The 121,265-nt window shown below is 39.4% G+C and overlaps 14 protein-coding genes and 2 long non-coding RNA genes across 24 annotated transcripts; 9 read left to right on the forward strand and 7 right to left on the reverse strand.

Annotated features, from left to right (window-relative positions):
- The first annotated feature begins 36,394 nt into the window (after positions 1-36,394).
- On the forward strand, positions 36,395-38,696 carry LOC133720880 (rust resistance kinase Lr10-like). Its single transcript, XM_062147363.1, has 2 exons — positions 36,395-37,259; positions 37,396-38,696. Exons 1-2 carry the CDS (start codon positions 36,530-36,532, stop codon positions 38,508-38,510), a joined length of 1,845 nt encoding a protein of 614 aa, XP_062003347.1. The 5' UTR covers positions 36,395-36,529; the 3' UTR covers positions 38,511-38,696.
- A 1,664-nt stretch (positions 38,697-40,360) lies between these two features.
- On the reverse strand, positions 40,361-41,440 carry LOC133720882 (uncharacterized). Its single transcript, XR_009852007.1, has 2 exons — positions 41,233-41,440; positions 40,361-41,077 (listed from the first exon to the last, which is right to left on the reverse strand). It is a non-coding gene; the product is annotated as an uncharacterized LOC133720882 (long non-coding RNA).
- A 179-nt stretch (positions 41,441-41,619) lies between these two features.
- Positions 41,620-42,604, forward strand: LOC133720881 (uncharacterized). 2 transcript variants are annotated; one of them, XR_009852006.1, is made up of 3 exons: positions 41,625-41,821; positions 42,086-42,473; positions 42,505-42,604. It is a non-coding gene; the product is annotated as an uncharacterized LOC133720881 (long non-coding RNA). The 2 variants fall into 2 exon arrangements; XR_009852005.1 differs by having other exon boundaries at positions 41,620-41,821; positions 42,086-42,604.
- Positions 42,605-42,820: 216 nt separating this feature from the next.
- Positions 42,821-45,312, reverse strand: LOC133720879 (rust resistance kinase Lr10-like). The gene is made up of 4 exons (XM_062147362.1): positions 44,587-45,312; positions 44,472-44,495; positions 44,353-44,379; positions 42,821-44,179 (listed from the first exon to the last, which is right to left on the reverse strand). The coding sequence occupies exons 1-4, from the start codon at positions 45,296-45,298 to the stop codon at positions 43,041-43,043; spliced, it is 1,902 nt and encodes a 633-aa protein (XP_062003346.1). The 5' UTR covers positions 45,299-45,312; the 3' UTR covers positions 42,821-43,040.
- A 167-nt stretch (positions 45,313-45,479) lies between these two features.
- On the forward strand, positions 45,480-47,831 carry LOC133720878 (rust resistance kinase Lr10-like). The gene is made up of 2 exons (XM_062147361.1): positions 45,480-46,380; positions 46,511-47,831. Exons 1-2 carry the CDS (start codon positions 45,480-45,482, stop codon positions 47,623-47,625), a joined length of 2,016 nt encoding a protein of 671 aa, XP_062003345.1. The 3' UTR covers positions 47,626-47,831.
- A 650-nt stretch (positions 47,832-48,481) lies between these two features.
- Positions 48,482-61,720, reverse strand: LOC133720641 (protein CHROMATIN REMODELING 20). 2 transcript variants are annotated; one of them, XM_062147051.1, is made up of 26 exons: positions 61,562-61,720; positions 60,841-60,978; positions 60,633-60,695; positions 60,417-60,512; positions 60,246-60,338; positions 59,331-59,521; positions 58,996-59,236; positions 58,050-58,163; positions 57,233-57,316; positions 56,395-56,934; positions 55,470-55,759; positions 55,065-55,155; positions 54,781-54,996; positions 54,221-54,340; positions 53,853-54,019; positions 53,522-53,663; positions 53,186-53,335; positions 53,044-53,099; positions 52,662-52,962; positions 51,572-51,698; positions 51,321-51,382; positions 50,494-50,720; positions 50,148-50,351; positions 49,621-49,699; positions 49,278-49,531; positions 48,482-49,178 (listed from the first exon to the last, which is right to left on the reverse strand). In XM_062147051.1, exons 2-26 carry the CDS (start codon positions 60,973-60,975, stop codon positions 48,791-48,793), a joined length of 4,431 nt encoding a protein of 1,476 aa, XP_062003035.1. In that variant the 5' UTR covers positions 60,976-60,978; positions 61,562-61,720; the 3' UTR covers positions 48,482-48,790. The 2 variants fall into 2 exon arrangements, with proteins under 2 accessions (XP_062003035.1, XP_062003034.1); XM_062147050.1 differs by having other exon boundaries at positions 55,065-55,158.
- An 842-nt stretch (positions 61,721-62,562) lies between these two features.
- Positions 62,563-63,789, reverse strand: LOC133722540 (plasmodesmata-located protein 2-like). The gene is made up of 2 exons (XM_062149420.1): positions 62,985-63,789; positions 62,563-62,746 (listed from the first exon to the last, which is right to left on the reverse strand). Exons 1-2 carry the CDS (start codon positions 63,742-63,744, stop codon positions 62,613-62,615), a joined length of 894 nt encoding a protein of 297 aa, XP_062005404.1. The 5' UTR covers positions 63,745-63,789; the 3' UTR covers positions 62,563-62,612.
- Positions 63,790-64,985: 1,196 nt separating this feature from the next.
- LOC133719985 (uncharacterized) lies at positions 64,986-66,911 on the forward strand. Its single transcript, XM_062146185.1, has one exon. The coding sequence runs from the start codon at positions 65,281-65,283 to the stop codon at positions 66,553-66,555; it is 1,275 nt and encodes a 424-aa protein (XP_062002169.1). The 5' UTR covers positions 64,986-65,280; the 3' UTR covers positions 66,556-66,911.
- Positions 66,912-80,177: 13,266 nt separating this feature from the next.
- On the forward strand, positions 80,178-84,249 carry LOC133723651 (histone-lysine N-methyltransferase SUVR4-like). The gene is made up of 8 exons (XM_062150544.1): positions 80,178-80,513; positions 80,773-81,073; positions 81,311-81,885; positions 82,402-82,667; positions 83,115-83,181; positions 83,337-83,387; positions 83,596-83,689; positions 83,951-84,249. Exons 1-8 carry the CDS (start codon positions 80,319-80,321, stop codon positions 83,974-83,976), a joined length of 1,575 nt encoding a protein of 524 aa, XP_062006528.1. The 5' UTR covers positions 80,178-80,318; the 3' UTR covers positions 83,977-84,249.
- A 1,225-nt stretch (positions 84,250-85,474) lies between these two features.
- On the forward strand, positions 85,475-87,533 carry LOC133721176 (large ribosomal subunit protein uL14x/uL14z/uL14y). Its single transcript, XM_062147714.1, has 4 exons — positions 85,475-85,625; positions 85,870-86,154; positions 87,103-87,144; positions 87,264-87,533. Exons 1-4 carry the CDS (start codon positions 85,613-85,615, stop codon positions 87,344-87,346), a joined length of 423 nt encoding a protein of 140 aa, XP_062003698.1. The 5' UTR covers positions 85,475-85,612; the 3' UTR covers positions 87,347-87,533.
- Positions 87,534-88,571: 1,038 nt separating this feature from the next.
- Positions 88,572-90,618, reverse strand: LOC133721186 (peroxygenase 2-like). The gene is made up of 6 exons (XM_062147728.1): positions 90,414-90,618; positions 89,971-90,120; positions 89,471-89,556; positions 89,250-89,344; positions 89,039-89,164; positions 88,572-88,949 (listed from the first exon to the last, which is right to left on the reverse strand). Exons 1-6 carry the CDS (start codon positions 90,550-90,552, stop codon positions 88,796-88,798), a joined length of 750 nt encoding a protein of 249 aa, XP_062003712.1. The 5' UTR covers positions 90,553-90,618; the 3' UTR covers positions 88,572-88,795.
- A 3,460-nt stretch (positions 90,619-94,078) lies between these two features.
- On the forward strand, positions 94,079-98,604 carry LOC133721185 (protein PHR1-LIKE 1). The gene is made up of 8 exons (XM_062147726.1): positions 94,079-94,282; positions 95,419-96,186; positions 96,439-96,631; positions 96,754-96,830; positions 96,934-96,973; positions 97,281-97,338; positions 97,732-97,804; positions 98,036-98,604. The coding sequence occupies exons 2-8, from the start codon at positions 95,623-95,625 to the stop codon at positions 98,309-98,311; spliced, it is 1,281 nt and encodes a 426-aa protein (XP_062003710.1). The 5' UTR covers positions 94,079-94,282; positions 95,419-95,622; the 3' UTR covers positions 98,312-98,604.
- Positions 98,605-102,703: 4,099 nt separating this feature from the next.
- Positions 102,704-106,698, forward strand: LOC133723899 (peroxisome biogenesis protein 12). Its single transcript, XM_062150771.1, has 10 exons — positions 102,704-102,904; positions 103,003-103,108; positions 103,214-103,362; positions 103,622-103,868; positions 104,529-104,638; positions 104,837-104,911; positions 105,184-105,270; positions 105,687-105,773; positions 106,031-106,168; positions 106,313-106,698. The coding sequence occupies exons 1-10, from the start codon at positions 102,797-102,799 to the stop codon at positions 106,382-106,384; spliced, it is 1,179 nt and encodes a 392-aa protein (XP_062006755.1). The 5' UTR covers positions 102,704-102,796; the 3' UTR covers positions 106,385-106,698.
- A 24-nt stretch (positions 106,699-106,722) lies between these two features.
- Positions 106,723-108,508, reverse strand: LOC133723898 (uncharacterized). 2 transcript variants are annotated; one of them, XM_062150770.1, is made up of 4 exons: positions 108,303-108,508; positions 108,132-108,223; positions 106,977-108,009; positions 106,723-106,870 (listed from the first exon to the last, which is right to left on the reverse strand). In XM_062150770.1, exons 1-4 carry the CDS (start codon positions 108,393-108,395, stop codon positions 106,790-106,792), a joined length of 1,299 nt encoding a protein of 432 aa, XP_062006754.1. In that variant the 5' UTR covers positions 108,396-108,508; the 3' UTR covers positions 106,723-106,789. The 2 variants fall into 2 exon arrangements, with proteins under 2 accessions (XP_062006754.1, XP_062006753.1); XM_062150769.1 differs by having other exon boundaries at positions 106,977-108,015.
- A 1,982-nt stretch (positions 108,509-110,490) lies between these two features.
- LOC133721896 (uncharacterized) lies at positions 110,491-114,583 on the forward strand. 5 transcript variants are annotated; one of them, XM_062148665.1, is made up of 9 exons: positions 110,491-110,620; positions 111,084-111,624; positions 112,140-112,477; positions 112,731-112,980; positions 113,080-113,245; positions 113,323-113,425; positions 113,520-113,651; positions 113,788-114,003; positions 114,092-114,583. In XM_062148665.1, the coding sequence occupies exons 2-9, from the start codon at positions 111,393-111,395 to the stop codon at positions 114,368-114,370; spliced, it is 1,716 nt and encodes a 571-aa protein (XP_062004649.1). In that variant the 5' UTR covers positions 110,491-110,620; positions 111,084-111,392; the 3' UTR covers positions 114,371-114,583. The 5 variants fall into 5 exon arrangements, with proteins under 5 accessions (XP_062004649.1, XP_062004647.1, XP_062004646.1 ...); XM_062148663.1 differs by having other exon boundaries at positions 110,499-110,738; XM_062148662.1 differs by having other exon boundaries at positions 110,499-110,672.
- A 2,171-nt stretch (positions 114,584-116,754) lies between these two features.
- Positions 116,755-120,497, reverse strand: LOC133720396 (uncharacterized). 2 transcript variants are annotated; one of them, XM_062146649.1, is made up of 3 exons: positions 120,121-120,497; positions 117,965-119,887; positions 116,755-117,355 (listed from the first exon to the last, which is right to left on the reverse strand). In XM_062146649.1, exons 2-3 carry the CDS (start codon positions 119,549-119,551, stop codon positions 116,972-116,974), a joined length of 1,971 nt encoding a protein of 656 aa, XP_062002633.1. In that variant the 5' UTR covers positions 119,552-119,887; positions 120,121-120,497; the 3' UTR covers positions 116,755-116,971. The 2 variants fall into 2 exon arrangements, with proteins under 2 accessions (XP_062002633.1, XP_062002634.1); XM_062146650.1 differs by lacking the exon at positions 120,121-120,497 and having other exon boundaries at positions 117,965-120,010.
- Positions 120,498-121,265: the final 768 nt, after the last annotated feature.

The raw sequence follows: 121,265 nt of genomic DNA on the forward strand, positions 1-121,265 counted from the left end.
GTGGTGGCTCTCACATTTCTCTTGAGCTCAGCCTTTCCTGCGAGGGCAAAGCTGGAAAAAGTTTCCGGAGCCGCTGACTCGGCTTAGTAGCTTCGCGAGTGTAGGGACACTTAGAATTGCCCCCTAAGAGTTGTATTTATGACTTTTTTAATAATTTTATATATATATATATATATATTTTATTTTATTTTATTTTATTTTATTTTATTATTTTTTTTTTTTATTTTTTTTTTTGATAAATGACGAAAATAAAAGTAAAAAACTGAAAATTGGCAAGAAATTAAAAACCAAAGAAAGGAGCTAGCAGCACCTTGTTTGGCTAACTTCTAGAAGACCACAGGGGAGGCCATCTATGCTTCATTCCAAGCTCTGATGTATCAAAATTTGTAGGGTAAAAATCCCTCCTGTGAGAGCTTGTAGGAAAAGAACAAAGATACTTCTCGTCGAAGAATTGGAAGCAATTTGGCTCGTAGGAGGAGTAATCTTGCCCCCCAAGTATCTTTGTTGGCATAGAATTAGCCACAGATTGGCCATTATAGACGACCACTTGTTGGTTTGAATTCTCATGATCAAGAGCCTCACAGAACTTGAACTCTTGCATATGATTTTTGGAACCAATAATCAAATTATATTTATCATCATATTCATCATAGATTGGCTCCGCATCGAGATCATATTTAGAGTCACCAAAGAATGGTGAATTGATCTCTTCGTCAAAAATAGGCATCTCAAATATTTGTTTGCCTCTATTTTCTTTCCAGGCATCATATTGAGACGCCTCTATGGACTGTTTGGTATCATAAACAAATTTCTTTTGCAAGAAATTTGAAGCTAGATAATTGTAAACAAGAGTTAACTTGTATTGATGATACTCAAACTTGCAGTCGCGAAGGACAAATTGGCCACTAGAATAATTATTCTGGCCATTCTTGCAAGGTGGGTTGCAGATGTATCCTCCACATATATCAAAGCCACCGCTTGGCCTTGAAACACTGATGAAGAAATTCAATCTGAATTGATCAAAAAAACCACAGGTTGGCTTTCCAAGACCACAACTTAATTGATAATTAAGTTGGCCATGATTGTGACCACCTTCACCAAGACGTCCAGTAGCATGGCCAAGGCTTAATTGATGATTGTAAGGTGGGCCATGCCTTAATTGATAATTAAGTGGATCATGCTCTTGACCCTTTGCATGATCATGACGTCTAGTAGCAGAGTCATAATTACATTGATCATGAACTTGCTTCTGGTTATCAAGGGAATCAACATGGGCTGCATCTTGCCCCCCAAGCATCTGATCAGTAGCCACATATTTGGCTTGATCATTGGAGAAGTCAAGTACATGTTCAAAGACAACTTTCTTGTCAGAAGAACAATCTTGTGGACCATCTTCTCCATAAACAGCCTCTATGTAAGGCTGTGATTCAACAATGGGCAGGCTACTTTCTTCTTCTGCGACGAGTTGGTCGAGAGGAAGGTTTTTGCCTTTAGATTGATCGCCTCTTATAGGCAATTTAGTCTCATAAACAACCTCTTCGCGTGCAGATTTTTGACGTTCGAATTCGCCTTGATGCGAATTAGCCAAGGTAGAACCTTCCTCGCGTAAGGTCGTGAACTCAGATGTGATGTTCGCGGCAGGTTGGGCAGTCTGTTTGTCTCTGCTCGAGAAAAGCTTTTGTGACTGCTCTTTAGCTTTCTGAGCATTCTGATTCATTCGCTGCTCCAACTCGCGAATTCGTTGTTCCCTTTTCGCGATCGAAGCTGCCAGATGCTTCCCATAATTTTCACTATGCAGTGTAAGGATGCGAAGCCTCTCATCCAGGCTAGCATCTGGTGGAATGATGAGTGGTTCGAACTCGTCATCAATGTCAATATTGCCAATGGTGGCAACATTGGCCATCTTGTCACTTTAGGAATTTCTTTTGGTAAAGATTTTCCCCTGACATCCCAATGATGGCGAACACAAAAAGACTCTAGTGTTATCCAGATTGTCCCACTGGGCGTGCCAAAATGTTTGTTTTGAAGCCCGGTGGTTAAATGTGCTTCAAGATAAAAGACTCTAATGTTGTCCCACTGGGCGTGCCAAAATGTTTGGCTCCAATTTTGTTGCAGCTGGTCAACAGTCTCTTTTTTGCGCGGGCGTGCCAGCACCGTTCGGGTGCGGTCGTTGGGGGTGTCCCTTGACCTGACTTCTTTTGAGCGACTGTAGACGAGGAGAGCACCAACCTCGTCGTGGGATTCTTTGTGCCTCGTGGCGAGGACTTTTGCTGAGCTTCTTGAAAATCACCAAATCGATACTCGATGTTGTAGATCGAGCAGAGCGAGAACCACCGGGAAGTGAGGAGAACTTGCTAAAGCGTGACTTTAGCTTGGCTGGGTTGCTAGGGCGTTACCCTTGCTTGGCTGGTTCCGTAACCGTTGTGGTCGCGGCACTACCGTCGGCTCCCGAGGAGACTAGGACCGAAGTACGTTGACAGAGGGTTTGGTGGCACTGAAAGTCGGCTTCTGAGAAGACTAGGACTAGGAGTGTGATCACCGCTAAGAGAAAGAAAAGGAGAGGAGTTGCTCTTAGAGAGGTTTGCTCTAGAGAGAACTTAGATCATCTTAGAGATGTTTTGATGTGTGAATGTGTGAATTGTTCTATGTTGTAGCCTCTATTTATAGGCTACCAAGCAACACTATTTGGCATTTAAACAAATCATAATGGAGCACTTAATGGGATCATGATGGAGCACTTATGAGTTTATGGAGCACTTATGAGTTTATGGAATTGTTAGGTTCAAGCACTTAAACACTAATGGAATGTTAGGTTTAAGCACTTACTGCACCAATTTTGCTGCAGTTTTATCTCCATCAAGCACTCAGTTTTTGACCGTGACTTCTTCATAAGAAATGTTCCACTATGAGTGTAGATCACCCTGATAAATTTTCAGAGCTTTTCATATAGTGGTTGGGCCGAAAATGCTGCTGGACCTCTTACAGGTCCAGTTTCCAAGCCTTTCTAGACAAGGAAATTCCTTCAATTTTATCTCCATCAAGCACTCCGTTTTTCATCATGACGTCTTCATAAGAAATGTTCCACTATGAGTGTAGATCACCCTGATAAATTTTCAGAGCTTTTCATATAGTGGTTGGGCCGAAAATGCTGCTGGACCTCTTACAGGTCCAGTTTCCAAGTTTTGCTTCTGCAGAAAATTGGACTGTTTGTTTGAAGGTTTTCCACTCCGAACGAGCTTTGACACTCTTCATAAGAAATGATCAATGGGATGTCTAGAATTAATCTGGAAAGTTTCAACTCATTTGGAGTTCGGATGGTTAGTCCGCCATCCCTCATTTCTTGTCTAGCTCGCTTTCTCCTAGCCGAAGTAGGAAAATGTGCTAAAGTTGATTTTTCATTTCCATGTTTGGTAGGCCTTATTTAGCCTCTTAATAATATATTTTTGAACTTATCGAAAATATATATGTGAGCCACTGATATTGGCTCAATTTCTCCAAGACACGCTTTGTCAAACCAAAATGCTCATTTTGGGTCCAAACAACTAGTACTAGTAGTGAAGGATGAGGAGGAATATGGGTCAACACTGCAGCCGACCCATGACCCAAAATTGAGATCAATGCTAGTTGACCCAAAATTGAGATCAATGGATCCACCAACACCAGTAGAACTAGTTGACCCAAAATTGAGATCAATGGATCCACCAACAAGCCCTGATCTTTGCATGGACACATGAACATCCGAAGTTAACCTCTTCTTCTGCTGCTCCCGAGACCTTTGGTTCTGGAACCAATAATAGATGTTCTTGTTCTCAACCTTTTCGTACTGTTTCAGCTGGAGACAGATCCTCTGAATCTGCTCTGCAGTTGGGTTCCTAACTCCCTTGTCATAGTAAAGCTCCCTGAGGATTCTTATCTGATCTGTAGTAGGAGCCCACCTGGTACTGCTCCGCCTGCAATGCATGTTAGCACTACTCCCGGCTGCTTTGTTGCTTCCTCCATCCTCGGTTGGTTGCTGGGTTTGTGGTTCCATTGGTGATGGGTTGTGAGAATGTGAGAATTGAAGAACGGTGATGATGAGCAATTAAGAAAGATTGCTGTTAGAAATATTGGGTGAATAGTCCCATCCCCAGAATGCACCTATTTTAGGAACAAGGCATGCAAATCTCCACCGTTGGATGGACAGTCAAAGTAAGAGTCAGTGAATCTTGAAAAAAGTGCCCTAAATCACAGAAAAGAAAGCATTATTGGCGCGTGAGAAGCGCGTGGGGGAACCAAACGAATTTCGAGGAGCTGTGACAGACAAGCAATAGTCGAAAGCTGCCGGGCACATGACTAATCAATGCCCTCAACTGTAGCTGTGGATGGAGGCCCGAGGTACAAACCTTTCATGGGCCGGATTGCTGAAACAGGGAAGCTACCAAGCAACACGGCGCCAAGTCCACATGAGCAAGCCCAAGCCATCATCACTAGGAGTGGACGCGTACTAGTTGACCCTCCCAGAGCCCACAAGATGGCCCATAATGAAGAAGAAGAAGTTGGTGGACGTGTTGAAGAAGCACAAGACAAGCCCAACCACGTGTGTCCATCGGATCCTGTTAGAAGATGGCGCCAAGCCCATAAGACAAGCCCACAAGAGAAGTCCAAGACGTGTGAACAAGGAGAAGAGTCCAGGCTGAAGGACTATAAACATTAAGCGCTGCATGGGAGGCAACCCATTTCAACCGTAGCTGTGGAGGAGCCATCAACGCAGATTTGCTTTCTTGAACTTTTCCTTCTCTTTTATTTTCATGAATTTTAATTTGTTTTAGGTTTCGTTGCGTTAACTTTCTCTTCTATGCTTGATTTATGCTTTGCATGCTTTATATTTGTTTATACATTGAGGACAATGCATGAAATAAGTATGGGGGAAGGATTATTGCTTTATTGTGTTTTTAGTAGTTAGTTTTTGTAGTCATTTAAAGAAAAAAAAAAATATATATATATATATACTTGAGGGTGTTTTGTTTTTAGTAATTATGTAAAGTTGTTTATTTTTACTCCATCCATGCTTGAATGTTTCGTTGAAGAGCTTTTAAGAGCATCATTTTAACATTGAGGACAATGTTAGATTTAAGTGTGGGGGGAATGTGTCAGTGTTTAATATCAAAAAAAAAAAAAAAAAAAAAATTAGTTTTTCTAGTACTTTTTGTGTTTATTCTAGGTTCCTTCCAACACCAATGATGAACTTGAGCTTAATATAAATGTGGGCTAGAAAGAATGTTTGGGTCTTTTGAGCTTTATGTTTTCAAAATAAATCATTATGGATCAAGTGTTTGATTTCATTTATATCCATATTTGTCATATCAATATATTGAGGTAGAGAAGCATAGTGAGACTTGTGGGAGCTATTACATGCCATATAGTGAGATTTGAGCTTAATTGAAGTGCATGCATTGTTCTAAGCGCTAATTTCTTCATGAGTGAACATCTCATTTGCTTTGCATCTCTAGAACTTGCTTCATATCTTTCGAAACTCTTTGTCTCAATCTTACATCTTGAAAATGATTTAGGCAATTAGGAATCCACCATGGCCAAATGAGTATGTCCCAAAAAGATTGAATATCCTTAGATTGCCATTTGAGCCTTTATGTTAGCCTTTCAATTCTTCACACCATAAATGTTTACCCTTAACTTAAACACTTGCCTTACCCTTTCAAGTTTTCTTAATGAGCAATACGAGATTGTTTGTGTCATGATGCTAAAAGAAACAAGTTTGGGGGTATTCGAAAAAGAATAAGTGTGGTGGTGTTCTTCGTTTTGCAATTTTACTTCTTTTTAGTAAAAAAAATAAAAAAATAATAAAAAAAAAAAAAAAAGAAGAAGGAAAATCTCAAAAGAATGTTATTTCAATTCAATAATTAGTTTTTGTTTAAGTTTGGGGGAGTGGTGAGAAAGTTGAAATTTTGAGCATCTTTAGTTCTTAAGTTCTTAATCTCAAAAGGATTGTTGCTTATTAAGTTGCTTGAAAATTGTTATTCCATTCCATTTCATTTCTTTAACCCCTCACCTTGAGCCTCATTACATCCAATAAAAGCCATTTTTCATCCAAGATGTGATTTTGTGGATAAGTGGAGATAAGATTGAAGAGCAAGCATATGGCGGAATTGCATGAGATTGTTTTGAGTGTAGATTAGTTAACCCATAAACACTTGTGTGAAAAATAAAGTGAATATCTTGTGAGTTTATGGTTAACATGGTTTGACATGCATTATCAATTTCGGTACGTTGAAATGACAGATTGAAGACATGCTACACATTTCAAAACGCAAGCATTTGATCCATGATCCATGAAGTTTTAAGACTTAACTTGATTTCCATGCCCTATCTATATTGTGTTCTTTGAGGAAATTGTTGGAAGGATTAGGTAGTTGTTGTAGTGTCGGATTTGGGTTAGTTTGCTTGAGGACAAGCAAAGTTCAAGTTTGGGGGTATTTGTTGGATCATAATTCATATACATATTTGTCCCCTAAAACATGGAAATTACTTGTTCTAAAGTCCAAATTCAATGTTGACTAATTCAATTTCATTATTTCCCTAATCTTGTACCTTTGCTTAACCTTTGTGTTTATTTATATATATATTTATTGTTTTCCTTATCATGCTAGGAAATGATGGAGAAGAATGGAAATGCACTAAAAAGTCAACCTTAGAACATTTTCTTACTCCGGCTAGGAGAAAGTGAGCTAGACAAGGAAGAAGGAGCGGCCGCCTGACCAAATGAACTCCAAATGAGCTGAAACTCTCCAGATCCATTTTAGACATCCTAAGAAACATTTCTTATGAAGAGTACAAGAGCCAGATAGAAGTGGAAGGCCTTCAAACAGTCAGTCCAATTTGCTGAAAAAGGAAAACTGGAAAACCTGACCTGTACGTATTTCAGAAGCATTTACGGCCGAACCACAGTGAATTTAACTCTGCAATTTTACCAGGATGATCTCAACTCATGGAGGAACATTTTATATGAAGAAGTCAGAGGCCCATTCCGAATTCTTGGTGGAGATATAATTGAAGGAATAAAGGAGCAGAAAGTGAACCCATAATATCCATACTCCACCTCCATACTTCCACTATCATACTCCACCTCATTTATTCTACTTTCATCCATACTTCCACTATCATATTCCTCTTTCTCTTCTCTATATAAACATCCCTTCATCACACTCATCCAACTACCAATTCCACCCCATTACATCTTCTTTCTCTCTTCATCTCCTTCATAAAACCTCACTTACCACCACCACAACCTGCATCATCTTTTCCATCTACCCATTCCATTTCATAGACAAAAAGCTTCACTACTCCACCATTTCACCACTTGATCATCTCTACATCTCATATTCCATCATCAACCTTTGAAGAAGAAGGAGAGGAGTCTAGCATCACTTGAGGAATCATCATCACCATCACCATTTTCACCATGTCAATGCCTTCATGAGTTCATCTACACCATCCTCAACTTGATTATCACTAGTCCCTTCTCTATCCCTACTTTTTAGTTTGATGTTCATAAACATGTTGAAGCTTATGTATTTGATTATGAGTGAGTAGTTAGTTTGTTGGGGCTAGGGTTGAAAGCCCTATCCAAACTTGTAATGAATTGATGTTTGAGTCTTATTTGATGCATTTTCCATGATCATCTTCACATGCTAATTCAAGAAGTGAATGCTTGTATTTAAATCTAGCTAATTTGAATACTTTGTATTTGTCATTACATGAACAATGTTTAGAGAATAGCTAGCTTTAGACATTGAAAGCATGATAGCACACTAGGTGTGTATGTGAGGGTAGTGAGTTAAAATCACCTAGATCTAGGATTGGTTTGCTTGCTTGATTTTCTAAACTCAAATCTTTATGCATCTAGGAGCAAGGAATTGATACTTATCCGGTAATATAACTTGTTCTTGGGTAGTTAGTTTCGCACTTATCCGGTGGAAATTGATAAAATAAAAGGAGTTTAGGCCTTAGTAGTCTTATCCGGATGCTAAGAGGGTAATTGGATATTTGGGATTTTGCATTACTTATAGTTTGAACATCAATGCATGCAAGGGAGGCTATGGTGAACAACCTAAAGCTCTAACTTCCATCAATTTTATCACATCTCATTTAACATAGCCTAGTTTACATTTCAAGTTTCATTTTGTGTTAATTTAATTCGAAACCATTTTCAAAGCCAAAAATCAAACCACTACACCATCTTGCATATATTCACCATGAACTTTGGTTCACTTGTGAGCTCTTGTTTATGACTTGTACATTTGCATATTCATCTAGCATCCTCTAGGTTTTCCTTAGCTAGAGTGGATTTTCCAATCCCTTGGGTACGATATCCCCTACTCATAATCCCTACACTATAACTTGGCCCTTATACTTGAGGGTGGCTATTTGGCTAACAAGTTTTTGGCACCGTTGCCGGGGATTGGAGTAAAATCCGATTCCTAGCTCGGTTTGTCTTCGGGTGGCTAGAATTTTACCTTTTTTTTTTTTTTTTTTGTGTTTCAACTTGTGTTCTTATATTTTCTTTGTTTTGTTAATTTTTGTGGTAGTCACCTTATTTTCGAATTTGTGGTAAGTACTTTGATAAGTAAATTAGTAAATTGTGGTAAGAAAAATATAAATTGTGAGCTTGTTGAAAATAAAAAAAGAATTAATCTTGCCTATTTGCTATTTGCTTATTACTTATTGCAATTTCACTTTCTAGTTGCAAAATTAAATATTTGATAGTTAGATTTATTTCTTTTGGATTAGAAGTTGGTAGAAATTTGTAAAAAAAAAAAAAAAAAAAAATTATAATAAATAAATATAAAAAAAAAAAAGTGTGTTAGTATTTTAATTGTAAGTTGTAAATTGAGAGGAATAGGTGAAGTCTCTTTTGTTAATATTGGCCTAAACCCCTTATTGGTACCTAATTCAGGTCCCTTAAGGTTGAGGGCGGTCTTTATTAACACTTGTTGAACTGTCTTCACACTTATGACCTTTTTCATCTTAGTAAGTATAGCCTATGTGGAATGGTGTCTAGGAAGGGGACAACGTTCATGACGGGTTTTTTTGGATCCAAAAGTGCTTGCAAATGGGCCTAAACCACAATGTGGGAGTAGCTCATGCCAAAATGGATTCTACCTCTCGTGATCGCCCTCCCCTACCTGGCCATTTCAGTAAGGTTGCCCAAAGGATGCTAAAGGGAATTTGTGTCTAGGCGACTATACTTGGGCCGCATGTCCACTTGATTTACCGCTTGGAATTAGATTCGATATTAACAATATTTATAAAAAAAAAAATAAAAAAAAATAAAAAAAAAGGGTCGCATTTATATATATATTTTTTTGGCGCTAAATTTTTGTTTATACCTTGCATTTTATTTTAATTCTAGTTATTTATATCCTTCACTTTGTGTGTTCTTTAGGTGTGTATGAATCTTATAGCTCAATCAAGTGAAGAGCATCCATCTCCTCCAAACACACCAAGTGACGATCAAGACTATATCATTCAAGAGGATAGTGGTGAAGAAGAACCTCGTCCCATCGGTCCACCCACTCTACTTCAATACGTTGATCAAAGAGCACAGGAGTTGTTAAGGCAACTAAGGGAGGAGTGTCCTGAACTAAAAATGGGTGATGAACCAAGGCCATTGAAGGACTACACCGTTCCTACTTTCACAAATCATCCAAGTTGCATTGTCTTGCCACCATGTGCTCATGCTTTTTCCATTATGATAAGTACCTTGCAACTTCTACCGACTTTTGATGGTGGCTTCACCGGCGATCCATTTAGGCACATCAAGCTATTTAATGAAGTTTGCTCAACGGTCCAACTCAATGGTATTGATGAAGACAACCTTAGACTAAGGCTTTTCCCCTTCTCATTGAAGGATAAGGCCAAGGATTGGTTGTACAAAATTCCGGCGGCAAGTATCAACTCATGGGATGACATGAAGGCCGCATTCCTCAAGAAGTACTTTCCACCATCAAAGAGCAATGCATTAAGGAATTCACTCATGACTTTTCAAGAGTTCCCATCGGAGTTGTTCCATGAGTCTTGGGAGAGATTCAAAGACATGGAGCAAAATTGCCCTAATCATGGTGTCAAGAAGTGGTTGCTATTGAGCACTTTCTACAATGGGTCAAGCCAAGATACCAAGAGAAGAATTGACAATGCTTGTCAAGGGAGCTTCATGGATAAAAATGAGATTGAAGCGGAAAGCGTTCTTGACTCACTAGCCGAGTCATCCCAACTCTATGACAATCAAAGTGATAGGAGGCCGGTGAAGGAAGCCAATGTGATTTTGAAAGATCAACAAAGAAGAGGAGGTATGTATGAGATGGATCCACCAAACACTCAAATGCAAATTGAGTTGAAGAGGATTGAGGCCAACATGAATAAGAAGCTAGACTTGATTCTTAATGCTCAAGGAAACCGGGAGCAACTCCAACCTATGTCAAGCAAGATGGTTGAGCAAGTTTGCTTAATTTGTGAGAGTGATCAACATGAGACAATGCTTTGTCCAAGAGGAGATGCACTTCAAGTTGACATGGAGCAATGCAACCAAGTTGGTTTCCAACCAAGGCCAAGAAATGATCCATATAGTAACACATACAATCCCGGATGGAGAAACCACCCTAACTTTGGGTGGGGAGGAAATCAAATCCGAGAACAAGGGCAGGGCAATCGTGATCAAGGCCAAGGTTTTCAAAGACCTAGTGGTGGCTATCAAGGTGCAAGCTCCTCCAACTACAACAATCAAGGAGCCAACAATCAATACCAAAGGGCACCTTATCAATCTCCACCTCAAGCACAACCTATAGTGCCACCCCAAGAGTCATTGAAGAAGCCTAGTGTTGAAGACATGTTAATGAGTTTCTTTGTAGAGAACAAGGGTACTCAAGCAAAGCAAGATGAGAAGATCAATGTCCTTCACCAAAGCATGAGTAAGCTTGAGATACAAATGGGGCAACTAGCCCAAGAGTTAAGCCAAAGGAAGCAAGGTGTGTTTCCAAGCCAAGTAGAGAACAACCCAAGGCATGAAGCCAAGTCCATTACTACTTTGAGAAGTGGGAGGCAAGTTGAGAATAATGTGTACATGCCTACCAATGATGAAGTTGTGACTCCAAGGGAGCCACCCGGTTTTGAAAAGAGAGAAAAGGGCAAGGCAAGAGAGTTGTCACATGAAGAAGTCATCTTGGGGTTTAATAATGGTGAAGAAGAATGTTTAAATGAGAAGACGAATGCCTTTGACAAACCTTTGGGTTTGAGAGTAGCTTTGGAAGAACAAGAAGTGCAAGAGGAAGCCTTGAAGAACAAACTTAATACCAATGCCGGAACTCATGACAAAGAAGGCTCTACTTCAACCGAAAGACCATTCAAGAGAGGTATCACTTTCAATCCTCCTATAAAGATAGTTCAAGAGAAAGAAGTTTCCCTTCCTTATCCTCAATTTCAAAGGAAAGAGGCATTGAAGCAAAAGAATGAGAAGGTGAAGAAGGAGTTTCTTGACTTATTTAGGAAGGTGGAGATTAACATCCCTCTTTTGGATGCAATCAAAACCATTCCTACATATGCCAAGTTTCTCAAGGAGCTATGTACCCACAAGAGGAAGTTTGAGAAGGATGAGAAAGTGTGTCTAAGTGAAGAAGTTAGTGCGGTTTTGCAAAGGAAGCTTCCACCAAAGTTGAAAGATCCGGGTTCATTCACCATTCCATGCAAGATAGGTAAAACTTTCTTTGATAAAGCTTTGATGGATTTGGGTGCTAGTATCAACTTAATGCCTTATAGTATCTATGAGTCTCTTGGAATTGGTGAAATCCGGCCCATTTCTATCTCTTTGCAAATGGCGGATAGGAGTATTGTTTACCCAAGGGGGGTTGTGGAAGATGTTCTTGTGAAGGTAGAAGACTTGATCCTACCGGCGGATTTCATCATTCTAGACATGGAAGAGGCTCCTCTTCATGAAAAGGAGTTGCCTATCATCCTTGGGAGAGCATTTATGGCAACCGCCGGTACTAAGATTGATGTCAAGGAGGGCTTGATGACCATGACCGTTCATGATACTACCATTGCTTTTAGAATCTTTGATGCAATGAGTAAGCCATCAAATGCCTATGATTGTTTCCGGATTGATGTTTTGGATGGTATTGACAAGATGGTGGAGAAAACTTTCATTGAAAATGCATCTCAAGATCCATTGGAGACATGTTTGCATCATAATGGTATAGAGTTCATTGAGGAGGCAACCAAAGAAGCCGAGCTTACGCTTGAAGCCTTAAGGCCTTGCACTCCGCATTTGCAACCAAAGATGGAGATACCTCTTACTAACTCTACCCCTTTACTTCCATCAATTAAATGTCCTCCTACTCTTGACATGAAACCACTTCCTCCTCATTTAAAGTATGCTTTTATTGGTGAAAACCACAAGTTGCCCGTAATTATCTCTTCATGTTTGAGTGATTTGCAAGAACAAAAGCTACTCAGGGTGTTGGATGATCACAAGGAGGCCATTGGTTGGACTATTGCCGATATCAAAGGCATAAATCCAAGTATGTGCATGCATAAGATCCTCCTTGAAGATGATATGAAGCCTAGGAGGGATCCACAAAGGAGGCTCAATCCTCCAATGCAAGAAGTAGTAAGGAATGAAGTAATGAAGCTACTTGATGTTGGTGTCATCTACCCCATTTCCGATTCAAAGTGGGTGTCACCGGTTCAAGTGGTTCCCAAGAAGAGTGGCATGACGGTTGTGGCTAATGATAAGGGAGAGCTTGTCCCTCAAAGAGTAGCAAATGGGTGGAGAGTGTGCATAGACTACTGGAAGCTCAACAATGCCACAAGGAAAGATCACTTTCCATTGCCATTCATTGATCAAATGCTAGAGAGACTTGCCGGCCATGAGTATTATTGTTTTCTTGATGGGTATAGTGGCTACAATCAAATCCCCATTGCTCCAGAAGACCAAGACAAGACCACCTTCACTTGTCCATATGGCACCTTTGCCTATAGAAGAATGCCATTCGGTTTGTGCAATGCACCGGCAACTTTTCAAAGGTGCATGATTTCCATTTTTAGTGATATGGTGGAGAGATTCATTGAAGTGTTCATGGATGACTTTAGTGTCTTTGGGGATTCATTTGATCAATGCCTACACCATTTGGCCCTTGTGCTTCAAAGATGTGAAGATTGCAACCTAGTCTTGAATTGGGAGAAGTGCCACTTCATGGTGAATGAGGGAATTGTTCTTGGGCATGTGGTGAGTTCAAGAGGAATGGAAGTTGACAAGGCCAAGGTGGAGCTCATTTCCAAGTTACCACCTCCACACAATGTCAAAGCAATTAGAAGCTTTCTTGGACATGCCGGTTTCTATAGAAGGTACATGAAGGATTTCTCCAAGATCTCTAAGCCCCTTTGTGATTTGCTAGCCAAGGATGCTCCTTTTGTGTTTGATGAACATTGCTTGAAGGCATTTGAGACAATCAAGGTGATGCTCACTCAAGCTCCTATCATGATTGCACCGGATTGGTCTCTTCCTTTTGAATTAATGTGTGATGCTTCGGATTATGCTATGGGAGCGGTTTTGGCTCAAAAGAAGGAGAAGGTACTTCATGCTATTTACTATGCTAGTCGTACCTTGAATGATGCACAAATTAATTACACCACAACGGATAAAGAACTTCTTGCAATTATCTTTGCTCTTGAGAAGTTTAGAAGCTATTTACTTGGTACCAAAGTAGTTGTGCACACGGATCATAGTGCCTTGAAGTATCTTTTGTCAAAGAAGGAGGCTAAGCCAAGATTGATAAGATGGATTTTGTTGTTGCAAGAGTTTGACATTGAGATCAAAGACAAACCGGGGAAAGAAAACCAAGTGGCGGATCATTTGTCAAGATTGGTTGAAGGAGGCGACGACTCTTCCATTCCTTTGAAAGATACTTTTCCGGATGAGCAATTGTTCAACATCAATGTCAAGAAGCTCCCCATGGTTTGCTAATTTGGTGAACTACCATGCAAGTGAAGGGAAGTACATTCCAAGTGAGCTTGATTACCAAGGAAGGAAGCGGTTCCTCAAGGAAGCACGCCATTACTTGTGGGATGACCCATATTTGTTCAAGTTTGGCAAGGATCAAATGTTGAGAAGATGCATAGCTCAAGAGGAGGTTCCTAGTATCCTTTCCCATTGCCATACACTTGCTTGTGGAGGTCATTTTGGAGGGAAGAAAACGGCATTCAAGGTACTAAGTTGTGGTTTTTATTGGCCTACTCTTTTCAAAGATGCATATGCCTATGTTAGTACTTGTGATCGATGCCAAAGAAGTGGTAACATTGCTTCAAGGAATCAAATGCTCCTCACCAACATCATGGAAGTGGAAATTTTTGATTGTTGGGGCATTGATTTCATGGGACCATTCCCAAGCTCTTATGGCAATCAATACATCCTTGTTGGAGTTGACTATGTTTCTAAGTGGGTAGAAGCAATTGCAAGTGCCAAGAATGATCACAATGTTGTACTCAAGTTCCTCAAGGAGAATATTTTTCAAAGGTATGGCACTCCAAGAGCCATCATAAGTGATGGAGGATCCCACTTCCACAACAAGCACTTTGAAGCTCTATGCAAGAAGTATGACATCAAGCACAAGGTTGGCACTCCCTACCATCCACAAACAAGTGGTTAAGTTGAAATCTCAAACCGGGAGATCAAGAGCATCCTAGAGAAGGTTGTGGGGATTACAAGGAAAGATTGGAGCACCAAACTTGGAGATGCACTTTGGGCATACCGGACCGCATACAAGACTCCACTTGGCATGTCACCTTATCGGTTGGTTTATGGAAAAGCATGTCATTTGCCGGTGGAATTGGAGCATAAAGCGTATTGGGCTATCAAGAAGTTCAATTTTGATCTTGCTAAGGCGGGAGAGAAGAGGAAACTTGATCTATGTGAGCTTGAAGAAATTAGAATGGAGGCATATGAGAATGCCAAGCTATACAAGGAGAGAACCAAGGCCTATCATGACAAGAAGTTGATAAAGAAGACATTTGAGGAAGGGCAACTTGTTCTCCTCTATAACTCAAGGCTCAAACTCTTTCCGGGAAAGCTTAGATCAAGGTGGTATGGTCCCTTTGAAGTTGTGCAAGTTTTTCCCCATGGTGCCATTGAGATCAAGAACCCAAGTAATGGTAGCACATTCAAGGTTAATGGCCACCGATTGAAGCCTTACTTGCTAGCTAGCTTGGGAGTTGAAGAGGAGGTCATGTACTTCATGGATGCTCCTCTTGTTCCTCTTCATTGATTAGGAGAATCAACGGACCGGCAAGATGTCCTTAAAGCAAAGCCCTACTTGGAGGTAGCCATGCTTATGATGCAAGTGAAGGATGATGAGTTCCCTTGAAGCCACCTTTTTGAAATAGCATCATCAAATTTGAAAGCATTGGATTGTAAGGCTTTCATGCCTTGTTGTGGGTGATTGTTGGTGACTTTTGGAGCACTTGTGGTCTACAAGGGGGAGCAAATTCTAAACCTTCTTTTGCATTAAATTTCTTATTTCTTACTTAGTTATTAGTTTGTTTGAATTCTTTGTGTGCAAATGTGTGTTAGCTCTTCCTCTCCATACTTAGACTTTTTCATTAAAATTGCTTTCAAGAAAATACTTTGTAACATTGGGGACAATGTTAAGTTCAAGTGTGGGGGGAATGTGTATTAGTGTTTAATATTGTGTGCTAGTGTAATATTGTGTGCTAGTGTTCAAAAAAAAAAAATAATAAATAAATAAATAAATAAAATACATTCATTCAGTCTTATTAAAAAAAAAAAAAAAATACATTCATTCAGTCTTATTAAAAAAAAAAAATATTAAAAAAAAAAAAAAAAAAAAAAAAAAAAACTACACTATACTAAGCCAAGTCAGCAGCTCCGGAGGAGTTGAGGCTGAGCTCAAGGGAAATGCGAGAGCCACCGGAGTAGTAGCCATAGCCACTACCTCCCTCGGAAGTAGTCTTCATGTTGCCAAAGATGTCATCACCGTGCATGGGGAACAAGGGAAGGGTTTCAATCTCCTGGTGATCTTCTCCTCGTTGTTCCATGAAAGTTTGTTCTTCATTCATGTCAAGGAAAGTAGTACTAGTGTTTGGCTCCAATTTTGTTGCAGCTGGTCAACAGTCTCTTTTCTTGCGCGGGCGTGCCAGCACCGTTCGGGTGCGGTCGTCGGGGATGTCCCTTGACCTGACTTCTTTCAAGCAATTGTGGACGAGGAGAGCACCAACCTCGTCGTGGGATTCTTTGTGCCTCGTGGCGAGGACTTTTGCTGAGCTTCTTGAAAATCACCAAATCGATACTCGATGTTGTAGATCGAGCAGAGCGAGAACCACCGGGAAGTGAGGAGAACTTGCTAAAGCGTGACTTTAGCTTGGCTGGGTTGCTAGGGCGTTACCCTTGCTTGGCTGGTTCCGTAACCGTTGTGGTCGCGGCACTACCGTCGGCTCCCGAGGAGACTAGGACCGAAGTACGTTGACAGAGGGTTTGGTGGCACTGAAAGTCGGCTTCTGAGAAGACTAGGACTAGGAGTGTGATCACCGCTAAGAGAAAGAAAAGGAGAGGAGTTGCTCTTAGAGAGGTTTGCTCTAGAGAGAACTTAGATCATCTTAGAGATGTTTTGATGTGTGAATGTGTGAATTGTTCTATGTTGTAGCCTCTATTTATAGGCTACCAAGCAACACTATTTGGCATTTAAACAAATCATAATGGAGCACTTAATGGGATCATGATGGAGCACTTATGAGTTTATGGAGCACTTATGAGTTTATGGAATTGTTAGGTTCAAGCACTTAAACACTAATGGAATGTTAGGTTTAAGCACTTACTGCACCAATTTTGCTGCAGTTTTATCTCCATCAAGCACTCAGTTTTTGACCGTGACTTCTTCATAAGAAATGTTCCACTATGAGTGTAGATCACCCTGATAAATTTTCAGAGCTTTTCATATAGTGGTTGGGCCGAAAATGCTGCTGGACCTCTTACAGGTCCAGTTTCCAAGCCTTTCTAGACAAGGAAATTCCTTCAATTTTATCTCCATCAAGCACTCCGTTTTTCATCATGACGTCTTCATAAGAAATGTTCCACTATGAGTGTAGATCACCCTGATAAATTTTCAGAGCTTTTCATATAGTGGTTGGGCCGAAAATGCTGCTGGACCTCTTACAGGTCCAGTTTCCAAGTTTTGCTTCTGCAGAAAATTGGACTGTTTGTTTGAAGGTTTTCCACTCCGAACGAGCTTTGACACTCTTCATAAGAAATGATCAATGGGATGTCTAGAATTAATCTGGAAAGTTTCAACTCATTTGGAGTTCGGATGGTTAGTCCGCCATCCCTCATTTCTTGTCTAGCTCGCTTTCTCCTAGCCGAAGTAGGAAAATGTGCTAAAGTTGATTTTTCATTTCCATGTTTGGTAGGCCTTATTTAGCCTCTTAATAATATATTTTTGAACTTATCGAAAATATATATGTGAGCCACTGATATTGGCTCAATTTCTCCAAGACACGCTTTGTCAAACCAAAATGCTCATTTTGGGTCCAAACATTGCCCCCCAGACCTCGAAGTCAAAGGTCTTTGTCTTGACTGAAGAGGTCTTGAATCAACACTACTCTTATAATGTTGTTGCTCCAAAGCCACTTGTATTGGCTTATACTGATTCCATATAGGCCTCTAAATAGGTCATAAGGCTTGAATGCCACAATCTGGATTGCCTTTGTCATGAACTGACGCTTCCTTTGCCAACTTTATTGCCCCCCATGGATCTGGCGAAACTTGGGCAGGTTGTAGGAGATCAGAACTTTAGCGTGCCCCCCATGCGAAGGAGACTGCTTTTGATCGTGAATAAGTATCCTTCTCTTCCTTGGTGGTAGCTTCGCCATGTGTATAGCAACATGTATCTGCCTTGTTCGCGGGCTCTCTGTTGATTTTCTCAAATGTAGGTGTTGAAGCCGCTTTCCTGGCTAGATTAAGGCCTATAGTACTTGGCGAAATAAGATGCAAAATAGCAAACTATTTGCTGTCATTTAATCCTTCGCGAGTCTTATGTCGAAGAGGATGATTAGATCATGGCTATCGACATCATGACGTGTGACCAGGTGAAACCACCGTATCTGCTACAACTTTAGTATCTACTTCCCGCATCGGTTTTAATCATGTTTTATTTAAAAACTTCAGGCCACTATGTTGGCCCTGCGGTGGTAGGAAAAGGTGGAATATCTTCACTGTCGCCTTAGATGCGATTCTCAAGATGGAATAATGATTCATTAATTATTAACTAGGGCCACTCACTGGCTCAGCTAATAAATTAATCTCCAGAAAGATCTGAGCTATAAATCAAAGTGTAATGGAGAAGTATCTCCGCTGTCGCCTTAGATGCGATTCTCAAGATGGAATAATGACTCATTAATTATCAACTAGGGCCACTCACTGGCCCAGCTAATAAATTAATCTCCAGTAATATCTGAGCTATAAATCGAAGTGTAATGGAGAAGTATCTCCGCTGTCGCCTTAGATGCGATTCTCAAGATGGAATAATAACTCATTAATTATCAACTAGGGCCACTCACTGGCCCAGCTAATAAATTAATCTCCAGTAATATCTGAGCTATAAATCAAGGTGTAATGGAGAAGTGTTCCTCACAACCCAGAAATGGCATCCAAGAAACCATTCGTTATCGATCAGGCAGATGAAATCACTGAGAAAGCCGCATTCACCTGGCGGACTAACATGAGTGTTCGATGTAGAAGTCAGACCGGAGAAGAGAGAAGTCGACTGATGGGCTTTGGTGGCGGCGATAGTCAAGCGAGTCTGGGTCCCACACCTCGCGATCGTTTGCCAGATGATGCTATGGCCTATTATGCGCTTCCCATCCGCCGTCCCATAGCGGCTCTTCGGCAGGTGCCTGGTGATTTTAGCAGTTGGGGACCAAGGAGGAAAGTGGGCTTCTGGCCTACCGTCGCTCCCGAGGAAAAGGTTTGGTATCAGGAGGTCCGAGCGAGAGATTTGGCCCGATGGGATGCGGTGGGTATCACCCAAACCATCGATCTATGCTTCTGTCTTCCCCATAATACTAGCCCTGCACCGCTAGCCGCCGCTCTTTGCTTCTGGAACACCTCCAGCAATACATTCGACTTCCAGTTTGGGCAGATGAGCATAACTCTGCTGGATGTTCTTACCATCACGGGGTTGCCCATTGACTTTGACCCCTATGTGCATGGTCAGTTTGATGGCATTCAATTTTCTTTGAGAATGGATATGGCTGGTCGAGGGCATCACAGCAGATCCTACCCATTCTGGCGCGACTATTACTGCACCCAGCGTGACCATACAGGAGGTATCGCATTCCTGGAATTCTGGCTTTGCAAATTTATCTTTTGCACTTCTTCCAACAAACCTACTGGGCCCTGGAATTCTCTGGCCACTGCTCTCTACAATGGTATTTGCGTTGGCCTTGGGCAACCTGTATTAGGTGCGTTATATCGCTCCCTTTATAGAGCCGTAATGCGCCCCTTCGATACCGAAATTAGTGGTCCCTTCTGGATCCTTGCCTTTTGGCTGCAGATTTATTTCCCTCTCTTCCGTCGCGGTGATATTCCAAAGGAACCTCCAGTTGATTCCCTTTTGGGGAACTGGCTTTGCCGCAACGTAAGGTATCGAGCTCCTCCCTACTCCGAGTGTTTTATTTACTTGTACTTGCTGGGAGAGATGCCGGACCCAAAAATAGTCCTTTCTAGGAGTTTCCCTCCTCCCCTTGACGATGGCTTTCTGCCCAGTGGACGGGATCATAGCGAAAGAGCCCTCCTGGCCTTTCGTCGCGCCATCTCCTGCTTGGATATTCGTCTTGCCACCGACCGCGTAAGTTATGAGCTCTATGCCCCTAACCACTTCGCTCGCCAATTTGGGTTGGCCCAGTTGGTACCCTGGCCTCTGGTTGATTCTGCCAATTACTACACCTCTTGGCGGAGATTAGCCCCACCTGGGTCTGCCCCTTTTCAGAGTCAGTTTACTTTGATAGTGATTCCCCCTTGGGTCAGAGCGCTGTACCCCCTCAACGATGTCGACGAAGATTATGCTGATTGGTGGAAAGAAGTGTCCGTGAACTGTTGGGACCTGCCACATGACGAACTCTTCGTCCTGATCTTTCGTGGCATGAGTATTCCTGGTCCGGAGGACCGCAAGATTCTTGAGCGCTTCTCCAACCCTGCAGCACAACCCCCGCGACCTATTCTACCTTCTCGCTCATCGCGTCCAGGGATACAAATCCACGAGCCTAGGGCAACAGTAAGTTTTTGTCTTTCTTCACCATTCCTTTTCCTTGTGTTGATTTTCCCGCTCTTATTCCTGAGTGTGTTTTGCAGCAAACTACCCAGAGCAGGATAGCCTCTGTTCAGGCCGGGAAACGAAAGGCAATAGCAGAGGAGACTTCTGAGGGAGAGTCTTTGCATGATGAAGATCCCGCTGAGGTAATTTAGTTAAGAATGATCCCAAACTTGTATATTTGGTGCTTCCCCCCTTTTTGAGTTATGACTCTTTTCTCGTACAGGCCACTGCTGTCTTTGCTTGCAAACGCGATCGAGCTCAATTCGTCGAAGAGAGTTTTGAAGATGACGAACCTCTGGGAATGCGATTGGTAAACTCCGACCCCGTCTTATCCTATTTAAATTTTAGAATCTGGGCAGGATCTTCACTATGTATCTTTTGACAGGTCCGTCAAAGGACCACTAATCCCTCTCGCCTAAGAGAGGCTGGACCCTCAGCCACTGCAGAAGAACCAACTCTCTCGCTAGTTCAAGCATCAACTAACCCCGTGGCGCCTCTTCCGTCTCCCACATCTACAGAGCATCTGCAAGGTCCTACCATTCTAATAACGATCTCCGATGACGACTCCTCGGAGGATGAAAGCGTGGAAAGCCACTCTGAGACTTCTGCCGCTTATGAGGAAATGATGACGACAGAGATTCTCGCGGCACTAGAGGTTCAAGAGGTGAATGAGGCGGGGCCTCTTCCTCTTGGTGACCACGTACCAGATATTGACCCGACAGCTCGAGAGGTAAGCCACTGTTTGGCCAATACTTTCCATTTCCCTTTAGATCCAACCCCGCTCTCTGACATTTCTGAACCTGACCAGGATTCTGTTTGTACCGAGGAGGTGGCTGCAAACGCTGCTGGTCTTATCGGCGGGACAGTCGCCCCAGAGATGGAAAATGATACTGACGGTGGTGGTGCCCCCCAAGTCTCGCGAACAAATGAGACAACCGTCGAAGCTGAGGGCTCTGTGCTTGAATCTGCTCCACTTGCCCATGGTGAGCCGCGAGTTGAGTTTCCAGATTCTCCCGCGGCTGAAGGGACAGACCAACCTATTGAAGATGAAGAAACTGAGGAAGCTGTCCACCCTTTTGCATTGGTGGTTCGTGATTCTGTGGCGCCTCCGCCGTCTCCTCCTCCTCCCACCAGATTCGAGAGACTGATGAGGGTGTTGGAGATAACTCCTCCTTCTGCTGTGGATGAGGCTAAGATGGTGCTTCACGAACATCTGGGTCCTCAGGTATTGGAGACAGACATCATCCCGCGAGTCTTGGAAGCCCTAAGGTATCTTTGCCAGGAGAAGGCATTGACCCTACAGCAATTTAGTGCCATTGACGATCTGCTGAATGAACTTGGTGAGGCCCGCCAACGTCAACCGGCCGCGAACGCCCAGGCTCACGACACTCGAGAGGCTTTGAATAGCCTCTCTCGAGAAATGGACATCTCTCGCAGTATTTTAAATGAGCGAACCATCCGCCTGCGGGAACTACAAATCCAAAGGTCCGACTTCAAACTTCGGATCGAGGACCTCCATACCGGTTTAGCCTTTGTTGAAAATGCGATTGCTACAGAAGAAGCCCAACTTGATGAACCTCTGGCTGCTTCTGAAGAAATGGGCCGCAACCTGGCCCGTCTCAGAGAACGGGCCACTCAAGATGAAGCTAGTGCTATTGCGGCGAAACTCCGCGTGGAGGAACTTTGCTTGAAATTGAGCTTTGCGGGCCAATCTCTGTAGGCCCCCTCAAAAACCGTTCGGTCTCCTCACATACTGTTAATCCCTTCTTTTCCGAGATTTAAGGCATTAATCACTCGTTGAAAAACAACAGTCGTGAAAAAATAATCTTGTGAAAAGAGCAGTTACCTCCTCGAAAACCGTTCGGTCTCCTCACATACTGTTAATCCCTTCTTTTCCGAGATTTAAGGCATTAATCACTCGTTGAAAAACAACAGTCGTGAAAAAATAATCTTGTGAAAAGAACAGTTACCTCCTCGAAAACCGTTCGGTTTCCCCACATGCTATTAATCCTTTAATAATAGCTAACTCCTCAAAAACCGCTCCTCACATGCTGCTAATCCCTTTTTTTTTTTTTCCGAGATTTGGAATCACTAATCTCGATTTATTGACATCGGTTTTGAAATAGAGCTTCATCCAAGGGTGGGGATTTGCCTGAAGTCCCTATAAATAGTTGTATTTCAGGAAGGGAATACTCACAACAACTTTTCTGAAATATTCGAGAAATGGCCTTTCAATCCTTGCTTCTTTTTCTCCTTCTTCACAAATCTTCCCCTCATGAAATGACCTTTAGCCTCTAAATTTTAGGCTTTATGGCGTAATCTTAAGCCTGGGTTAGGCCTCATGGCGTAATCTTAGGCAACCCCTTGTTTCGTCCTTCTGGAGTTCTGCAACAAAAATGCCAGGCTTCAGATTGGTTTAGAAACGCGAGGGGGCTCCGAGTGTGGGATCCACGATCATGCGAGATCATCTTTGTCATAATCCTACACACGGAGCGAAACGGAGAAAGGGAGGACGGCCACTCTGAGGTTCGTCTTTCCTCCTCTGTTTCCTTCCTTCTGGACCCGGCCCGTGTTGTGCCCTCCAGATGGAAGGGGCTTTGGTTCTCACCTCCTTCTCCCCCTTTCTCTTCTTGATAGAATCTTGGAGGGATGAGAAGGGATGGACTCTTTGAAGGAATGGGTTCAAGCTACAGAATGGCTGTTCCTGTACTTCACGTCCAGCTAATGGTGGTTACCAAGGCTAGAGGGGGTGCAGAGACTTAAGCTGATATTTGGTTCCTTCACTCTCTGCCCCTCCAGGAGATAATGGCACGGCTCAACCCGGCGTTGGATTCCATAGCTGCTTCCAATTGAGGGGGCTTGGAGGCTCCATTTTCTTTCACTGGAGTCTCCCTTTCTCATGAATAATGGTGTTGGCCAAGCTTATGTTGTATTCCTCTACCGCTTCCATGTAAAGGGGCGCGGGGGCTCCGTTACTCCTCTTTTTCCTTCCCTGAAGTCTGCCCTTCCTTGGGATAATGGCGCGGCTCAACCCGACGTTGGATTCCATAGCTGCTTCCACTTGAGAAAAGATTCAGAAGATATCGGAAGATTCCTGTTTTGTATTCTAGCCACTTTTGGCTTTGTAATGAATGTACTGCTTTTGGCCGCAAAGCCACTTTATGAATACAATAATATTATCTTATCCTGATATTCAAATATCCGTGAGAAGCTGAGTCAACGTGTCTCGCAAGGCCCCAAATATAGGCCCCCATAGTTGTATATTGAAAATAATATGAACTTTTAAAATATGCTCCGCATCAAAAAGAGCCTCGCGGCGAGGTTTTTGAGGACATATGTATCTTTTGGATCCACTTGCTGGCTCCCAACTCAAAACTCTTAGCGCCAATAATTCCTTCTTTTCCGAGATTTAAGGCACTAATCACTCGTTGAAAAACAACAGTCGTGAAAAATAATCTCGTGAAAAGAACAGTTACCTCCTCGAAAACCGTTCGGTTTCCCCACATGCTATTAATCCTTTAATAATAGCTAACTCCTCAAAAACCGCTCCTCACATGCTGCTAGTCCCTTTTTTCCCGAGATTTGGAATCACTAATCTCGATTTACTGACATCGATTTGACTCCTCTTTGACCGTCCATCCAAGGGTGGATATTTGCATGCCTATATCTTCCTCCACATTATAAAACCAAAGTTCCAATCCCAAAATCACTTCATCAATTCGAATATTTCTAACAGCAATCTTTCTTAATTACTCATCATCATCACTCTTCAATTCTCGCATTCTCTCAATCCATCACCAATGGAACCACAAACACAGCAACCAACCGAGGATGGAGGAAGCAACAAAGTAGCCGGGAGTAGTGCTAACATGCTTTATAAGCGGAGTAGGTGGACTCCCACTACAGATCAGATAAGAATCCTCAAGGAACTTTTCTACAATAAGGGAGTTAGGTCCCCAACTGTAGAGCAGGTTGAGAGGATCTATCTCCAGCTGAAATGGTACGGCAAGATCGAGTTCAAGAACGTCTATTTTTGGGTCGTGAACCAAAGGGCTCGGGAGAAGCAGAAGAAGAGGTCCACTTCGGATGTTCATGTGCCCATGCAAAGATCAGGGCTTGTTGGTGATGACAATGGTACCAATTGGAAACCTGAGGATCAGTATATTAACTTTGGATCTTCTGCATCTGCTTCTACTTCTTCAGCTGGTGTGATTGCTTTTAACGGGCAGATGGGGAACTATGGTGGTTATGGATCTATGAACATGGAGATTGAAACCCTTCCTCTGTTCCCCATGCATGGTGAGGACATCTTTGGTAACATGAAGACTACTTCCGATGGAGGTGGAGGTCACGGTGGTGGCTCTCACATTTCTCTTGAGCTCAGCCTTTCCTGCGAGGGCAAAGCTGGAAAAAGTTTCCGGAGCCGCTGACTCGGCTTAGTAGCTTCGCGAGTGTAGGGACACTTAGAATTGCCCCCTAAGAGTTGTATTTATGACTTTTTTAATAATTTTATATATATATATATATATATTTTATTTTATTTTATTTTATTTTATTTTATTATTTTTTTTTTTATTTTTTTTTTTTGATAAATGACGAAAATAAAAGTAAAAAACTGAAAATTGGCAAGAAATTAAAAACCAAAGAAAGGAGCTAGCAGCACCTTGTTTGGCTAACTTCTAGAAGACCACAGGGGAGGCCATCTATGCTTCATTCCAAGCTCTGATGTATCAAAATTTGTAGGGTAAAAATCCCTCCTGTGAGAGCTTGTAGGAAAAGAACAAAGATACTTCTCGTCGAAGAATTGGAAGCAATTTGGCTCGTAGGAGGAGTAATCTTGCCCCCCAAGTATCTTTGTTGGCATAGAATTAGCCACAGATTGGCCATTATAGACGACCACTTGTTGGTTTGAATTCTCATGATCAAGAGCCTCACAGAACTTGAACTCTTGCATATGATTTTTGGAACCAATAATCAAATTATATTTATCATCATATTCATCATAGATTGGCTCCGCATCGAGATCATATTTAGAGTCACCAAAGAATGGTGAATTGATCTCTTCGTCAAAAATAGGCATCTCAAATATTTGTTTGCCTCTATTTTCTTTCCAGGCATCATATTGAGACGCCTCTATGGACTGTTTGGTATCATAAACAAATTTCTTTTGCAAGAAATTTGAAGCTAGATAATTGTAAACAAGAGTTAACTTGTATTGATGATACTCAAACTTGCAGTCGCGAAGGACAAATTGGCCACTAGAATAATTATTCTGGCCATTCTTGCAAGGTGGGTTGCAGATGTATCCTCCACATATATCAAAGCCACCGCTTGGCCTTGAAACACTGATGAAGAAATTCAATCTGAATTGATCAAAAAAACCACAGGTTGGCTTTCCAAGACCACAACTTAATTGATAATTAAGTTGGCCATGATTGTGACCACCTTCACCAAGACGTCCAGTAGCATGGCCAAGGCTTAATTGATGATTGTAAGGTGGGCCATGCCTTAATTGATAATTAAGTGGATCATGCTCTTGACCCTTTGCATGATCATGACGTCTAGTAGCAGAGTCATAATTACATTGATCATGAACTTGCTTCTGGTTATCAAGGGAATCAACATGGGCTGCATCTTGCCCCCCAAGCATCTGATCAGTAGCCACATATTTGGCTTGATCATTGGAGAAGTCAAGTACATGTTCAAAGACAACTTTCTTGTCAGAAGAACAATCTTGTGGACCATCTTCTCCATAAACAGCCTCTATGTAAGGCTGTGATTCAACAATGGGCAGGCTACTTTCTTCTTCTGCGACGAGTTGGTCGAGAGGAAGGTTTTTGCCTTTAGATTGATCGCCTCTTATAGGCAATTTAGTCTCATAAACAACCTCTTCGCGTGCAGATTTTTGACGTTCGAATTCGCCTTGATGCGAATTAGCCAAGGTAGAACCTTCCTCGCGTAAGGTCGTGAACTCAGATGTGATGTTCGCGGCAGGTTGGGCAGTCTGTTTGTCTCTGCTCGAGAAAAGCTTTTGTGACTGCTCTTTAGCTTTCTGAGCATTCTGATTCATTCGCTGCTCCAACTCGCGAATTCGTTGTTCCCTTTTCGCGATCGAAGCTGCCAGATGCTTCCCATAATTTTCACTATGCAGTGTAAGGATGCGAAGCCTCTCATCCAGGCTAGCATCTGGTGGAATGATGAGTGGTTCGAACTCGTCATCAATGTCAATATTGCCAATGGTGGCAACATTGGCCATCTTGTCACTTTAGGAATTTCTTTTGGTAAAGATTTTCCCCTGACATCCCAATGATGGCGAACACAAAAAGACTCTAGTGTTATCCAGATTGTCCCACTGGGCGTGCCAAAATGTTTGTTTTGAAGCCCGGTGGTTAAATGTGCTTCAAGATAAAAGACTCTAATGTTGTCCCACTGGGCGTGCCAAAATGTTTGGCTCCAATTTTGTTGCAGCTGGTCAACAGTCTCTTTTTTGCGCGGGCGTGCCAGCACCGTTCGGGTGCGGTCGTTGGGGGTGTCCCTTGACCTGACTTCTTTTGAGCGACTGTAGACGAGGAGAGCACCAACCTCGTCGTGGGATTCTTTGTGCCTCGTGGCGAGGACTTTTGCTGAGCTTCTTGAAAATCACCAAATCGATACTCGATGTTGTAGATCGAGCAGAGCGAGAACCACCGGGAAGTGAGGAGAACTTGCTAAAGCGTGACTTTAGCTTGGCTGGGTTGCTAGGGCGTTACCCTTGCTTGGCTGGTTCCGTAACCGTTGTGGTCGCGGCACTACCGTCGGCTCCCGAGGAGACTAGGACCGAAGTACGTTGACAGAGGGTTTGGTGGCACTGAAAGTCGGCTTCTGAGAAGACTAGGACTAGGAGTGTGATCACCGCTAAGAGAAAGAAAAGGAGAGGAGTTGCTCTTAGAGAGGTTTGCTCTAGAGAGAACTTAGATCATCTTAGAGATGTTTTGATGTGTGAATGTGTGAATTGTTCTATGTTGTAGCCTCTATTTATAGGCTACCAAGCAACACTATTTGGCATTTAAACAAATCATAATGGAGCACTTAATGGGATCATGATGGAGCACTTATGAGTTTATGGAGCACTTATGAGTTTATGGAATTGTTAGGTTCAAGCACTTAAACACTAATGGAATGTTAGGTTTAAGCACTTACTGCACCAATTTTGCTGCAGTTTTATCTCCATCAAGCACTCAGTTTTTGACCGTGACTTCTTCATAAGAAATGTTCCACTATGAGTGTAGATCACCCTGATAAATTTTCAGAGCTTTTCATATAGTGGTTGGGCCGAAAATGCTGCTGGACCTCTTACAGGTCCAGTTTCCAAGCCTTTCTAGACAAGGAAATTCCTTCAATTTTATCTCCATCAAGCACTCCGTTTTTCATCATGACGTCTTCATAAGAAATGTTCCACTATGAGTGTAGATCACCCTGATAAATTTTCAGAGCTTTTCATATAGTGGTTGGGCCGAAAATGCTGCTGGACCTCTTACAGGTCCAGTTTCCAAGTTTTGCTTCTGCAGAAAATTGGACTGTTTGTTTGAAGGTTTTCCACTCCGAACGAGCTTTGACACTCTTCATAAGAAATGATCAATGGGATGTCTAGAATTAATCTGGAAAGTTTCAACTCATTTGGAGTTCGGATGGTTAGTCCGCCATCCCTCATTTCTTGTCTAGCTCGCTTTCTCCTAGCCGAAGTAGGAAAATGTGCTAAAGTTGATTTTTCATTTCCATGTTTGGTAGGCCTTATTTAGCCTCTTAATAATATATTTTTGAACTTATCGAAAATATATATGTGAGCCACTGATATTGGCTCAATTTCTCCAAGACACGCTTTGTCAAACCAAAATGCTCATTTTGGGTCCAAACAACTAGTACTAGTAGTGAAGGATGAGGAGGAATATGGGTCAACACTGCAGCCGACCCATGACCCAAAATTGAGATCAATGCTAGTTGACCCAAAATTGAGATCAATGGATCCACCAACACCAGTAGAACTAGTTGACCCAAAATTGAGATCAATGGATCCACCAACAAGCCCTGATCTTTGCATGGACACATGAACATCCGAAGTTAACCTCTTCTTCTGCTGCTCCCGAGACCTTTGGTTCTGGAACCAATAATAGATGTTCTTGTTCTCAACCTTTTCGTACTGTTTCAGCTGGAGACAGATCCTCTGAATCTGCTCTGCAGTTGGGTTCCTAACTCCCTTGTCATAGTAAAGCTCCCTGAGGATTCTTATCTGATCTGTAGTAGGAGCCCACCTGGTACTGCTCCGCCTGCAATGCATGTTAGCACTACTCCCGGCTGCTTTGTTGCTTCCTCCATCCTCGGTTGGTTGCTGGGTTTGTGGTTCCATTGGTGATGGGTTGTGAGAATGTGAGAATTGAAGAACGGTGATGATGAGCAATTAAGAAAGATTGCTGTTAGAAATATTGGGTGAATAGTCCCATCCCCAGAATGCACCTATTTTAGGAACAAGGCATGCAAATCTCCACCGTTGGATGGACAGTCAAAGTAAGAGTCAGTGAATCTTGAAAAAAGTGCCCTAAATCACAGAAAAGAAAGCATTATTGGCGCGTGAGAAGCGCGTGGGGGAACCAAACGAATTTCGAGGAGCTGTGACAGACAAGCAATAGTCGAAAGCTGCCGGGCACATGACTAATCAATGCCCTCAACTGTAGCTGTGGATGGAGGCCCGAGGTACAAACCTTTCATGGGCCGGATTGCTGAAACAGGGAAGCTACCAAGCAACACGGCGCCAAGTCCACATGAGCAAGCCCAAGCCATCATCACTAGGAGTGGACGCGTACTAGTTGACCCTCCCAGAGCCCACAAGATGGCCCATAATGAAGAAGAAGAAGTTGGTGGACGTGTTGAAGAAGCACAAGACAAGCCCAACCACGTGTGTCCATCGGATCCTGTTAGAAGATGGCGCCAAGCCCATAAGACAAGCCCACAAGAGAAGTCCAAGACGTGTGAACAAGGAGAAGAGTCCAGGCTGAAGGACTATAAACATTAAGCGCTGCATGGGAGGCAACCCATTTCAACCGTAGCTGTGGAGGAGCCATCAACGCAGATTTGCTTTCTTGAACTTTTCCTTCTCTTTTATTTTCATGAATTTTAATTTGTTTTAGGTTTCGTTGCGTTAACTTTCTCTTCTATGCTTGATTTATGCTTTGCATGCTTTATATTTGTTTATACATTGAGGACAATGCATGAAATAAGTATGGGGGAAGGATTATTGCTTTATTGTGTTTTTAGTAGTTAGTTTTTGTAGTCATTTAAAGAAAAAAAAAATATATATATATATATACTTGAGGGTGTTTTGTTTTTAGTAATTATGTAAAGTTGTTTATTTTTACTCCATCCATGCTTGAATGTTTCGTTGAAGAGCTTTTAAGAGCATCATTTTAACATTGAGGACAATGTTAGATTTAAGTGTGGGGGGAATGTGTCAGTGTTTAATATCAAAAAAAAAAAAAAAAAAAAATTAGTTTTTCTAGTACTTTTTGTGTTTATTCTAGGTTCCTTCCAACACCAATGATGAACTTGAGCTTAATATAAATGTGGGCTAGAAAGAATGTTTGGGTCTTTTGAGCTTTATGTTTTCAAAATAAATCATTATGGATCAAGTGTTTGATTTCATTTATATCCATATTTGTCATATCAATATATTGAGGTAGAGAAGCATAGTGAGACTTGTGGGAGCTATTACATGCCATATAGTGAGATTTGAGCTTAATTGAAGTGCATGCATTGTTCTAAGCGCTAATTTCTTCATGAGTGAACATCTCATTTGCTTTGCATCTCTAGAACTTGCTTCATATCTTTCGAAACTCTTTGTCTCAATCTTACATCTTGAAAATGATTTAGGCAATTAGGAATCCACCATGGCCAAATGAGTATGTCCCAAAAAGATTGAATATCCTTAGATTGCCATTTGAGCCTTTATGTTAGCCTTTCAATTCTTCACACCATAAATGTTTACCCTTAACTTAAACACTTGCCTTACCCTTTCAAGTTTTCTTAATGAGCAATACGAGATTGTTTGTGTCATGATGCTAAAAGAAACAAGTTTGGGGGTATTCGAAAAAGAATAAGTGTGGTGGTGTTCTTCGTTTTGCAATTTTACTTCTTTTTAGTAAAAAAAAATAAAAAAATAATAAAAAAAAAAAAAAAAGAAGAAGGAAAATCTCAAAAGAATGTTATTTCAATTCAATAATTAGTTTTTGTTTAAGTTTGGGGGAGTGGTGAGAAAGTTGAAATTTTGAGCATCTTTAGTTCTTAAGTTCTTAATCTCAAAAGGATTGTTGCTTATTAAGTTGCTTGAAAATTGTTATTCCATTCCATTTCATTTCTTTAACCCCTCACCTTGAGCCTCATTACATCCAATAAAAGCCATTTTTCATCCAAGATGTGATTTTGTGGATAAGTGGAGATAAGATTGAAGAGCAAGCATATGGCGGAATTGCATGAGATTGTTTTGAGTGTAGATTAGTTAACCCATAAACACTTGTGTGAAAAATAAAGTGAATATCTTGTGAGTTTATGGTTAACATGGTTTGACATGCATTATCAATTTCGGTACGTTGAAATGACAGATTGAAGACATGCTACACATTTCAAAACGCAAGCATTTGATCCATGATCCATGAAGTTTTAAGACTTAACTTGATTTCCATGCCCTATCTATATTGTGTTCTTTGAGGAAATTGTTGGAAGGATTAGGTAGTTGTTGTAGTGTCGGATTTGGGTTAGTTTGCTTGAGGACAAGCAAAGTTCAAGTTTGGGGGTATTTGTTGGATCATAATTCATATACATATTTGTCCCCTAAAACATGGAAATTACTTGTTCTAAAGTCCAAATTCAATGTTGACTAATTCAATTTCATTATTTCCCTAATCTTGTACCTTTGCTTAACCTTTGTGTTTATTTATATATATATTTATTGTTTTCCTTATCATGCTAGGAAATGATGGAGAAGAATGGAAATGCACTAAAAAGTCAACCTTAGAACATTTTCTTACTCCGGCTAGGAGAAAGTGAGCTAGACAAGGAAGAAGGAGCGGCCGCCTGACCAAATGAACTCCAAATGAGCTGAAACTCTCCAGATCCATTTTAGACATCCTAAGAAACATTTCTTATGAAGAGTACAAGAGCCAGATAGAAGTGGAAGGCCTTCAAACAGTCAGTCCAATTTGCTGAAAAAGGAAAACTGGAAAACCTGACCTGTACGTATTTCAGAAGCATTTACGGCCGAACCACAGTGAATTTAACTCTGCAATTTTACCAGGATGATCTCAACTCATGGAGGAACATTTTATATGAAGAAGTCAGAGGCCCATTCCGAATTCTTGGTGGAGATATAATTGAAGGAATAAAGGAGCAGAAAGTGAACCCATAATATCCATACTCCACCTCCATACTTCCACTATCATACTCCACCTCATTTATTCTACTTTCATCCATACTTCCACTATCATATTCCTCTTTCTCTTCTCTATATAAACATCCCTTCATCACACTCATCCAACTACCAATTCCACCCCATTACATCTTCTTTCTCTCTTCATCTCCTTCATAAAACCTCACTTACCACCACCACAACCTGCATCATCTTTTCCATCTACCCATTCCATTTCATAGACAAAAAGCTTCACTACTCCACCATTTCACCACTTGATCATCTCTACATCTCATATTCCATCATCAACCTTTGAAGAAGAAGGAGAGGAGTCTAGCATCACTTGAGGAATCATCATCACCATCACCATTTTCACCATGTCAATGCCTTCATGAGTTCATCTACACCATCCTCAACTTGATTATCACTAGTCCCTTCTCTATCCCTACTTTTTAGTTTGATGTTCATAAACATGTTGAAGCTTATGTATTTGATTATGAGTGAGTAGTTAGTTTGTTGGGGCTAGGGTTGAAAGCCCTATCCAAACTTGTAATGAATTGATGTTTGAGTCTTATTTGATGCATTTTCCATGATCATCTTCACATGCTAATTCAAGAAGTGAATGCTTGTATTTAAATCTAGCTAATTTGAATACTTTGTATTTGTCATTACATGAACAATGTTTAGAGAATAGCTAGCTTTAGACATTGAAAGCATGATAGCACACTAGGTGTGTATGTGAGGGTAGTGAGTTAAAATCACCTAGATCTAGGATTGGTTTGCTTGCTTGATTTTCTAAACTCAAATCTTTATGCATCTAGGAGCAAGGAATTGATACTTATCCGGTAATATAACTTGTTCTTGGGTAGTTAGTTTCGCACTTATCCGGTGGAAATTGATAAAATAAAAGGAGTTTAGGCCTTAGTAGTCTTATCCGGATGCTAAGAGGGTAATTGGATATTTGGGATTTTGCATTACTTATAGTTTGAACATCAATGCATGCAAGGGAGGCTATGGTGAACAACCTAAAGCTCTAACTTCCATCAATTTTATCACATCTCATTTAACATAGCCTAGTTTACATTTCAAGTTTCATTTTGTGTTAATTTAATTCGAAACCATTTTCAAAGCCAAAAATCAAACCACTACACCATCTTGCATATATTCACCATGAACTTTGGTTCACTTGTGAGCTCTTGTTTATGACTTGTACATTTGCATATTCATCTAGCATCCTCTAGGTTTTCCTTAGCTAGAGTGGATTTTCCAATCCCTTGGGTACGATATCCCCTACTCATAATCCCTACACTATAACTTGGCCCTTATACTTGAGGGTGGCTATTTGGCTAACACCGTGTGAAGTCTTTAATATACGGATCATCATATCACGACCTGGATGTCCCAAACGGTCATGCCAAAGCCTATATGTGTCAGAATCCCATAAGTCATCTCTCATGACATGGTTGGATTCAATCATTCGAATAGTGGTTGCATACAACCCACTAGAGCGACACATAAGTTTCTCTAATACTCGTTTATGTCCGTAGTCATTAGAGGTGATGCAAAGGAACTCTTGTCCATTCTCACAATGTGTTTCCACATGAAAACCATTGGCTCTTATATCTTTAAAACTCAATAGGGTCCTTCGAGCCCTAGGAGCATATAAAGCTTCGATGACATTAATACTTGTGCCATTTGGCAACATAAATTGAGCTGGTCCTCAACCATGAATCAATTGTGATGGTCCAGCCATCGTAGTCACAGAAGATCGACTATGCGTCATCCATAGAAATAGTTGCCTATGTCGCAATATAGTATATGTGGTGCCACTATCAACAAGGCATTCCAACTCTCCAGGAAACATACTGAAAAATAATAAAGTTCGGAATTAAAACATGTCCATGACATCAAATAATAATACGATACTTTATTAATAAAGATAGCCAATGATTACATCAAAGGTCCCAAAAAGTTTAATCCAAAAATAAAATCAAACTAGGACACATTGTAGTCACTCTATCCGTTTGGTAACTCCAATCAAATATGACCAGGAAAGTAGAGAGAGATGTTGGTGGAGCGAGGCTCTCTTAAGTACCACTAATCTCAATGACTTTCCTAGACATCATATTTCATTGGGTGCACCACATAAGAAAGAGTTAATACAATTGTCATTTATTGACAAAGGCATGCATATTGCCATTACAAAAATTCTTGGAAAATAAAAGAACTAATCTAATCAAAGTCTGCTGCATCCTTGTGCACTTCATCTTCAGCTTTGAAGTCCTCTATATTGAGATTAACGTCTCCACCATTTTCTTCTTCTTCTTCTTCTGCAAGGTACACTTCTTGCTCCCTCAGGTCCCTGTATGCCCTGTATCTTGCAGCTAGTTGCTCGCTTGCCTTGCATTGCTTGAACCAATGCTCACTTGATCCACATCGATGACACATATCATTGTGGTTGCCTCCCTTCAATTGAGGTGCACGTTGTGGACGTTCCCTATGAGGGTTGGCGCCACCACCACGATCCATGGTGCCACCACCACGGCTAGGGTTGCCACGACCCCCTCTCCCACGTGTGGAATTGCCACCACGTGTATCCGCACCAAACTTGCGGTTTCCTTCCTGGTTAGGGCGGTTATATGGACCCATACATCCCTCATATCCCTTATTCTTAGGGTTCCGCTCCTTGCGCCCTCCTTTGGGTGCATTATAATTCGCCTCATGAACGCTCTTAGTTCCAATGGGCCTTGAATTATAATTCCTCACGAGTATGTTATCATGTTTCTCAGCTACATATATGATATTGATAAGTTGATGAAACCTCGTGATCCGTCCAGCATTGACTTCAGTACGGTATTGCTTTGATACCACAATGGCTGAAACGGGGAAGGTGGAGAGAGTTTTCTCAATTAGTTCTTGCTCTGTGACAGGTTGTCCACAAAACCTCAACATGGACTGTAGGCGAAGAGCTTCTGAATTATATTCAGCAACAAACTTGAAATCAACAAAGCGCAGATTGTTCCATTGAACCTTCAAGTCAGGGAGGAGGGAATCTTGGACATTGCCAAAGCGCTCTTCTAGCGCTACCCGTAGCTCTCTTGCATCCTTGATCGACATATACTCCAATCTGAGTGCCTTGTCCATATGGCGTCGCATCAAGATAACTGCTTGAGCATGCTTTGTAGGTGTTCGCACGAACACAAGATCCGAGTTAGGTTCCTGGATTATGGGTAATATTCCCTTTGAAGTGAGGTGGTTCTCAACATCGGTTACCCAACTGTGGTAATCCGAGCCTGTTGAGTTAAGCATGGGAAAGTCGAGTCTAGGTTCATTCGACATCCTAAAAATAAGAAGAGAAGATATACTAGTTTCGGAGCTAAACTTCCACGAAAACTAAAATAATAGGATTTCCGAGCTATGCTACCAAGAAATCAATTTCCAAGAATCTCTTTTGGATTAGACCAAACAATAATGTTTTAATATGGTCACAATTTGATGCTTACGGACGCTCTTAGTCCGAGCATTATGAGCACTCTTAGTTCATACGAACGCTCTTAGTTCGTTTATTATGAACACTCTTAGTTCGTTAAGCGTGAATCCCCACAATTCCGCTTATAAAATACTCACAATCATGTTCATATATTTCACAATTCTGCAATAAATAAAAGAATTTAAAAATACATGAAAGCTGCAACTTTAATCACAAAAACTTACGTGATGGTTCAAGGCTTGTGAACACGCGCGTGTTAGGGCAGCAGTAAATAGCAGCGACAGCAGTGGTGGCAGCAGCGAGCAGCAGTGGTGGCAGTGAGCAGTAGCGAGTAGCAGCAGCGGTTTTGTGCGGCAGCAAGCGGGCAGCAGCAGTGCGGCAGCAGGTGGCAGTTTTGGCAGCAAACTGTGCGGCAGCAGGTAGCAAACAGGCGAGCTGGGCAGCGCGGGCTGCAGGTAGATCGGTGGGCTGGTGCGTGGCAAGGGCAGCAGTAGGCTGCAGCGGCTTGCGGCAGGAGGGCTGCAGGGAGGCTGCGGTAGAGAGGCTGGAGGCTGCAGGGAGGCTGCGGCAGGGAGGCTTGCGGCTAGGGTTGCAGCTAGGGTTTTCGGCAAGGTGAGGGAAGCTTTTAGGGTTTTGGTTTTTAGGTTTTTTTTTCTTTTCGGCTAGGGTTAAAGCTCGTGCTGATAACGTGTTGTAGAGAATTGTAATTGTGTGTTTATTATTGATAATAGGAGCCCTTTATATAGGGAGTTACAAGGTACACAAAAGGTAATATCATCCGAATACAATTGAATACCTAGAACGTACACTTTCCTATTACAACTCTAAACCCTAGTTTGAAGAGGCACACATTATGTCGACATCCTTCAACAAAGAAAACATTCCAATAGCAAGGTTTAATAGGCAGAATTTTTGCTGGACTACAGAAAAATACAAGGAATAGGAATACGATATTCCACACAGTGAAGGAAGAAACTGAGAACCTTCCTCGTCATGCACTTGCCAAGAAAGCTGCCCTAGCCTAGAGCAATGACAGCCACTGTTGGGTCAAGTCAAGTGATAAGGCAGAATAATAATTTGAGTGAAATTGTCATGCAGCTTTCTGCCTCCGAAATGGATTACAATGGCAGATTGTATGACTTATAAATCATGTGAATCGACCTTAGACTAGCACATTGTATGTAAATAGTTATAACCAACTGTTTCATATATGCTAAGAGAGTAAACTAGTAACTAGTTAAGATGAATCTCCCGCCTCTGCTTTTCTTGCTTTTAATTGTGTTCCCCAGTATTGTTAAACCAATTAGCAAAGCAGCCGATGATCAGGCCTGCCCAGTTCAAAGGTGTAGGCATGATGGTCCTGATATCAAGTTTCCATTCCGTCTACAACACTATCCCCTTCACTGTGGCCATCCAGAGTTTGAGGTTTTCTGCAGCAGCTTCAGCAACAAGACCATGATGAAGCTTTCCTCATCGTCAGGATTCTTTCTAATACAAACAATCGATTACGAGAGACAACAGTTTCGTGTGTATGATGAGGATGGTTGCCTCCCGAGACGCCTTCTTAATTTTACTCTCTCCGTCTCACTCTTTCCACCAGCAAATTTGATTGAAGATTGCTGTTTTTACGAGTACGAAAACAATTTGTGGAACATGACGTTGTTAAATTGTACCCAGGCACAAGATCTCAGGTACAGCTTTCCGATCTCATGTCTCAGTGTCCCAGGGCATTATCAAATTCTGGCTGTTAAGAATTTTACTTTGAATGACTTGCCGGTAGGCAGTGATTGCTATACTTTGTCAGAATTCTTTCTTCCAGTTCAAAAAACACAGGAAGATCCGTGTGGCTGTGAACTAGCCAATGGTCTTTTCCTGGAATGGAGAGATTTCCCAGAATGTCAAGTCATGAAGTGTTATCCCACTCACATTCAGACTCACATTCACAGTCACATTACCATACAAAAACACAAAGGTACGTGCCTAGTGAGCTTTCCACGAAATAAATATCTTGTGTTCAAGACGGCACTAGAAAATATAATTGTAAAAACAAAAACAAAAAAGTATCATCTACTAGTTCACCTTTACTAATTATCTCCTATTTAATTCAGGTCTATCAACTAGGTTTATTGTCATGGGAGTGAGTGTATGTGGGTTTGTTGTCTTGTCAACTACGGCGGTAGCCATCTTTTACCATTTAAAGCAATCAATAAAGAGGAAAGAGGAAAAGGAGAATCAAAGAAAGATTGAAAAGTTCCTAGATGATCACAAGTCCCATGTACCAACAAGATACTCCTATGCTGATATAAAGAAGATGACAAATGGATTCAAGAAGAAGTTGGGTGAAGGAGGTTTTGGAAGTGTTTTCAGTGGAAAGCTTCCCAGTAATGGAGTGCCAATTGCTGTAAAAGTCCTCAAGGATTCTAAAGGAAGTGGAGAAGATTTTGTTAACGAAGTGGGAACCATTGGCAGGATTCACCATGTAAACGTGGTTCCCCTACTTGGGTTTTCAGCTGAAGGAGGGAACCGTGCTCTTATTTACGAGCTCATGCCAAACAGGTCCCTAGAGAAGTTCATCAAGTCTAGAGGATCAAATAATAGCAGCAGTTCATTTAACTGGGAGAAACTTTGCAACATCATCACAGGTATAGCAAAGGGAATCGAGTACCTTCACCAAGGGTGTGACCAGAGGATTCTCCACTTTGATATCAAGCCTCACAATATCTTGTTAGACCATGCCTTTAATCCGAAAATTTCTGATTTTGGTATGGCTAAACTCTGTTCCAAGGAAGATAGTGTTATATCTATGACTGCTGCCAGAGGCACTATGGGCTACATTGCACCTGAAGTATTTAATGGCAACTTTGGCACTGTCTCCTACAAATCGGATGTGTATAGTTTTGGGATGCTGGTGCTTGAAGTTATTGGAGCCAGGAAGGAAACTGCTGTTACATCTAGCGACAACGAGGCTTATTTTCCTCAATTGATTTATAAGTTGATCCAAGGAGAAGAGATGGATTTGGAGCTAGCTGATGATGGAGATGCTCAGATTGCTAAGAGATTAGCAATTGTGGCACTTTGGTGCATCCAGTGGTACCCGGTGAGTCGCCCTTCCATGAAAGGAGTTGTTAGAATGCTGGAAGGACCCTCTGAAAGCTTGATCATGCCACCCAATCCGTTTGGTTCCATAACTCCGACGGGACCAACAACAACCCCATCAAGTTAATTAGAAACAATGTTAAGTGATTTCACAGATGCTTGTCTACATGCCTGCATTCTAAAGGTTTACTGGTGTTGATCCTAAAATAATCCACTGCAAAATAGTTTTTGTTAAATTGTATCTCAGTCAGTGTTTCAATATTTGTTACTAGATATCAGTTAATAAATGACTACTTCAGAGAAAGGAAAATTCGCCTTTTATGTGGTACATGATCTTTTCGGTTGGAAATACTTGAATACAAACTTGTCATGCAGGTTAATGTTAAGTACATGATCTTTTCAGTTGGAACTACTTGAATTACATCAAGTTGTCGGAAATAACACGCTTAGTTTAACTAAATGCTGGTCTTAGCATTCTGAGATGTCATTCCCGAAAGCATCACATTTTCCGCGGAGATCAAATGGTAAATGCATGCACTCAGATTCTTACTTTGCACACTTTTTCACCAATAATCACCATGGAGTTTCGACGAAGTTTCTTATTAGAAACAACAGGTCTCCTTGGAAAATTCAACTCTTTCAGTGACAATGAGAGCTGCATTATTACCAAGGACTGCATGTGTCTAATAACAAATGAAGCATCAAACAATATCTTCTACTAAAATACATCGAGATCTTCTCTGAAAGTCTACTTTTCACCACGGATTTTCCACGACATGGTAATTAAACTGACTTTAGAATTCAATTCTACAACAGTAAACTAAAAACCTTTGATAAAAGAACAAACAAGAAAAGTTTAGGTCAGAGCATGGGAAAGCTTGGACTTATCCGAAAGTGCACTGGGTGGCTCAAGAGCTTCATAATGGCGGAACGTTATCAGAGTTAGAGGAGAGGGCTATGAACTCCGTGAAACAAATCCCACATCGGAAGAGGTTTTGCAATAAAATGGTCCGATCATGCTCAGCCTAGTTGGGCCCCTTGTTGGGCCTGAAGCTCAGCCTCGTTGATATACTAGGCCGATTGGGTAAAAATAATATAAGCTGATAAATTATTATATGAAAAATGTCAAGGTAAAAACATTAACAAAAATATATTTTCTTTCATGAAATTTTGTTTTAAAATTGTATTTTTAGATTAATTATAATACTGAAATAATAATGTTTAATCTAAAAACCTTTTAGTTAATACTTTGAGTTAAAAGTACTCGATAAGTATCGGCATCGACATTATGTGAGTGTTGAATAATTCTCAAATCGGAGACAACACGCTTAGAATAAGTAGCTGATCCAAAAACGACAATATTTTCTTCAAAGACCAAATAACAAGTGAATGGATCAAGACTGACATTGACATGATGAAGTACAAAGTCGGAGACAACACGCTTAGAATAAGTAACTGATCCAGAAATTATAGCATTTTCTTCAAAGACCATATAGCAAGTGAGTGGACCAAGACTGACATTGACATGATGAAGTGTGAAATAATTACAAAGTCGGAGACAACACGTTTAGTAAATGATCCAGAAATTATAGCATTTTCTTCAAAGACCATACAGCAAGTGAATGGACCAAGACTAACAACATTGAAGTCTTCTCTTTAGTCTATTTTGATTAAATTGACTCCAAGGTCCACAGGCCCCACATAAGTATAGGCAGCACACCAGCACTACCCCTAAGTTAAGTTTCCTTGGAAAACTTGACTTGTTCAAATTTCATTGACTCTGAAAATAACTTTGAAAACGTTCAAAGCCTAATTAAAAGGTTTAATTTCTGCAATCTGGTCTGTAATCTTTCGGATACAATTAATGGATGTTGTAGAGTGTAGACAGGCCAATTGATGTGTTACTGCAATGAAATTTATAAAGCAACATATCTTCTTACGTAATAGAAAACATATATAAACTTTCGAAATTCAGAATTTTCAACCAATTTTTTTATTAGGAACTGACTTAATAAATAAATTTCAACAGATATTGATAATGCAGACATGAAGGTGATTGTTAATGAAGCATGAAGTTTAAGAAGAGCGATACATTAATAGGCCATAAATTGCATTCCTCGCATACCATGGGGGCTGATTCTGTAGCTTTCTGTGAATATGTGACAGTGTAGACACCTCCTCATTATCTGCCTCATCTGGTAAATCCTTCCTTGTCATATATTGTGGACAGTGGTAAGAGACATTTCTACGTGTGCATTTAGGTTCTTTCTCAGTTTCTCCGTCCCGCCATTTATAAACATCAGCTTAATTTGTAAGAGACACCTCCAATGATTTTCTAGTGCATTTCTGGTGCTACGTATTCCCTTCTGCCTCTTGCACATGTAACAAATACTGTGTTTTGGTCTCTCAGGTAGAATCTTGCAAGCCTGAAGTCTGAAATTATGGACTTGAAGTTTTTGTGAAGAAGAATGTGTGGGCTTAATGTCAAAATGTAGAATTTGCATCTCACATCCCTGGTGGAGATACTCAATTCCGCGAGCCACCCCGAGAGCTATCTCATGCATTGTATCCCAGCTTAGAAGAAAGAGGCACAAGGCCCAAACATGAGGAAATCAGAACTTAAAAAGTAAATAAGAACAGAGTACTAAAAGCGGTGCTAGTCAAACTCACTACTTATCACGTACTGACGAAAACCTGCAAAATGCATTAGTCTAGTGTTAATAAAATTCAGAACAACACAAAATCACCCCTCTCAAAGCCATCTAAAGAATTAATGTGTCAAACGGATTAAATTGTTGGCATAAAAGAAAAGGGGAAAAGAATTAAAATCCGGATGAGAATAGACTCACAATTGAGGGACTGGGTACTTGTGTAGCAGTACTCAAAGTGGCATGGAGAAAACTCCCTAAAATCAAATTCCAACAAATTAGTACCAAAGTTGCAAATTGTTGGTCTCTACGAGTCACAGACCATCATAATAGAGTTTCATCCTCTCCCAGTATCACTTGCATCCTTGAAAATGCAGCAGTTTCGGTTACCTAATCATGTCAGGTCAATAAAGTGATTGGTTGAATGAGTGAAAGCTCGAGCCAGGCAAAGATGCAATGGTCTTTCTTATTTCAATTTGGTGGCTAAACTCTCGGATCAGTGAATTAAACATAAAATTTACCTAGACAGCAACACAGTTTTGACTTTAAAGTCCGATAAAACTGTTAAAACGGTAATGCACATTGGAGTTTTACAAATTCTAACAAAAACCGTAAAAATGCTGAAGCAAATAGTACATGTATCGTCACTGTCCCGCCGCAAAAGTCAGTCATCAGTTGAAGTAAAGTGCTCTGTTTCTGAACATCGGAAACCGTCTACGTGTCGCCGGAGAATCTCACCCTTGTTGCTTCCTTGATTGGATTTCGCCGCATCCTACGTCAACCCGACCAGGTATTGGCTTTCGTTCCTATTCTATGTGCTTGACTGATTGCTCTGTTCTTGATTTGCATATGAAATAAAGGGTTGGTTCTGTTTTCTAATGTAATTCAGCATTTTCGGTAAAACTTAAACATGGGTTTGGTCTAGCTTTTTTTATGTTTGTTGCAGACCCTATGTCAAAGCTGAAGCTCTTGCAGACCCTATGTCAAAGATAGTACTGAAGCTTCAGTTTTCTCTAAATCAATCAAATTGTAAAGCTTTGCTATGTGGGTGTAGTGTGCTTAACAGTTCGTGCTTTGGTGAAGCCATAATTACAGCTAAGAAGGATAAGCAATGGTTGAGGTGAGTTTGGAGGAGGCCTTTTAACTCGGCTTTGTGGAGGTGTGGCAAAGACATTACTGGTTGTTGATGTCAGCAGAAATAGTCGTAGTGCAGACTCTTCATTGTGGTTGGAGAGTTATACTGTCAAGGAGCGCAAGATCACAAGATGGAATCCAGAACAGTGCCGCGAAGATCATACAATGGTTGGAACTTGGAAGTGAAAATGGAGTCAAGGAAGAGATTTAGTATTTTTTTATTTGCTACAACCGAGTCAGAGGTATGCCTTCCTAATTGGATAGAATGAGCAACTATTATTTGTATGAAAAGAATTTGGCACTGATGTGTGTATGATACTGAATATATTGCTCATCAAGGTGTATGATACTGAATATATTGCTCATCAAGGTTTTAATCACAATTTGTAAATCACAAAAGTATCCTTATAAGAGAAGATGAAACTAATATTTTCCTACACATCTGTATACTGCTTATAGGAAGATGACTTTCAACTATACAAATGGAACTTAGGAAGAGGGATACAAAGCGTAGAGAGTTCACAGTAGCATATGATACTGTGATTAACTTTTGTGTTATATATAAATGGCTACTAGTGAGTACATTCTGCAAATTCAATGTAGTTCTGTGGACGCATTTACTCTCTGTATAGGTTCTATGCATCAATCAACTTCAGAAAGTAAATAAGCTTTTGAATTATGTGTTCACCCAGACAAGAGAAGACATCACACTAGTTTAATATGAAATTCCTAGAATTCCCTTAGGAACTGATTAAATAAACAATTTTCAATAGATCTTGATAAAGCTCATTAGTGACCTGTTATTCGAAGTTTCGAATTGTAATGAAGCTTAAGAAGAGGCATACAAGAATGAATAGGGCATTAATTGCATCCCCTTACACCATGGAAGTAGATTCTGTAGCACTCTCTGCATCCTCTTCAATATCTGTCTCATCGCTGTCATCAGGTAAATCCTCAGTTGGCATCTGTTGGGGACAATAGAACGGTTTTGGAGGCATTTGCAAGACTTGATCTTCACCTTCAAGCATCTCTAAAACTTTGGTCATCGAAGGGCGGTCCACAGGCATGAGTTGTATGCACCACAAAGCAACAATGAGCATCTTATTGGCTATTCTCTTGTCATACTCACAGGCATCCTCAATTTCAATGTTCAATCCCTTTTCCAGTTGATCATAGATCCACGAAGGGAAATATATTTGGCTCGAATGTTCTGCATGTGCATTCAAGTTTTTCCTCCTCCCTGCCATTTCCAGTAACAACATTCCGAAGCTATAAACATCAGCTTTGTAGGAAACACCACCAATAGTTTTGTAGAACATTTCTGGAGCTATATATCCCCTTGTGCCTCTTGCTGCAGTAACAGAAATAGTGTTCTGATCTCTCGGGTAAAATCTTGCAAGCCCGAAGTCTGAAATTTTGGAATTAAAGTTTTCATCAAGGAGAATGTTGTGGGGCTTAATATCAAAATGTAGAATTTGGATATCACATCCCCGGTGTAGATATTCAATTGCACGAGCCACCCCTAGAGCTATCTCATGCATTCTATTCCAACTTAGAGTAGGATTATTTTCTGCATCACACAAGATATATTTGTCGAGGGATCCATTAGGCATGAAATCATAAACAAGAGCTCTTTTAGACCCCTCGGAACAGAATCCAATTAGTTGCACTACATTGACATGATGAATTCTTCCTATTGTAGCAACTTCATTGATGAAATCTTGCCCTTTACCTTTGGAATCATTCAACATCTTTACTGCAACAACATGACCATCTGATAGCTGGCCTTTATAAACAGAGCCAAAACCTCCCTGACCAAGTTTATCTTTGAAATCATTCGTCACCGTCTTAATTTCTGAATATGAATACCTGCTTGGCATAATATTCTTGTACGCATCCAAGAATTCTTCAACGGCCTTATCATCCTGCCGGAACTTTTTCCAATACAGTTTGTAGCTCCAGAAAACCAGCAAAGCAATGATGCTGAGTGCCATTCGTCCAGCCAGACTCAATCCTGTCATAGAAATACAGAGAGGCGTTAGGAACTTTATCCTCAAATAAAAACTTTAAACTCCATATATGCAGCGGTGGTTTCTGAAAATCAACACTCAGTCAGAGAACATATCATTAGTACTCAAGAACATGACATTGAAGGAACATCTATATAAATCTTGAAATTGGGCTTACCGGTGATCTCGGCAGCTAGTACAAAATCTATGTGAATACAGAATCAACAAAGAGGAAATGAGTTAGGTTCATGTTTGGGAAAATTGAAAGCAAGTAGTAACAGAAAAGGTCAGACTTGCCTTGTTTCAAGTATTTGCGAAAACCTGGAAATACATTAGTAGAGTCAGTAACAGAGTCGAGAAAGAATAAGATATATACAGAATTAGCTTGTCAAACTGATCAAAACATACTCACAATAGTGGGACTGGAATCGGCTGTAGCAGTAACTGTGTGGGACAAGATTGAACCAATCAAGTTGAAAGCCCTTTCTCAACTCATCGCGGATGAAAGAAAATGAAAGGTCATCATTACCAGATTCGTATAACATGGAAGGGATGATGGTGGTGATACTACAATATGGTAGAAGATGAGACACACTATCTCCCAGCTTAATGTAAGAATATGTAGTTGGTGACGACAACGATGAGCTATTACTGCAACTAATTTTTATGTAGTCTGGGGACTCAACTTTCGACTGGCAATCATAGAAGGTTGCATACCCATAATTACCAAAGCCGGGTCCGGAAAGAAATAGTTCGTAGTCTTCTTCGTCAAGGCCAACGGTAAAGTTATCACTTGTCAAACGGTGAATCGGCCTAAAGGGGCAAGTATCGCTTAGTAGACCAGGATCCACAACCTGGATCGTCTCCAATTCATAGTTGATTCCCATGACATAATATGTACCATTGTAAAGTTTTAAAATGGTGCGATTCTGCTCACATAAAAGTTCAGCTGGAGAGTTCAGACAATTGTTAGCAGAAGCACCAGTACTTTTCAAGTGAAACGGGTACCTAATGTGATGGAGATCCCCACAAGATGCTGGCCGACAGTGCTTCTCTGCCTTTGCATCATCATGATAAATTGCAAAGCAAATAAGAACACAAGTTATCAGACTACTTTTTGGCATCTTAGCAGAGCCTGATATGTAGGAGGAAAATGAAGGAAGAAAACATTCCAATAGCAAGGTTTGATAGGCTGAATTTTTGCTGGACTACAGAAAAATACAAGGGCCTAGAAAGCTACGCTAGCCGGCCTAGGCCAGCAGAATAATAATTTGAGTGAACATATAATAATTTTTCAGCCTCCAAATGGAATATAATGGACGCAAATTCAATAATGCTAATTGTATGCTAATTTTTCGACCAAAGACTTGCAGACATGCAAATTTTATGCAATTAGTTATCTTGCTTATCTTGCTTTTCTTGCTTATGATGGAGCCTCTGCTTTTCTTGCTTATGATTGTGTTCCCCAGTATTGTTAAACCAATTAGCAAAGCAGCCAATGATCAGGTCTGCCCAGTTCAAAGGTGCAGGCATGATGGTCCTGATATCAAGTTTCCATTCCGTCTACAACACTATCCCCTTCACTGTGGCCATCCAGAGTTTGAGGTTTCCTGCAGCAGCTTCACCAACATGACCATGATGAAGCTTTCCTCATCATCAGGATTCTTTCCAATACAAACAATCGATTACGAGAGTCAACAGTTTCGTGTGTATGATCAGGATGGTTGCCTCCCGAGACGCCTTCTTAATTTTACCGTCTCCTCCTCGCTCTTTCAACCAGCAGTTGTGAGTGAAGATTCCGTTTGCGGTTACGATTACATGAGGTCGAAGACCATGACGTTGTTAAATTGTACCACGGCACAAAATTTTAGCACATCCACCACACCTGCTGACACCCCCTTGTGGAAGTACATGGCGATCAAATGTCTCAGTGACCCAGGGCATTATCAAGTTCTGGCTACTACTGAGTATTTTACAATGTCTGACTTGCCAATAGACTCTTGCTCTACTTTGTCAGAACTCTTTCTTCCAGTTCGACATATACAGGGTGATCATATGTATGCTTGTGAACAAGACCCTGGTTTATATCTGAAATGGAATGAGTCGAAATTCCCAGAATGTCAAAACTGTAGTGGAAGGTGCTATTTCAATTACACCACCAACCAAGTCTTGTGTTATCCTCCCATTCCCAGACAAAAACACAAAGGTACGTGCCTAGTGAGCTTTCCAGGAAATTAGTATCTTGTGTTCAAGATGGTGCTAGAAAATATAATTGCAAAAACAAAAAAGTATCCTCAGCTAATTCACCTTTATTAATTATCTCCTATTAAACTCAGGTCTATCAACTAGGTTTATTGTCATCGGAGTGAGCGTATGTGGGCTTGTTGTCTTGTCAACTACAGCGGTAGCCGCCTTTTACCATTTAAAGCAATCAAAGAGGAGAGAGGAAAAGGAGAATCAAAGAAAGGTTGAAAAGTTCTTGGATGATCACAAGTCCCATGTACCAACAAGATACTCCTATGCTGATATAAAGAAGATGACAAGAGGATTCAAGAAGAAGTTAGGTGAAGGAGGTTTTGGAAGTGTTTTCAGTGGAAAGCTTCCCAGTAATGGGGTGCCAGTTGCTGTAAAAGTCCTCAAGGATTCTAAAGGAAGTGGAGAAGACTTTGTTAACGAAGTGGGAACCATTGGCAGAATTCACCATGTTAACGTGGTTCGACTACTTGGGTTTTCAGCTGAAGGAGGGAAGCGTGCTCTTATTTATGAGCTCATGCCAAACAAGTCCCTAGAGAAGTTCATCAAATCTAGAGGATCAAATAATAGCAGCAGTTCATTTAACTGGGAGAAACTTTGCAACATCATCACAGGTATAGCAAAGGGAATCGAGTACCTTCACCAAGGGTGTGACCAGAGGATTCTCCACTTTGATATCAAGCCTCACAATATCTTGTTAGACCATGCCTTTAATCCAAAAATTTCTGATTTTGGTCTGGCTAAACTCTGTTCCAGGGAAGATAGTGTTATATCTATGACTGCTGCCAGAGGCACTATAGGCTACATTGCACCTGAAGTATTTAATGGCAACTTTGGAACTGTCACCTACAAATCTGATGTGTATAGTTTCGGGATGCTGGTGCTTGAAGTTATTGGAGCCAGGAAGGAAACTGCTGTTACATCTAGCGACAATGAGGTGTATTTTCCTGAATTGATTTTCAAGTGTCTGATCCAGGGAGAAGAGTTGGATTTGGAGCTAGCTGATGATGGAGATGCGCAGATTGCTAAGAGATTAGCAATTGTGGCACTTTGGTGCATCCAGTGGTACCCAGTGTATCGCCCTTCCATGAAAGCAGTTGTAAGAATGCTGGAAGGACCCTCTGAAAGCTTGATCATGCCACCCAATCCGTTTGCTTCCACAACTCAGATGGAACCAACAACAACCCTATCAAGTTAATTAGAAAAAATTTTAAGTGATTTCACTGATCATGCTCGTCTACATGCCTGCATTCTAAAGGTGTACTGGTGTTGATCCTAAAATAATCCACTGCAAATAGTTTTTGTTAAATTGTATCTCAGTGAATGTTTCAATATTGTTACTAGCTATCAGTTAATAAATGACTACTTCAGAGAAAGGAAAATTCGCCTTTTATGTGGTACATGATCTTTTCGGTTGGAACTACTTGAATGCAAACTTGTTATGCAGGTTAATGTTGAATACATGATCTTTTTGGTTGGAACTACTTGAATGCTTGATGTATTCCGAAGTCGGAAACAACACGCCTAGTTTGACTAAACGCTGGTCTTAGCATTCTGAGAAGTCATTCTCGAAAGCATCACATTTTCTGTGAAGATCGAACGGTAAATGCATGCACTCAGATTCATACTTTGCATACTTTTTCACCAATAATCACCATGGAGAGTTTCTTATTAGAACCAACTATTCTCCTAAGAAAATTCAACTCTCAGTGACAATGAGCTGTGTCTAATAACAAATGAAGCATCAAACAAGATCTTATACTAGAGTACATCGAAATCTTCTCATAAAGTCTACTTGATCTAACAGACTCCTATTTCACCACGGATTTTCCTCGACATTGTAAACTGACTTTAGAATTCAATTCTACCAGAGTCAACTAAAAAGCATTGATAAAAGAACGAACAAGAAAAGTTTAGGTCAAAGTAGATACGTAGATCATGGTAAGGGAAACTTATCCGCACATGTACTCGGTGGCTCAAGAGCTTCACAATGGTGGAACGTTATCAGAGAAGTGGTCTATGAACTTCGACAATGATTTCTGGTTCGTGTGAAATCCACATGAAGTCAGATTTACATTGCTCATTCATTCTCAAAAATGATTTATACAACCCTATTTCTCTGTTTATCAAAGACAAAAAAAACACCCCTTTTCTTCTCCCTCAAAACAAGAATGTAGGTATGAGAAGGGAAAGGTGCTCAAAATACATGGGAAGTAATTGAGGCAATAATAAACAGAATGGTTCAGAGTGTGTTCAAAAGGACATTGGACTTATAGCAGCTGTCTAACCAAAAAAGAATATTCACAGCAGCAGCAATATAGAATCAAAGAATTCACATTCGACAAAGTTAAGGGCACTGTTGTTCATTTTGCAGACTTGCCTTCTTGATGCAAACCCTCCCAGCTTATCTCTCGAGCACATTCCCCACACACAGTGGTGCAACCAGATTTTGTACCTTGACTTCTAAGGGTCAGCACATGTGAAAGCTTAGTGCATTTCCGCTGCACATAAGTATCCCTCACCTTGGATTCTGCAAGGCTGCTCATCTCTATTGCAGGCGACTTCACAGTTGATGCAGCTGGCTCTGGCTTTTGGTCAACTGCAGATTCACTGACAGGAACTTGCTTCACTTCCTCCCATTCAAATGATTTCCGGTATACTTCCCAAGCCATGTCTTGCTCTTCTTTTGATAGCTTTTCCTCTTCATTCTCTTGCAATAGTGTCTCATGTAAGTGAAAATTGGCAATCCAACTGAAAACAAAGGGAAGAAGCGATATAGTTTCCAATAGTCGAAAGCGTAAATGATATCAATACATGCTGATTAAAATAAGAACGAACATAGGAACATACCTCGGATAATGCTTGCCAATTAATCTTTCCATTAATTTGTCAGAAGCACAACTTCCATGAGAAAGATGTGGTCCGTGCTTAGGCAAATTTTCGACTGAACCAGTGATACTTTGATTAGCTCCGTTATCTTGCTCAGTCCCATCATGGTTTTCATCGTCACCAAACTCAAAAAGATGTAACATCTCTTCTTTAGATATTGTCCTATGTACTTGTTGTCTATCCACTACCCTTGCAGCCAGGCCCTCCTTTGTTACCTATTTGTCATTTTTGCTTCATTAGAACATAATTCAGCCAAAAACCATAATATATATATATAATATAATCAATCTTGTTCTCCCATTACCTGACGCTTATAAATTTTTTCTTCCATAGTTCCATGTGCCATCAATCTGTAAGCAAACACCGGCTTTGTTTGGCCATACCTGAAATAAAGAAAACAAATATATCATTGAAATATGTCACATTATTTTGGAAAGATTTCCAGCTCTGTGAAACGGAAAACCATAGCCTGCCAATTGCAAGTACTTCCTCTCAATGTTACTCATTCTAGCACCATAAAATCCCAACTCTACCTCAACGAAAGTACACAACACCATTTGTAGCCCTGCATTTTCACACTAGTTTTTTATCCACTACAAATGAATAGTGAACTTAAGCCAACTACACATTAAATCAAACCTTAAAGCCTTTAACTTTTTGCTGTCCTACTACATACACATAATTCTGGCTCTTAAAACCTCAAACAGCCCCCTCTAATTTATACAAAGTACCTTTTTCTAATGTTATTGAGACCATTCATGCAATATGAAGCTATTTATGAAAAAAAAACAGAGAGGAAATGACCAAAAAAAAAAATGAAAGGAATCGCACCTCCAAGCACGATAGATAGCCTGAAGATCATACGTTGGATTCCAAGACCCATCAACTATGATTACACGGTTAGCAGCATGAAGATTTATCCCTAAAGATCCAGCTTTGGTGGAAATTAGAGTGCATTTCACCCTCTTATTTACAGGATCATTAAAGCGCTCAACCAGTTTTTGCCTTTCTGAGCTCTCTGTTCTTCCATCTAGCCTGAAGAACAACAAAAGAAAAAAGTAAAACATGCATATAACTCTGTTCTTCCAATTAGATTTGTATCAATTAGCGTGAAAAAATAGATAGGTAATGAGTTATGTGCCACTTTGGAAAATGCAAGAAAGTGATATATACCAACCTAAACCAATCTTTTCCTTTCTTCCAAAACTTCCATCTCTTCCCATGTCGAGGTAATCTTGCAAGGTAAAGTTCTATCAGATCAAGAGTTGGTATGCTCTGACTAAATACCAATGCCTTATCACCCACATCAGAACACATGGCTAGAATTTCAAGCAGCAATACCATTTTGCCACTGTAATCAAGCTCCTTATAATTATTTTCATGGATGAGATCATTCCACCAATCCTGAAAAGGCAATAAATCATGAGCATTGGTTTTAGAGCAACAAAAAAACGAAAAAACACAACATGAATACGATTATTGCAACTCTTATCAATCACCAGTTTACAGATTTCAGCACCCTATTGAAAAGACGCAGCATACCATAATGACTTTAACAGGCTTCCATTTGGGTGGATCGATTTCTAATGCATAATCTCAGGGACAAAGTACTGTAACTATTAGCATTGGTTTTTACAGAAACTGGCCAATGCAGAACCAAAATTATTGTTCCTAGGCTCCTAAGCTCGAGAGTGGATTAACTCGAGCTAAAACAAGTTCATGTAAATAGCTAGTAAAAAAGTCTTACTTTAGAGGATCTGGAGAATTAAAGTATATTTTAAAGGAAACTAATTATGCAGTAGATCTTTGGCTAGTGATCCATGAGGATATTTTTCTTCTTAAATCAATATACGAAGCTGAAATACCCCCTTTTTTTTTTCAGTAAAGCGTTTATTCCATATGTTTTATTTTACATAAATAAAGTCAAATGAAAGGAAAATAAAAGAGTAATAAAGTGCAAAAGACTACTATCTGAGTATCAGTGTAGTTTGTCCAAACCTATACCTTCTGAAAGTAACCATCATCTTTTTTTCCTGGCAAAATTTCATTGACATTCCCTTGCTTCTCTGTCAAAAAAGATATGCCACCATTATCACACTGTTGGTAATGTGGGCATGTCTGCGCACACATTTAAAACAATAAAGAAAACTGCAAAAGGCCATGCCATGCAGTCTCAGTGCATACCATCAAAACAATACCATGAACATCCATGGAACTCTTGCAAAAACCAGAACAACAAAACGGAAAAACCATACCTCCTATATAGTCAGTGTTTTCATCACTAGAGCTGTCATCAGCAAGAAAATTCTCAACACCATCTTCATGCCTCACATAGTCTTTGTCATCTTTTCTCAATTGCAATATCCCTGGATGGTTCCATATCTACTACAGACAAAAAGCTTTTCTTCATTACATAACATTTTACATAAAGAAAGAAGCATGATGAGCTAGTCTAATAGATATCACATATACAGGCCTTCCAGCCAGACATAAAGAACTTGCATTAAAATTTCATTCACCTTTTCCCTGCAAATTTCTAGTAGATTTTAGAGCATGCCTCTTAAGTGACAACTATGAAGAATTCCAAAACTACCTAATAACACAACAATCATTTCTTGGAAAAGCAAAAAAAAAGATAATTAAAGTATTCTTTTTTTTATTATTATTACAAACCATAACAGTTTTGTCTGATTCCACCCAAATTTAGACAAGGTTCTGATTGATAAATAGTTCTAGAACCAATCATCTCACCTACCAAATTCCAAATCATATTCATATTCTTCACAAGTTGTAAATCATTAAAAGGTATGTTTGAAACAAAAGGGGACATCTTTGTATAGAATACAAAATAAAAAAAAGTAAGCATTCCATACATTTAGTTTAACTATCCTTTTAAGAGTAGTGTTCACCTGGTCACCAGGTGACCAAGGATTTTGTGGTCACCTGCCCTCAGATTGAATTCCAAGGTTTGAAATTAAAACACTTCAAATGTTTTATTGTAATCTCAACCCTTGATAAGTTGATATAATCCAAGGGTGAGTGAACACAAAATCCTTGGTCACCTGGTGACTGAGTGATCATGACTGATCCTTTTAATTAGCAATGCCTAATTATACACACTTGGAAGAAAAAAACTACTCGCCTCTTTCTGGTAAAGGTTAACTATACAGTTGACACAATTTTATTTTAAGTTTCAAACCCTACTTCAAAAAATGGTGATTGAATTTTTTCAAATGAATAGGGTGGATGCCTCCCCATACATTAATTTGTGCAATTGAGCATCAGTGTGTGCTTGTCATTATCTGTAGATAATGAAACCTTGGGAACTTAACAGAAGTAATATACCTGTGCTAAGGCCTGGTAGCCAGCGAAAAAACCTCTTTTCATCTTTTCATTATAAATCTTGTCAGTAGTGAATCCATGCACATCAAGGAATCTCTTGTATAATTTCTTCTGTATGGGCGAAAGCCTCACAGTTATCACAAAGACAGTTTTAGGTGGTAAGTCCTTCTTCACCACGCTCATGTCCATTCTTTGAACAAATCCTTTCAACTGTTCATACAGAATATGCGATCTCTGATTCATGATTTTCACATCTTCCACAGTTGAATTAGTATGCTGACCATTCTCTATGGGATTCTGGAAGCTGCACATAAGGTTATGCACAATTAAGATGTGTCATAAAAGGAAACAAGAACAATAAACAAGGTAAGTGAAGAAGTCTTGCCGGTTTCTAAACTCGTGGCTACTTCCAAGAAAACCTTCCCTTACAAAATCAACCATCTGTAATCAATTAAAAATTCAAAGGAATCAAAAGGGTGTGTAATTTTATAGAAATGGTAAAATGAACAGCTATCAGGTGAACGTACACAATAATATTCCATGAGATTGTTCTGAAGAGGTGATCCAGTTAATGCTATCCTTCTTTGGCATCTAACTTGTTTCAAGGCCTGGGTTACATCAGCCTTGGTATTCTTAATAATATGGGCCTCGTCACAAACAAGTATATCAGGTCCATCCTGAAAGTTGGAAATGTAACAATAAGAAACAAGCTTGGGAAACAACTTGCATATATTCGAACAACTTATATGCTAGATGAATAAATACCAAAATTTTAGCTTAGGACTACCAAGTTGAAGAGAAAATAACTCACACATACAAAAGAAAGATATCAAATACAAACTTAGTGGTTAACCTCAACCAACCTGTAAGGCATGACAAATTTCTCTAGCCATGTTCCGATCCTTCACATGCTTTCCAAGGGATAAGTTTCTGAAAGCGGAGTAGCCAATCAAGAAAACACCACCCTTAGCTCTCCACTTTGCAAGCAACTCTAGTCTCCTCTCCCTGGAAAACAAAGCAAGGATACCAAGTGGTTATAGAGAAGTTTGTTGTTAAGGTTCAGAAGATTTTGGTTTCACCTAGTTTCTGTACCTCTTGTCCACAGCTAAGCAAATAGTAACTTTCAACTTTTATAAACAATACCTTTGTTGCTATAAAGTTAAAAGTATCGAAATATAAAATTTTCAATCAAACCTTGACACATCTTCTAGCATGAAGATCCGAAGAGGCTTTACTTCTGAAGGTCTCCACTTCAAGAACTCTTGCCGCCAATTATGCAGCACATTAACAGGAGTGACAATAAGTGCAGTTTTTAATCCCAAATCGATACTTCTCATTGCAGTATACAGAAAAGTAATAACCTGAAAAAGCAACTTGACAAGTTATGCATCAACCCATGGAAAGGCTATAACCTGCAAGAGCATATGAGGCATCTCCTCGCATTTTCCAAAATGGCGATGCCACTAGGCTGCAGGGTCATTACCACATGCACTATAACCTATCTAAAAAGTAACACCTACAACAACAATAACATCTCTTGGGAATAAGATGGAGTGTAATACCTGAAGCGTTTTACCGAGGCCCATCATGTGAGCTAGAATACAACCAAGCCCCTTATCCCCAGACTTCACTTCTCTGATAGATTGTACAATGTTCTCCCACATAAACCTTACGCCCATAATCTGTGATACAGATCAAATCTTTACTTGATGTTACAAAGTGTAAAAAGGCCGAGATACTATAGATAAAACTCCATGGGAAGTTACTACATTTGAAGCAATAACAGAAAACTCACCCGAGGTCACAATCAAGAAGCTCAAATTAAGTTATAGATATGTATAAGCAATAATAACAACTTTACAAGGACGTGGTAACATATAAGTTGATAAAAAGAGAGCAACAAATGGAGCTGTTGAAATTTTCATCTCCTTTCTCCAATTATAAAGCGTGTGGATGAGGAAGTATGAAAGTAGCAGAAATTTCAAAATGGTCAAATTTAAGATGAAACTTAGCGTTGCAAAATTAATGAAATTAAGAATCAGTGCTCTCAGTTTTAGCATAAAATCAAGGGAATTCATAGAGGAAAATCCTTTATGTAGTTCAAAGATTAAGGAAAATAAACCTGATGAGCCTTCAATTTTGATGAAAGGCTTGGAGGAATTCTCACAGGTTCTTCACCTTTCTCTCTCATAACATTCACTATATAACCAGCTGATGCATCACCCATGACTTCAGCACTAACACCTTCAGATATATTCCCATTATAGCTAGCAGAGCACTTCATTTTAGATTTAACAGAAAATTGTACTTGCAAGGACTTCAACCGCTCTTGACGTTCCTGAGAAGACAGTCATAACAGATTAGCTCTATGCCTGAAATGACAAAATCAACAAATACAAGAAGTACCTTTTCAATCGCAATTTTTCTTTTGGTCTCTTCTCCCAATTCGGCATCATCAATTATCCTTCGTATCTTCTTCTTTCTCTTCCTCTTAGTACTGCTATTACAAATGTTAGAACCACCATAAAGCAAAAGGAACTAATGCTTTAAGACAGACAGCTCACCACAATGGTTTGAAATGCAAACATTAAACATAAAGTCTAAAGTATAATGAACAAAAAAATGGCATTTTCAGCCCATTAGGTCCCAAGACTACACGTTTTCAATTCACTATCTACATGCATTCTCAAAGCATCTATGGAGCAGGGACCAGTCAAAATGAAAGGAATCCTATCGCTATGAGAGAGAGAGAGACATTCAAAGAGGAGTATATTGATTTAATTAGACATCATCATAGTTATATGAATATACCTGATAGCAACATCCATATCTGCATCTGAATCATCTGAATCACTATCAGAGCTAGAAACTATCAAATCTCCAGATCCCATTGCTTCCTCAAGTTGTAACTTCAATGTCTGTAGGAGACTTGGGCAACAGGAACAACACTGCCAGCCATCGTTCTGGGCCTTGGATAAGCATTCCTCTCCAATATTCCTCTTTATACAAGTTGTACAAAATAACATCGTGCAAGATTTACAACTCAATAAATCATTGCTTTGCCCACACCACCCACAATAACACATGGAGCAATCAGAATCCTGCACACCTTTGTACGTCAATAAAAGATCTAGCATTTATTTTCAAAAGTAAGTAAATCAAATTAAAATATAAGAACAAACTTACTTTTCTCTTTTTAGTTGAACCATAAGAAATAAAAGTTAATGGAAAGCCATAATTCTTAGGTAACCCTTCTCTAATGAATACAGTCACAAAGTCTGAAGCCATAAACTATCATGAGGTAATAGTTTCATATTGCTGATTGGACAAACAAGACAAGAGCTGGTAATGAGCAACACATTCACCCTTGAACTCTTTTCACCACACACCATTCAGGGATACATATAGATAGATATATAACCTATTATGAATGAATATATACGCGCGCGTACACTCACAGATCTCCAGAGAGAGAGATCTAATATAAGATATACAGACACACACACACACACACGCACATATCTCCAGAGAGAGAGAGAGAGAGGGGAATCTCTAATATAAGATATACAGACATTAGAAATGATAGTATTGGTTGCCAGTAATCAGGTATTAGTCATAAAGAAAAGAATCAGTAATTAAATTTCATGCATTCTATCACCGGGATTAACACACACAAAATTATACAAACTGTTCAAATATAGTTCACAGAAAGCATATAAGTTACTGATGCCCATACCTTGAAATGCATCTTTTCTTCTAGTAAGCACTTGCAATTTGCACAAATAATCACTTCCATAAGTGGATGTGAGCGCACTTCAGCAGAAAATTTATTACAAGCTGTGCAACGGAGCATCTTATTCAGACTATGTGATGTGAGACCATCATCTCCAGATATGCAGATATTCTCTTTCACATAGGAATGATCCTCAGATTTTATCATGTTGCAGTCAAAAGTATCTTTCATTGAAGCTTCATCATCACTGTCTATAATTATAGTTCGACTCCTCTTAATATCAATGTTTAGTACCTCGCTCTCATTCGGACGCTTGGACCCTCTGGCTTCAGTGGAATCAGAGGCCGGCGGAGCACCGTTACTCATTATGGCAGACTTCAAATTTTGGCCTTCAACCTCATTATCTGTGTTACAAAAGTTTTCACCATCTTCATCAATTTTCCCATTTGAGATACCAGTAGAAGAGTCAAGCATTGAGAAAGACCGGCCCATGTTGCTTTCTATCACTTGATCAATTGGGAAAACTTCTTTCTGACTGACATCCTGATTCAACCACAAGATTATAATTAGCATTACTGCATGTCAAGTGTATGCCAAAATGTAAGAATTATCTATGACTCAATCAATGGGGCAAGTATTTTCTGGCTACATATAGAATATAAAATTACATGTGTACGCTTGTATAAAGTACACTTTTATAGAAGACCTTGATAAAAAAAGATGGACTACAGAGAGAGAGAGAGAGAGAGAGAGAGAGAGAGAGAGACAGAGAGAGAGACAGAGATGATCTAAACTGCATGTCAAAATACCAGAAGCAAGGAGTTTAGCACGTGTAGTATACCTGTTTACATATCCTTTGATGTCTCCTCCGTTTCAAATGAACTTGAAGCTTCCTATCAATGTTTGCGTCATCTTCTTCCTTAACCTTTAATAGACAATTACATACTATAAACTCCAAGTAAAATTCAACAGGTATAAAAAGAATGTTTGTGGTGGATGAAGAAAAATGTAAAGGACTAAGTACAACATCAGTATAGGAGTAATTATCTAATGGTGAAAAAGATAAATCAAGCATATCATCATATCAACCTAGGCCTGATAGTCTGATACTAAAATGTCAATCAACTTTCTAGCTATATCTATAAGAAGGTCTAGCCCTAGACAACAGTAAAAAGGTAATATGATATCACCAACTAATCTGATCAAAAGTTGGCATCCTTTCACGTTGATAAGAGACCAATAATCATGTCTTCATTCAAATTTCAAAAGATGATCATAACCAAATCAGAAGTCATTTCGACATCTAGTTGTCATCAAAAGTGATGGTACTTTAAGTAAACTTTGAAAGATCATTTATGATAATCAAAGGTTAAATGGCGTCGTATTGGCAGATTCTTTTTGCTATGATAGTCCTTAAAATGGAGACTTAAAGTGAGGAGTGTTTAGAACATTGACTAACAGTGCGGGGTGGGACCCCAGTGGGTATCCCTCAGTGGAAGGGCTCTGGTATACATGCACGCTTATATGCATATATCTTAAAAATAAAAAATTAAAAAATTAAAAAAAATAAAAAAAGTTTTTTTAGTTAAAAGGGTGGAAAACAGTACGCAAGGATGTTATTAACATTACAACATCAATTATGAACCAGACTTACTTACCTTCCTATAACTTCTTTTCTGTTCTTCTGAGAGATTCAGTTCTTTTTCATTTGCAACAGCAGCTGCAACAAATGGATCACTAGAATTGCCATCAATGTCATCAATCTCCTCCACCTGGCAAAAGTATTCTCAAAAACTCATTGAAAGAACTAACTGAGTCAAAATTGAGCATCAGTAGCAGCGGGTAGCTTCTGGAGGAACTAGTATTATGTGACAAAAGCATCAAACTCAAGACAATTAAAACCATAAAAAAAGGATTCTCTTAGTAGTGACCTTCAGACAGTACTTGTTTGAATCACTCACACTTCAACACCATCATACAGTTCATTAAAGGACCTCTTCTTACCCTCATTTAGGCCTCGAATGGCAGATCTTTGAATTTCTTTTTTATTTTCAGCAGAAAATACTATCCCATTTTAAAAATAAAAGTCATTGTAATTTGACCTGCCTAGAAAAAAGCAAAAAGGAAGCACTAAAGATATGGCTGCTCCATTTAATATATGTGTTGTCAGGACTATATGAAGAACAGGGAAAACACCAAGACAGAGGACAAAAAGCTTGGATGCCACAAACTGAATGACAAACTCCAAGAATATTACTTATATAGGCAAAAAAAAGGCATAGTTATGCAACATGATTAACTAACTTGCTAACATAAGATGCGTGTTTCAATATCCAAATTCCAAAACAACAGGTTTAAAATAAAAACTAATTAAATAGTGCATTGCCACCTAAAACATCATCAACACTGGAGTACACTATAAGAATAGGAAATGAACATCAGGATAAAAAAATTATAAAAAAAAAAAAAAATCTATGGTGTATGGATTGATTAAACCTCTGTGAACTTATAACCCTTAATTTCAAGCTTACATATCTTGTGACAAGAGGGTAGTAAGCAGGAATTCCATAGAATAGGGAATAGGTAAACAGAAATATTAGTCACCTCATTGACTCCAGGGAATTCAAGTCCCATCTCAGCAGCTTGGTGCGGTGTGCTAGCCAAGTAAACAGAAGCCCAGTGCTTGCTCCCAAATGAAGTGCTATCCTTAGCTGCACCATCAGAAAATAATTTGTTGAGAGAACACCAATCAACCTCAGTTGTCGCAACATCCTTGCTCCCCTCTTCAGCTAGTTTTTTCTGCAGGAATCCACTAGCACCATCCTCCAATAGTTTACCATGTTTCCTAAGTCCAGGAAAACAGATTCATGTACCATCAACTTCATAGTTCATACATTGCAGAATCAACAATACTAAAAGGGTGTAAGTGATGACTATACCTTCTTACAGGTCTGTGCGTTTGAAGATACTTCTCAGCATCAGCTCTTGACTCGGTACATTCTCCACTCACCTGACTTCCTACCCAGTGTATTCGTGTTTTCCAAGCTTCGGTGCAGCAACCATTAGGAGCCTGACTTTCAATCCACTTATAAAGGCTTGGTAGCTCAATGCCTGCCCCATCAAGTTGTTCCTAGTCAGAGAAAAATATAGATCAAAGTGAGCGGAAAAAAAAATATTAATAAATAGAAACATGTTTCTTCGTAGTATTAAAGATTTAAAAGAAACAAGTATATTGAAGACGTCAAACATGAGATGGGAAAATAGAGCACATCAACTAAACAGCAAAAGTCCTACAACATCAAAGATAGCACTACCTACCAAAATAGATGCTCCTCTAGTACAAAACTTCAGCATTTACAGGGGCTTATGTATTAAAATAAGATATTTAAAACTGTCAAACACATTTTCAAGTTTCAGATTTTTCAAGTTACGCAAACAAGCCAATCCAGTTCAACCAAAGAGTTTATGGAGATCAGATGTAAATTACAGAAAAAGTACATATCCATAACTTGACATTTCCACAGCTTTCATATAAACATTTTTAGTTAATATCCCACAAAATTGGAGGTTCTGAATCTTTATTTAGTGCCCTCACTGGGTAAACAAATTTTTGACATGCTCTTATGCACCGCACACTCTTACAAGTTTTAACCTTAACAAACATTAGAAATCAAAAGTGAAGGAAAACTGGCCAAAATTGATATCCAGCTTGTATTCTAATGTAATGAGAAATGATAATATTTCTTTCTCCCCAATTTGTATTTCTAGTAAAAGTTTATCACATCAAAGTACATGCCAGCTCTGAAATGTATTAAAAAGCAAAGATTTACTCAGAATTGAAGAAAGAAGCAGACCAACAAATGAGCACTCTCAGTCTCAAGCTCATCGAGCTCAGCTTTCCAGTCTTCTATTAAAGTAGCCATTTCATCTGCAACAGCTGTTTCCAACTGTGACAAGGAGAACATGTTAAGCGAGATAAAGATAATGTACTCCACCCTAAGAAATTTGAATTGAGCAGCACTAACATCATCCCCGTGAAGAGTTTGTGCCAGCTCCTCTCTAACTTCAGTCTCCACTTTGGCAAGAGACTCCTTTTCAAGCGCTTCCTGAGCCTCTGCAGCCTAAATTGGGCATAAAACTAAATTACAAACATATATATAATCTTTTCTATATCTGTGTGTATGAATATATGGTAAGTGGAAATCAATGCCAACAAAATAATTAAAAAAAAAAAATGATACCTTACTCTCAACCTCCAAAAATTCAGCAATCAGCTCCTCAATGTCTTTATCAGATAAAGGTTCCTGCATAACAACGATGAAACAGCATTATGTAATCGTAAAAGAGAGGCTGCATGTTTTTCCAATATCAGCCACGACAAAACAGTCCCCAACTTAATTGAGAGAAAAAAATACAGCCGAAAAAAGTCTATCAAGATTCATAACATGCCTCAAGATGCAATCGGTCATCTTGTCCAGATATCGATACTTCATCAACTTCCGAATCATCTATAAAAGAATCCAAATCACTACCACTAGAACCACCACTCTCCACATCTTCCACCACTTCATGGCTTTCTTCCATTCTCTACACCAACACAAACAAACCCGAAAACAGTGAGCCTCAAACAAAACCTAACAGTATGCAAAAATTAGGAGCAAACCAAAAATGTGAACACAGCCACCTCAATCAGTTTAACAAGTTGAAATCTTGAAAGGAGAAGAAAAGAAAAAAAGGCTTGCAACTCTACTAAAAAAATCCAATAGCAATGCTTCAAAACCTTATATGAAAATTCCAACCCTGAAAATCTTCTCAAGTTCTCTACTTTCTATGATCATCAATGTCGAAAACCTCGAATTCAACCTCAAAGATTATTACTTTAACCAAGAACAGGCATACATTTCAATCCAAAAACAATGCTTCAAAACCTTAATTTTCCCAAAGTTCTCAACTTTCTATAATCACCAATGACCAAAACCTCGAATCCAAACTCAAAGATTATTACTTTTAGCAACAACAGGCATACATTTCAATCCAAATTTCACTATGAATAAGACTTGAATCAAAAGCTCGCGTCTTTTCGAATAGGGTTGGTGTGAGGACTAATACGGCGTCTTCCTGTGAGGGGACTGATCGGAGAATGAGAACGGAAAGTGGGGGAGTGACTTACCGGAATAGCACACGGCGTCGTTTTCCCTCCTTGCTATTTTGGCTTCGTCTCTGTTTTTCTATTTTTGCAGAAATAGGTCTTGGGTTTGTTTAACTTGGTTTGAATTGAATGAGCTCGGAGCCCAAAACCAATTAAGGAATAGGAATATATGACGTGAAAATTTTTACCCTAGTGAAGAAAAATGAGACTAACTGAATCTGAATGAGGTAAAGAGTCCGGGTTCATTGGGCTTTTTTGCTTTTTTCTCTTGGTCATGCTGCAAAGCCTTGGTTTTTTGCAGGAGGGTTTTATGACTGGGTGCAGCGGTTTGACCATTAGGTTTGTGTGACCGTTCGATAATAGTTTTGATCGCGTTTGTGAGCGTTCGAGTATTAAGGGTGTTTTTGGTATTTTGCAGATAAAATAATAGTGACTCAATTGAGTTTGGAAATGAGTTGTTTGGGTGGCCAGACTTGCCAACTCGGCAAGGCCACCCTACAAGATATTCTCTCTAGACCAAGTCTTATTTGGTTAGCGGATGAAATATTAATATGATAACCTTAATTTTTAGGGGAGATTTTTACTATTGTGTTTTGACTGTTGAGTTTGTCCGACCGTCCAATATTAGATTGTCATGTATGCAAGTATTCAAGTATTTGGGTATTTTGGGTATCTAGTGGACCAACCAGTATGGGTATGAAGTTTTGGAAAGAATGTGTTTGATCAGATCGAGTCATCGAGCAGCATGGCTACTCCAAGCTCCTTGCTTCTTCAACTATTCAATCCGACCTCCCTCTTCAACGACTTAGAAGGCTCTATGTGAGTATGTTCACAAACTGGCTTAAAGAACACGAACTTAATTACTACTCAAGCAAACACACTTTTTCTAATTTTGGAACTTTTTCACTTTTTCTTTTCGAGAGCAAACAAGATGAAGAAAAGTCTGTACTTTTTTTTTTTTTTTCTGAGAATTACTTAAAGACAGTAATTTTGCAAGTAAGCAAAAGTGAAAGCTGAAAACGTACTGTGGAACCCGTATATATTATACATGTTACAAATCAATATAGTTAACCTAGTATTCATCTTTCTTTCCCCAAGATTTGAGGAACAACAAAAAGATGAGCCCAAAAAACAAAGCTGCTGCCCCTCCCACAACAATTGCTAACGTTTTCCCGTTGCTATCTTTCTTGTCCTTCTGTTCTTCATCTGCATGCCAAAGAATAAGCATATCTCACATTAGGGTAATATTTTGTCACATATACGCATATAGAGTAGCGCCCTGAAACGAACATGATTGATTTCATATTATAAAAGCTAGCTAATCTAAACACTCTGATTCATCTGTTGATTATTATACAACACTAAACATACAAGATTATACCTATTTACTCGAAATGTGTCACCTCATCACTTTTGGTCTTTTGGATGCATGTGATTAATTTACCTGGGCCGGGGTGTGACTCATCATCTGGATGATAAGCAAAGCTCAAGAAGCACTCCGCCAAATAAATCTCACCGGAAACCGAACCACCACACTCTTCCTCAGCAATCTGCACCCCACTACTCACACACTCCCCACATTCACAACCCCCCAACCCTCCTTCACACTGAGCCATCACGTCCACTAACTCATACCTCGTCTTGAAAAACCCTTCACCACTCACCACACCATTCTCCAAAACCCCAAACGCTGCTCTCATCATCTCCTCGAACCCGCCCGAACCCCCATTGATGGATCCACCACCCTCGCCACAACTCTTGTGCAGCAAACTTTCCTTGCTGGAGTCGTCAGTGTCGGTCCCCTCGAGCTTGTAGTGCATGTAGCACCCGTGGAGCTGAACCCTAGCCGCCACGGACTCTCTGCACATCGTGTTGGAGATATCCGGAAGCGTGCTCACGCAGCTGTGACACTCTTGGTTAGTGATGTCTCCCCGGCATTGGTATACACCGGAGATCTCATCGCCGTCTGTTGATTCGGTGTGTTTGAAGAACTTGGACTGGTTTGAGTGGGCGGTCAGTCGTTGGAAAAGAGATCTGAGGGTTTGTGTGTGAGGACTAGTAGGAGTTGTGGTTGTGAATGTTTGGTTTGCACAGTTTTTGTACACTAATGAACTGTGATCGGAGATTGATATCACAGACGAGAGAAACAGGGCTGCGAAACAGAGAAACACTACATGAGAGAATGGTTTCGAGGTTGAATCCATTTGGGGTTGATTTTGTTGGGGTCTGAAGACAATGCATGATATAAGTTGAGGCAAAAGAAACAAAGTGCATTTTCCGATTAGTGTTTATATTTTGTTGATGCTTATGGTTATTTTTTCCTACCGACCTGTATCTAACTTGAAGGAAACTTGTATAAAAAAAATTCCTAAGAAAGTGCGCGCAAAGTTATCTATAGTTCTGTACCTATAAAGCCTTGAACTAAGGCGCTGCAACTGCTTTGAATCAGCGTCAAAAGTTACTAAAACAAGGAGAAAGGTTTCTTATGGTTAGGTATTACCATTTTGAATTATGTAAGTTGGTCACACAAGTTACATAAAATGTGATATTCTTGCGTGTGTCACTGTTTTTTGTAATTGGAAGATGTTTTTCCTTTAAACTGCAACTAAACTTGAGTTACAAGAGTAGTACAAAGTGAGTTGAATTATTTGCCCAAATTGTCAAGATAAAAAAGTATTTGGAACATCATATATAGTAAGGTTATAAACTATAATCATACAATAGTAAGTAGATTGCGCGAACTAGCATAATCAACCAAAATCACAAATGTTTGGAGTTAATTTCATTTTGTTATTGTTTTTTCATTTTTTCGCGTGAGGGAGTTGTTTGCAAAGGAGGTAGGTGCTTATATAAATTTGAAAAGTCCATGAAATCTATATCTAATTCCTAAGTTGGCCATGAGTGTGAATTTTAAGAAATTGATTGATTCTAAAAAATCAGAAGCATAACAGTTTTTTGTTAGTTTACAAATCTAATCAAAATCTAGACACTCTAATTTGAGAAAGACGGGAAACAAAACTAAAATATTTCATGCGGTTAAAACAAAATGCAACAGTGAATAGTAATACTTACTTTTTGTTATTAGTTACTGTGAACATGTTGACTCTAGACTATTCAGGAGAGAAACTTTAATTAGCTTATAATTTCTTGTTTTTCCTAATAACCAATGGGGTGAATTTTATTGATCAACCAAATTTTCATCTGACTGAGAGTACGTAAAAAAAAAAACCCCATTTTGTTAAGAGGGTTGGACCTAATTCGCATTATAATTAACCAATAAGGTAAATTTTATTTAACAAACCAAATTTACATCGATCCGACTGAGAGTCATAGCAAGCCAGCTAGGAAGCCAACCCAATTTGTTATGAGAAGTTACGAACGGTGCTAAAAGCTTGATGTGTAACAACCTTCCCTAACACCACGGATTCAATATAAGCCTCTGTCCACAAACCATTTCCAAAGTGCCGCACATTCTCTCTTCATCTCAGCACCCGTCCCCGGCGGCCCGGTCACGACTACCTTCGGTCATCTACCACCGTAGTCATTGTCGTGACCGCGTTAGTATTCAAGTTCTCTATCTAAATCAACAATTCGTAATAGCATTTGTTAATCCGTTCATAGTTTCATTGCTCATTGTTGTTACAACCAATACGTTGCATGCAACAACTGCTTTTGTTCCTAATTGTGTTTGGCTGCTTGCGGCACCAATTAATTATTCCCACTCATCCACCACCACCACCATGCCGAGGCTACCGCTTACGTCCGCGTTCCAGCTCCTCGAGATCAACCTGATCTCGGCGCAGGACATCGCGGCGGCATCCAAGTCTATGCGGACTTTCGCCGTCGCGTGGGTCAACCCTAAGCGGAAGCTAACCACACGTGTGGACCAGAACGGCCACACCAACCCTACGTGGAACGAGAAGTTCGTCTTCCGCGTCGGCGAGGACTTCCTCAAAGACGACACCTCCAAGATCATGATCGAGATCTACGCCTCCGCGTGGCTCCGGGATGTCCTCATCGGCACTGCCGCGATCGTCGTCAGTAATCTCCAAAACAACTCCAAGATGCGGTTCATGGCCATCCAGCTCCGGCGACCGTCCGGCCGGCCTCAGGGGATTCTCAACGTGGGACTGGGCCTTTTGGACAACACCATGCGTAGCATGCCGCTCTATAGCGAGCTTAGTGCCTCCGCCGTCGGATATTGGGATATCATGGACGCAAAAAGCAACAAAAAGTCGTCGAAAAACAATGACTCAAAAATGGACGATAAACTTCACGCCTTGTACAGATCGCAGAGTGAACGGACCACAAGTGATTACGGCTTTTCGAAGAGCAAGCCGGGGAGCTCTATATGCAATGCACGTAACAATTACACGAAGAAGCCTCCGGGTTCCATCTGCATTGGAAGTTCTATTGTGAATGGCTCGGAGGTTAGTTCTGCCACGAAAGATGAGACCCCTAGGAAAGGAGGGACGCCTAAGAAAGGTGAGACCCCTAAGAAAGGTGGGACTCCTAAAAATGGGACAAAGACCATTAACAACCCTAATGGCAATGGCTCCATGGTAAATGGTGGCTCCATGGTGAATGGGTCCTTATGCTCGGACGTGGGGCCGTCACCTTCTGTTGTGGCGGCCGCCATTGCAAAGGGAATTTACCCTTTGCCGCATGGGGCATCGCATACGGAGTCAGGGAGCTCGTTGATGGACGAGTGGGCGGACGAAGACAGTGTGGAAGGGTTGAAGACCAAGATTGAGAGGTGGCGCACCGAGTTGCCACCAGTGTATGACACCAAGAATTCGAATTTGAAGCTGATGCCATCGACGCATCGGAGCATCCACCCGAAGCCGAGGCGGAGGAGCCGGAGTAACCGCGCAGGGTTGTTCTCCTGCTTTGCATTAGGTTGCGAGATTTCTATATCTTGTGGTGGCAAAGGTAAGTCTAAGAAGAAGAGTAGTGGCAAAGTTCATCTTAGCCCATCTGAACTTACTTACGATGATGACTCATACGTACGATAACACACCTTAAATATTTCTTCCCGGAGACTAAATCAAGTGTTAATGTCACAAATTTGGTGTGCTTTATAATCATATCGAGTTGTGTTGGGGTTGAACGTTACTGAGTCGCTTGGGTGAAGATCGATTGGTGCTTAGAGTTAGAGGAATATAGGGTGTAACACTGGTCAATTTAGAGCTTCCTCTCTCTGGATTATTCTAATTCTTTTTCTGCTTTTTACTTATTTTACTTTTACTGTTCACAATGTTCATTTGGAGATGGAAAGGATGAGAAGGAAGAAAAGACAATGTAACTCCTCTCATCTGTTCTTACCAAAAAATGTAAAAAGTGGATATAACCTTTTCCTTTTATTGGTGTACGTAACTTGTAATCTTGTATACTAGCCTTGGCCTACACACACCTGTGTAGGAAAGTTGTTTTTTTTTTTTTGGTAGTTAAAAATAGTGGGAGTTTTCACCCTCTCCACGTTTCCACCACATTTAATTTTTTTTTTGTTTTTATTTTATATTTTATTAATAATAACCTATTAATTCTTTCTGATTCAAAGTATTTTAATATATTAAGGGTAAATTAGTAAAAAAAATCAATTATGGAGAGCAACATCGATAATAATAGTATATATATAGATATAATGTACTTTCAATAAATGATACCAACATCGATAGTTTAATTGTTTTCTTTTGTTAAAACGTGATCAATCATGGTATATGTAAACTATTGATCTCCCATGAACGTGCCTCACGCGCTGCTCCCTAGGGTTTTCTCGTTTTCCATCTCTCTTTCTCGTACAGCGACTCCCGTGTGAGGCAGGTCTCTGGCCTCATCCCGGTGTAGGGAGTTTTTGTTGCCATTGCTTGGGAGGGCTGCTTGGAAATATTGTCGCTCAAGGCTTTGGCAATGTTGTTTTGGAGGCGAGTTCTGGTGCAAAGTCTCTGAGGCATGGTGGTTATGTTGTGCAACGTCGGCATTTCATCGAAGGCATAGGTCGTGGCGGACTCGCGGGTGACGTAGATTGGGTCATGGTACCAAATCGATGGTGGCGTGGGTCGTTGGGATGCTGAGTCGTAGCGGTGCGGGTCTGGGTGGCACAGATCGTGGCGAAGCGGGTCGGGTCAAGATGGCGTGGGTCAAAGCGGCTTGGGCGTGGCGGCCTAGATGGAGACTGGGCTTGGGTCAGGCTAGGCTTGCTGGGTTTTGAGTTGGCACTTTCCTTTGGGCTTAGTTCTAATTAGTTATTTATACCTTTCTAATAATTCTCTATTTTTAAAGAAGCTATGCACTTTTATGTCTGTACTATGCCTATTTACTATGACGAAGTGATCAATATCATAGTTTATAAGCTTACTTTTTTAAGCGAGCATGAAATTGTTGAATGAGTGTACTCATTCTATATATCGCTGTGATACCACCGCAAACTTCTTATTTATCTAATAATGACAAAAAGAGAGTATGTAACGGCCCTTGCTTAAGATGAATGACAATTCGTTATGATTTTATTCAAAAAAAACGTGATTTTGGTAATTGCTTATGTATGCATGCCCAAAATAGAAAAGTTCATAGTTCACATGTTAAATACTATTATACCATACAATTGTTGAGTGTGGAAACAATGTTTTGTTATAAGGGGAAAACAACAAAAAAGGAAAATTGTTATGTAAAAATTTATGAGACATACACTGGGTTAAAGAACTTAAAATTGTCGGAATTTGATAATCTCTCATGTAATGAAAGAGGCATAAGATGACACCATCATTACAGCTGGGTGCCGATTGAAATGAGTAAAACCAATTAAATATGATAATTAGTGTACGTAGCTCAAATCATGAAGCCCAATGCAATTTACTTCATGGTTGATTAAATTCATATCAAGATCGTCCAAAGTGCTTGGATAGAATGATAAACAACAGTAACACAGGCTACACATGCAAATCAAGTAAGTATTTCAAATGATATTAGAGCATGTCCACCGGTTTCTCCTTGATCGGTCAAAATATGGATTTGGTGACGTGGTGACCCTCAAACACCAAATTGTAGCTTCCACCGGTTGCTCCTTGACCAGCCAAAATTGAGATTTTCTTGACCCAGTCCAAGAAATAGGGCAAGGGGTTGACAGAATTCTTGCCCGGTCGAAGAAGCTGCCAGCTCGGCCCAAGAAGCAACGTGGGTGACGTAAGTCGAAGGGGTGCAGAGGCTGAATGCTGCAGACGCGCATGAGTAGTCCTTTTTTTTGTCGCATAGCGCTGGCTTGCTTCACGCGTGCAGGAGACGCCGTTTTTGTCGCGTAGCGCCAGTGGGAGGGACAAGCCGTAGGGACATGGCAGTCAGCTGTTGGGCGGTTTGGAATTTTAAAACTAACGGTCAATTAATCTTGGTCGTTGGTTGCAATTGATTGTGAAGATCTGATGGTATATAATTAATATGTATGATTATATAGATAACGGTAACAAAACGGTAAGTAAAAAATTATGAAGTTTCTCTATAAATACCTACCATTTTTTTTACATCTCACACCCAAAAAATTATATTTCATAGTTACACCAAAAAAAAAAAAAAAATAATGAACAATAACTGACTGGTCAAGAAACAGAACGGGTGGAAACCCATGTCTAATGACGATAGTGAACAGTTTCTTGACTGGTCGATCCCTTGACTTTTCGACCTTGACATTTCTTGACAACGGGTGGACTTGCTCTTAGGTTGGGCAATGTGTCTGTATATATCTATCGGGCAGCAACAGGCCAACAACAGCGTATCTTCAATTAATTATATCAAATAACAAGCACAACAAAGTTCTTCGAGCCATAGCAATGACAAATTTGAATGAACATCTCTCTCTCTCTCTCTCTCTCTGGATTCTCTGTTACTTCTCTCTCACTCGTATTAGAACTGTGGGATGAGATAGCATTTTTGGTATAGTATGTTTTGTGGGATGTATATGTAACTTTGGCAAAGCTCTCAAATATCCAACTTTGTCTTCCTAGGATATTGCCCCTTCTTCAGTTGATTTTTGTTACGTCTGATCGATCTATATTTGAATGGCTTATATATTTTCCTCACTAGTGATGGGTGCACCATTTGAATCTGCCTTAGGTCGTTGTATTCTAGTAGCTCCCTCCATTGGTTTTGTAACACAAAGGTACTAGCTAGCTATAGCTAGGCCTAGTTCAATAGCATATATATAATATATATAGGAAAAGATATCAGTCATATTCATAGACCTGCCCCTTCATTTTTTCATGCATCTTAAGTATCCAACTAGAACTTTTTATAGTCCAACAACTTGTCCAATCAAATATGCAGCCAATAGAAAGAGTAGGAATAAAGGAAAGTATTCGACCCCTAATGTACAAGAAAATGATATCGATCATTCGGGGCAGAGATATATATACCTGGACGTCTCATTGAGGTTTGATTCTGCAGAAACACCGGCAACATTTGTGCATACCTTATCCTCCAGCTTCATGAAGTCGTTATTCTGATTACTGCGACGAGAATGCAGATGGTGATGCCCTCTCAAGATGTACTGACCCTTTCCTGAGGCCACATGCCTGACCAGAAGAAGGGTCATTTCTACTGTCACCGGAATGTTCGACGCTTGATTATTCAGTTCTGTAAGAAGCATTGTCTTCCCCCTTGGCCACAACGTATTTAACATGGTATTTGATCTCTCTTCTGTTCCTCTCGTTGCTGAAAATAAAGCGAAATGTCAACCGTAATTAGTACAAGCTTTACAGTTTCTCGTATATATATAGGCTAGCTACACTAGTTGCAGCTCCATTTACATGTTTCTCGTATATAATTTATTTAGAGGTCTATTCGTTGTCCAACCATTTTATTAAAAAACGTATAAGAGTATCCAAGTTCTTTCCAAACCACAGTTGGTAAAATATGACACACATAATACGCAAAAAATACATATGTGTATTATTCAGACATTTCATCAAATAATTTACAAAAAGTTTAGTAAAATATTTTTAATTAATTAATTTTTTAATTTTAAAATATTAATTTATGTTTAAGGATATCTCTATTTGTGTTTGGCCCAAACTATAGGTTACTTAACCTAGTGATAATTGGGTTAAATTAGAATGATCTAGATTCCTATTCAATGTACGATTACTTTCCTTGTATGATTGAGATTCTATGCATTGTAATCCTCTATATAAAGAGGCCCCTATTATCAATGAGAATACACAGCAAATCTCAATTTCAGTTTATCTACAACACGTTATCAGCACGAAGCCCTAACCCTGAAACCTAATATTCGTAGCCTTCAAATCCCAGAAACCTCCGCCGCCCACCTTGAAGATCTTACCTCCAGAAGCCCAGAACCGGCGGCGCTGCCCCCATAACCGGTCGGAAAATACCCGGACCGGCCCCCGGAAATACCGAAAACCTCTCTGCCCGGTTCGAAGTCTTCCTCACAGCCTACTGCCTCCATACTCCACCAGAAGCTGTAGCCTGACCCCAGATCACCGGAGCCGAAAATTCACCACCGGAACCGGCCTGCAACCGCCCGAACCGGCCGCCTGAAGCAACTGAACCACCGAACCGCCGCTTGCATCATATGCCTCTGCTTCAATCAACCGAGCCCATATCTGGTCAACCCTAGGCCCAGAACTCAGCTCGGCCCAACAACAGGAAAAGACAGCTCGGCCCAGAAGACCTGAAGCCCAACCACTCAGCCCACTGACGTCAGCCTGCCACGTCAGCGCTCACGCAAGCGTCCAGTCAGCAGCCCACGTCAGTGTCAGAGTGCCACGTCAGCAACCGGCCGCCACGTCAACACCTCGGTCAACGAACGGTCAACCTTTTTCCGGCCACTTCTCCGGCGACTTCCGGCCACTTTTCCAGCGACTTTTTTCCGGCCAACTTTTCGGTCAAGATTTCCGACAACTTTTCAAGGTAAACTTTTCTAAAAGTTCCCGTTTTTGAAGTTTTTCAATTTCTTCTTCTTTTTCACGGGGACTTCCAACATCCCTTCTTCTACCCCCCTTTCTTCTTCATAGGGGAGACCAATAGCCGAACTGTGGGAGTTCGTGCTCACTCCAAGCTTGGAGCTTGTAGAGTCCTCCAAACTTAGAGTTTGTTGAGAAGAAAAACGATCGACCACATACATCATTGTTTCGATCTAATCCAAAACCCCTCTTGGAATCGGATTTTCTTGGAAGCGACTACGCTCAGAAAATCCCTAATTTCTTGGAAGCGACTACGCTAAGAAATTTAATAGTTTTTCGTGGTAGCCTTTTTCGCTCCGAAACTAACCCTAATCTTGTGTTGTTTTTCAGGATGAGTAACCTGAACAAGTTGAACTTCGTTCCACTGGAGACAACTGGCGCAGGATACCATAGGTGGGTCCAAGATGTGCGCCAACATCTTAAGGCTGATGGACTTCTGGGAGCCATCCAAGAGCCTAGTCAGAATGAGCTCTCCATTGAGCAAGCTACTGCTTTTGAAGCAAAACAAGCTAAAGCCATAATTCTCATGACAAGGCACATGAATGACGCGCTCCAAAATGAATACCTCAATGAGGAAGATCCAAGAAAGCTATGGGTAGAACTTGAGCAGCGATTTGGCAACGTTCGTGACTCCCTGCTTCCTGATTTAGAAGTGCGATGGCATAGCCTCCGCTTTTGTGATTTCAAGTTTGTACTTGATTATAACTCGGAAGCTCTTCGTATCAAGTCTCTGATGGAGTTTTGTGGCCAAGCCATAACTGATACGATGTTGATCGAGAAGACTCTCTCTACCTTCCCCGTCTCTGCACTGATGATTTCAAAGAATTATCGGATTGATGTAAATGCAGGACGTATCACAAGGTTTCATGAGCTCATTGGCGCCATGAACGTAGCTGAAAAGCACGACAATATTCTTGTGAAGAACTATAATGCTAGACCCGTGGGAACTAAGTCTATTCCGGAGTCTAACTATAGTCCCGCCCCCAAGGGAGGACGCAATGAGCGAAACCCTAATAGTAAGGACAATTCTGGACGTTCTGGTCCATATGTTCGCCCTAAAGAGGAAGGAAATCGCCAAGAGAGGCGTGCACGGAACCGTGGAGGTCAACGTGTGAAGAGAGAGAGAGGTGGAGCCTCCGACCATGGTGGTAACGCCACAAAGAGCATTGGTCGTCCAAATCGCGCCCCAATGGCGCCTCGATCAAGGGAGCCTGACCATAATGATGTTTGTTTTCGATGTGGATGAACTGAACATTGGGCCAAAGCATGTAAAGCACCCCAGAATGTTGCAAACGCATACAAGACGTATCGCGAAGCAAGGGAGACAAATTACATGGAACAAGAAGATCAAGATGGCGATCTCGATCTAAGGGTGGAAGACTATAATGATCAAGACCCAGAAACTGGCGATTTTGATTAAGTCTTTTTATTTTCCAAGAGATGTAGGCAATTGCCATATCATTTTTGTAGTAGATGCCAATGCCTTTGTCTTTCTTCAAAGTAGGCGTAATCAACGTAAATGTGATGTCTAGGAAGGTTTTGAGATTAGTGGTACTTAAGCGAGCCTTGCTCCACCGACATCTCTCTACTCACCTGGTCACATTTATTTTGGAATTACCGAAAGAAGTTAGACGACTACCATTGTTTTGCATTAGCTAGCATTTGGATTAGATTCTCCTAATGATTAAGAGACAATGATGTACTCCGTTGGCTTATGAATAAAATTTTGAGTTCTTTTCATTATGACTCCATTTTGATTCATGAGCATGTTACTTTGTGACTACGATGGCTGGGCCATCAAGAATTAATTCAAGGACATGGAATAGCCCAAGTTCCCCTTGTCAAATGGCACCTTGATTACTGTCACAGATACTCTCTACGCTCCTAGGGCAAATCGTACCTATGAATAGCCAACGGATTCCATGCAGAAACACATGTAGAGAACGGAAATGAGTTCCTTTGCAATACCTCTAATGATTGCGCACAAAGGCGCATCTTAGAGAAGTTTATGTGTCTCTCTAGTGGACTCTATGTCACTATTCGAGCTATTAATCCAATAAAAGTTATGAGAGAAGATCTCTTGGATTTAGACACATATTGGCTTTGTCATGACAGGATAGGTCATCCTAGTCATGATATGATGATCCGTCTATTAAACACTTCACACGGATATCCATTCTTCAGAGTGAGAAGAAGCTAGAATCGAAAATTGATTCCAGGACAAAATTAGACAACAGCCACCGCAGCATCTGGCGCTGCAGCTGTCTTGGGACGCCATAGGGCCGCCCAAGTCCCTCGTGATGACGCCATAAGTGGCGCCAACCATGGGCATGACGCCATGGTTGTTCCTCCCAGTGGCCATAACGCCATACATGCTATTTCCATGGCCCCAACGCCATGATGGGAGATGTAGTCACATATTTTGCTTCTAATAGCGTTACAGACGCTTAGGCCCGACCAAAATCCTCATTGGTTGATTCTAAGGCCTCTCGCTCATTTTACAAAGCCTGTTCCTTAGGGAAATTAGGACTGAGACCGTCCTATGCAAAGGATATGATAATACTCATTATGTTCTTACATAGAATCCGTAGGGATTCTCTGGATTGATTCACCCAACTTGCGGACGTTTAAATATCTCATGATGTTGGTTGACATGCAAACACGTTGGTCACGTGTTGTGCCATTGTCCACTTGTAATGCTGCTTATGAAACACTCCTAGCACACATCATATGACAACGGGCTCACTCCCCGAATCATCCTATTCAGTCAATTGGATTTGACTATGCTAGTGAGTTTACATCGAAGACTTTCGATAGTTATTGCATTTGGGACTGATGTTGGACATCATATTCCCATGAGCACACCCAAATGGTCTCGCGGAAACGACTACGATGGTAGTCCGGACATTGGTAATGCGCACCAACCTCCTTATATCCGCTTGGGGTGATGCAATATCGCATGCAGCTATGCTAATTCGTCTACGACCCACTGCCACTCAATCTACCTCTGCGTTACAGCTAGTGACTGGGTACAAATATCGTACTTACGCATATTTGAGTGTGCCATTTATGTGCCAATTGCGCCGCCACAGCGCTCTATAATGGGTCCTTACAGACGAATGAGCAACTCAGTTGGATTTGAGACTCCAACAATCGTCCGCCACTTAATGCCCTTGCATGGCGATCTCCTTACCGCTAGATTTGCGGATGTCACTTTGATGAGACAGTCTTCCCGTCGTTAGGGGGAGATAAGAACACAGATGTTCAGCAGGAACGACAGGAATTGTCGTGGCCTGTCCCCACTATGTCTCATCTCGATCCCTACTAAAGTGACGAGATCACACAAATATGCTGCAAACATGCCCGCAAGGATGAAAGTCCCTACGAGAGGACGTAGCGCCACCCTACACAGAGGTAGGCATGGCGCCAATGCCAAAGAGAGTGGTACTCTGGCGTTATAGGCCATGGCCCCAACTAGGATGCGTGGGAGGCCTGTGAGTTCGAAGGATACTTTGGCACATTCCAACCCTTTGATCATCAACACTCAAAATTCGTCTCATGAGAATCTTCCGGGTTATGGTTATCGTTGGGGGACGCCTTAACGTTAGAACCCTATTCCTGAGAATATAGAGCTCTATGAAAATTACACTAGTGTACATGAGACGTGGGATAGAAACTCCATCATAATTGATGATGTAGTTGCGCATTTCGTTGCGCATGAGTTTGTTGAGTTAGATGATATCGAACCACGCTCCGTTGATGAATGAATGCCAACGTAGAAAGATTTGGCCTAAATGGAAAGATGCGATCCAGGTTAAGATGGATTCTCTAACGAAGAGGAAGGTTTTCTGAGCCAGTAATGCCAACACCTCCTGACATAAAACCTATTGACTAAAGGGTCTTCGTTAGAAAGCGTGATGAGAAAAAGAGATGGCAATCTAGCCTTATGGCGCAAAGCTTCTCACAAAACGCCCTGGAATCGACTACGATGAGACATACTCTCTCGTAATGGATGTCACTACACTCCACTACCTTGTCAGTTTGGTAGTTTCCAAATAACTGATCATGCAGCTTACAAATGTGGTCACTACGTATCTCTATGGGGATCTAGATACAGAATGTACATGAAGGTTCATGGTGAACTTCATTTACCCAAGTCAAGTGGCTCTAGACCACGGAGCGCGTTTTACAAAGAGGTTGGAACGCTCACTAAGATGATTACTTGATTGGGAAGGGATATGCCCACGCATTTCCATAACAAGTTTCGGATTCTATCGCGGTTCATGTTGGACATGATATTCATTAGAAGCCCTTAAAGAGTTAAGGGAAACCGCTGAACACTAGAAATCCGAGTTTGAGATGAAGGATTTTGGGAGAACACGATTATGTCTCGGTTTGGAACTTGAGCATCGTGTTGATAGATGCTTAGGCATTTTGATAAGGTCAAGCCTTCAAGCACCCCCATGATCGTTCGTAGTCTTGATCCTGAAAATGATCCTTTTCGTCAAAAGGATGATGACGAAGATGTGCTAGAGGCAGAAGTGCCTTACTTGAGTACAATAGGCGCATTATTGTACTTAGCTCAATGCACAAGACTGGACATCTCATATGTTGTGAACTTGTTAGCTAGGTATAGCTGTGCGCCAACGCGACGCCATTGGATTGGTGGAAAAAGATATCTTTCAGTACTTGAGATGTACGATTGATATGGGCTTGTTCTATCCCTACAGAGAGATGATGGATTCAGACCCATCATACACTAGGAGCGCCGCCAACACTGGCCTGCGTCCACTATCCCCATCCTAAAAAGACATGTGTTTTGGAAGGTTTTGCTGATGCTGGGTATCTCTTTGACCCACACAAAGGTCATTCCCAAACTGGTTAAGTGTTCACCATGGGTAAGACTGCGATATCTTGGAGGTCTACAGAATAGACCCTAGTCGCTATATCTTCAGACCATGCAGAGACTATTGCTCTTCACGAAGAGATTCGTGAATGTATATGGATTGGATCCATAATTACGCATGTTCGAATAATTGTGGTTTGAAGTCTACCATAGATGAGCCTACGAGCATTTAGGATAATGCAGCTTGTTTTGAACAAATGAAGCAAGGCTACATCAAAGCGACAACACCAAGCTTAATCAGCAACAACAGACTCTCCTCAAGATCAAAGTGAACTAGGTTCAATCTGAGGACAATGTGGCAGACTTGCTCACTAAGTCATTGCCTAAATTCCACTTTCGAGAGACATGTTGGTAGCATCGTTTGCGGAAGTTACCCGAACTCGATCCCATGACCGTAGTCATCAGGGGGAGATGCAGACATCAGGGGGAGATGTCTACATGTATGGTCTCGAAACATGAAGGGTGTGTTGTGCTCTTTTCCCCTTCGACCGAGGTTATTTTTGTCCCACTGGGTTTTTGTTACTCGGCAAGGTTTTTAACGAGGCAACGAGAGAAGCACCACGTTTGGACAACACAAGGGGGAGTGTTTAAGGATATCTCTATTTGTGTTTGGCCCAAACTCTAGGTTACTTAACCTAGTGGTAATGGGGTTAAATTAGAAGGATCTAGATTCCTATTCAATGTACGATTACTTTCCTTGTATGATTGAGATTCTATGCATTGTAATCCTCTATATAAAGATGCCCCTATTATCAATGAGAATACATAGCAAATTCTTCTCAATTTCAGTTTCTCTACAACAATTTATATTTATTTTTACTAAATAACACTTGTGAAATCCAAAAACTTGAGAATCATATATTATACATGTATAATACTTTTGATTTCAAAATACGAGAAATTTAATGAGTTGTTTTGAAAAATGTGAAGTACAAAAGTATTAATAAAAAAAGAAAAACGACGATACATGTTTTATTCGCTTGTTAGACGAAAAATTACTAATCGAGTTCCAAACAGAAACACAAATACAAATACATAACGCAAACAATATATGAGGGTACTGAAAATGTCGAAAATCTCAATATCACCACATAGTTAGGATTACGCAATGCACAGTTGTACTATAGATAAGAATTACATGTATCTCAATAACTCTGTCACAAAAAAAAATAGAAAATCCAAAAAAATTCCCCTTGTCACATGGAAAATTTGGGTTTTTAAATGTTTTATACAATTTTTGGTAAATTACACCAAAGAAAATCTAAGAAAAAAAAAAGAAAGTGTGACATTTTTGCTAATAACACCTACCCCAAAAAGGCAAAATACTTTTACCCAAACTGACGTGGCCAAGACCATCGAACCAAAATAAAAGGGTTATTATCACAAATGGTACCTGAATTATACCTCAATCTTATCGATGGTACCTAAACTTCAATTTTGATCACAACCAGTACCCGAACTTTTCGATTTCATTTTAAATGGTACCTAGAGCCACCTCCGGTCACTATTCCGACTAAAAACGGCATGGGAGGCGATCATAGTGATGATTTTTGATGATTTCAAGGGTTGCGATCATATATAGTGATGATTTTTTTGTCATAGACTTGCCTTGAACTTGTTTTTTTATTTTTTTAGATTTGGGTTTTTTGGCCGGAATAGTGACCGAAGGTGGCCTTAGGTACCATTTAAAATGAAATCGAAAAGTTCGGGTACTAGTTGTGATCAAAATTGAAGTTCAGGTACCATCGATAAAATAGAGGATAAGTTCAGGTACCATTTGTGATAATAACCCAAAATAAAAAGGACAAAGTATTTTGCCATCACTCCATTAGTCCAAGCAAAGTTGGGTCATTCCATCACTTCAGATCAATTTTGATTCTCCCAATTACCCCATTCAGTGTCTAATCGATCCATAACTAAAAGTTTTGATTTACTTAATTCTTGTATTGGCCTTAAACTTTTCTCCTTAATTTTGTGTTGTATGTCAAAGATCATCACTCCCTGAGTCCAAGCAAAGCAATAGGTGACGACTCACAAGGCCTCTTCTTCTTTATAAGATTTTATTTTCTTTCTCACACACTATTGAAATTGGTGGTGTGGTTTTTCTCGTGTTTTTTCTTTCTTCACGGTCAAAACAAAACAGCCTCCGTTCACCGTTCCTGAGGAAACAGACTCCAGCTAACGTGGACTCTCTGTCACGTGACCGGCACGGACGACAAAGAGAGAGAGAGAGAGAGGGGTGGTGGAGCCACTATAAAAAGAGGAGAGAAAGATTGCTAGCATTCTCATAAACATTGCTACTTAGCTTCATCAACAAGTAGTGATATTTCGAGAGCTCGAAACAGCGTTATTAATCGAAAAGGTACATTATTTGATTATATACAGAGAGTTTGTGACTCTTCATTCTTGTGTTTTCTTGATTTTGTTGTTGAAATTTTGCTTGAATTTTCATTTTCAAACCCAAAGTGTCAAACTTGTTTAGCTCATGTAGCGGTGAAAATATTTTTTTTGGTTTAGAGTGTTAACTTTTTACTGTCAAATACTATATGGGTTTTGCCGTACAATCTGTATTAACCTCTGTTTATTTATCTTGGTTAGTGTGAAAAACGGGTTCTTGGGTTCATTTGCTATGGGTTTTTCTGAGAACCAGAGAGGGGTTTTAGCCTTGGTGAAGATTGTGAAGGCTATAATGTGTGGGATTGGTTTTGGATTGCTTCTTGTTTGGGTTGTGGTAGAGGAAGAGAGAAGTTGGGTGTCTATTTTCTCCTGCATTTTCTGGGGAACCCAAATGGAGTTTTTTGTTAGAATTTTGGTGGGTGGTGGATTTGTGATGCATGTAATAGTGGGTTTGTTGTGGAATGCAATAAAGGAGATGAATTGGGATCCCCAAGTTTCTTGCATTTTCTGGGGAAGAAAATCAAAATGTAATAAAGAGTGAGTCTTGTTTTCTGGGTTTTTAGCTCTGTGTGTGTGTGTGTGAAAGTTTGTGTAGTTTTTCTTTAAAGTTAAATTTTGGAGTAGCTTGATCAATGGTTTTTGATTAGACTGGAAAAAATGGTACACTGTGTGCTTGTGATTTTTTCTATTGTTTCTACTTCTTGTTTGGTTAGTGGGAATCCTTGTGGCAGAGGAAGAGAAAGCCTGGGTTTCTATTTTTACTTGCATTTTCTGGGTACCCAAAAGGAGGTTTTTGTTTTGGTTTTGATGGATATTGAAAAGGCATTGCATGCAAGTGTCTTTTTGGTTCTGGGGAATATTGTGGAGTGCAATAAAGGAGAGAACTTGGGAGTCCCATTTTGCTTCATTTTCTGGGAACCAAAAAGAACCTTATAAAAATGGGTTTTGTTTTGTGGGTTTTCAGTTTGTGAAAGTTTGAGTATTTTTTTTTTTTTTTTGGGACTAAGTTTTGAGTAGTTTCTCTTGTGCCATGTATGACTGCTGACAAAACATATGAAGTATGAAAGAATATATAAAAAGTTTTGTTTTTCATCTTGATATGGCTTTGGTATTCTAATTTGGGAAAAGGGTGGTGTTGGTTGAGCAGAAAAGACTGATATCTCAGCCCCTGAGCCTCAAATCCAACAAAAGTAAGGATTATGAGAGCACTTGCTAGAAATTTAAAGTATAAGTAATCTCCCTGTGTTTGCATTGCTTCAAGGACTCCATTCATTCTTACTTCTATATGTTAATAAAATGCAGAGAACAAAAGGAACTGGGGGAAAAAAAAACTTAACAAGGCATCCAAAATAAACTGGTTGTGTGTAAACTATAAAGACTATATGTGTTATGTGCTTTATTTCACAAGCTGCACATACTTCTGCAGGTAGCAGCACTGAGCATAAAGAGCAATTGACCTCTGAATTAGTATCAGATCAAGTGTGCATCAACTTTTGGATTAGCAATGGCTCCCACTAGAGAGCAACTTAGAGAGCACCTTGCCAATGCTTATAAAGCCGCAAATGCCGTGGGAATTAGTAAAGAAGACATCAAACCTGTCCTCCAGCGCTTATATCAAGCTTTTGACGAGAACTGGGAGCCTATTGAAGCAGACAACTACAGGGTTCTAATTGATACATACTTTGATTTGAAGGAGAAGGTAGTTCCTTTAGATTTCTTTATATGTGTGTGTGTGTGTGTGTGTGACATTTATGTCTCTATTGGGAAGCCACTATAAGACTGTGTTTTCGTTAGTAGTTTAAGTGTTGAACAAGAACTAGGCCTCCACTTTAAATTATTAGAGAATAACTAATTCGTGGAACATGTAAGTAGAGGTGTAACAAGTGCAGCTAGCATGTATACAAGAAACAGTAGAATTGTACCAGTTAAGGTTGACTTTTTACCTTTTCTCTCAACAGGAAGATGACGAGCAGAGAGATCAAAAACCACGTAAAAGACGCCATTTGGCTGAGGAGGAAGACAAGGCATCTTCCAGAACTGGATCAAGTTCTGAATTCTCCCTCGGACATTCCAGACACAATGGAAATCATCGATCTACCCGTCATTTGGTCTCTGGAGATGGATCAGTACATCCTGAGCGGGCATCAGCTTCTGCAGTCTCGTGTAGTAATCACAAGAACAATTTCACGAAGCCAAAAAACAAGGTATCCACAGATGATGCTACAGTTTCTGCAGGGCCAACCTCAATAAGACGTCCAGGTATATATTTCTTTCCCCTGCATGATATCAGTTTCTTTTACAATAGGGGTAAAAAATGTTTCGTTCCTACTGTTTCTTGGCTGCATCATTTGCTGGGCAATTTGTTGGGCTGCAAAAGTTTTGGTTAGCTACTTGGATGCATGAATAATGAAGACAATGGGGGCCTCTAAATATATGATATCCTTTTCCATTACATATCCTATTGAATAAGCCTTAGCTATTACCTTTGTGTTACAGGACCAGTTGTAGCTGCTAGAATACAACGACCCAAGCCAGAATCAAATGCTGCACCTATCGCTTGTGAGGATAAGAAGCCACTCAGATATATATCAGACATAACAAAATCAACTGAGAAGGTGGCGATATCCTTAGTAGATGAAGTGGGAAATGGGAGCTTGCCAAAGTTCAATTACATCCCACACAACATAATATACGAAAATGCCCATCTAAATATTTCACTGTCTCGTATTGCGGATGAGGATTGCTGTCTGGATTGTTCCGGAGACTGTCTTTCATCGTCATTACCGTGTGCATGTGCTCACGAAACTGGTGGGGAGTTTGTGTACACACCAGAAGGTCTGCTGAAAGAAGAATTTCTAAGTAAGCTTATGGCTCTGGTGAGGGAACCGGAGAAGCAAAATTATGTTTACTGTCAAGATTGCCCTATTGAGAGGTCTAAGAATGAAGACATGCCAGAAAGCTGCAAAGGACATGTGGTCCGGCAGTTTATTAAAGAGTGTTGGAGAAAATGTGGATGTGACATGCAATGCGGAAACAGAGTAGTACAAAGGGGGATTTCATGCAAGTTGCAGGTCAGTTTCACATTACATTTCCCATGGATATCTTATCTGGCTAATTAAGTAGCATCTGAAATGCATGTAAGCTACTTTAAGAAAATGACTTCAAACTAACTTTTTTTTTTTTTTTTTTTTTTTTTCTGTGACTAAAATGAAGTTTGATACTCTCATATTGTCTCAACTTTAATTTTCAAAAGGTATATTTCGAATGAGCCCAGAAATACTTGTTTCTTGCTCCTTACCTCTTAAAAAGTGTTGCTATCTTTGTTATTTGTAAAGAACTAGCTAGTTGAAGCTGCATACTGTTCAACCAAGATTTTCATTTTTTATCAGAGATTCTAGATGAGTGCAGTAGATTGTGTTTATCACTATATTGATCATGTAGTTTTTTCTTGAAGCATCAAATGTTTGGCTACAAAGCAAAAATTAGTTTAATACTTGTTCAGAATGTTTATATTAAAATTGATGTCATTTAGGTCATAATATTTGTTGTATGAAGATAATTAGGTGTCCTAACAAACTATGCTTCAGGTGTTCTGGACTTCTCAAGGAAAAGGCTGGGGAGTTAGAACCTTAGAGGTCTTGGAGAAAGGATCCTTCGTCTGTGAATATGTCGGGGAGATACTGACCAATACAGAGTTATATAATCGGAATATGAAAAGCAATGGCAATGACAGACATACATACCCAGTCACACTAGATGCAGATTGGGGCTCAGAACAGATTTTGAGGGATGAGGATGCCCTCTGTCTGGATGGGACGCTTCACGGAAATGTTGCAAGGTTTATCAATCATAGGTAATATTTTCCAGTCCATGTGAATTTCCTTATCTTGATGAGTTTGTTCATTGCTTAGCCTTGTGTTTTCGGTTAAGCAGGTCATATTTTCTATAATTAGATCTGCATTATAGTCCATTACTACACCATTCGTTTTGGTGCCTGTGGTTTAGAACTTGGATTGCAGAAGTTCTAGCAAGTTTGTCTCTATTCCTCACCTCTTTGTAATAAGAGCAATTTTCAATTTATTAGTGATGACAAAGATCATCCAACTATAAATTTGTCTTCTTTTAGTAAACTTCTGTTGGTTTCTGTTTCTCCTAAAAATCTTGTTCTTGTAAATTTAAGAGAAGCTTAATAACTTGTCTTGAGAAATGACCCTAATGCTTTTCATAGATAGTTTTCGATGATTTTTATTCTCTCTCTTTCTTTGTCTCACTCTATGCTTAATTCCCTTTACAATTCCAGATGCTTTGATGGAAACTTGGTTGATATCCCGGTTCAAGTGGAGACTCCTGACCGCCATTATTATCATGTATAAATTTGGCTGCTTCATTTCCAAAAGCCCACACATGCTCAGTTACATTTATGTTGTAACATTTTAAATGGTCTTTCTGTTTGATTGTGATTATACATTGTGATTGTGTGAAGAAGCAACCCTGATATCTTCATTCTGCTCATTGTATGCAGCTTGCCTTTTTCACTACCAGGAAAGTGAATGCCTTTGAAGAGTTAACTTGGGTGAGTGAGCTTCTTTCTTATCTACTACTTGAGTTACCTATTCTGTATACTGTTTTAAGTGCTATGCCAATTGTTGAATGTTCTATCCATATCTATCTTTTGTGATCCCAATTGACCGATTCCATAAGTTTGAATCAGTCAATTTGGATGATGTGCTTATGCAAAGGTTGAATATTGTTGATAAATGATCTGTGAAATCGTTTTACAGGACTATACGATTGATTTTGATGATGAAGATCATCCTATCAAGGCATTTCAGTGCACTTGTGGCAGTGAATACTGCAGAAGCAAAAAACGGAAAGGTTGGTGTACACCATCATCTCTTTTTCATTTTCCGAGACAAATGTGACTGGTATCTTCTGCTGTGAAGACAATGAAAAATACATTGGGACTCTCTGGCGAAGGCAAAATTTTAAATTTTGTCCTTGGGCTCAGTGGAGCCACAAGAAATGAGCATGGTCATGTGCATTTGCTCTAGTTTTGAAAATTTTACACTTCATCTCTATATCTTAGCTCCTCTTACAGCTTCTGATTATCATATGTTGATGTGTTTTCATGTGCAGGGAAAAAAGTGGTGAATCTTGGATGACCAATGACAAATTGTTGTACTTAAACTTGCTTTAGTTGGCTTCATTTTGTTAATCTTTGAAGCCCATTTGGCATAAGCCACATTTGCTGCAGAACTACAGAATTTTTGTATTAGTCTTGTATTGTTGTTTGTTCAATTGATATTAGAATGCTAGAGAAAATTAAACAGATATCGTAGATCAGGGTACAATTGTACAAAGGTTACTGTTCTTTGAGATTTTGTACAAGTGTTGTACACGGGTACTGTTCTTTGAGTTCCTCACTCAAATTCCAATGTTATTAAAAATATTTTGAGGTATTTGAGTTCTGAGCTCCTGATAGTTAAAATGAGATCAGACATATTTTGTAGATCAGAATAAAGGCATTGTTGTATGATTTTCAATCTTTCAAAATGTCGTTGAAAACTGACAGAACGACTTCGTATTTGAGTTTCAGCTTCTGATGTAGACTGCTTATGCTATGGTCTATGCCTTCCCTGAATAAAGCATTGTTCTACAATTGTGTTCTTTTTTTTTCTTTTTTTTGGATCAAGATGAAATTTCATTCATAAATTGAAAAACTTACATTCAAGGAGTATATATAGTTCTGTTTGGACTTTTAGACCTGATTTTTTCTTAACAAGGTTTTTATTTTTTTATTATTTTTTCCAACAACAAAATATAGTTTTTAAAATTTAGATTTTAAAAGTGGGTTTTGAAAAAAGCACACCAAGCGCTTTTATAATAAACACACTAGATACACTTCTATGTGCTTCTATAACAATATCTTTTATCATAAGAACTATATAATAACTCATACATAAGCAAAATCTCAAACAAGCGCACTAAATTGTAGTACAATGAAGGTAGATGAATCATGATCATTATTATGAGCTTTAAAAACCAAATAATTTAATTTAATGAAAAATATAATAATAAAAAATACAAAAAAGGAAAAATGAGCACTTACAATCTGTAAAAGAACGAGATCTAAGCGATCCGGACAAAATCTAGTTGTATTTGTCCAAGCGGTCTGAACTGAATCTAGTCGTATTTGTTGAGAGCTACTGACACTGCCCCTAAGTGCGATATTCATCTTTAGATCTATAGATCTAAAAGATTTTGTTGCCAATTGACTCAGATCTATGAGATCTATCCTCTCTATGCGGCGCAGGTTGCAGACCGAAAAAATGATTCCCTCATGTTCCTCTCCATTTCCAACCCTAGTGTCGAGAATTGCTATTTATACTATGGTCCTAGTAGTGTCGGTTGACTTGAAAAGACACATTTATCCTCACGTGACATCTGCATGATATAGACTTAGATAAAAACTCGACAAGCCACTCATTTCAAAACCATTTAGCTTTACTTAAATAGATGCACAAACACATTTCTCAAACGACCATAAATTTCCCAGACCGAAAAAGAAAAATGTGGCCTTAAATCTCCAAAATGAAATATGTAACAAAAATATGAATAATACACACACCATTTTGGAGATTTACCTCTTGCCATTCTACCCTTAATTCCAGCATAATTCGAAATACCTAAAAATACAAGGACTAAAATGCAAACTAGAATTTTCTGCCATATAAACCCTAAGTCCCTTTCTCCATAGTAGCCTAAAACCCCAGCTTGATATCTCAAATCTCTCTAGCCATGTCGAAGCGAGGTAAGCTCTCTCCTTCAATTTTCAATTCCCGAGAATTCTGATCAAAAGCTTAAACCTTTCTCCCCCAATTCTCTATTTCAATTTGAAATTTCGCTTTTTCATTTCAATCTTAAACCCTAAAGTTGGTTGATTTCAGAGAAATCTGAGCAAAAGATTAAACCTTTCTCCTCCCCAATTCTCTGTTTTGAACTTGAAATTTTGCTTTTTGATTTCAATCTGAACCCGTAAAGTTGGTTGATTTCAGGGCGCGGAGGGTCTGCCGGAAACAAGTTCCGGATGTCGCTGGGTCTGCCGGTGGCGGCGACGGTGAACTGCGCCGACAACACGGGTGCCAAGAATCTTTACATTATCTCTGTGAAGGGAATCAAGGGTCGTCTGAACCGGTTGCCGTCGGCTTGTGTGGGTGACATGGTCATGGCCACTGTGAAGAAAGGAAAGCCGGACCTCAGGAAGAAGGTGCTGCCAGCTGTCATTGTCAGGCAGCGCAAGCCGTGGCGCCGAAAGGATGGTGTTTTCATGTACTTTGAAGGTAATGAATGGTGTTTCGAACTCTTTGTTTTCGATGAACTATGTTTGCGCGGTGAATGTGAGCATGTTTAGAGGGAAAAAATAGTGTTTAATTGGTTAAAGGATGAAATGTGATTTGATTGTATGATTGTGTAAGTTGGTGTAGTGTTTGATTTGGTTTTGAGATTTCCATTGGGGCTAGTTGGAACACATTAAAGATTATTTGGGATGGTTTTTGTTGGCACTAGTTAGCATGCTTTTGACTGTTTGTTCTCGATCAACTAGAGTGTTTAATTGGTTAAAGGATGAAATGAGTGCTTGCGTTGTAGGATTGTGGAAGTTGATTTAGTGTTTGATTTGGTTTCCGGGCAGTACTTGTGATGTAAATGTTAGTTGGGATAGTTACTCTGAATAAGCATATAGACGTATAGTTTATTTTTTGAAGGTAATAGAATTGCACTTATGTTAGATAAGGTCTGTTCCTTGTGGGCTCCATGAAAATGTATGGAGGTTAAGACAGTGTTTGATTGGTTATGAACTGAAATGAGTGTTAACCGATGCACATTTCAGTTGATATGTTTTGAGGATTATGGCATTGCAGGGTCTTGTGCATTGGGTTTGGGGTACCAGTTGTAGGCAGTTGGGGATTTGGATAACTGTTTATTTAGGATCGTGGCTGTGAATTTGATTGAAGTTAAAAATTAAGATGTGGTTAATTGTTTGTGAATATGCCAATGGAGCTTTGCCCATTTTGCTTTTGCACTATGTTATGCATTGCAGTACTACTCAACTCCAAAACTCAACTATTCTGGGTTCGTTGTAATGGTTTTGTTTTTGATATGATAATATGCATATGTTCTTTCTCCTATTAGACCTACTTTGCTGCATCTGTTTGCTAAAATTACAGTAAAGTGAGCATTCTGATCTTCCATATCTCTGGTTTCTGACCATGGTTTTTATTTTGGTGCAGATAATGCTGGTGTCATTGTGAATCCAAAGGGTGAAATGAAAGGTAAGGAGCGTGGACATCAATATTAACTTATATGGAAGTGTAACATAATTATCTTGATAATGTTATTTCTCATGCACCTGAGTTTTGAATTCTAAATCATGTTTTGCTGGTGCTTGTAGGATCTGCTATCACTGGGCCTATTGGGAAGGAATGTGCTGATCTGTGGCCAAGAATTGCGAGTGCAGCTAATGCCATAGTTTAAGTCTTCAAGCCTCACTTTAGATTGGTTTTTTATGATGTTCTCGAATCTGGATATTGCTTGGCTTAGTCAGTTGTTGTTTAACTCTAGATGAGTATGAAAATTTCCTGGATTTTTACCCTTGTGGTGTTTGAACTTACTATCGTACTACCATGAAGACTCTGATAGTTAAAGAGAGCTTTTGTTCTAATTACTAAGCTTTTCGTTTAGGTCAATTCCACTATCAAATGTGCTCTGCCTTTCAAATTTTGCTGGTTTATTGATGGAATTTAGTTGGGAGTCAGGTTGAACATATGTGCTCTTGTTGCTTGGCTTTTTAGCAACCATAAACTTTTCCAATCTCAAACAAGAACAGAGTTTGGATTGTGGTTTTGGTCATTGACACCTTGTCATGAACCAGGAATGAGTTTGCAGTTTGGCTCTAGTTCTTTCTCAAGACCAGGGCTAATCTTAGTCCTGTTTTAGTAGACTTGTTATTATAAAGTTATGTTAGAATTTGCTCCATTCACATACCTATTCAAAATAAATTAATAGTTCAAAATGAACGGGGGAGCTAGCCATCCTCTCTCTCTCTCTCTCCCGTGGCGACAGGCCGTAGGGTTTCACTGGCTGAGCCCTTTGGTTTGCAACAACAGCCCTTGTGTTTAGAGTTTTAGACTTTAGATCACCACCTTACGGTGTTGGTACTCTATTTCCGTACTGGTACTCCTTGGTTTTCAACTTTTCATTAATGAACCGATTGTCATCTTTCTTTCAGAAAAAAAAAAAAAAGAAGGAAAAAAAAAAACGAAGTTATGGATTTGATTTAAGCAGAGTTTTATGGAAATTTGAAGCCTCAGTTAGCTAATTAATCATGAACAATTCTTAGGTTCACCCCTGGGTGAGCAAGCATATTCACCCCTATTATCGATTAACTCACTTTTACGTAATAAATTTATAATCCAACGGTACATATCTTAAATTAGCATTTAAAGATCATCTCTGTAAAAAATCAATCGAATCGGAAATCGTTTAATTATCTAATTGAATCAAATAAATGGACGGTTCTAACAACACTTACTGCTATTATGATGAACCGTCCATGTATTTCATATAAATGAATAATTAAAAGGTCTTCAATTTGATTGATTTTTTACAGAACTAATCTTTGTATTACATTATACAACTTGAATGGTTGGATTAGAAAATTAAAAAGTTATTATGCGTTAATCATAAGAGAGGGTGAATATGCTGCTTCACCCCAAGGGGTGAACCTGAGAATTGTTCATTAATCATACATATAACATTAACCAGAGGAAAAGATATGGGGCTTTAACTGATAGGTTTAGGAGTTATTCATCCAACTCCTGAAGTCGGATTATTATAGCTTTTTCTACTGTCACTTATCAGTCTAAAAAGCTGAAATGAACTAATACAAACAAAAATCCTAAACTTCGTGACGAAATGATGGCATCATTTCATCTTACCCACAGCACCCTTTTGCAGCTTAGCACAGTACTCGAACAAGCTTCCATCAAAACAACGCCTCACGGCTTCCTTTGCCAAGTAACCTTGTTCATCTTTTGCCAGAACATATAGAACTCCCCATTCGAGTTTGGCTGCAATCCTGCAAAAAAGTGAGAGATTAGCTGTGCTTTTGAATGAGTATGCACTCATGGGTTTGTGTGTGTTCAAGAGGAAGAAAGAGAGAGAGACCAGCCAAAGAAATCAAAGGCGTCACGGTTAGCTTGAGTCATGTGCCACAGCTCCTTGAAACTAAGCTTATCAGGGACCGTGCGAGCATACTTGCTGAACATGATCTCAAGGTTTGCCGGGATATACCTACATCATAGTGATCATGCATGGAAAAAGTTCAGCTTTGGTCAAGAATAACTCAATTGGAAACTTCGACAGATTGGTTTCTCACCTTCCTTCAGTATCATAAATGCCGGAATCACTTCCATGCTTTGCCTTGTGTATGTTTCGTATGTGAATTGCGAAGTAGGGTGAAGGAATCCATGTCTGCAAATTAGAGAAGGTCATTCAACATATAACATAAGCAGTTCTAGCTCTAGTTATATTGGCATATGCATAAGCAAAAGGTAGGAATTGGGTCTTGGAAACATTGCGAAAGTAATTACAACTTACAGGCAGAGTAGCATAACTCATTGCTCCATGAACAAGAACCATGAAAATAAAAGAAGCAACTGCATTAAACCCAAGTTGACGAAACCCTGCATTAACAATATGTCAACTAACAATTAAGATCTAGAAACTGTGACCATGCAAAATCAACTACGTACTTCAAATGATGGCCAAACAAATGATTGATCAATATGAAATTAGGTTAAAACTTAAAACCTCTTTTGGTGAGTGTGTTATAAATTGGCTCTTAATTCCGGCTCTTTTGTGTTTGAAATATTGGCCATCAATATCAAGTATTGTCAAAATAGAAGTAAGAATTAGAAATCACCCCGCGAGTTGCACGCACAATTTTACTCAAAAGAAATTGCACATGCATCGATCATGAAAGTTAAAATTTTCATTTACTGTAACTAAAATTTTCGTTTTGAAAGTTAAATTATATGCTAATGATCATAAGCTAATTAACACACAAGGAACATGTATAGCAGTATAGATATATATACCTCTGAATGTCTCGGAAGGGAAGATGATACCATCATTGTCTTGGTCAAAAAAAGCTGCATGCTGTTGAAGCACAGACATATTTTGATGTTTATGAGCCCAGGTGCCATTGATGTTCTCCATATCAGGTGCAACCATAGCTCGAGGCAAGTCTAAAATCATTGAAACAACCCAAATCAAATAAATCCATTAATAGAGATGAAGAACGCATTGATCTAATTTTTGAAAAAAAAAAAAAAAAGTAGATCAGTTTCATATATGCAGTGTTGATTAGTTTCATGTAATGAGAGATCATTGATATTTCACTAGTCTCTCACTTAATGAAATTGAGTCCGTCTATAATTACATGAAGAAGATCTACATTAACATATTGAAATATTGATGCATTAATAAACCGAATAGAACTCCATTATCAAAATCATATGTACATAAGAGTGAAGATTACAAGGCTTTGGGAGTTTGGTCTCCAAGTCATTGCGGACCTTCCTCTCCGCTGTGATCGGTGCGTTCTCGGCCACCGTGGCCATGGCTTCCTTTGAGGCCTCCTCCGGTTGTGGCTGTTGCTGCTGCTCGACTGTTGCCATCTCGATCTCTCTCTTTTTCTCTCGATTACGCTCTGAATTTGCTGGATTTAGTGCTGCTAATTAACTTGCTAAGTACTGACTATCACTATTAATTAGATTGAAGCACAACAAACTCCAGGTGACTCGCAGTGCGTATAGCTACACACATTATGGATCTTAAACTAGACAACACGTGTAAACCCACTTTTACATTCATGTAATACAACAATATAAATAACAATTGACTATTCCAAAATTCAAAGCCAAATTATCCGTTATACAGGTCTTGCCCATATGCATAAGTAGTTTTTTCAGTTTTAAGTTTTTGAAGAAAAAATATATTATATTTTATGTCTTGAATAGTTTTTTGAGAGGAAAGAAAAATATGAGGAGTGTTATCTACATATGAGGGTAGTGGAACGTATGCGTAGAGTATAGTATCTACAACTAAAAGTTCGTGAATGTGATTAACTACAGATTAAGGGATTAAGACACAATGACAAATTGTCATAGTCATATAAAGATTGAGGCAAAGAAAGAATTTTGGAAATAATGTGTAGGCCGGAGATAACGAGGATCGATCTCGAAGGATCTAATGGCAAATACGAAGATTTTGACTGACAACATGTAGAAGTAAAATTAGCGTGAGGTGAGCAATAGTACTGTTGGGTCACACAAAAAAAACTGATACATTTTCTCAACAACTACCTACTGCTAGAAGTAGTTTATAAACTATGTAGCTCCAAGTAAACGAGTTAATTATCCAAAGAAAATTTGTTAACTAACATACATGATACATGTTAGAGATTTTGATTCAATGTTCAAAATAGAATGACCTAAAAACTACAAGAGGACAATTATACAAGCCCATACATACATGAACTGCAGGTAGACTCTGATTTTTGACCCTGTCCACATATACACTCTTTGACCAAATCAATTATTGCTCGTACTTCTTCTTCTTTCAATTCCAGAGAACTGGATCAAACCCTAGCTTAATTCTAAGAAGGGATTTGCTGTTATAAATGCAAAGAAGGATCTGTTCAACTTAGGCATACCTCAAACTTCCTTTCATGCAAAAGTGATGAAGCATTTGGGACTGAGAGAAGACGGTAAAAAGGTATATCTACTCTGTTCAATTTTTGGGCTTGAGGTCTGTCCTTAATTTTTGGTTGGTTCAAGAGGTTTTGGGTATACCTTATTTTGCCTCGGTTATTTTGTTTTGTTTGAACAACAGTTATTTTTTGTTTTAACTCCAAAAATCAAATTTAGGTCTTTCTCCTTAATTGATCATGACATATATATTGACATTGGATTAATATTTTATTGTAATGATCGACAGTTGGTTACTTGTGTGGATAACTTGCAGAAGAGTTCCTGCAAACATGCAACTAAACACATCTTTGATCGATAACTTTGTCTTTGTCAAGGAAAGAGGCTCCTGCAAAGTCTTAATGAACACTTTCTCAGGGTCAGTATCAATTGCTACAAAGCCTGCAAGTGCAAGAAGGGATCATAAGATCAACCATATTAGCAACCGGAGCACCTTTTCTGGACTATATATAGTCTCTATACATGTCTCTCTCCCAATATCGGTACAGTAGGCTCACATATTCTTTTCGCCAGAGGCATGCAGGGGGAAGTACGTACATCTGAGTTTAACACTGGTTGCATTTAATACTGCTTATCCAAAACTGGGATCGATTCGAGTGCCCCATTCTCCCAATGATCAAGTACTATTGTCACTAAGTAAAGAATATTCGGTCAAGTTGTTTGAGCTGGAGGCAAACTCTATTGTTTCTCCTCTTCAGTCATGGGTGTAATGTGTAAGGATCATGTCTGTCCCATACTGAAACACATGTATATTGGAAACTTGGTCTGTATCCTGAATTAGAGATCGAGAGATATGTATGTACTCTTACTGCGTACGTTTCTCAATTGGCATTCTTTGAAGGCACACAGTAAGAGAATTTTTCTTTGGAAATAAGGCCTAATTGGTTGACAAGAGAATGAGGTGACCACCTGAAATTACCAGCATCCCGTTATACCATAATCCAAAACTAGCTAGCTTCTTGATTAAATCCAGAGACTAAAATCATCCCGTTATGCCGCTATGACATACGTCACATTACATATATGTCACATTACATATATCAGATTCTACATATAAGGAGTTAATTAGATAGAGTATTGACTAAACATCGTTAGAGCTAGCATTACATACATCAAACTCTACATATAAGGAGTACTAAATCGATACCAAACAACATCATGTTATAGATTTTGAGAGTTACATCATAAAAGTAAACTAACTAATAATGATACGTATCATTATTGTTAGTATACTAACAAATACCATTGGTTTGTTAAAGAAGAAACGCAATTATGGTGTGACTGAGAATGTCGTTAGAGCTAGCGCGCATTACATACATCAAACTCTACATATAAGGAGTAAATCGATACCAAACAACATCGATCATATTATAGATTTTGAGAGTTACAACTTACATCATACAAGTAAACTAACTAATAATGATACTAATTAACAAATACGTACCATTGGCTTGTTAAAGAAGAAACGCAATTATGGTGTGCCTGTGAGAATGCTCCGAGCTCCCAAGCAGTACTGGCCACTGACTTTGGAGTGCAAGTACACATAACTACCTAAGTAACATGCTTAGAGTCCGAAGACAAATACATATGTATCGAACCGTAAGAATCATCGACTCGCTCGGACAAACCGTTTCCTCAGTAACTCCCTAAAATATAACCTACAAAGACCTAATGAGAATGAAATGAAAGCCAGAATCTCACAGCCCTTTGGCATAGAGCTTGGACAATAATTTTCGAATGCAAACTCGCGTAAACCTAATGAGAATTTCAAGAAAGCCAAGACCCTAATGTTCTGGGGCATAAAGATAAGACCAAATGCACCACTGCAATCCACAAACTCACCGAACGACGAAAATCTCTCTATTTTTCTGCCCCTATCCCGATGAACCGAAACCAAAGCTCTCAATAACTTACGTTGACGATCATAATATAGGTACTGTTGAAACTATACAAAGACCAAAAATCATTTTAAACAATACATGCAAAATTAAATACTTTTGAGACTTGAAAGTACTTAGCCATTTGGGAAAGAGAAATGTGATCTTGTTTACTATTATTCGTTATAGAGACTCACATGACAAATACAATGGATGATGGAATATTCACACAAAAATCCAGAAAATACTTTTTGTAAATGGAAATAAAAGGTGCACGAAAAAGAAAAAGAAAATCCTGTGGGTAGGAGCAGAGAACTTAAAAAGTCAAGATTGACCTAATTCAGATAACAAACAAAAAAAAAGAAAAAGAAAAAGAGAGAAATTACAAAAAAAAAAAAAAATGTTTTAGGCTTTTAGCAGCCAATCAGAGCACACCACCAATATTCCTCTCTAATCACAGCTGTTAATTAATCATAAAATTAAGACTAATCTTAACAATTAACGTCAACGAACGGCCAGAAATCCAAGATCAAATTCCATTGGTCGCCGCTCTTAACATTTTCCAAGTCATCAGAGAGACAAAACAAATCGACTACGTTGTTCTTCTCTCTTTCTTGTTAGAGAGAGAGAGTCAAGGACAGAGAAACAGCCGTCATCGTATCTCGGAATCTTTCACAACAGCTTTTCCTGCTACAAAGCTCTCAGCTTTCTGATTCAAACTCCAGCTTTTTGGGTTCAAGTTTCAGTCTTTTTCACTTGGGGTAAGATTTTCTCACTACCAGTTCTTGGTTCTTAGTTTTTGTTTCTTATAGTACCCAATTTAATCTGGAATTGTAGTACCCAATTGACCAATTCAATGTTTTGCATGGTAGTTTTGAACTTGGAACTTGATAGTTTGGTTGTGTAGATTTAATTTATCTGATGTTAAATCATTGACTTTAGTTGTTTAAGGAAGATAAATGGGGTTGAAATTTTGATGTGGAAGTTAATTCAGTTAGCTTTTCAGCTCATGATTACTATGTTTTCAATGTTTGTGGCTTTGACTTTGTTTTGCAATTCTTATCTGTTAATAGTTGGAGATCAACAGTGTAATTTGGTTTAGTTGCATGTTGGATTTACGGGTGAATTAGCCTAATGCTCTGTATAAACTTTGCACGAGCTACTTCTACAAGAAAGTTGAACCGGTGTCTACATTGGTCTGATGTTTATATAGTTGCCGAAAAGATTCACCTCGTGTAGTATAGTAAACTAAAGACTGTGGAGTGATCAGATTGTTATCTTTGTAATCTTCTTCAAGTAACAAATTGGTGTGTTCTTTCAACAACTCTTAAGTTTTTGATTGAGAACTTTTCTACCGACCAAGCAGCTTTAGGTGATGAATGCAAATTTCTTGGAATGCTTGAAATCTGTAGCTAGGTGGATTCTGGTTTTTGGGGGGAACACATGTTATAGCCATATGATCTATGGGGGTAGTAAATTATATTGGTAGTTAATAAGTAAGAAAGAACGCAAATGGTATTGCTTGTCTGGATGCTCTACAAGTTATCTGTTTAATCAACTGCTTGTTGATTCCTTGGTATCTTCATCTTTATATATGAAATTTGGGTCTGGTAAATTGTTGAGATATGTGTTGTCTTCCCTTCCCTATGCAAGGTTTGGTCTTTTATTCATATTCACTTGGGGATGAAAAATCCTTGTTGTACCAAAAACAAAATCCTTAAGTGAAGTGTGGAGTCATGAAAACTAGAAAGTTTTTTTTTTTGAGGAGAGGAGTAGGAAGTGTTACTCTGCTAATGCAAAAGACATGAGACTAAGTTTAGGCATGTTGGCTTTGTAGAAATGGTAAAAACTTCACTTTTACTAACATAAAATTTTATGTAACATTTCCTTCTGACAGATTGCAGAAGAGCCCTATGATTGGTTTTAAGGTGAATTGTAGCCAGAACAGGGTCAAAAACCTCCTTATTGTGCTTCTGCTATGTCGGCAATGAAGAATAAGTTTGTGGGAGGTGGCTGAGAAGAAACTAGTTTGCACATTTGATATACAGACAATAATGAACATGTACCCTGCTCTATTTATATTCTGATCAGATCCAAATAGATGAGTAACTTGGGGACTTCCAAAGCTATGTCTTCAGCATTTCCACATCTCCCTGCCCCTCTTGATGTCAATTATTCCAGATTGCCAGATTCTTTTCAGGTTTCCGCACAAAGAGAAAAGCCTATGCATTCAATGTTACCACAGTCTTCTTCCCTTGGGAACTCATTTCCATCATCGTCCAGGCTTCCCTGTGACAGTCAGATTTCTTCATTTTACCCTCATGAAAGACATTCCCAAATTTCTCCAATCAATAAGTTACCAAGTGGAGAATCACTGTCACTGACCCATTCACAGTTACAATCTACACCAGTGGCTAGTTACCCTGAGCAAAATAAAGATATTTCCTGGTGCCCAGATTCAATTCAGGAGTTTCTGCACTTTCCTGAAAATCTCCCTGATCAGAATGGCCTGGTAGATACTAGTACTGGTGTCATAATGTCTGATGATCATGCTGAAAAGACTGATTGGTCTGACTTGTATCCATTAATTTCTTTTGATGGTCCTCTGGATCCATATTGGGAGCTTTCGATTGATGATGTTCCTGCAGTGGATCCCAAACCGGAGGTGTGTATTTCATACTTTTGTTTTTTGTGATGCCTGTTACCTTATTGTAAAGGCAGGATTGCAATAGAGCTAAAACCTTTGGATATTTTATAGCTTTTCTATTATTTACAGAATAATCTGCAGTATTATTTCTAGTCAGCAGTTTTGTTACCTTAGTATAGGGCATGTAGCAATTTTGTTTTGGATCATAAATCATAATCAAGATTTCTTTAGTCTGTTAGTATTTACTCGAGAAATTTAACGATGTGCCAGGTGTTGAAGCATTCTTCTGATATCCCGGTGCAGCAGCCCGAGATTCAACAGCATCAGCCAGTACAATCTGGAGAAATTTTTACGAGCCCTGACCCAGTGTCCACTGCACCTTCAACCAAAGCTAGAATGCGTTGGACACAAGAACTTCATGAGGCCTTTGTTGAAGCTGTCAACCAGCTTGGTGGTAGTGAAAGTGGGTAGCACAAATTATCTTATTCTTTTTTCCATCATTATATGTTGTTATAGTTCTATCTTTCAGTAGGTCTGTAAATCACAAAGCTTCTTTTGTGATTGACTAATAACTTTAACAATCAGGAGCCACTCCTAAGGGTATCTTAAACGTCATGAAGGTTGAAAGCTTGACAATCTATCATGTAAAAAGCCATTTACAGGTATATCAATAGTTCCATCCTTGACTAGTTTTCTATTAGCTCTAACAAGATGGTGGTAGCATATAATTTTGCTGGACTTTTTTTTTCTTTTCTTAATTTTCAGAAATATAGAACAGCCAGATACAAACCAGAGTCATCAGAAGGTAATTATTTCCTCCTTTGTTCTTCTTATGACGTCAATAGCATCTTTAACAGCTTTGGGTTGTCAAAATAGTCATGTGACGATTCAGGATCGGCTAATTGAGGATTTATCTAATTAGTCTTCTGGCAGTGATGAACTGCTTTTGGAACTTGACTGTTATTTAAACTCTTAGCAACTAAATAGCCTTGCATATGTCAATATCTGATAGTTAGATAGTAAAGATCTCTTGTCTGACAAAAGAGAATTACTATATTTACAAAAGAATCTAGTAAGTGGCGATCAAGTAAATTCTCTTGTTTTTCTTTCAGGAACTTGTGAGAAGAATCTGACTTCTGTTGAAGAAATGAATTCTATAGACTTGAAAACGTATGTATTTTTTCTCACCTAAAAAATTGAAGATCATGTATCTTACTTTTATCTCAAATTTTTTATTTTTTTTTACTCTGTTATGTTCTGTATATCGAAACCATTGCTATGTCTGTTAGAAAAGTTTCAGCGTTGCACGATTAATTGAGAGATTCTCCTACTTGTAGAACCAAACTATTTTATATAAGAAAGCTAAAGTTTCTGTACAACTCTAGTTACTGGTTGTTTTTTACCATATTTTCGTTAAATGGTGGGAGAAATTTTTGAATTCAGAATATGCAAATTCAATGTATTGGTAGCTACTGAAAAATCATTTTCACAGATCTGTATACTGATTTATCCGTGAGCTATTAAATTGAAATGAACTTTAAACTTTTTCCTGTTTACTTGCAGGAGCAGTATGGGGATTACTGAAGCATTGCGGTTGCAGGTAGAACTCCAGAAGCAGCTTCATGAACAACTTGAGGTATGCAATTGGAAGCCATGCACTGTCTTTATGTCTCTATACAAATGTGCTAGTGTTTACATGTTGGGAGCTGGGTAGAGTGCTCAAGGAAATATAGTAATGTGAGGGTGAAATAAACTTCAGTCATACTTCCATTTAATTTCTTGTTTAAGGAGAGGCGCACAAACAAAGGGAGAGTGAGTGCAGTGTGTAGAGGGTTCACATGTCCTGATGTCATATTCATTCATGCAGAGTCAAAGAAAGTTGCAGTTGGAAATTGAGGAACAGTCAAAGTACCTTGAAAAGATGTTTGAGCAACAAAGGAAGATGGAAGACAACAGGGTCAAGCCGACATCATCAACGTCAGATGAGCATAATAAAATAGGAACCAGCGCTCCTGTGGATGAAGGTTCACAAGATGCAAGTATGAAACAGAAGGCGCAAGAATCTGAAACTCATGAGACTCATGATCCTCCAGGTGATGCCGATTCTGGTGCCGTCCCCACAAAACGAGCAAGGACTGGATGAAAAGGAATATTGCTGCTCCAGGGGTTGTATCGCCTTTTCGAAGCTTTGATAGACAGCATGTATTTATGGTAGGATGAACCAAGCGGACTCAAATCAGGAAACCGTTAAGAGTTTAAGTTTCTTATTCAAATTATCTAAACATTGACATGTTTGCTTTTATTCAAAAGTGAAGACTGGTTTTGGTTGCTTAAACTTTAGTCTCTGAGTTTCCTGATTGTATTCTCTGACTAGGTATGAATTCTTCTTGGTTGATGGAATAATGTTCCAATCAATGTATTGATGTTTTCCCTCAACTGTGACAATCAATATCATGTATAGATGTACAGTAACCTGTCTGTTGTATATATAATCTCCAAAAATGGCCCTTGTTTTTTTTTTTTCCTTAAATTTATTATTAATATCAAATTTGAAACAAACTTTGCACTTACAGAAGAAACACTTGATATTACTTCTTTTTTTGCCTTAAGAGCCAGGCTACCCCGATCAGAGTAAAAGAGAAATCAGGAAGAGGAGACGTTTGAGCGGGTACTAGCAGCAGCAAGGTTAAGAGAAGTTATCGGGTTAGCTACGTTTAGAGGTGATCAGAAAAGGAATAAGGAGATGATAAGGAAAATTAGCAGCAGCTGCTCAGATCATGGAATCATCACAAGAAAGTATTCTTCCATGGAGACGACGAAAGAGTGGGGTAAGATGGACGGCAAACTCTATTGTCTTGATACTAGAAGCCAGCAATATTGCAGTACTGACTAGGAGGAGCCTCTTCATGCTTTTGCGGTACTCGACCCCGAAGGTGATGGAGAGTTTGAGGCCAAATGGTTGCCTCTGTAGTCACCTCCTCCGGCCATTCTCTATGCTGAGAAATCCCGCAAGCTGAATGAGTTAATGTATTGTGCAGTTGAGGCTAAAATCCTAGACTGGGATCAAGATAAGGCCGTGGTTTACTGCTTTGACGTAAGCCGACCCGAGAAAGGATGGACAGAGTTGCACTCTCCCCCAGCAACCGACTTTCCCTTTGTTAAGGGTTGTTGGGGTGACACCGGTGATCATCATGATGGTGGAGGAACCCTAATATTTACCTTTGACTGTACAAGTGAATGTAAAGTTAGTGATGGTTTCATTTTTTATGCGCCCCAGATCGATCAGTGACACAATATCAGTGTACAAGTATGAATTTATGGTCCAACAGAGTGTTTTCTTGTGCATCTAGGAGATGATAAAGTGTGCCTTATTCTTCACAAATACTTCCTCGCATTACACTGTGACTCCGGTGATTTGAGCCAAGGTTATGATACTGATCTTCGCCCAAGTTCCGATATTTCTTTGGATGAAGGTTACGAAGAAAATCATGCTGACAGAAACAAGGGGATTCTTCATCTTATGACGTTTGAATATCAAATTACTCCCGAGTACCGACTTCTCACTACTCGCAACATTGAATACTATACCAAGCTGCCTAACAATGAATATGTAACGTTTACCAATCGAGCATATGTCTGACTAAAACCTTTGTCATCTAACCAGAGTTGTAATCTATACATTTTTTTATGGATACTATTTTCTTGAATTAATTTCCTCAAAAAAGAAAAAGAAAAAAGATGTTGGGTTAATTGGCTAGATGGATAAACGTATAGATCAGGAGGACATCGAGTCTTGTAAACTGGTGCCCTTCATTTTTCAAACAGCGTCCTCCCTCCAAAATTACGGGTTTTTCCTTTCTCTATTAGGAATTTAGGATTCTTCTTACTAATTGGACCAAGTTTACAATCCTAATTGATTTATATATGCATTTCTTTATTTGGGTTTTCCTCCCTAGCTAGTCCAGTTGAGATTAGGATTCCTCTTCCTAGTTGGATTAAGTTTATAATCCTTATGTGTGTGTGTGTATATATATATCCTCCGAGTTAGAGTAGAATACTGCAAAGCCGATTTTCTTTTGCATTTGTGATCATACAATGGATTGGTGGGATAGAGATATAGAACTCATATTCATTCAATTCAAAGATGTGCCTTTCTCGTACTCTGTGGAACTGGGTTCAACAGATGAAACGGTGGACGATATCAAAGAAAAGCTAAGGAAGGAATTTCCGAATGGTAGACACCTTAAGCCCCATGAAACCCTTGTTTACAAGAATCAAGAACTGAAGGATGGACACCTATTGGCCGACTATCATCTCCCCAAGAACACCCTCCTGTATGTAGCTGAGAGGAACACTAATCCCTCGAGTCCTGAGAACCTCCAAGAGAAAGAGGAAGAGCCTAGTGTTCCGTCGAGTCCTAAGAACCTCGAAGAGAAGGACCTCAAAGAGAAACAGGAAGGGCCTTGGGATTTGGGTGTCATTCAATCAGTGAAACACAAGCAACTTCTGCCAGTGGATTTATTAACAATGGACGAGCCCTTTTACGACAACCCTTTTATTAAGCCTAAACAGATGTATGTCAACACAAATTCTACCGTTAAGGATGGAACGTCAACGACTAGGGTTTGTGACAAGAGAGTTCGTACGAGCCCCCCACCTAATGCTGTAGGTTCCAATGCCATCGAGATCGTTGCGCATGAGACGACTAGGGTTTGTGACAAGAGAGTTCGTATGAGCCCTCCACCTAATGCTGTAGGTTCCAATGCCATCGAGATCGTTGCGCATGAGACGACTAGGGTTTGTGACAAGAAAGCTCGAATGAGCCCCCCACATAATGTAGGTTCCAATGCCATCGAGATCATTGAGGATGAGACGACTAGGGTTTGCGACAAGAGAGCTCGTATGAGCCCCCCATCTAATGCTGTAGGTTCCAATGCCATCGAGCTAGGGATAGGCGGGTTCTCGCCGCGGGCATCTGCAGGGGTTGAAGGTGCCAAGAAGAAGGGTCGGCCTGTGGGAAGTAAAAATAAGAAGACCTATAAGGGACTTGCTTATGAGCAGTTCCCATGGTTACGGTAATAGAAGACTTCTGTTAGTCTTTATAGTCACAAGCTTTTGTACTTATAAATCTAGCAGAGGGGTTTACGGCCACACCTACGTACAATAGCTAGCCACGGTTAATATCATCTTGTATAATTAGTTTATTATATCTTCGTGATGCTGAAATGTTAGTCCCTTTCTATCCACACTCTTTTATAGTTTGTTCTATCAATCTACATTATTGGACTATTTCTACATCCCCGCTATTGACCCAAGTTCAACGTTGTAGTAAAAGGAGCCTGCAAGTCGGTGGAGAGTTGTTCCATATTGAAAAAATTTATTAACTTCGTATTTATAAGGATTTTTAGAGATGAAATTTTATAATCAATGATAATAAAAGGTTTGAAAATATAAATTTACTTGATTTGGAAGTTGGAAAGAATCTGATTTCAGTTTGAGGTAGGTAATTGGATTTGGAAATAGAAGAGTGACGAATTGAGATTGAATGATTTTAAACTCACTCAAACTCACCGTAAAAAAATAAAATAGAAAAAAAAAGATAATATAGTTTACCTAGTTTATCTAGCAATATTAAAAGTGGTTATATTTCAATTAAAATTTGGACCACTCATATTCAATTGCTGGTTGAGCGGCTTAACATGTAACCGCATGTCTAGCGTTCGAGTCCCAACTCTCACAATTTTGTGGTCAGCAGACTTGAGGGGGCTTCGGGTTCGCGCGCTTGAGACAGGGGATTAGTCTGGCTAGGATATCCTCATGGACCTTGATCCAAATACTGACTAGTAGAGGATTAGTCTGGTTTTGCTAGGATACCCTCATAGACCTCAGTCCGAATACTAACTGAATGAGTGTGTTACTAACTCGCTAATACAACCGAGGTGACTTCCTGCCATATCCACAATCAAAAAGGAAAAAAAAGTATATAAATGAAAAAATGAAATTAAGAACATGTACCACTTCTCCAAATTCTTATCATGTCATCTTCACTGTTGAAATGAATATCAAAGAAACCTTTATCCAAATGAACCAAGTGCCATGGGTTCGCAGGGTTCCATTGAGCTGCAAGAGTTGCTTTTAGAGAATCAGTTCTCAAAGGAACCGACCCTTTACGAAGTAGAAGTCTACCAATGAGATTAGTGTGAAAATTCTTCAATCTACCAAGTAGAAATTTACTTAGTTACTAGCGTTTAACTCCTAACTTCCACCAGTTTGTGGCCAACAGATTTGAGAAGCTAGCCTTCGAGTTCGTGCACATGCGACGAGAGATTAGTATGGTTTTATTGAGATACCCTCGTGGATCTCGGTCCGAATACTAACTGAATGAGTGTGTTACTAATTCGGTAACACAACTGAGATCGATCAAAAAGGAAAAAAAAAAAAAGAAAAAAAAATATATATATATATATAGCATGGAAAAATGAAAAAAAAAAAGAAAAAAAAAAAGGAAAAAGACTTCAATCCTTTTAGAGCTTCACTCACTTTTACCTCTCCTTCTTCTTCCCCAAATAGCTTCACATAGCTCTGAGGGACAGAGACCCACAGTCCACAGAGAGCAAAGCAAAGCAAGATGCTTTTTCAGGTGGGAGGCCAAGGGACTCGTCCCACCTTCTTCGAGATGGCCGCCGCTCAGCAGCTTCCGGCCAGCCTCCGCGCCGCCCTCACTTACTCCGTCGGCGTAACTACCTCAATTCCCTAAGGGCTCATCTGTAATTTCCATCGTTTCTGGGTTTCTGAGGCTTTTCGTTTCATCTCTAACTGTGAAAACTTCCTCAGGTGTTGGCTTTGCGGAGACCATTTCTGCACAGGGTTCTGGACTATGAAGACGAGTTCTTTGCGTTCCTCATGCTGATTCTCGAGACTCACAGCTTGCGAACCACAGGTTTTCGGCTTTTTCCTCTTTCGATTAGGAGAATTTAGAGTTTTTTGTGATTGAATTGAGTGTTGCTGTGTGCAATTGGGGTTGAGTTTTTGGGTCATTTTGCAGATGCTTCGTTTTCGGAATCTCTGTATGGACTTAGGAGGAGGGCTGTGAAGATAAAGGTGCAGAAGGACGATTCTCGGGTGAACTCAGGTGATGAATTTCATCATTCTGGGTTGGAAAGGAGACAGAAAGTTCTCTCAGTTGTGTTTTTGGTAAGAGTCTCTGGTTATTTTGCTTGTTTTCGGAGCTATTTTGGTTATTGCTTTTAGAAATGCTGGTCTGCAATGTTCGGCTTGCAGTAGTTGTAGACCTTGTGTGTCGTGTTGAAAATGTTTAGATTGCCTTAAAAGTTTGTAACTTTGGATACCTCATTCATTGAATATAAAATTTTGGGAGATGATGCTGTTGTGATTTCTGTTATGGCTCTAGCTGTAAGAAAGGAGTAATAGTTTTTGAAATGATGCGTACCAGGTTGTATTGCCCTACTTCAAATCGAAATTGCACGCAATCTATAATAGGGAAAGGGAAGCGAGACTACAAGCAACTTTATGGGGAGATAGTGGTGAGAGATTTGACGACGCTGACATCATTGATAGGGGCGAGGGTTCTGTTGTTTCAACAAGTTTGGATGTGGAAGCATCAGTTAGGACACGTTTGGCAAAGAAGATCCAGAAATTGATTGGTGCTTGCTACCCATGGCTGCATGCTAGTAGTGAAGGTATATGCATCTTCTAGCTGGACCTTATTTTTTTTTTTTTCCCTTAAATTTTCTTATTGCAAGTTCGAGGATATGAAACAATACTTAAGCTAGTAAAAGAAGAAAAAAGCTACTTAATTTGTGTCATTATGCAAGTTTTATGTTCAAAGTTAGTAATTGCTTTCCTTTTTCCTATTGTTAACTTAAGCTCTTTAGTCTTTCATCTTTGGTATGGACTTGTTATTTCTTCATCTTACATATATGTGCTGGATAATAGAAAATATTCGATGATCCACTGAATTAGAGAATATATATTGACATGATTTTGGTTCGTGATCAGGAGATTTGTTTCCCTTTAGCTGGTATATAGATATAGACTATAGAGTGACTTGATGCTGTAGCATTTTCAATATGTGATATTTAGTTGTGCATTCTCATCTCACTTTCAATGACGATTCTTCCCCTCATGCAAAGCATTATTTTTGATTTTGTACTAAGGCATACTAAACCCAACCAATTTCAATGGAAAAACAATACAAAAAAAACCATTGAGTCAAATTTTTGCAGTGAATCGATCTGATAAAATCTGTTTAGAATTACCGAAGGTTCTTTACCCATGTTCATTGTCACATACAAGCCTCTGGGGAGATAATTCATTCTGACCTAGCACTGTTGATGCAGGATTTTCATTTGCTTACCAGATGTTATACTTGTTGGATGCGACGGGATTTTATTCTTTAGGATTACATGCGCTTGGGATTCAAGTTTGTCGAGCTACTGGGCAAGAGCTGGTATAGTGTAGCAAGAATTTATTTTGGTTCTTTCGTGTTCTTCTTTATATAGTGTTAGTGTAATCAGTGGCAAATTAGTTGTTACTATATGTTTTTGTCTTTGGGCTTTTGTTACAGTTTATGAGAGTGAATTGCTCATAACTTATTTCTGATTATATGGTGCAATAGTTGAAATACAATATTTTGGTGTCAAGGTAGATGGATACTTCTTCGAGAATTTCAAAAACAAGAAGCCGTGAACGTGAGAGACTTCGTGGTCCTCCATGGTTGAAGGTATAACTTCATCTGTTTGTTTAACAGCTCTAACCAAAACTTTATTCTGTACTATATTTATTTGTGAAAAGCAATAAGACCAAGGCTTTAGTCTATAGTATATTAGCTTATTCATAGTGATCTGGATTCGAATCACAAGAGACCTTAGATGTGCAAGTGATCAACTACTCTGGTTCTATTTCATTGGTGATATTTCAAATGTGAAATGAGCACTGATTCAATTGCCCTTGGTTTCTCATTTCTTGTTATGTGTCATTATTTTACATACACAGGCGATACAAGGAGCGTTGCTCAGTGGTACATACACGGTCCTGGATTATGCGCAGACTGGTTTAATTGCAGCAGTATTCTTTTTTAAAGTGAGTATGGCTTACTGATGATATTATGCCCTTTGTTATATTGGAAAAACAGAAAGGAAAAATAGTATTAAGTTTGTAAGTTGCTCTTTCTTTTATTATAACATGTATTTTGATAGACACAAAAACGAACTGATAAATAAATAAATAAAAAAGGGACCTTCAATTGGACAAAAATGGTTAGAATATGTTTATAAAATATGGTTCTCATTTTCAGAGCGTCTTTTCCCCGTTTTCCTGGAGTGGAAAGTTTAAACATGCAAATATACTTAAAAAAAAGTAACAGATAAATTTCTAGCATATTTTCTCATCTTCAATTCACTTTGAAAGAAGTTCTGATCTTCCATTTTATTTTTCATTTGCTCTCTCTTATGTGGACCATCCCTGCTGACTTCTATTGAATTGATTTAAACTTGTAGATGATGGAATGGTGGTACCAATCTGCTGAAGAGAGAATGTCAGCTCCAACCATATACCCCCCACCTCCACCGCCTCCTTCTCCCCAGGTGAAGTGTTCTGCAATCCTTATTAGCTTTTGCTCTCTCAGTATACCCATCACAGATATAATGAGACATAAAAATGATAATCCTCCTAGATTAAAATGACATTGAGTACTCGCTTGCTTTTTTGCATAGAAATTGCAGTAGTGTTGATGTAGTGAAACCTATAGTTCTTAGCTTTAATCATTCATTTCTTTGGGCTTGTTAGCACTTCAAGTTAATGTCTTGCTGTTTCACATAGTCTAATCCATCGTTATGAACAGGTTGCCAAAGAGGGGATTCCACTGCCTTCCGATAGAACTCTTTGTCCTCTTTGTTCACAGAAACGCGCGAATCCATCTGTAATTACAGTTTCTGGGTTTGTCTTTTGCTATGCCTGCGTTTTCAAGTATGTTTCTCAGGTGAGGTTTCCTGAAGCTGTTAATCTGGAAAACTTGGTCTATGATATGTATTCCCTGCTTTAGTTCATGTTTTCCATGTGTCAAGCTTGATAATTCTCATTACTGGTACTATCAGTGACTAAATCGTTTCTGTTCTTTATACAGTATAAGCGGTGTCCGGTCACATTGATGCCTGCTAATGTCGACCAGATAAGAAGGCTCTTTCATGATGTGTAGAAAACCCAAATGGATAATATATCAAAGGAGAAACAATATAGTTCCCTTTTCAAAGGGTTGTAATCGAGTCAGATGATGCTAGGATGTAGTATGGGGGAAAAAGAGAGAATAAAGAGAATTCCCTCTTTTAATCATTTTTCGTATTGTGTATTTCTGATGTATGGTAAATTCACAGATATAAAAATTGTAGCGCTAGTTGGTACAATTTGAAAGAGATGTTTAGGTATTTGTATTCCTTTTGTTGTTGGAATCACAGTTTATATTAACTTATCAAATCTAATTCGTTAGTGCAATGTAATAACTTGCTTTGGAAATAGTCAGTTAGAAAAGTTACCAAATCTCATTATTGATCTTATTATCCAATAGACAAATTGACTTCACACTGGAATTCAAACAGAAGATGTGCTAAGCTCCAAGTATGCCCATATCTAAAACTCTCTCCAATTTTGCCTCGAATGGTATAGTCTTCCATTTCACTTTCTCATCCTGCAAAATCAAAGCAGAGCCATCAAATCCCACACTCTGATTCGAGTAAATTACATGACATCTATCCGAAAAAACAAACAAAACCTATAAATGAACTCACTCATACCTCTCTGTTCCTCCCTGCTTTGTTTTCCATTCCTCTGCTGGAAGAGTTTGAGTCTGAATTCGTGGCCTGACCAGTGTGACTCCAGTAGCTCCCTACAGTCCCTATGATCGGTATTTGATCAGGACTCGGGCTTCGCGACTGGTTTAGAGTAGAAGAATTAGACAACTGCTTAAGCTCTTCACTAGTCCATGCTCCTAAAATTGGTCTATCTCCGAGTCTTCTTGATGAACTCACTCCCTCACACATCAAGTTCCCGACAGAATTTTCACTAGCATTCGACTTGGGTGTGGTTTCACATTCAACCAACCAGCTCGAAAGGCTAGTGTCAACCCCATTTTCTTGGTCAACAAGCTTTAGGTCATTGCACCCAAGTGGTCTTCTTCTGAAGTGTTTTGACAGCTTCAGTGTAGGCTCTGGACTAATTGGTATGTTGAAATCTTGCTCAGCATTCATATTCTCCTTCTCTTGGTGATTCGAAGCTAAAGGAATTGCTTTCGCTTTTACCTCCTTCCATTGACTAAGATTCTCTATGGGGCTCAACACTGAATGGCAATGCTGACTCCTATTACTATTATCTCTACCACTCTGGTCTGATTCAATTGGCTTTGGTTTTGGCATTGGACTATTCACCTCCTTCTCATCTTCTTCAGCATCACTTTGCTTAGTCCTCGAATCAATTGATATCGAAAACAAAGATTCTGAAGACTCTTGTTCTTGAATCACACTTTGCTTATTGCTCTCAACCTCATCATCAACACTCTCACCAGAATCATCTCCATTCAAATCACTTCCTGATAAATCTATTACACCTTCATCTTCATCCTCACTGTTTGAGTAATTTTCATACCTATGATTCGATGGATAAGATGGTACCACAGTAACTACACTTGATCCAATAGAACCCAAAATTGGTTCAATCTCTTTTGGTGTTTCCTCTTTATTTTCATTCTGTTTCTCAGCAATGCCTTCTTCCTCCAAATCAAATGTCACTTTCCTTTTAACATCATTCTTGGTTTGTTCTTCAATAACCTCTCTGGGTCTATGAACAAACATATAGATATAATCACAAATTTGCATATACTATATAAAAAGTTCAATACCATGTAGAACATTAATATAAATAACAGAAAACCACAAAGTGAATGCATTGCTTACTTGGATTCTGTAATGGGATTAATGGGTTTGATAATGTCATCTAGCTTTGTGGGTTCAAATAGAACAGCTTCTTCTTCGGTAGCTTCAACGATCTGCAATACATCAAAGTTAAGTAAAATCCAAATGCATGTGAATAGTAACGAATCAGAGGAAGAGAAAATGTGAGCTTACTTGGTCTTGGTTTTGTATAGAGGGAGTTACAGCTACTGATTTTCGGTGCTTTCGGCTATTAGAAGAAGTGAAACAAGCTGGAAAGCAACCCATTATATAGCTACTTTCTTTGGAGCTGACTTTGTTTATGATGATGCCTTTTGATTCAGAAAAGATGGAGACTGGTTTTAGAGAAAGAGAGAGAAACGATGGTCAAGAAAAGTTGGAAGGAGTACGAAGCTTGAAAATATGACCGTTGGAGTTGTGCGTGGCTTTATTTAAGGGAAGACAGTTCTAACAGTTTTGGCCTTTTGGGCATGTGCACTACTGTTTTCATTGACATAACTTATTTTGAAGGTCTAGTTTTTTTTAGAGAGTATTCAGGCTATGACTTATATTTGCACGAACAAGAATCGGCTGGATAACATTAAATATATTTATTTGTTATTAAAAAAAATTATCTATAAATATTAATGACTGATATTTGTTGGATCTATTTCTTCACTTACACCGTTAGTGCACAGAAAAACTTTCCTTTTTTTTTTTTTTTTTTTTTTTGCCAAATGTTTTTTAAGGTCTTAAAGATTTTTTGATTTAGACCCTTAAAAAAAAAATTCCCTTAAGGCTCTAAATATAATTACAAATTTAATTTTTTGTCAAAAAGAAAAATTATTATTACAATATCGTTTTTCGGCCATGTAATCTCTGCTCGACATGTTGCTAGTCATATTGAATTCATATGTGACTGACAGCACTAATTGTAGCGAAAGATTTTTATATGCTATTACACTGCAAATGGAAGTCTACTAAGCCAACTTTTGCAATCTTTAACTAGTGTAAACTAGAGGTAACAATTGAATAGTTGACTTCAGATATCACTTTCATGCAAAATATGATAACTTATTTTTGTAGCATTGTGGATTTAAATATCATAAGTGAACCGATTCATGGTATCCGAATTTTAAAATTTGCCAACAAAAAAAAAAGGTGTCTCAAATGGTCCCAGTTCTATTTCTTTTTGTTTTGTTACAAATCATGCTAGCTTTCGTTTTCGATCCTCCAATCAATCTATTATATTTCCTAGACCTAAAGATGAAAATTGATTGACCAAAAAAGAAAAAATCAAAAATGAAAACATTTGAATATATTCTGATTCCTATATAACATCATCCGTCACTTTTGTGACAACGAAAGAAGAGTGCGACGGCCCATTGGGGATCAAAGTGGGTCCTGCCGATGTTTGTCATTTTTCAACACGTGTCACTTTCGTTTTGCTCTTCAAAGTTAGGTACTACCTACGTGTCACTTTCAACACGTAGTCTTAATTTAATCCATTAAACAATCTAATCTCATTTAAGGTGATATTTACTATGTGTACTCCCGAGTATGATAAACAATTTGATTAAAAAAAAAAAAAAAAGAACATTGCAATTTGTATTGGTATTGATTTTTTTACCCACTATTACAAGTTTACAACCACCCCTGATAATGTTTAATTTCATAATAACTATTAGACGAAGCAAAAACGTGTATTTGAGTCTTTTTTATGTGTTAAAATATGTAAAACTTTCATCCCATTTTGGACGCGTGTGATTAGCAAGGGACACTTAATTGATTGCTCGCCAAGTTACACTTTGGTAAATATTTTATATTTACTTCTTGATTAAAAATACTCAATAGATGTTACCTCTTTCATTATAAGGACTAGTTGCTTCTTCTACAGAAAAAGAAGTTCACGATCCATGAAGGAATGTATTTTTCATAGATTTTATATAAATTTATATATAAAACCGAGATAAAAGTGGCTAAAGGTGTAAGTTTCAAGTCTATAACAAGCAAAATCATTAGATTATCTAATCAAATTTCTTATTTAGAGCTTTTTGTCTTTCTTTTTTTTGGACTAGGGTTTAGAGCTTTTTGTCCAATCTTGGACTCAAAGCTTTGTTTATCATAATGAAAGGCATAATGATCAAACTTGATTTAACTAGAGAGGGACCAAGGACCAATGAAGTGGTGATGAGAAATGATAAAGTTACTCCACTTCACCAAATGAGCCACCTTTCTTTCTAATGGGTTCGTGCCACGTGTCACTGTAAACTGACACTGACAGGTAGTGAATGATTGTGATCTGATGATGTAGCACACGAAAAATCTTTAACAAAATATGAGTGACTGACTGCGGTTATTCAGAACAGTATGAAATGTCTGTTTCTTCTTAAAATGGACACCTCTCCAATGCCACTAACTACTCTCTCTTTCTCTCTCTAAAACCCTTGAAGCAATGAATGTATGGTCCCCTTGACGCAATGAATGTATGGTCCTTTCTTGGATTTTCTGAGGTACCCATTTGAGTTTTGGTGCTGATAATCTTGGTTTTCCAAGTTCTTCAAGGTAGTCACATTGTTTCTTGTTTCGGGAATTTGGGATGTCTCTGATTAGTTGCTTTGTTCTTTTGTGGTATGTGTCTTTCTGCATGGGGCTCTCTTCTCAGCTCTGTTTAGTGCTTTTGTTTTGTTCTTTTGCTTCTGCACTATCTCCTCTTGGATTCTTTCTATTTTGGTTTTTTACCTCACGGGTTCTCTGTAAAGTTTGGTTCTTGCATATCTATCTCTTAAAGTCTTGAATTTGTTTCTGTAGTTTAAATTATGGTAATAGGGTCTGTGTTTGTTTCATTGTTTCTGCAAGAAAAGGTGAACAGTTTTCAGGTTTTCTTGTGAGAAGTTGCTGTTTTTTGAGTAGTATTGGAGTTTATGGGGCATGAGTTTTGCATTTTCTGATAGGAAAGTTTATTTACTTTTGCAGTTGGAAGGAAGATGGAGGTGGACCAAGTAGAGTTTAAAGGTGAAATCGACGGCTGAGATCGAAAAAATTTGTGATAATTGTTCCTTCTTTGGTAGTTTGGACTTTGGGACAAGTAAGCCTATTTCTCATGCTTTGCTGCTTGTGAAAACCACTTGTGCAAAAGTAGAAAGATCTTTGCTTCATGTGATAGAAGTTATGAGTTAGGTGGCGTGTCATGGAATTTTGGTGATAAAAGGGTTAAGGTATCTCTTGGGTTCTTTGATTTTGGAGAGAGCAAAAAGGAGAAGCAAGATTGTTGTTGTTGTTATTATGGAACCATTAAATCAGAAGTCTATAGAGAGAGTGGTTTCACAGAAGGCTTTGCAAATGGGGAGTTCATTTCCATGTCAAATCTGTGTGGTGGGTTTGCTCTGTGGAATCTGTCTTACTTCTTTGTTTATGGCTGCTCTCACTTCATTTGGTACTTTCGAGTTTGGTGGGTTTTCGTTTTCGAACATAGCTGGGGGTGCTTCAGCTGGGCGTTCAAGCTCAGAGTTCATCAGTGAGTGAAATTTTCTCCTTGTCTGCTCTCTAATTAGTTGTCATTATTGTTTTCAGTGGACTCTGATCATTTTTGCTTTTGTTTTCTCTATTTGCCTTTGCTTTAAATCAAAGGACACTTGAATGGAACAATTATGCAATGATAGATTTCAGGAAGTATAACTTGCCTAATTTTAATGAATTAGGTAGTTCTGAAACACTAAATTTAAACGTGGTGAGAAAACAGGATAGGAAGTATTAAAAAGTGCAACAAAAGTTGAGAATCAACATCTGGTTCATTTCAGTTTTTTAGCTTTGACTATAGTTATTAGCTAGTTGAATATCTACTATAATAATTCTATTCACAATCTATACTGATATGCTTCAAACAGAACCCAGTTCAGGTAGTTAAGTTAAAGAAAACATGGAATCGGTTTTCAGTCATTGGTATGCTTTGAATAGTCTAATCCAAAATCCAAAATAATTTGTGAAAGCTTAGTCTGTGGTGCTGAATTAAAGATATGTTTACATGCACAGACTGCAGTTCTGAACCAATGATAACAGAGAGAGTGGTAGTCGATTCGCTTAGAAGTGAAGAAACCATCAGTAGTGAGAGAACCTCATTATTGTATTCAGCTTGGAGTGCTTTACTAACTGAATCAGATTCTGGAGAAAGTGATTACTTGCGGAGAAATGGACTAAACAGATCCAGTGTGCCAAATGCCCCTCATTTGGAAAACTGCAAGCGGAAAGCACAAGTGTATAAGCGCCTTGATAAACATCCCGAGAATGAGAGCCATCCAACAGCTGCCACAAATGAGCTGTCTAGCTATATTAGGAATCAAGCTATGTCCGAAGCTGCTTATGCTCCTTGGGTATGTTCCTACTTAGCATTCAAAATCCAATAACACTGTTTATTAGTGTCAATATATAGGTCAGATGCAACTGTGCATTATGATTTGTACACATGCATCTGCGTGAATCAATCTATGTGTACACACACACACATACTGGATTGAAGCAACGAATGAAGTTAAATGTCTGAGTCCTCAATCTCATGACCTTGTCTTAGTGAGCTAAGATGATGGTGTTCTGCAATCTTGTTATAACTATGAAAAGCTTCTGTAGATTACAGGGTCTGACGAAGAAAATTACCCCTCAACACGAAAAGTGCAACGAGACATATGGCTGCATCAGCACCCTTTGAACTGCAGGGATCCTAGTGTAAAGTTTCTTGTAGCTGACTGGGAAAGATTACCTGGATTGGGTATTGGAGCCCAAATTGCTGGAATGTGCGGACTTCTTGCTATTGCAATGAAGGAAAAAAGGGTCCTTGTTACCAACTACTATAATCGAGCTGACCATGATGGTTGCAAAGGTATAACATAGCTGTAAAAACATCTCATCTCATTGGTTCTAATGGAATAATATGACAACAAATATTCAAGTATTGGTGATAAGTTCCATATACTCATAGGTTCATCCCGCTCCAGTTGGTCCTGTTACTTTTTCCCAGAAACATCCCTAGAATGTCGAAATCGTGCATTGGAGCTTATGGAAAGTGAAGATGCCTGGAAAAGTGGCACCATCAAGGCAAAAGATAATTATACTTCAAAGGAAATATGGGCTGGACGAACACCTAGGTATCAAAATTCCCTAACTTACAATATTATTTTTATCTCACTTCTCCTTATGTCATTTTGCTAAATATTTGATGCAGAATATGGGGTGATCCTTGGAGTTATTTGCAACCAACAACAGAAATAAATGGGACTTTGATTGCTTATCATCGCAAAATGGATCGAAGGTGGTGGCGTGCACAGGTAATCTCCAAAACAGGTGGTATGTTTTGTTAAATATTGGATGAATATCCCTTTAATTTTCCATACTGACTTGTGAATTGTTTCACAATGTCAGGCGGTACGATACTTGATGCGATTTCAAACCGAGTACACATGTGAATTACTGAATGTTGCTCGCCATGCGGCATTTGGAAAGCAAGCTGCCAGTATGGTAGTCAGAAATTTCGAGGGGGAATGGTCTAAGGTTGTATGTATGTTACTTTTATAGTTAAAGTCTGACCTGATTTTCTTGCAGGACGGGTCATAGAATAAAATTTGGAGTCATATATTGATCTCATGATTCTTGAAGCTGTTCTATTCATTTTCTGAGTCTTTTGTCACAGGATGTTACAGTGAATGAAAGGTCAGATATTGAAGAGTTTGTTTGGTCTAATCACAAGCCATGGATGCCTAGGCCACTACTGAGCATGCATGTAAGGATGGGAGACAAAGCATGTGAAATGAAGGTAATTGAATTTGAAGGATACATGAGTCTTGCTGACCGCATTAGAAAGCGATTTCCACAGCTCAACAGTGTTTGGCTATCCACTGAAATGCAGGTCCAATTTTCTTGCATGCCAAATTTTCCATTAACATCAATTTCCATATAGCTATAGAACTCATGGATTATGCTTAAACGTAAATCAGGAAGTGATTGATAAATCTAAAGGATACCCTCATTGGGACTTCTACTACACAAATGTGACACGTCAAGTGGGAAACATGACAATGGCTACTTATGAAACAAGTCTTGGTAGAGAAACCAGCACCAACTACCCGCTTGTCAATTTCTTGATGGCAACCGAAGCTGACTTTTTCATTGGAGCGTTGGGTTCAACTTGGTGCTTCCTCATAGATGGAATGAGAAACACTGGAGGGAAAGTTATGGCGGGATACTTGAGTGTCAACAAGGACCGTTTCTGGTAGGATGTTCTGATTCATCTAAGCTGGGGAATTAATAGCGTTGCATAAATATGTAAATAGTTAGTTGATTAGGTCAACAATTTTGTTGTTAGCGTGCACATGAATGAAGGAGAGTATACATCTCTGATCACCATCACTTATTTCCTGTGATGTAACAACACCCACATCTTCTGTATATCTAAATGCGTAAATGGATAAACAAAAGTTTTGACTTGAGTTTCTGCTTTTCCTATTTCCTTCATGATGTAGGAAACTTGGAATGTGTGGTGTGTAGCAAATATATGTAATTAAAGATTTTGTGAAGTATATATATAATGCCGGCCCTAAGGAATTAGGTAGGTTGTTCAGGAACATTTTTCATGATGAGTTCTTCTTAAAGTTGGGATGTATAACATTGAATCGCTTTGAATATATACTGATAATCTGATATAAGAAACGCAGTTGAGGCACTAACTAGACTGTACCTCTTCCATTGTATAACTTTCCAAGATCATTCACAGCTTCCACAAAAGGCCACTTAAGCTGTGGTGTACATTCCGATTAGTAATCTAGTTTGGAAACTGGTGTCGGCCACTGTGGTTGGAACAGCGGGAAGGCGCCTGCCATGCCCCAAATTATATCTCGAGATGGAATCTCTGCAGCAATCTCTAAGGTCATCTCACGAACATTGCACATCACTACATAGTCAATGATTGTTAAGTACAAGATATCCTCATCATCTGGATGGAAACCTATCACAGTGAACTCTTCATTGCGCTCTCTGCGTATAGTGATTAAACGACTTTTGGGAACCATCTGGCGAATAAAAATTTGGTCCGATACCAAACACCATTCCAAAGTTCCATTTACTTGGTTTTCTTTCAACTCCCAAATAAATAATGGAGCATGAAAACCAAGAGCAATATGACCAAGGCACATCCGCAAACGCCCTCGGCACAAACTTATGTGCATTGGTCTTTTAAATCTCTCTCTGAAGGAATCAATGAAACGGCATTTATCGATAGTTCCTTCACCGGTACTAGTACTACCAATACTAAAAGGATCCAACTCAACAGTAAAGCCGTCACGAATCCACCAATACAACTTTCCATTGTATGCAACACCTGAACTTTTAGCTTGGAATGAGCTAAAGTACTGTTGTTGTGGGCATAACACATTAGCCGACTTGTACACTCTCCATTGACCCGTCTCGGAAGAGAAGATCTCTACGTTAAAACCATGTAGTAATATTGGATTTGGAAGGATTCTCACAACCCTCCACCTATAGTCGGCATTAACCTTAACACTACTATTAGTGCCATCTTGATCATCCTTATAGTAGTAGTAGGGATCACAAATGAACCCTACCGGTCCTTCTGTCCAGATAGTGGGAGGAAGACGAACCCAGTGCTTGGTGTAGTGATTGCAGACGTAGTAATCGTGTCGATAACACCACAGGGCTAGGTCATTACAAACCCCTAGCACAAAAGCTTTGTGATCATCATGACCTTGCAAACCAGGGAGGAAAGAAAAAAAGGTGTGATTCCTTCCATGATACCAAATGGTGTGGTTTTGACAACAGCTTCTTAGTAAGTAGGACTAATGTTGTGTGCTGTTTATCCTTTTGGGCTTGGGGAATCAGAGCTAGAGCAGGAGATGGAAGTGGCTTTCTCCGGAGACATAGAAAGCGGCAAATAAAATAAGGATCGGAGATGAGAGTGCACCAAAGCTTGGACACACACTTGCATCGATGGACTTTTTTACAGTGAGAAAGTCGAGAGAGGATTTCAACCAACAAGTAGTCTGGGAGATCGTTAATGGTGGTGGTGGTGGTGGTGGGGGTGGGGTTTGACGGTGAACTGATGCATGGGGTCATGGCGGCAGCAGCTTCGGGTTTAGGGCTTTGCATGGTGTTTTTTATATAAGCTAAAGCACTCTAGTGGAACATGGACTTATAAACCACGCGTGATAATTCATTCCCAACAAGAGTCTCTGATCTCTATGACTATCCTTCTTTTTATAGGTCTTAAAACTCTTCATGGTTGAGTTTGATTTGACTTGGAGTCAGGGTTGTGTTTAATACGTTTATTAATGTGTTTTAAGGCCAGAAACAACTATATAGTCATACTTACTATAGCGTTCAACCTTTTCGATGCTTCGAGCCTTTGACAAGGTGAAATAAGGTGAAATTTCCTCACTATCTCATCTTTCATTCTTGGTTTTGTTTGAAGAATGAAAAAGAAACAGAATCATAACTATGGCTTGCAAAACGTTTACCAAAAATATAACAGAGTAGTTTAGTGCCAAGCAGAGGTGAAACAGATGGTTTTCCAAACACAAAAAATGCGAATTTGATAAAAGGAAGCTTTAGATACAAAAATTATAGGAGATAAATAGGAAAGGAGAGCTAATGGAAAAAAGAGAAGTGGGTTCCTTTCCGATTTCACATCACATAACAATACAACAACTGAAGAAGATACCCTTCTTCTAAATCAACAATTGACAGCCTAAATTGTATTCAAAGGGAAGAATAAAGGTCAGGACTGCACAAGGATGAGGTTTACCACATTTTTTGTCCCACTGAGTCCATCAGCAGAGGCAGAGTAAGATCGATTCATGTGGAAACTATTCTTCAGCATCCTCGTTTGCCTGATGTGTCGCATCACTACTCTTCGCTGTTGCATGCTTCCTGTGCTTCTTGCTCCTGGCCTTCTTGGCTTTCATGCGGCGTTTCTTCTCATTGGCATCAACCCAGGTATAGTCGGGAGGTATGAGGAAAGGGTCAACCTCATCCTTATATCTGTGACTATCACCGTCACTTGACTGCCCACTACGGCTCCCCTTCATCCATGAAATCCATGATGAGGATCCCTCTGATTCCTTCGACTTTGCATCCTGAAAATGTGCTGGACTGGAGAGAGGGGTTGAAAACTCCTCCACTGGCTGAAGCTCCTCAAATTTTGTGAAAGTTACGAGAACTCGTATTGTTGGAACAATTGGGATGGCCACCTGCGGTAGAGAAATGCAACATTATGCTGACATTCAAAAGCAGAAGCGGAAGAACTCTATATGGTAAACCCAATAATTACACGATGTTAATCAATTAGAGCAATGATTCATCAACAGAACAGCCAACAGATGAAACTGATTGTATGACTAACTTTAGTTCTCATAGTTCAGTTTCATATTCCTCATTAGTCAACTAATCTGTTTGTGACCGTAACATGCTTTATAATGGTACAAAAATAATAAAACTTTCCTGTCACGAATAGATTAGTCATCCAAAGGGACCTAGCTAGGCTTTGAACTGACTTGAAGATGGACAATTCCCAACCAAAAATGCATAAATCAACATTCATTAGGAGATGTAATCACTAGAAGTTTTGGACAATAACTAACATCCTAGGCACATACAAACATAGAAATTCTTTTCCTCATCAATCACTGAGTAGACTTCATTTAGAATATTTTAACATTGGTATGCATCTATTCCTCATATACAAGTGAGCTATACTAAATCTGGAAAGAGTACCTAAAGCTATTGCTTAACAACCAAGCAGAACAAATAATTGGAAAAAAAAAAAAAAAAATCCTATTAAGCTGGAGCTTTTGGATTACCTTGACAGGAAAAGTGCCATGAGGCAGTTTAGTAGTCAAAAGCTCCCTGAGTCTCCTTATAGCCTTGACCTTGTTTGCTAAGATGTCTAGTAGGGGAAGAAGCTCATCTGTTTTCAGAGGGAAATCCGGTGTCAACCATAAGACAGGTCTCAAACCTTTTTTATACTCACTCTCATGCTTAGGTTCACTAGATCCTTTCTTCTTTTTCTTCTTACTGCTTTTGTCTTTTCCCTTCTTGGCATCTGTCATATCATCTTTAGGAATTTCGGATGATGGTTTTTGATGATCATGTGGTTTCTGGTTGCCACCTTCTGGGGCCAACTTTGAGAACTTCTTCAAAAGCTTTGGATCTTCAGAATCATCATTTCCCTTTGAACTTTTCTTGTTCCAACCAAACCAACTCTTCTTGTCCTTACCAACACCGTTGGATTCACCATTCTCAAAGGTGCCTGAACTATTTTCATGGCTCTCAGTTACCCCACTATCATCGTCCTCACAAACACCATCAGAGTGTCCCATACGAAGTGCAGAATCCAACTGAATCTTCTCCTCAGCGGTTAATACATCATCATATTCATCATTGTCACCACCATTTGCCACCCTTTCTTCATCATCCACTGCAAATAGCTCCTCATCTGTCATAGCCCCAGGAACCCGCCTAGACTTCACACTCACCATCACGTGAAGCATATCAAAAACTTTGGCCTTCCAATTTCCGACCATCTCAGTCTTCTCCTGTCGCCTCCAGGTTAAATGGGGAACAAGCTCAGCCTGAGTAACATCAATGCCTGGCCTATACATATTTGTTTGAGACATCAAGGCCACTTCATGGGCAACTTCAGCTTCAGTTGGTTGGGCACCAGCTCCTTCCAAAGCATTTGTGATTTCTTTCTCCTTATGTGCTAGAACAATCAAAGAACCAGGGGACAAATTCACATTACCATCCTCTGAAGAGTAGCCCTCTCCAAGAAAAAGAAATGTTTGATCAGACCTTTGAATGCGAAACCCATCAAAACCAGCAAGAGTCATATCGGCACGGAGATTAGAGCCACGCTTCCAAATGCGGTAAGTATCTGAGGGGGCTATTCGACCAATAAACGGGATGACTGAGCTCTCAAAATGAAAAGTTATCTCCATGTAAAAATCACGAATACGGTTTGCAGAGGCAACAATACGGGGAAGTCTACGGCACCATTTGGCCCAGGCAAGCGGTTGGTAGTGCCGTGCAATAATCATAGCAATTGCTTCCTCTCTAGTGCACACTGCTTCTTGGAGAGCACTCCAACCATTCTCATTTTGAAGACTCCAATCAGCACCAGCAGCCATCAAAATCTCTGCTGAGTTTGGATCCCGGAGACGCACTGCAAGATGCAGAGGGGTCTCACGACCAGGAACATCACGACGATCAATGACAGCTGAGACAGAATCAGCTCGGAGCTCAGCCTCAAGAGACTCAGCTTCAGTGCTTACTTCACTAGCCTTGGCAAGCCGGGGGAGGGTAGAGATAATGCGCTTAAGGGCAGCATAGTCACGGCGAGCAACCGCCAAATGAGCTGGACTATGGGAATATTTGGAAAAATCTTCCATTGCTTATATATATTGCTTTACTATTCTCTCAGTTCCTAAGCTAATGTTCCATCCATTTTTGGTGAACTAAAGCTTTGGAACTCAAATCTAAATAGGTAGTACTCATACACTAAACTTCACAATTCTAAAAACCACAAACAACCACTTGGGGTTTTCTCACTACAGTTTAACCCCAATAATTCCAAAACCCAGATAATTTAACACAAACCCCCTCTCAATAATTCAATTCAAATTCAAATCACACTTGATTTCCTCACCATTGCCAAAGCTTTCACCACTTTTTCATCTCAATCTCCCGATCCTCAGCTCCACCAAGGCAGCCACAAAGCTCCAAATCTGTAAAAGAACACAAAAGATTCAAACTTTCTAGCTCAAATCAGCACACAACAGTAAACCCATCAAAACCCACAAATCAAAAATCAAAACTTTCTGCTTGGAAACAAAAACTGATTCACATAGCCACCATAATCTGCCTACATTTTCAAATCCCATCTCCCAAAACCCCCCATAATCTCACTTTTCTCCACACCCAAATCACAAATTGACTTTCTTGAACAAGAAAAATTCACCTGAGCCAAAAAAAAAAAAAAAAAGCAAGAAACTTGGATTGGGTTTTGGAGTGAAAGCTCAGCTCTTTCTCTCTGGTGTGGGCTCCCAATTCAACTGTTGAATCAGTAAGAGAGGAGAGAGAGATGATGACGATGATATGGGTTGTGGGCTTCAATCCCACGGTTGGTGTCAGATAGGGGGATCCAACGGTCAGGATCTTGGTTCAAATCCTTGTGCCTGTCTATGTTCACTCACAAACTGTTTTAAGAGGACAAGACCCAACTCGGTACCTGACTCAGTGTTTCTCCCCCACCTCAGATCTCTCTCTATCTCTCTTGTTCTGTTTTTCCAGGTTGAAGTCTCTTCAATTTTGCTTTTGCTCTGTGTTTCGCAGCTTTAGAGCAAAGACTAGAGCTTTTGCCTAGCTTTGTGGGGTGAATTACTTACCTGCCATTCCAGTAGATGGTAATTAAGTTTCTGTTTTTTTACATGGGAATGGTAAAAAAGCAGTTTCCATTTTAGAAAGTCGTTATTGCTATAATTGAATGACAGTTATTTTGTTTTTTGCTGTGGAGGATGCACTGTTGCCATAGGTTAGGTAGTTTCAAAGTACGGTTTCAAACAGTCTGTACCCACTTTACAACTAACAATTTAATGTAAGGAGAGGAAAAGAATAAAGTTTGAGATCATTTATCAGATACTGAAAATTAAATCTAAATGTGAGTGATTAAAATTTAAAAAAAAAATCTTGTGAAAACTGGAAGATGATTTACTCTCTGAAAAAACATGAGTACTAGGTATAGCGTTAGGTTTTGTTAGCTCATTTTTTGTGGAATCTAACACGACTAGGTTGGCAGCAAGTTTGGTGTTGACAGTTAGGCCATGTTTGTTTCCTAGAATCTGGGCATTGGGAAAGGAAAGTGTTTCCTTTCCTGCGTTTGGGACAGCCAAGGAAGGGAAATTGGTTCCCAAATGAAAGGAAAAAGTGGAGGAAATTGGTTCCTCCCTCCCTCCATAGGATTCACTTTCCCAATGGAAAGGAAAATGATTCATTTCCTTTCCACCAACCAAACATGGCCTTAGTGATGTCACCGTAATCCAAATAAGGCGGCGATTACTTACCTCTTTCTTTTTATCTATGGGTGCTATCGTTAGGGTTAAGAGT

Source organism: Rosa rugosa, chromosome 7, assembly GCF_958449725.1.
Source record: "Rosa rugosa chromosome 7, drRosRugo1.1, whole genome shotgun sequence".
NCBI classification, from domain to species: domain Eukaryota; kingdom Viridiplantae; phylum Streptophyta; class Magnoliopsida; order Rosales; family Rosaceae; genus Rosa; species Rosa rugosa.

Coding starts and splice junctions, on each gene's coding strand:
- LOC133721896 (XM_062148665.1), top strand. CDS start 111,393: ATGGAACCATTAAATCAGAAGTCTATAGAGAGAGTGGTTTCACAGAAG. Junction 113,246..113,322: donor TGGGCTGGACGAACACCTAG/GTATCAAAATTC, acceptor TATTTGATGCAG/AATATGGGGTGATCCTTGGA. Junction 113,426..113,519: donor GAAGGTGGTGGCGTGCACAG/GTAATCTCCAAA, acceptor TCACAATGTCAG/GCGGTACGATACTTGATGCG.
- LOC133720641 (XM_062147050.1), bottom strand. CDS start 60,975: ATGGAAGAAAGCCATGAAGTGGTGGAAGATGTGGAGAGTGGTGGTTCT. Junction 53,100..53,185: donor ATCTCATGGAATATTATTGT/GTACGTTCACCT, acceptor AATTGATTACAG/ATGGTTGATTTTGTAAGGGA. Junction 49,179..49,277: donor ATTGGCAAGCATTATCCGAG/GTATGTTCCTAT, acceptor CTTTGTTTTCAG/TTGGATTGCCAATTTTCACT.
- LOC133723899 (XM_062150771.1), top strand. CDS start 102,797: ATGCTTTTTCAGGTGGGAGGCCAAGGGACTCGTCCCACCTTCTTCGAG. Junction 104,639..104,836: donor GAGCTACTGGGCAAGAGCTG/GTATAGTGTAGC, acceptor GTGTCAAGGTAG/ATGGATACTTCTTCGAGAAT. Junction 104,912..105,183: donor GTGGTCCTCCATGGTTGAAG/GTATAACTTCAT, acceptor TTACATACACAG/GCGATACAAGGAGCGTTGCT.
- LOC133722540 (XM_062149420.1), bottom strand. CDS start 63,744: ATGGATTCAACCTCGAAACCATTCTCTCATGTAGTGTTTCTCTGTTTC. Junction 62,747..62,984: donor TGAGTCACACCCCGGCCCAG/GTAAATTAATCA, acceptor TTTGGCATGCAG/ATGAAGAACAGAAGGACAAG.
- LOC133723651 (XM_062150544.1), top strand. CDS start 80,319: ATGGCTCCCACTAGAGAGCAACTTAGAGAGCACCTTGCCAATGCTTAT. Junction 81,074..81,310: donor AACCTCAATAAGACGTCCAG/GTATATATTTCT, acceptor TTTGTGTTACAG/GACCAGTTGTAGCTGCTAGA. Junction 83,388..83,595: donor CCTTTGAAGAGTTAACTTGG/GTGAGTGAGCTT, acceptor ATCGTTTTACAG/GACTATACGATTGATTTTGA.
- LOC133719985 (XM_062146185.1), top strand. CDS start 65,281: ATGCCGAGGCTACCGCTTACGTCCGCGTTCCAGCTCCTCGAGATCAAC.
- LOC133720880 (XM_062147363.1), top strand. CDS start 36,530: ATGAATCTCCCGCCTCTGCTTTTCTTGCTTTTAATTGTGTTCCCCAGT. Junction 37,260..37,395: donor TACCATACAAAAACACAAAG/GTACGTGCCTAG, acceptor TATTTAATTCAG/GTCTATCAACTAGGTTTATT.
- LOC133721186 (XM_062147728.1), bottom strand. CDS start 90,552: ATGGCAACAGTCGAGCAGCAGCAACAGCCACAACCGGAGGAGGCCTCA. Junction 90,121..90,413: donor GACCAAACTCCCAAAGCCTT/GTAATCTTCACT, acceptor CAATGATTTTAG/ACTTGCCTCGAGCTATGGTT. Junction 88,950..89,038: donor GCCTTTGATTTCTTTGGCTG/GTCTCTCTCTCT, acceptor ACTTTTTTGCAG/GATTGCAGCCAAACTCGAAT.
- LOC133720879 (XM_062147362.1), bottom strand. CDS start 45,298: ATGCCAAAAAGTAGTCTGATAACTTGTGTTCTTATTTGCTTTGCAATT. Junction 44,380..44,471: donor TCGCAAATACTTGAAACAAG/GCAAGTCTGACC, acceptor GTATTCACATAG/ATTTTGTACTAGCTGCCGAG. Junction 44,180..44,352: donor ACTAGCTGCCGAGATCACCG/GTAAGCCCAATT, acceptor TTTCTATGACAG/GATTGAGTCTGGCTGGACGA.
- LOC133720396 (XM_062146649.1), bottom strand. CDS start 119,551: ATGGAAGATTTTTCCAAATATTCCCATAGTCCAGCTCATTTGGCGGTT. Junction 117,356..117,964: donor ATGGCACTTTTCCTGTCAAG/GTAATCCAAAAG, acceptor TCTCTACCGCAG/GTGGCCATCCCAATTGTTCC.
- LOC133721185 (XM_062147726.1), top strand. CDS start 95,623: ATGAGTAACTTGGGGACTTCCAAAGCTATGTCTTCAGCATTTCCACAT. Junction 96,187..96,438: donor CAGTGGATCCCAAACCGGAG/GTGTGTATTTCA, acceptor ACGATGTGCCAG/GTGTTGAAGCATTCTTCTGA. Junction 96,831..96,933: donor ATGTAAAAAGCCATTTACAG/GTATATCAATAG, acceptor CTTAATTTTCAG/AAATATAGAACAGCCAGATA.
- LOC133723898 (XM_062150769.1), bottom strand. CDS start 108,395: ATGGGTTGCTTTCCAGCTTGTTTCACTTCTTCTAATAGCCGAAAGCAC. Junction 108,224..108,302: donor CTATACAAAACCAAGACCAA/GTAAGCTCACAT, acceptor GATGTATTGCAG/ATCGTTGAAGCTACCGAAGA. Junction 106,871..106,976: donor AAGCAGGGAGGAACAGAGAG/GTATGAGTGAGT, acceptor TTGATTTTGCAG/GATGAGAAAGTGAAATGGAA.
- LOC133721176 (XM_062147714.1), top strand. Junction 86,155..87,102: donor TGTTTTCATGTACTTTGAAG/GTAATGAATGGT, acceptor ATTTTGGTGCAG/ATAATGCTGGTGTCATTGTG. Junction 87,145..87,263: donor TCCAAAGGGTGAAATGAAAG/GTAAGGAGCGTG, acceptor TGGTGCTTGTAG/GATCTGCTATCACTGGGCCT.
- LOC133720878 (XM_062147361.1), top strand. CDS start 45,480: ATGGAATATAATGGACGCAAATTCAATAATGCTAATTGTATGCTAATT. Junction 46,381..46,510: donor TCCCAGACAAAAACACAAAG/GTACGTGCCTAG, acceptor TATTAAACTCAG/GTCTATCAACTAGGTTTATT.